Raw genomic sequence first — 144179 nt, 5'->3', positions numbered from 1 at the left:
AGGAAATATTTGTTGAATGACAATGCCATTGGCACCCACGTGGAAGAAGACCAAAGAATCCCTCCTAGATACTTGGTGCCTTCCAGTACAACGCATTCAACCAGGAAGAAAAGTGAGGAGAAAGATAGAAAAGTAGAGATTAGGGAGATGCCAAAGGTAGGTACCCAAACTGGAGAATTTAGGGCAAAACATTCAACAAACATTCATTTATTCATTCAATTAACCAACTAGCATTCATTCTTTCATTCATTCATTCAAACAAACAACCAGTTTTCATTCATCCGTCCTATAAGCCAATGAGGATTTGTTGATTCATTCCTTCAGTCAACCAGCATTTATTCATTTAGTTAACCAACATTAATTGATTCATTCATTAAACAACAAAATAACCATTCATTAAAACAATCAAAATAACCATTCATTAAAACAACCAAGAATTAATCACTTGAGTGGCATTCATCCATCCATCTATCCATCCATTCATCTATCCATTCATTTAATATTTATAGAATAGAAACTCAGAGTAGAAAAGGACCACAGAGATGATCTTGTCAAACCTCAAAAACTATTCAGTTCAGTCAACATTGATTAATTATAGGAATCTCCTTTATAACATTACTGGTAGGCTGTGATCCAGCCTTTGCTTGAATCCTTCTAATGACAGGGAGCTCACAACCTCATAAGAGATTTGTTTGGGGGCAGCTAGGTAGTACACTGGATAGAGCACTGGCCCTGGAGTCAGGAGGACCTGAGTTCAAATCCAGCCTCAGACACTTACTAGCTGTGTGACCTTGGGCAAGTCACTTAACCCTGACTGCCTCAAAAAAAAAAAAAAGAGAGATTTGTTTGTTAAATCTCTTTAACAGCTTTGCTAGGTTAAAAAAAAAATCTTCCTTGTAATTTCTTCTCCCCATAACCTCTGCCTTTTGGCATTATAAGTTCTTTTCCTTTTCCCCTAATCATCTTTGGAAATAGACCTAGTAGTGATATTGCTGAGTCCAAGGATATAGGTAGTTTAATAACTCCTTGGACATAATTCCAGATTGCTCTCCAAAATGGTTGGATCAGTTCACAATTCCACCAGCAATGAATTAGTGTCCCAATTTTTCCACATCCCCTCCAACATTTGTCACTTTCTCCTTCTATTATTTTAGCCAATTTGATAGGTATAAAATGATATTTCAAGGTTGTTTTAATTTACATTTCTCTAATCAATAATGATTTAGAGCATTTTTTCATATGACTACCAATTGTTTTTATTTCTTCATTGGAAAACTGCCTGTTCATATCCTTTGACCATTTATCAACTGGAGAATGACTAGTGTTCTCGTAGATTCAACAAAATTTTTTATATATTAGATATGAGACCTTTATCTAATAAACTGTCTATAAAAATTATTTCCCAATTTTCTGTTTTCCTTCTGGTGTTGGCTACATTTGTTTTATTTGTACAAAAACATTTTCATTTAATGTAATCAAAATTATCCATTTTACACCTAACTTTGCTCTCTGTCTCTTGTTCATTCTAAATTGTTCACCTATCCAGAAGTCTGAGAAGTAATATGTTTCATGTTCTTCTAATTTTTTGGTAAAACCTCTCTTTATAACTATCCATTTTGACCTTGTCTTGGTAAATGGTGTAGGATAGTGGTCTATGCCCAGTTTCTGCCATATTGCTTTCCAGTTCTCCCAACAATTTTTACCAAATAATGAATTCTTATCCCAAAATCTTAAGTCTCTACACTCATCAAATAACAGGTTATTATGTTTATTTGCTGCTATAAATTGTATTTCTATTCTATTCCATCAATCTGCTTTTCCATTTCTTAACCAGTACCAGATAGTTTGGATAATTACTGTCTTATACTGTAGTTTAAGATCTGGTATTGCTAAACCTTCCTTTATATATGTATATTTTTTTTCATTATTTCCTTGGCTTTGGCTCCAAATTTTACCCCTCCTCACCCACCGCCACTAATGACACATTACACATGTCACAAGTAACACATACAGGAAATTAGACACATACAAGTCTGATTCCTCTGCGCCAGATCAACCCATCAAATATTTGAAGACAGCTTCTTTCCCTCCACTCTAAATCTTCCCTGTTCCAGGTTAAACACCCCTAGTTCTGTCAACTGATCCTCATATGACACTCTCTCTAGTCCTCTCTCACCATCCTAGTTGCCCACCTTTGGACACTCACCTGTCTGTCAACATCCTTCCTAAAATGTGGCTACAGAACTGAACACAGTACTCCAACTGTTGCCTGAGTAGGACAGAAGATAGCAGAATTATCACCTACTTTACTCTGGACACTAGACTTTTAATCATACCTTCATTTAACAAATATTGATGAGGGCTTTCCTTCTATATACTTGATTCTCTAGGGAACACAATAAAAAGAGGTTACAGTTAATTCCCTCGTGGAATTTACCTTCTAGGATGGGAATAAGAGTAACACAAGAAAATTAAAGAACAATTAAGACCATTTGTACTTACAGCCCAATCTGTAGTAGTTAGGGCTATAAGCTCAGAGTCTGGAGAGATGGGGCAGTCAGGGAGTGCTTTCTGGAGGAGGCAGAACTTGAACTGGCCCCTGAAGGAGAGGTAGAGTAGATAAAGTTCCCATATCCCCACTTGTTGATGCAAATGGTAAGAATAACTGTCTTCCTCAAGCACTCTGACTTCTTGGGAGTCACATATTGTTTTATAGGCTTACCCCTCCCTATGATTACCTCTAAATAAAAATATCAAGGAAAGAACCTTAAGGACAATCTGTTCCAGCTCCTTCATTAGAGAAAGAGAGATAGAGAGAGATGGAGTAGAGAGAGGGAGAGAGGGAAGGGGAAAGAGAGAGGGGGGAGTGAGAGAGAGAGAGAGAGAGAGGAGGAGGAGAGAGAGAGAGTTATTTGTTAAGTTCTATATGCCAGGCACCTTGCTCTGCCGAGGATCCATATATGAGCCCAATAGACAATCCCGCTAGGAGATTATATTCTAATAGGAGAAGACAATACAGAATGGAGAGTTAGAAGACAGGGAATGGGGAGGGAAGGAGTGGATAGAAGGCTGCTGGTGTGGAGAGTGAGGAGTGGAACCATGACTGAAGTGATCATGGCCTGGCATTTACCAATCAGGAGAGTGGGCTTCAAGACAGAAACAGAGCAGGCTTCCTCAGGGTGAGAAGGCTGCTGGCCAGGAGATAAGGAAGTCTAGAGAGTGGGGAGAGGAGCCAGCCAGCTAAGGTCCTTGGACAGTGTGAATACCACTGATTATTGGGCAGGTACAGGAAGCTTGTATAAAAAATTAAATGATAAAACCATAACTTAGAGCAGGGCATACTTAATGAGTGCTAGATAGAAACTCTAAATTAGAATGACTAAGGGAAACTAAGTAATACCAAAAAAAAAAAAAATGAACTTGGAGCTAGAAGACATGGGTTCAGATCTCAACTTTGATACTTGCTATCTATATTTCCTTAGTTAAGTAAATCACTTATTCTTTTCGGATCTCAGTTTCGTCTTCTGTCAAATGAGGAGTTGGGCTAAGTATACAAATGGAGAAAGTAAGGTCCAGAGAAGGGAAGGGATTTGCCGAGCTCACAAAGTTTGTCAGTGTCAGGACTAAAATCCAAGTCTCTCAACTTCTAGAACATGACTATTAACTACAACGTATATACATAAGATGTGTATGCACACACACACAAACATACACACATATTTTATATATATTTGTATACTTAAGCATATGTGTAAATGCACATAAACTATACATATAATATGCATGTGTGTATGTATACATATCTGCATGTGTATGCACATAATACACACAAAGGAAGGTCCTAGTGAGACCATATATCAGCCTTTGGCCCACGGAAGCTCATAAATTCCCATATTTTGCATCATGGAGCCCATGAGCTGAGCTGGTTTCATCTCTTATCTGATAATGGATCATAAAGATTGCCAATATGTTGGCTAGCTACACAATCAATATTAGGGTGATAGAATGGGGCCCACAGGTTACCTTTGAGTGAGATTTTCCTAGATTGAAGGTCAAGAACTCTTGTTTCTGGTCCAAGCCCTTCTGCTATTTTACTCTTGACCTTGGGCAAGTTACTTTCTCTCTCTGAGCCCTAATTTACCCATCTGCAAAATGGTGGATAGGGGATTGCAGAACCTCTAAGGCTCTGGCCAGCTCTGATATTCTATGTTCTAAGGGTCTCTACCACCCTGAAAATCATTTGCTCTGAAATTCTTCCCAGTTCTGACATTCCATGTCTTATGTTCTAAGGGTACTTAGTAGACACAAGGTCTTTATTTGGTCCAGTACATTGAACAAAAACTTTAATTCAATAAGCCCTGATTGATTAAGGGCCTACCCTTTGTCCTGAGCTAGGTCCTGAAGGTGGTTTGAAGATAAAATAAAAGGAGGGAGCCAGGGATACTCATAGGAGGGTGGGTTGAGGTAAAGAGAAATCTTGAGGCTGAAAAAGATAAGGCCTAGGTGACATGAGCTTTTATTTGTAGAAATGTCATGTGGAAGAGGGAGTCCATGAGGATCAAGGTCAGACTCCCTGGTTTGGCATTGGGAACCCTTCACAGCCTGTCTCCAGATTACTTTTGCAAGCTCATTACCTATTACTCCCTCTCATGTACTCTCTAGTCCAGACAAGCCGGCCTCCGTGCTGTCCCCCATACAGAACATTCCATCTCGCCACGCTTTTGTGTTGACTGTATGCCATGCCTGGGATGCTCTTCCTGCTCGCCTCCTTGGAGCCCACTTCCTTCAAGTCCTTGCATAAGGGATCTATCCTTTGGGAACCTTTTTTGGCTGCTGTTGGAAACAGAACCTCCCTCTGTCTCCCAAGCTTGGAGTATAGTGGCTACTCACAATCTGAACCTACTCCCGATTGGCAGGGGAGCTTTGACCTTCTCCAAGCCCAACCTGGGCTGGTTTGATTCTCCTTGGACAGCCTGGTGGCAAACTTCTGTGGGCTGGCCCAGGGACTTGACTCCTATATAGAACATTATTTTTTCCTGTGAGGAAAATGCATTTCAGGTTCCAAACAATACACTTTTGCAATGTGATCCCTTCTGATCTGGGTATTACCTGCTACAGAAGGTGTCAACAATAAAGCTTAAACCACAGATGTGGAGTCAGGAAGACCTGGGTCTATATCCTGCTTCCGGCACTTACAATTTATATGCCTCTGGGCCTCAGTTTCCTTACCTGTAAAATGAAGGGGTTGGACTGGATGAACTCTGAGGTCCCTTCCAGCTCTGGATTCATGATTCTGTCTTTTTTTGGGGGGGGGGTGGGATTAGGCAATGGAGTTAAGTGACTTGCCCAGGGTCACACAGCTGATAAATGTCAGGTGTCTGAATCCAGATTTGAACTCAGGTCCTCCTGTCTCCAGGGCCAGTGCTCTATACACTTCGCCACCTAGCTGCCCCACTTGATCCATGATTCTGTGAACTTAACATGGAATAGTTGATTGTGAATCAAAGAAGGCAGGAGGGAAGGGAGAAGAGTCCTGGGCTGGGTGTCAGGAGTACTGAGTTCTCTTTGTCTACCACTTCCTAGTTGTGTAAGTCATTTTGGCTTTGGGTAAGTCCCTTTTCCTCTCTGAGCCTCGGTTTCCTCTTTTATGACTTGCTGTAGTTCCTTGTGATTGCTTCCTAATAATAATAATAATAATAATAATAATAACAATAATAATAATAATGAAAGTGGCATTTATACAGGGCTTTAAAGTTTGTAAAGGGCTTTATAAATATTATCTTATTTTATCCTCACATAACCACCCTGGGAGGTAGGTGCTATTATTTTGCCCATTTTACAGATAAGGAAACTGAGGTAGACAAAGGTCAAGTCACTTACCTAGTGTGACACGACTAGTAAATGCCCAAAGTTGGATTGGAACTCAAATCTTCCGGTCCCCAGGTTCAGTACTCTATGTCCAGTGCTACCTAGCTGCAGGTGTAATTTTCTTTCATTTTACAGAGGAGGGAAGTCATGCTCAACCTGGGGAAAGGACTTACTACACAGTGGCAAGGCCCTACCTTACTCCTGGGTGTCTTCTGTCTGACATTGACAGCCTTTGATATTCTTCCCTTTCCAGTCCCTTCCCTTTTCTCCCCTCCACGTAGTTCAGCAACACTGGTTTCCTTGTGGTCCTAACTCTAGCTCTGTTTCCTGCTGTCCTTCACCCATGACCTTCTGTTTGTCCCCCATGCCTCTGATGCTGTCTCTCTCTCTTCACCTCTACCTCCTGGCTTCCCTGACTTCCTTCAAGTCTCAGCTCCAATCTTACATTTTCTTAGGTAGACTCTTCTTTTTATTTCCCTAGGCATCCCTGATGCACCAAGTGCCTTCCCATTTATACTCTAAATATATTCCTCATATATACATAGTTGTTTGGGGCAGCTAGGTGGCAGTGAATAGAGTACCAGGCGTAGAGTCGGGAAGATCTCAGTTCAGAATCTGGTCTCGGACACTTACTAAAGCTGTGCGATCCTGGGCAAGTCACTCAACCCTGTTTGTCTCAGTTTCCTCATCTGTAAAATTAGCCGGAGAAGGAAATGGCAAATCACTCCAGTGTCTCTGCCAAAAAAACCCCAAATGGGGTCAGGAAGAGTTGGACGTGACTGAAATAACTGAACAGCAACAACACATAGTTATTTGCATATTATCAAGGACTCCCATGTTATTAAGGACTTAATCAGTGCTTGTTGACTGACTGGTTGACTGACTGACCTAGTCCAGTGTTCTTTCCATTACATCATACTGTCTTTGAAATCAGACCATACTGGGAATAGGCCACAGGGAAGGCCAGCCCGTTCCGGAGACAGGCACCTCCCTGTCCAGACAGCCCTGGGGAGGCCCAGGTGCCCAGCCTCAGGCCCTGCCTCTAAGCTAAACATTCTGCACAAGAAACCATTGTAGGCTAGGCTTGGCCTGCCCTTCCTGCTTTGGCAGACGGTGTGTCCTGTCCCTGGCAAACACCATCCTGAGTCCTGACAGGGCTTGGCCTCTCCCTCTGGGAATGAGTCACTGGCCTGGCTCTGACCACACGTTCGACAGGGGTAGCTCTCCTCTGTCATCCCAGAAAGCGAGGGGGAGAAGGAACCTTAGCAACTGTTCAGCCCAATCTGCTCACTTAATTAACTTGTTTTTAAAGATTTGTTGTTGTTTCTTGTTTCGACATCACATTCATTTCCTGATATTACCGCCCCTATTCCCACCCCACTCCCACAGTGAAGCCTCCCTTATAGCAAAGAAAAACAATTCAGCAAAACCAGCCAACACAGTAACAGCTTCTGACACCGTTTCTGACATTTCAAACCTGTCACCCTGCACCTCTCTACCACAGGGAGGGAAGTGTGTTTCATCTTCTGTTTTTCTCCAGCCTCCTTATTTTACAGCGGAAGAAACTGAGGCCAAGAGAGAAGGGATTTTCCTAAGGCCATGAGATGGGTTAGTGGCCGTGCCAGAATCTGAACTGGGGTCTCAAGTCTTTTGTCTCCAGGCCCAGTGAAGGAGGGTCTTGAGTCTTTTGGCTTAAGGTCCAACAAAGGAGATGGTGCTATGGAGAAAAGGGGGAAATGTAGGAAATGGGGATGTGCATATGTCATTGTAGGTTTTAGCAATACCTCCTCCTTGCCCCTGAGAACTTGCCCACAAACCAAGTGAAACTGTTTGGCTGGGCATAAGGACCTCTGGTTTTGGGTGTCTGCTCTGCCACTGACTAGTAGTACCCAGGACTCCCTCCTCCTGATTTAAGAGTCATTTTTTAGTATTACACAGTTAGAGAATGACCAAACCAGGGATGGGGAACTTGCTGCCCCAATGGCACATGTGGCCCTCTAGGTCTTCAAGTGCAGCCCTTTGATTGAATCCAAACTTCACAGAACAAATCCCCTTAATGAAAGGATTTGTTCTGTAAAACTTGGATTCAGTCAAAAGGCTGCACCCAACGACCTAGAAGGCCATATAAGGCCTCGAGGGCGCAGGTTCCCCACCCTGGTTCAGACTGAAGGAGGCTGAAAGAACCACCTAGCCCTGGGCTCTTAACCCTGTTGGTATGTGTCAGGGACCCCTTTGGAAGACTGGTGACACCATGGATCCCTTTTCAGAACCACATCTTTTTAAGTGCATAAAGTAAAATACCTAGAATTGCAAAAGAAACCAATTATATTGAAGTAAAGTTGTTATTTTTTCCTATCCAAGTTCACCCATGTCCCCTGAAATTTACTCATGGATGTCTTGGGCGATAAGAGTGTTTTTCAAACTAAATTCTGATGAACTTATGACCTTGGTCAAATCATGTCACTTCTCTGGGTCTTAATTTCCCTCACTATACACCAAAATTATGATGATGATCATAGTAACTTCCATTTCCACAGCACTCTTTTCACCCTTGTGAGGCAGGCAGGACCATGTGAGTATCTAGAACCTGAGTTGGGCCTTCTGGTCCAATGGCTCCATTCTACAGTTAATAGCTCATACTGATCTAGTGTTTTAAGGTTTACAAAGCACTTAACAAACATCTCTTTTGATCTTCACACCAACTCTGGGTGCTGTTATTAACTCGATTTTACAGATGAAGAAACTGAGGCAGAAAGAGGTTAAGTGACTGGCCAAGGGTCACACAGCTGGTGAGTGTCTGAGGCTGAATTTGAACTTGGATCTTCCTGACTCCAGGGTCAGCGCTGTATCCCCTGAACCACCTTGCTGTTTCTAGTTAAGTAAATTGAGGCCCTAGGAAGTTATGTGATTTGACCAAGGTTGCATGGGTGTCCTGTAATTCCACAACCATTAGTCTTTCAATAGTATCTTGCCAATATTATCACCATTTTACACATGTAGAAGATAAGGCTGAGAGAGGGGTCATAAGACTAGGGAAAGTCAGAGCTTAGCTCTTCTGTCCCCAAGTCCAAAGTTCTTTCCACTCCTCCGTACTCTGTCCTAGGCCTTCTCAACAAAGAACCTTAGAGCTCCCGGTCTGGTAAATAAGGGAATAAGAGTACTTGGAGCTGGGAGAGAATCATCATGATAAATGCTGCCATTTTTATAGCTCTTTAAAGTTTGGAAAGCCCTTGACAAACATGATCTCATTTGAGCTCTATGATACCACAATGAGGAAGGTACTTCAGATATTATTTACCATAATTTTGCATCTGAGGAAACCAAGGTTCAGATTTGGGCACGGTCAAACAGCTAATAAGTGTTGGAGCCAGGATTCAAACTCAGCTCTTCTTAACTCAAAGTCCAATATATTACCCAATAGAGCACACCTTCTCACTCCATGATAGAACTTCATTGCTAGTGAGAATTTCACCAGCTGGATATTAACATGAAAGTAGGTATATATAATATTGTCTAACCTGTTCCCTTTTTTTTCATACGGATGGAAAAACTGAGGCCCACCTAGGTAAATTATCTTGCCCACGGTCATATAGACAGTGAAAAACTAAGCTGAGATTTGAACCCATAGCTTCTGGTTCCCACTCTAAGTCTTCCCATTATATCACACTGACTCACTCCATGAGAAATTGTTGATATCAAAACACTTAATGTGTGAGGCCATTTTTAGCATGGAAATAGGTTCAATGAATTGCATTCTCCAAAATGTCCTCAATCCTCTTGTGGCATTTCATACTCTCAGGCCTCAGGGACTACAGCATTTATGTATTCCCCCAATAGACTCCAAACTCTAAAGTATTTGTGACTGTATAGATATGGAAAAACTGATCTAGTCCAACTCTTTCATCATACAGAAGACGAAGGTGATTTAGGATCGTAGACTTAGGGCGGGAAGAGATCTTATTCCAATGCCCCTATTTTATAGATGATGAAACTGAGGCCAAGGGAGATAAAGTGACTTGCCATAGTCACATGGGTAGGAAGTGGTACATCTATGATTCAAACTTTGATACCAAGGCTAATTCTTCACCCGCCCCCCTCCAATCAGGGTTAAGTGACTTGCCCAAGGTCACACAGCTAATAAGTGTCAAATGTCTGAATTCAGGTCCTCCTGCCTCCAGGGCCAATGCTGTATCTACTGCGCCACCTAGCTGCCCCCAAAGCTAGTTCTTTTGCCGCTGTATCATACGCCTCAGTCACATTGCTCTCCTCTCTTGTTTACTCTATCAAATGAGAAGCCTGTACTAGGCAACTAGGTACCACTGTGGACACAGTGCTAGACCTCGAGTCAGGGAGACTTGAGTTCAAACCCTGACTAAAATGCTTACTAGCTGTGTGACACGGGGCAAGTTGCTTAACCTTGGTCAACCTCAATTTTCTCATCTGTAAAAAGGGGGCAGTAATAGCACCTACCTGCCTACCTACCTTGTGTGAGGATTAAATGAGATAGGATGGGGAAAGTGTTTCACAAATCTTAAAATGCTGTATAGATACTAGCTATTCTTATTCATCTCAAAGGGTCCTTTTGGCCCCAAAATTCCACATTATATGTTTTTTCCAGCTCTAAAATTTTATGCTCTGCCATACTTGGGTCTTCTGCCGCTGATCCTTCCCCATGTTTCCAATGCAATTAGTCCTCTGGGTCCTGCAAGTTCCACCAGTAGATGGCGCTCTGCATCTTCCGATAGCATTGTCATGACAATTGTGTTGAATTGTACTGGAGAAAGAAATGGCAAATCACTCTAGTGTCTTTGCCAAGAAAACTCCAAATGGGGTCACGACCTCAGACAATTAATGAACAACAACAACAACAACAACAACTAATTGTAAATTTAGAGCTGGAAAGGATCTTAGAGACAACCAAGTCCAGGAGTATACTGATAAATGTTTAACAACTGGCTTTCCCAAAATGTAGAACACATTTTAAAGTTTAACTGAATAATTAACATTTTCTCTATCACTTTCTTAAGTCTAGACAAATCAATAAAATAATAAATCAAAGCCCTGATTTGTAGTGTTTGCTGATTTCCAAGGTGTCAATGCTTACACTGAAAATTTAAGTCAACTCCCACAAAAATTCACAAGCTGGCTCTGAATTCCAGTCTAGACCCCTCATTTTGCAGATGAGGAAAATGAAGGTCAGAAATGTTAAGTCATTTGTACAAAGGTACTGAGTGCAAGAGATGGGATATAAACCCATGTCCTCTGACTCTATATTCAGAACTCTTTTCCCTGTGTAGAATCACTGAATGTCAAAGTTGAAAGAAACCTCAGAAACTAATTGGTCTAAACCAACAAATCTCCTTAATAAAAGGACTGAAGACCTAAGGATTTGTTCTGTGAAGTTTGGATTCAGTCAAAGGGTTGCACTTGAGGACCTAGAGGGCCACGTGTGGCCTCGAGGCTGCAGGTTCCCTGCCCCTGGACTTTATCTAAGATCTTAGGATCATAGGACTAAAGCTAGAGGGGACCTCAGACAGAGGCCATCTCATGCAACTCCTTCATTCAAATAAAATTATTCTGAATTTAATAGCATACCTGAAAAGTGGTCGTCCAGCCTGATTGAACTCTTCCAGTGATCAGAAACTCACTAGGTCCCAAAGTGGCTTATTGTACTTTTGAAAAACTTTCATTGTTAGGAAGGTTGCTCCTTTATTTCTATGCCAGTTACCAGAGACAGAAACATCAAAGTGAGAAAGCCTCTGCCCTCAAGGAGCTTCCATTTTATTGGGCCAAGACAACTTGTACACATTTAATGATTGCATACAAAATAAATACAGGGGAATTTTCAGGAAGAGGCACCAGCAGCTAGGGGGCATCAGGAAAGCTTTCGTTCAGGGTGTCAGTCAGTCAACAAATATTTCCTAAGTGCTTACTATGTGCCAGGCACTGTGCTAAATGCTGGAGATACAAAAAGAGGGAAAGGCCAGTCCCTGCCCTCAAGGAGCTCACAACCTAATGAGGGAGGCAACATGCAAACAACCATATACAAACAATCTTTGTGCGGGATAAATTGGAAATCATCAACAGAGTGAAGGCACTGGAGTTAAGAGAGATCAGGAAAAGGTTTTGTAGAAGAAGGAATTTTAGCTGAGACTTGACGAAAGCTAGGAGACAGAAATGAAGAAGGAGAGTGTTCCTGGCTTGGGGGAAACTGGTGAAAATATCTGGAATTGAGAGATGGAGTGCCTTGTAGGGGAGCGTCTCACTTTCACTCTCATTGGAACATACAAGCGTTGCTCTCATCACCAAGACTTGCCCACCTTCTAAGTTCCCTAGGTCATCGCTCATGGGACAGCCGCTCAATCTCCAAAGCTGCCAACACCAGTCCTGAAGCTGCTACCTGACCACACTAAATATCTACAAGACATCATGGTTGGTGGAAGAGCGTAGGATTTGGATCAGAGGACCTGGATTGGAATTCCACTTATAGTTTGTATGATCTTGGGCAAGTCATTTAATTTTATTAGACCTCAGTTCCTCATCTATAGAAGGAAAGAGGTTAGTCTGATGCCCTCTTAGGTTCCTTCCAGCATGAATCTATGAGCTTCTGAACCCCACAAGAAACTTCTGACCTTCGTGACCTGGAACAATTCACTTAACTTCTCTTTGATTCTGTTTACTCATCCATAGAATGGGGATAATAATACTTGCTTTTATTGTTATGCATGTGTATATGAAAATGTTCACATTTAATGACATTTATCAAGTTGCTTTTCAGTGTATCTGATTCTTCACCCCTAGCATAGGGGTCCATAGCATGTCAATACTGTTGATGGGGTTTTCTTGGCAAGGATACTGGAGTGGTTTGCTATTTCCTTCTCCAGGGGATGAAAGCAAACAGAGGTTAAGTGACTTGCCCAGGGTCACACAACTAGTAAGGGTCTGAGTCTAAATTTGAATTGAGGAAGATGAGTCTTCCTGACTCCAGGACCAGTGCTCTATCCACTGAGCCACCCAGCTGTCTGTTTATCAAGTATAGAACTTTAAAAATTAATATTTTTTCCAGTGACATTGTGCTTGTTCTCAAGGACCTTATCATTTAATGGGGAATGCAATGTAGACCCTGATAAGTATGATACTTGTGATGAAGGCAAAGGAAAAAATAGAAAGAAAAAAAAAACCTGAGTAGGGAAAGATCATTTCAGTTGAGGTATACTTTGAGTCCTCTCAGGAAACTCTGAGTAATTTAGTTTGGCTGGAAAGCAGAGCATGCTGCCTCTCACTACAATTGTCCCTGTTTTTTCCTACCTGCCAGTTCTTATACACAGAGATGCCTGAAGGATGCTAGGGGAAGGGAAGGAAGAGGGGAATAAACCCTCACAATATGGAAGAGAAGCAGTGCAAGAGTGATGGGGATGGAGTCAGAAGAACTGACTCGAGCTCTTCTGCTTATTACCTATGTGATCTCAAGCAAATCTCTTCTAGCTCTGACATTGTCTTCTCTAAAGTCCCTTCTAGCTTGGACCTTTTATACCCTGAGACTCCTTCTCTGGAAAAATCTCAGCAGCGACCAGAATAGTGAGTCAATTAAGGAGGTGTAAAAGGGTTGCCTGACTGCAGTGAGGGTCCAATTGAGATCACATAGCACAGATTTGTGGTGGAACAAGTCAGTATGGTTTCATGATTTTCTCCAGCTTTGCTCAACAGCACATGAGTGAGAGTGAAGGCAGCAGATAGTGGGAGTAATCCAAGGCTGAGGCTTAGAAAGGCAAAATTGGCAATAGGATAAGGGAACAAAGGACCCAAGAGAAGAGGAGAGTATAGAGATGAACAGGCTCTCCAAGGAGTCTAGAGGGAAAGGGAGGAGAATGGAACTGGTACAGGAGAAATGTCCTGGGGAAAAAACCTGAGGTTGAGGGATTGGACAAAGAACAAGGTTTGGGGTGCAAGGCATCAAAAAGTGTGGAATGACAGCAGATTGTGATCAAATAAGGGAATGTCCAAGTTCATGAAGTTGAAAATGGTGCCATTTGTGAGTGTTGGCCAAGATCAAGGCTATGACCATTTCAATGAGTGCTGAAGTGGGGTAGAGAAGTGGTGGTGGGAAATGAATAAATTGAGGAAAGGAGGAATGTCCATCAATTGAGGAATGGTTGAACAAATTGTGGTATGTGAACATAATGAAATACTACTGTGCTGTAAGAAATGATGAGCAGGCAGATTTAGAAAAACCTGGACTTACAAGAACTGATGCAAAATGAAGGGAGCAGAACCAGGAGAAAGCTGTACACTAACAGCAACATTGTAGGATGATCAACTATAAATCACAGTTATTCTCAGCAACACAGTGATCCAAGGGGACAGCTAGGTGGTGCAGTGGATAGAGCACTGGCCCTGAAGACCTGAGTTCAAATCCAGCCTCAGACCAAACACTTGACACTTACTAGCTATGTGACCCTGGGCAAGTCACTTAACCCCAATTGCCGAAGGGGAAAAAAAAAGGCAACATAGTGATCCAAGACAATTCTAAAGGACTCATGATGAAAAAATGCTATCCGTATCCAGAGAAAGAATTGATGGGGTCTGAATACAGATTGAAGTGTACTATTTTTACTTTAGTGTGTGTGTGTCTTTTGGCTTGTTTCTTCTTTCACAACATGACTAATATGGAAATATGTTTTAATGAATACAAATATATAACCTATATCAAAATGCTTGCCATCTTTGGGGAGAAGAAGGTGAGAGAGGGAGGGAGAAAATTTGGAATCCAAAATTTTTTTTAAATGAATGTTAAAGATTGTCTTTACATATAATTAGAAAAAAATAAAATACTATTTTAAAAACTGAGGAGAGGAACTGAGAGGTTAGAGTATTTGAGAGAATATCAATATATATTGAAGTTCCCTAGTATGAGGTAAGGAAGGGGAAAGGTTAATGAGCTTTGTGGAAGAAGCTCCCTAACAGCTTGAAGGTGACAATGAGGATCAGGGGGTGTTATAACTTCCCCACCTCAACCAGTGAGCTGGGGGGAATGAGTAAAAGTGCAACTTGCACTGGAAAGGGTGACCAGGGAGACTGACTTATCAGGAGGGAAGGAGGTTTCAGTACAAGCCAGAAGACGGAAGGAGTGAGAAAGAAAAACTTTAAGAGATGAAAGCAAGTTTGTTCCTTATGGACAGGCATTCCAGAGACACAGTGGAAAGGGTGCTGGGTGACCATTTAGGAAGACATTGCAATAGTCTAGTTAAGAGGACCCGAGCTAAGGTGGTCTCTGTGTAAGTGAAGAGGAAGGTCAGATTTTAGTAATGTTCTTAACTTAGAAGTGACAAGATTTGGCAACTAACTGGAGATGTGGGGAAAGGGACAGTGAGGAGGCAAAGATGACCCTAAGATTGTGAACTTGGGTGATAAAAAGGATGGTGCCCCCCACCCCTGCAGAAATAGGGACTTTTCTTTCTCCCATAGAGCCCACATTATCCTTTCAGCCAGCCTCCAACTCCTAGTCCACAGAATCCCCAGAGTTTGGTGGGGCCTTACCATCCACAGATTCCAAAACGTACCTGAACAAGCATGTCCTCTACACCATCCCCACCTAGTGGTCATCCAGCCTCTGCTCGTAGACATGATGATGTAGGAAACCCGCAACTCTCCAAGGCAGCCAGTGCCTCTCAGGGTGAAGGTCTTAATTGTGCCGAAGTTTCCCTGACATCACCCTAGAAATCTACCCCTGCACCTTCTAGCCGCTGCTGCTACCCTGGGGGAAGCGGAGCAAAGCTAATCCCTTCCTACACCTGACTGTCCTTTGCATACTTAAAGACAATCATGTCCAATGCCAGCTCTCCGCTTTCTGTTCTTCTCTATCCTAAGCATCCCTGGTTCTTTCTTTTTTTCTAATTAATATTTTTAATGAACAAAAGTCAATTTTCTCTCCCTCCCACCCATTCCCATGATAATATTAAAAAGAATCCAAAAGCCTTGTAACAAACATGTATGGTCACTCAAAACGAATTCCTTCATGGGCTATGTCCAAAAAATTAGGGTGGCATTTTCCCCTAGTTCTTTCAATTGACCTTTGCATAGCCTGGTCTCCAGGCCTCTCACCGCCCCAATTACCTCCCTGGGGGCTCCTGTTAGTCTTTCGATGTCCCCACTACTGAACATCACACTCCATCGGTCCTTTTGTCAGTCAACAAGCATTTATTAGTTATTGTTAGTTATCGTGACCTGACTAGTGTAGAGGAGAGTGGGATTATCATGTCTTTAGCTCTGGACATTCTGACTCTTTTCATGATACCTAAGACATTATCGACTTGTTTTGTTTGTATTGGCTGTCATGTTACCCTGTTGATTTACCTTTGGCTTGGAGCCCATTAAAACACTCAGATCTTTTTTTTTTTTTTCACATTGACTAGTCCTACCTAAGCACACCTTCTCCCTGGAGCACTTGATTGTTTCTGTTTAATTGTTTGTTATCAGCTGTCTGATTTGAGTCTTTATCTTGAATTACTAACGTGATCCTCACAACAACCTTGTGAGACAGGTGCCGTTATTATTATCCCCATTTTACATATGAGGAAACTGAGGCCAAGAAAACAGAAGTGACTTGTCCAGGGCCACATAGGCCAGGAAATGCCTTAGGAAAGGTTCAAATCTATCTGAGGCCAAGTACAACATTCTATTGGCTATGCCATCCAGCTGGAGGCAGCTAGGTAGTACAGTGGATAGAGCACTGGCCCTGGAGTCAAGGAGATCATAATCCAGCCTCAAATACCAACTGTGTGACCCTGGGCAAGTCACTTATGCTCTGTTTGCCTCAGTTTCCTCTGCTGTAAAATGGAGGATAATAGCATCTACCTCATAGGGTTGTTGCAAGGATCAAATTGTAAAGCACTTAACATAGCACAGTATCTAGCCCATAGTAGGTGCTATATAAATGCTTATTCTCTTCCCCCTTCCCTCCCACCATGCTGACTAATATTCCATTACAACTGTTTACCACAACTTGTAGGCCATTCCCTAGTCAATAAACTTCTACATTTGATTCCAGTCTTTAGCTACTGCAAAAAAGGCTGTTAAAAATATTTTGGTGTAAAAAAAAAGTTTTAAAAATAAATAAATAAAATATTTGAGTGTGTGTGTGTTCTTGATTTTTGTCATCGATCCCCTTGGGGTGTAATGGATATGGACATTTCATGTCATTATTTACTAGTCCACATCACAGCGTAGAAGTGACCCTGGGGTCTTGGAGGTTCTGCCACAGAACCCAAGGTCTGGGTTTGGTCTTACACAGCCGGAAAGGCTTCAAGGACAGATCTGGTTTCAGATGGGGGTTCTCTTGTTGGAGGATCAGGCTCACTGAGTTTGCAGAGGTTCATCACCTGAGGTTTGCACAGGGTGGAGATGGACTACTTTCAGCCACAGTAGTTCAGGAAAACTTTTTGATGAGGACCAAAATGTGTATTAGTTAAGTAGATGGACCTTTAGGAATAAGCCCAAGTTTTTGCAAAGAACACTCTCTTTAGGGTCAGTAGACTTCAGTCTAAGGCACCCCAACTCCAACATTTGCTAGCTATGTTTCTTTGAACAAATCTTTTCCCCTCTTGGGACTTCAGTTTCACCATTCATAAAATGAAGGGATTAAACCAGGTGGTCTCTGAGGTTCCTTTCAGCTCTGGTGTTTTTTAAGTCTATGATTTTATCATCTATTTGTGATCTTGGGACAAGTAATTTTTTGTTAAACCTCAGTTTCCTCTTCTGTAATATAGAGATACTAATATACTAATTATCTCACAGGGCTGTTGAGAGGGAAATACTTTGTAAACTTTAGAGCACTTTAAAAATGGGAAACATTATTATAGTAATTATATTGACAGCCATCTGTCTTCTATTAAGCCAGATATTAAAGAGACTTGCAAAAATATGTAAAGAATGCCACTTCACCAATTTTTTTGTTTGGGAAAATATAGTTATTTTTCATATAAACATTGTATTAACAAGTAATAGATTTATTATTGTTTTTTAAATTAATACATTAAAAATTATCAGTTTTAATTTCTAATATGATAAATATAGACAAACATAAACCACATAAAAAGATCTTTGGGGTACTCAGTAATTTTAAAGACTGTAAGGGAGAACCTGAGACCAAAAAGTTTGAGAACAGCTGGATTAGAGATCAACATTAATGCAATTTCTTAGTTTAGCCACACGAGGGTGACCCTCCATAGTCTGAGATCCAAGGGAATAGTGGCTCTGTTCTCTGTTCTAGGTTGGAAATGACTGGTTCTCTTTGTTTCCTCCTATCTCAGCATCTTTAGTCTACCTCAACCCCTTCCTCCCCATCCCAGATCCCTCCCTGTTTAAGTCTTGTCTGAATTGGCTTGATCAGCATCATGCCTTCTTTTCCTCTCTCACCCAATCATAGTTTGTTTTTGTTTTTGTTTTTGTTTTTGTTTTTGTTTTTGTTTTTGTTTTTTTAGGCAATTGGGGTTAAGTGACTTACCCAGGATCACACAGCAAGTAAGTGTCAAATGTTTGGTCTGAGGCTGGCTTTGAACCAATCATAGTTTTGAGGCTCCTTCCAGGTGTCAAACTCCTGGTGCCTTCTAGGGTGATGTTGCAGCAGTGTTCATGGTAAAGTGAACTTCTTCCTTTTCATGAAGAAAGAGAAACTTCATACTCTTTCTGGTATTTGAAACTGTGGCTCTAATTTTCCTCTCCAGACTTTTATGCCTCTATAAATGCTGTCGTGTGTGTGTGTGGGGGGGGAGTGTTGAAAGAGGGGGAAAAAAAAACTTGTATTAAGTAAACATAGTCAAGCAAAATGAATCCACACAGTGATCAAATCCCAGATCCCCTCTCCCCACTCCTTTCTCTATGTTTATATTTGTCAAGCACGCCAATTATGAGAAATAGCAGGTTTCACTTTCTTACTTCCACTTTTTTACACTAGTATATTCATTTTACCTTTTTTTCTGTTTCCTCTCTTGAAACCTTCAGAATGGACCCAAATAACCCCCAGGACCTCTGTTTTTCTTAATTAACTCCCTCAATACTCTTAGAAGACATTAAAGTTCTGAAAGGACCTGTTTCTTCTACCTAAGCATGTTAACTACATCATCATTCAGCTCTTCCCAGTTTCTTAAACAAATTTACCTTTCTAGACTTCTCTAGACTTTTGTGTTTGTGTTTCAAAGTTCTTACTTAGCTCTGGTCTTTTTCACCACAAATGCTTTAAAGTCCTCTATTCCAAGGGTTCTTAACCATTTTTTTGTGTGTTATGCGGACCCCTTGGGCAGTCTGGTGAAGCCTGTGGATCCTTTCTCAGAATAATGTTTTTGAATAATTGAAGGAAATGCTTCATTTCAGTAAGAGGTTAGTGAAAATAAGCATGTAATTTTTTTCCCGCTCCAGTTTTATGGATCCCCTGAAATCTTTCCACAGATACCTTGGGAGTCCATAGACCCCGGGTTAAGAATTCCTGCTCTGTTCCATTGAAGGTCTATTTTTTTTTCTCTGCAGGATTATGCTCAGTTTTTCAGAATGAGTTATTCTTAACTGTAAAGCTCTTTTTTGCCTTTTGGAATATTGTATTACAAGATCTCTCAATTTAAGTAGAAGCTACTAGGTCTTATATGATTCTGATTGTAGTTTCTTGGTACTTAAACTTTTTGCATGCTTGCAGAATTTTTTTCTTTGATATAGGAGCTCTGGATTTTGGTATTTCCTTTCAAGATTTCTTGAAGGAGGTGATCAGTGGATTGTTTCTAACTTTACTTTACCCTCTGACTCTGACTGATCTAGGCAGTTTCCATTTATGATTTCTTGAAATTCTGACTTTTTTTTTAATCACAGCTTTCAGGTAGTCCAATGATTCATTAACTATATCTTCTTGGCCTCTTTTCCAGGTCAGTTATTTTTTTAAATCAGATATTTTACATTTTCTTCTATTTTTTCAGTTTTTTGATATAATTTTTGAGTGTTCTGTATACTTATTGTTTAGCAGCAGAATGCCTAACACAAATCATCATAACTGCCAAATAGTCAGCTGTGCAAAATAATATGCATAGCGCTCAAGTACAAGTGGGAGACATGATTTTTAAATTTTTACAAATATATTTACATTTATTCTAATATTTATTTATGTATTTAAATTTTTTTATCCAGTTACATGTAAAAACAATTTTAACATCCATTTTTAAAACTTTGAGCTCCAAATTTTTTCCCTTCCTCACTCTTCCCTCCCCACCTTGAGAAGGCAAGTAGTTTGATATAGGTTATACATGAAACATGATTTTAAAAAATACTTAAACATAAATTTATGGTTCTACAAAAGGGCATTTAAATTAGATGATCTAAGTTGATCTGCTTTCTTGGACCCACAGTAACTCTTATTTTCCCCCAAACCAATCCAATCAATGTACTGAATCATCATCAGTTCCTTGCGTGAATAATGAATCATAATAAATGAATCCCATTTTCTTTTTTTTAATTTTTTTATTAATTTATTTTGATTTATCAATAATCACTTCCATATGCTTTTGAGTTTAAAATTTTTCTCCCCCTTCCTCCCCACCACCCTGAATCCCATTTTGTAAGAGCTTTTCCTGGTTCCTCTACAAACATGATCTGCCCTGGACAAAAAGACAACAGGAATTTCTTGAAGGTCAGTGGTCCAAAATGCTAAATATAGTTAAGTGTTCTGCATAATCTATATCCACTATTTACATTTATAGTTAAGATGTACTTAGATTACTTTCTTCAGTTTATCATAGAGTTCATGCCTCTAAGAACTTTGGACCAGGTATTCTTGAAGAAAGTTTTATCACTCTCATCTTTAACCATCTTTCTCCAGCAGTGAATTGTCCTTGTGTACATGATGCTAACTTCTTTGCACCCAGACTGCATCATCATTTGCTGCCTTACTGTATCTTCTGCTATCATTCTAATGTTTCTTGCTGTCTCACAGAATCATTGATCTCTGTTTTGTGTTCTTCAGTTTTCAGGAATTCCATTTCTTGGAGTAAGTTTACCTCTTTCTCTTCTAAACTACTTATTGTCCTTCTAATTCTTTCCTTTAGAGCTTTTATTTAATTTTTTCAAATCTCTTGCTTCATGTCTTATAGATATTCATAATTGTAGCTACAGTTTACATAGTACTTTTAAGTTTGTAATGTGCTTTGCTGTATTATCTCATTTGACCCTTACAACAAACCTGTGAGGTAGATGCTATTCATATATAAGGAACCAGGGACTGAGAGAGATTAAATGATTTCCCCAGGATCATACAGCTAGTGTCTGAGGCAGGATTCAAATGAAGATGTACCTAACTTTAAGTCCAGTATTCATTACAGAATCACTCCTTCCTTCTTTTGGGGAGTTCTAGATTTGAAATAACTGCTTATACATTGTTTTCTTTGATTTACTTAATCTCTCTAGCTTTAATTCCTGAACTAGGGCCTTGTACCAGGGTAAGGCTCTCCCATCTGCCATATTTTTGGGTGGAGGCCAGCCCTGTGTGGTCTAGCTCTGGGTCCCCTGGGTCCCCTTGGTTCTTGTGCTGACTTCAGCATCCCTGAAGTGAGGTGTCCCTTCATCTTTGAGGTTCAGGGCTCAGTATCTTCTGGGCTCTCTTTGGCATCTCAGAATAGAGTATTAAGGAACTTAGAACTCCTAGGCCCGGGGTGTCCTTGACTGAGCGCTGTGCACTATTCTAGTCTCTGGTCACTGCTCACTGCCACTGCTCCTGAGAGTCCCCAGGGTCCCCAGCCTAGGGCTTTTTGACCATTCTGGGGTCTTTCTCTGGGGAGCCTTCAGCTCTAGTTGACTGCAGGTACAGAACCTTGCCGACGACACCTGCCTGTCTCTGGTCCCTCTGGTAAGCTATCCTGCACTGGCCTGGCTTTGTTAGAGACCCCTTTCCCTGTAGCCCATGAGTTTCTGGCTGCCTGTTTTAGCAGTCCTGATGTAGAAACAGTCACTTACTATTGTTTCTCAAGGGATTTTTTAATCATTATTATATCATTATATTATATATAATATTGATCATATTATATATTGTGATTTTGATCATTACTAATCCTTAAAGGGATTGCTGGAGAAGTTATATGGGAACATGAGGTCCACTCCCCATTCGACTGTCTTAGTATCCCTTAAATGCCTTCTACTCTAACCAGACAGGATGATTGCTAAGTCCCAGCAACAAGTCCTGACCTTTGTTCATGTCATTCTCTTCATTTTAATGACCGTTCCTCGACCCCTTGTCAAAATCCTCCCTAAGGAGCATGGACCTCTCCTTCAAGGTGCAGGTCAAGTGCCCCCTTCCCCAGGAAGCCTTTGCTGATTCCCCTAGCCCACAGTTTCTCTTCCTTCTTGGAGCTCCCATAGCCTGGCAAGAGGCCCCATCCTTTACCCTGATGCTACCTTGCCTGGTTTTTGGAACTGCCCAATTCCACATCTGATTTCTCTTCAGTCTGGGGGACAGGGACTTCCCCCTACCTGATGCCTACCACAGGGGTAGCCACCTCCTTCTTCTCCTCTTCCACCTCACAGTATTCCCTCCTTCCATTTCTACTTTCTCTTAGCCCTGTGAAAGAGACTCTTCATAAGCTATTATCCCCATTTTACAGATGGAGAAACTGAACCTCCAAGAAGCTAAAGTGACTTACCTAGGGTCACATTGCTAGTAAGTGGCAGAGTCAGGATTTAATTCAAGTTTTCCAACTTGAAATACACTATACCTTGCTGCCCTTGATAATATACTCAAATGGATCAGTGACTATCAGTTCAGAAATTTCCTCTAAAAGTGTCAATCCCAATCATCCATGCCTGTCCATCCTGTATAACTCTTGTCTATGTCTTCCCCTAAGTTCATTGAAGGAGGCCCATCCAATGTGCTGGAGGCCTTCTTCACTTTCTCTTGACATTGCCAGGGTACCAGTGGAGCACTCTTACTGTCCACCTGTCATCCCTAGCCTTTGCCAGTTGACCAACCCATCTTGTCTTCCTATCATACATTTCCTCAATATCTTTAACGCCTTTTCTTTGTAGCGTTTCTCACTGGTATATGTTGTAGTCTGTGCATGCCCTTTAAACATCCCTCCATTGCTCTCTTTGAGATAAAAAGTTTTTAATTCTTTGGTGACTGTTCTATCTTGTTATATAGTAACACAAGTAGTCTGTTGGTATTAAAAGACGGGTCTTTGTATCCATAGGAAAGTTGGGATCATTAAAAGAGCATTGTAGTTCTCCAAAGCTTAATATATATTTGTACAATTCAACAGGCATTTATTAAGTGCCTATAATATTCAATGCCCTGTGATAGATAGGAAAGAGGGGAATGGAGATAGGAAAATGAAAGAAGACATTGTCCTAATATCTAGGAGCTCACAGCCTAGTAGGCGGTGAGAAGCAGACATATGCATGAATATCTATAACCCAGGGAGTGTGGTAAGTGTATAGAAGTCAAACAGGAGGGGATGACATTCCTAGAGAGAGAGAGATTGCTTTCATTTGTGTTGGATGATCAGGGCAGGCTTCAGGAAGGAGGTGGCTCCAGAGCTGGGTCTTGAAGGTAGAGAACTTCAGCAATTGGAGATGAAGATAGAGCAGTCCATTCCAGGCATGAGGACTTTCACAAGCAAAGACATGGCAGTGGGAGGGAGCAGAACAAGAATGGGGAACAGGAAATAAACTGCTTCTGGACAGAGTATAAAGTGGGTGAAGGAAAGAATTGTGAAATGATGCTTGACAAGCAGGTTAGAGCCAGAACGCAATGGGCCTTGAATGTCAGGATGAGTGATTTGGAATTTATGGTGTAATCAATGGGGAAGTTACTGAAAGGTTTTGATCAGGGAAGGGACATGACCAGAGCTGACCATTAGAACATTCATATTTGAAGCTGGGTGAAGAATGGTCTGGGGAAGGGAGAGACAGAAGGCTCTGCTAGACCAGAGAGGAGGCAATTATAATAGTCTAGGTGAGAGGTGATGAGGGCCTCAGGGTGAGTGATGACTTTGATAATAGAGAAGGGGACTGATGGGAGGTATTTTGGAGATAGAATCAACATGATTTGGGAACTGATTGGCTCTTGGGGATGAGGGGAGGGGGAGAATCAAAGATGGCTCTAAGGTTTTGAACTTCAGTAACTGGGAGGTTGCCTAGACATCAATGAAATAGGGAAGCTAGGAGGAAATAGAAGCAAGTTGAGGTCAGGGAGCATGGTGTGAAGATCCTTGAACTGAAAAGATTCTCTTTTCCCATGAGTCTTCTGGGCATGCTGACAGTTGAGGCAGTGTGGCAACACTCAGGAGAGTTATTTGGGGGCTGTGGGTCCTATCCAGTATCCTCCAAATTAAAATAGCTTCCATTTCCCTAGTGGTTCAAGTTTTACAAAGCACTCTTTTCAAAACAGACTGGTGAGGTAGGGAGTGTAAATATTATACCCATTTTACAGATGAGGACCTTGAAACTTAGACAAAGTAGAATACTCACAAATCCAACCACCCAGGGGGGAGGAGGGGCACTTGCTCCCCTTTTGTACTGGGCCAACTCTTCTGGGGGCCCAGCTCTATCTGCTATCATTGCCAGCTTCCTGTCCTGCCCATCTCAGGAAAGACTTTGCCCTGGAGGGCACCGCCCCAGGGCTGGGAAGCTGACATTTCTCCAGCATCCTTTGTAGATGAGTCAGAAGGATGAAGAATGATTGCCTAATTCAGCCCCACCCACCCTGGAGTAGCACTGGAGGTGGGGAGAGCCATGGCCTCAGGCTGATTGATGTCTTGGCTTTTTGCTAAGGTTCTGACCTTCTACAGATCCTGATGGGGAGGGGTCAGACTGAAAATACTGTCTTTACCAGACAGGTATGATGGGATCCCATATAACCAACGAATCACAAACCTTAGAACAGAGACTCTCAGAGCTAAAAGGAACCACAGAGATCATCTCATTCAATCTGGTCATTTTACAGATGGGGAAGACTGAGTCCTAGAGGGAAGAGGTCAGTTACCAAGGCCACATAGCCAGTCAGGGACAGAGATTGAATCAGACCACAGATCTCCCACATCAAATCCTAGGCCCTTCACTGTAATCACAACATGGTATCAGAGCTTCATCCTTTTTCAATGGACCCTTTTCTTTGGACCACTGGTTAAAATGCAGATTTCCTTTTGGGGGAACGGGCCATGATGATAAACAGCTAGAATAAAGAGATTAAGAAGGTGGTGTCCAGGGACCTAGGTTCTAGACCTGACTCCTTCCTCATTCCTCATTCACTGTGTGACCTTGGGAAGGTCACTGTCTCTTCTGAACCTCAGTTTCCTCCTTTGTAAAACAGGGATAATAATCCATGTCCTGCTTCTCTTATGGGTCTATCAGAGAGAGGTTTCAGAAATGTTAAGTACCATACACACATATGTTATTAGTAGAATGTGAATTTGCATGTGTATAAATGCAAAATAACCTTCCTAAAGTACAGATATGACCATGTCACTCCCCTGCTTCTAGAACCTCAGTGCTCCTTAATGCTCCTTTATGCCATAATAATATATGAATTCCTCGACTTGACATTAAAATTATTTCATTACCTTGCTCCTGCCTACTTTTTCAGGTTTATTTCATATTGTTCTCTTTGTGCACTCTACATTTCAGCCAAACTGGCCCATTTCCTGTTCCTCACATGCAATATTTCATCTACCACCTCTGTGCCTTTGCTATCTACCATGTTTGAAAAGTCCTCCCTTCTCATCTGTACCTCTTAGAGTCCCAAACTGCCTCTAAGACTCAGATCAGTCAGCACTTCATAAAAAGAGGCCTTTCCTGATCACCTCCTTCCCATTGTCTTCACTCTCCCCACCCCTGAAATTATTTAGTACAGATTTAGTTGTCTTGTACATGTTAAATCAATCTTCTACTAGAATGTGCACTTTTTTGAGGGCAATGAGGACAGATTCTGTTTCATTTGTCTTTAAATCCCCAGAGCCTAGCACGATACCTGATACACAGTTCAGTTTAGTCATTTTTAAGTCTTGTTCCACTCTTTGTGATGCCATTAGGGATTTCTTGGCAAAGATATTGGAATGGTTTGCTTTTTCCTTCTCCAAGCCATTTTACAGTTGGGGAAACTGAGGCAACCAGGGTTAAGGGACTTGCCCAGGGTGACACAGCTAGTAAGGGAAGATTTGAACTCAGGAAGTTGAGTCTTCCTGACTCCAGGCTCAGCACTGGCATACAGTAGACACTTAGTAAATGCTTGTTGGACTTAATAGAATGAACATAGTATAGGCTTTGACATAATAATAATTATTTTATCATTTGCACACGAATTATGAGCATACTATCAGCTCACAGGTGTGTTTTTGTGTACATGGGTGCACATCTCTGTAAGGGTTCATACACATATAAACATTTATACACACCCCTACCTATATAAAAACATTCAAGAAAATCAGCAACTGTGTCCTCAGTTCCTCCTGTGTGGGACTAGTGATCTTTGGGGGGGAGGGGAGGTGTTGGTCCCAAGAGGGAGAACAGTCCTAGGCTCTGCCCTGGACCTGCTCATGGCCTGGCTAGGATGAAAGACTCCCACCCAGGGGACAATCAGACAACGGAAAAGCAGAGGACAGAATTTAATGTGGGTTTCAAAGGCTCTTAGTTCAAAGGCTGGGGGAGCTCTTGGAAAGGAGAGTTCCCTGCAGGTTGGACCAATCAGGGAAGATTTCTTGGAGGAGGCGGGTTTTGCCCTGGAGCCAGCCCTTGTTTTCCTGGTCCTTAGGAGGGGCTAATTTTAGGGCTGCTAGCTGGCTGTCTTTGACAGCTGTCTCAGTCCCTGCCTGGGGCCCTTCCCAGACTGCTCAGACTCTCAGGACAGCCCAGGTCACTGGGCAGTGGGCTCTAGGCCAGTCTTCCACTCCAGTGGTGTTAATAACAAGACAGAAATAACCCCTTCATGGGCCCCAGGGCTGGAAAGCAACACCCTTCACTATTCAGGCCTCTATTATACTCCTTTAATCATACCTTGGAGATGGAGAAACAGAAACCCAAAGAGTTAAGGAGGCAACTTATAACGTCCTTTTGTACACATGACCCATGTTGGCCATGCATCTACCAACCAGCCCTGCTACAGAGAGCCAGGGAAGACCAGAGGAGCTAGAAAGAGCAGTAAATTTGGAGTCAAAAGACCTGGATTCAAATTCCAGCCTTGCTGCTTGCTAAATATGTAACCATGGACAAATCACTTCGTATTTAGGCTATGCACTGATAAAGTAAGAGCATGGGACTAGATGATCTCTTAAGTCTCTTGTATGTAATTCAAAATCCTATAAAAAGAGGAATGGGGCTTAGTTAAAGTGAGAAGCTAAGCTAAAAATAACAAGACTCAGTTACTTAGATAATATTTTTGAGTAGCTCAAAATAACTTACATTGAACCACTGAATCTAATTCAGAGTCTGTCTTCTTTTCTGATGGCCAGTTGCCTAAATGGTTAGAATACATCTCTTAACAGGCCATTATCCAAAGTAAGCGTAAATCCCCTAACCACAGAATTATTCCCTTACTCCCTAATCCATCTGCCTTCTTGCCAACACTGGTGATTGGATGGATAGATGGATGGATGCATAGATGGATGGATGGATAGATAGATAGATGGATGAAAAAGCATCCATTAAGAACTTACTGTATCCCAAGCACTGTGCTAAATTCTGGGGTTACAAAAACAAAAATGCAGAGAGTCTTTGCTCTCAAAGAGCTTATATCTAATGGAGGAGCATATAGAAGAGTTGGTGGCCTGGGAGGGGTATTTTGGTTTGGAATGTCATAGGAATATAGCAATAGCAGTACTGATTTTATTATGGTTTGTTGTTCAGTTGTGTCTGACTTTTCTTGACCCCATTTGAGGTTTTCTTGGCAGATACTGGAGTGATTTTCCATTTCCTTCTCCTGCTCATTTTACAGATGAGAAAACTGAGGCAAACAGAGTGACTTGCCCAGGATCACACAGTTAATAAGTGTCTGAGGCCAGATTTGAACTCAGGAAGATGAGTCTTCCTGACTTTAGGCACGGAGCTCTATCCATTATGGCGCCACCTAGTTACCCTTCTTGATTATTGTTACAGAACACAAAAGGGGTGGAGGTGGAGGAGGGCAGGGTGTAGGGAGGCCAGGATGTAAGAAAAAACATATCCAGGGTCACATATATATATGGCCACATGTAGCACTCAACTGTCATGACCACAGTGCCCTAATGTGGGAATTTGGTAGCTGTAAGGATTAAATCGTGCAGGCCGTGATCTCTAATCAGAGAGTGCAGTGGATGGGTGGCTGGTGAGAATACATGGGTCCCAGGGTGAATCTGGGGAAAGATTGTGGATAACTCTTTCCAGCCCATTTCTAATACTCATCTTTGCTTTCACAACTGCATCCAATCCCCGTTCCCTTTGCTCCCCTGCATGTTCCCTATGTGACCACTAGGTTTGGTTCTTCCCCTGCCCCCTCCCACACCAGACTCATTCCACCCTCTGCACCTTTGCTCACTCTGTTCCTAAACCATTGATATCTTTCCTATTCTTCTCCTCTGCAAATCTTTCCCAATTCCTTAAGACTCAGACCAAGATCCCCCTCCTCCAGGCAGCCTTCCCTGACCACTCCAGCCCATCCTCATCTTTCTGCTTATGTGAATTTTCAGTTACATTCTTTAGCATTTCATTCAATTCTATTCTGTCTTCTCTACAATTGTTTCCCCAATTTGAGCTCTGTCTCTCCAACCAGGCTGTGAACTTGGTAAAGGCTGAGTCTGGGAGTCCTCTTCCTTATGAGTAGAGAATTACCCAGCATCAGGCCAGACTCTCAAAGGGTAACTCAGTACAGACTGGTTGGTTTTGAGGTAGCCAAAGATGCCTAGGCTTAAGGTCAGGAGAGCTGGGCTGGAGCCTGGCCTCTGCCACTGAGTCATCTTGTGACATTGGGAAATCCCCTTCCCTCCTCTAGACCTTGGTTTCCTCATCTCTGCATTAAGGATGGTAATACCTACACTACAGGTATGTTATGAGCATGCAATAAGAAAATAAATGAGAAGGCATTTTGTAAAATAGAAAGTCATTTATGGGTGAGAAGGGGAGGAGGTTATGATTAAGTTAGGTGAGACTAGGGACTAGAGAAAAGGACAGATACTTCCTTGCATGCTTATCAGTGGATTTACTCTGCCTTCCTCTTGCTGCTTTCTGTTTTCAGACTTCAGTAACATAAAATTATCTTTTTTTCCAAGTCATTTCGTGGAGGGATCCCAGATTTTGCACAAAGGGTCCAGGCAGAGTGGGAAAGTATCTCAGGAGCTAAGGGCTTCAGGAGTGCTGGTAACACCAGGATCAGGAAAAGGGACTGAAAACGTTGGTATCCATTCCCCTGCCTCAAAACAAAATGGTGTCTAATGCTGGTGATGATGATAATGGTGATATTGGTGGTGGTGGTGATGAAGATGATGATGATGGTCATGGTGAGGATATTGGTGTTGGTGGTGACCAGTCTCCCATTAATGAGATGAGGGAAGAGGATGCCATTCCATCAAGCTTTCAGCCTGGTCTTTTGCTCTTGAGAGAAGGAGACTATCACCACTCCCTCTGCTCCAAGTTCTTGTTTCCTTGCCTGAACTGCTCAAGATTGTGAAAGGATTCCCCCAAAGGTCACAACACTATTAACTTTGAAAATCTCTCCAAATATTTCTCTTAATGATTAACAAATTCTCCTCAGTCATACCCTACACATCCCAGTGATTCAGAACCTTAGTAGGTCATCATCTGAATGCCATTTCCCACCTTCCACTGCCAAATTCTTTATCCCTTTCCCCCTCAACCCTCCCCAAAGTCCCAACTGAAAGCTACCCACCTCTTCCATTTTGCCCTTGGTGATGCCTTCTCTATAGGCCACAAACTTGCTTTCATCTTAAATCTTTTCCTTTCCCAATTCCTTCCACCTTCCAGCAATCACTGAGACCTGACTTCCCACTGATGACACAGCTTCCTCGGGCACCCTTTCCAGCACTGGCTGCACTCATTCCCCTAAACTCACTGGTTGAAGTGGGAGAATTGGGATACTCCTTATTCCCTTTTGTCAATTCTAGGCTCTCCCCCCACCTCCATCGCTCAGTAACCTCTTCTTCTTTGAGGTTCACACAGTACATCCATCCATCTACATCTATGATCTAATCAAAATCTTGGCGGCTGTTGTTTACAGACCTCCAGGTCACGCCCCTCCCTTCCTCAATGAGTTCAGTATCTGACTCACCATCTTTCTCTTGGGCCCAATTCCTATCCTCATACTAGGGAACTTGAATATGCATATTGCAATTCCCTCTAACACCCTTAAATTCCTCAGTTTGCTCATCTCCTGTAGGCTCCTCCTCCACCCCATCTTAGCCACACTCAGAGATGGCCATACTCTTGATCTTGCCATGGCTCTATGTTCAAGAACTCTGACATTCCTTCATTTGATTGCAATCTGTTGGCTTTCCACCTCTCCTCTGCCTTCCCAAACCAACTCTCGTTCTTTGTCTATACCACAACCTCCAGTCCCTCATCTTTTAGTTTTCTTCTCGGCTATCATTCTTATACTAGCTACATTCTCCTCCTTTCCCAATCTTGACTCCTTGATGAACCAGTTCAATTATATACTGTCCTCTTCTCTTGAGTCCCTCCTCCATTATCATATATATGCCCGGCCAAGCCTTAGTATTGGATCACTCCCACTGACTGCCGTCTTTGCTCCTATACATGTGCTGCTGAAAAAAGGTGGAGAAAATCATGCAACCATTTAAACTGGATCAGATGTGGTTTAGGAGTGCAGGTACCCCCAAACTATCAAGGCACAGGGCAGAATCATCTGGAAAGAACTTGTAGACTCAAGCAGTCTTCCAGTCAAGTGGCAAAAGTTCATTATAATGCTACTAAAGCAGGCAGAGCTCCTTAGAGAACTTGCAGCCTAATGGGGGTGAATCTAAAGCTTATACAGAAAAAGTTCAGGGGCAGCTAGGTGGCCTAGTGGATAGAGCATCAGCCCTGGAGTCAGGAGGACCTGAGTTCAAATCAGGCTTCAGACACTTGACATTTACTAGCTGTGTGATTCTACACAAGTCACTTAACCCCATTGCCTAGCCAAAAAAAAAAAAAAAGAAAGAAAAGAAAGAAGAAAAAGTTCAGTGAATGGTGTGCCAAGTATGCTAATTATGTGGTGGTGGCAGGGAGGGATAGAAAGGAACATACACTTTCTGTACCTTGTATGCAAGCATCATTCACTACTGGAAACCCTGGTTGGGGGTGGATGGATAGCGCTTTTGGTCTGCTATATCTGTAACAAGATAGCCTTGGCAGTTGACCTCTGGATTGTATATGTGGGGAATATGTAGGATGCATATATATGTATATATGGGAATGTGTATATGTGGGAATCAGGACAGCATAGTTCTGCTAGTATAAGATAGTCCTGTTCATACAAGGGAAATTCTACAGAGGTCAGCTTGTTCTTGTAACAGGGAGAGATAGTTTGCCTCACTGGGGCCCACTTGTGAGTTATTGCCAGAGATAGGGTCCTTGGGATGGAGAGAGATATGGTCCTAGGGCTGGGGTCTAAGCGTCCCATTAGATCCACCACAAATTCATTTTACACAACCTCAATGGCTCTTCTAAATGTTTTCATCTCTCCTCAAACCTCCTGTGGCTTCTCCTCTTCCCATCTTCACAGTTAAGAATCTTACCTCATTTTTTACTGAAAAAATCAAGGCCATTTGCAGAGAGCTCCCTCTTCTCCCCTCCTCCTCGTCTCACATCACCTGTATGCCTTCTACCACTATTTTCTCCTTCACCTCTGTCTCACATCATGGCCCTTCTCCTGGCCAAGGCAAATGCCTCTACATGCACAAACAATCCCAATTCCATCCTATTTCTTCCAAGAGATTGCCCTCTGCATCATTCCCACTCTCTCATTTATCTTCAGTATCTGTCTATTAGCTATTTCTCTACTGCCTACAAACATATCCACATCTCCTCTGTCTTCAAAAAATCCTCACTTGATCCTTCCATCCCCATTAACCTTTGTCCATATGTCTCCTGCCTTTTGTGGCTAAACTCCTTGAAAAGGCCTTTGACAATAGGTGCCTCTACTTCTCCTCTCACCCTCTTCTTAATTTTTTTGCAACACCTGGCTTCTGTCCTCATTATTCAACTGAAATTGCTTTCTCCAAAGTTGTCATTGGTCTCTTAGTTGCCAAATCCAATGGCCTTTTCTCAGTCCTCATCCTTCTTGACCTTTATCCAGCCTTTGACACTATTGATCGTTCTCTTCTCCTTGATACTCTCTTCTCTCTAGGTTTTTGGGATACCACTCTCTCCTGGTTCCCCTCCTACCTATCTGACTGCTCCTGCTCTGCCCCCTCATTTCTGCCTCTGGCTTCCTTGGCCTCCTTTCAGTCCCAGATAACATCCTGTGTTCTCCAGGAAACCTTTCTTGATCCTTCTTAATTCTAGTGCTTTCCCTCTGTCGATTATCTTCTACTAATCCTAAATATATCTTGTTTGTCCATATTTTGTATGTTTGTATGTCCATGTTTGTATGTTGTCTCTCCCATTAGACTGTGAGCTCCTAGAGGGCAGGGACTGTCTGTTACCTTCTCTGTGTCCCCAGTGCTTAGCATGGTACTTACCTTTATTAAGCTACAACAGTAAATTAATGGTTGGCTGATTGGTTGTTGTCCTTTGTTCTTAAAGAGGACTAAAATGACATCACTATGTTGGGGTCAAGGTACAGTGTGTCCTACTGTGACTGATCAGACCAATATTAGCTTGGAAGACTCTACCACAGGTCAGGCACAGATAGTCCATATGAACATCTGGAGTGGAGATGTCTCTAAATTTGCGCATCTCACATTTCTTTTGAGCTACTGTAACTTAATAAAAGTTTATTGACTGACTTATGCTGATGATGATGATGATGCTAATGATGTTGGTGACTGTGGTAATGATGATGGTGATAGTAAGAATGGTGGTGCTGATTATCATGAGAGTGTAGATGATGATAGGGATAACAATGGTGATGGTGATGCTGGGGATGATGGTGGTGATGAGGGGATTAGCAGTAATGGCATTGATGATTGCTGATGGCTATCACGCACTATGGAAACCTATGTGGTACATAAGTATGAGATGGGTGACTTTGGCCTCATTCTTTTGGGGCCAGACCTGTTGCAACATTTGGTCCCCCTCAGGACTCTGTAGTATCTTTGTAAATTTTTTATTTTTTTGGCTCTCTAGTATCTTGAAGGAGTTGGGATTTGTCTCTTCTCTGCCATCATCACCATCTGGGTCTCCCTATTGTGGTTTTGTTGTTGTTGTTGTTTTGTTTTTTTACTTTTTGGTGAGGCAATCAGGGTTAAGTGACTTTCCCAGGGTCACACAGGTAGGAAGTGTCAAGTGTATGAGTGGGTCTCCCTATTCTTAAAGGCCCAGTAACTAACACTTCAGTTTCATTTAACCACTTAACATTCAATTAACTTTACAAAGAGATATTTATTTCAAAGATACAGCAAGAACAAATATACAAACATTTCTCTGACATCTCAGGGGCATAGCCTCCTTACTATACCGCCTTGGTCTCTGGGAAGGGGGCAGGGAATGAGTCTCACAGCTTAACTCAGTTCCTACATAGCATTCCTACCTCAAAGTTTCTGCTGGGCTGTCACCTCTGAGTCTGTGATCCTTTGCACTTGGGTGGATTTCAACATCTGACCTAGATTCCTTGGACTCCCTGATCTCCATAGCCTGAGCTCTTTGTCCAGATTAGATACTTCCTTTCCTATACCTAGAGAAGAAAAAAATAAATGAGAAGGCCCAAGCCCCAAGCTTGTTTTGGGGGCCATATTGCCTAACTGGGGGAAAGGAGAGGAGGCATCCTTCAGGCCATGCTGGCCCTACCTCATGGTGTGAGTGTAGGAGCACTTCACCCCTAGCAGAGAAGTGAAGGAAAGGAATGAGCATTTATATAGTGCCTACTACGTGCCAGGCACTATGCTAAGCATTTTTTTACAAATGTTATCTCAGTTGAGCCTCACGTCAACTCTGTGAGATAGGTAATATAACTATCCCCATTTTACAAGTGAGGAAACTGAGGCAAACAGAGATTAAGTGACTTGTCTAGGGTCACAGATCTAATAAGAGCCTGAGGCTGTATTTAAACTCAGATCTTCTTTACTCTAGGTCCAGAGGTCTATCTATTGCACCAACAGCCAAGTGCTGAATTTTGATTCAGCATTTTAAAGATGCTTCCTAGTTTGGGTATATAGGTAATTGAAAAAAAATTAAAAAAAAACTACTTCCAGTCACATGATATGCCAACACAATATGCTCATTCATGCTCCAGTCCTCCAGTCTCCCAGAAGTAGGTCCCTAACATCTTCTAAATGGTTGATATACCATCTTAGGTGGTCAAAGCATATGCCACCCTCTCCCTCCCTCCATATACTAGAAAAACCACTGAATTTATAGTCAGAAAACTGGCTCAAGTCACACACTTCCATCTTACTGGCTGTGTGACCTTGTGGTTTTTTGTGAATATTGGAGTCAAATTGTTCTAATTGTTTGAGGAAGTGGATTCTGGTCTGGTGCCACAAGTGAATCAGGAGAAATGTTTGCCTTTCCCCAGTTTCCCCTTGGTTGGGGGAGGGAACATTACAAAGCCTGTGATGAGAAAGGAATGTGGGCAGTGCACCCATAGACTGCCCTGAGTTAAGAAAGTTTCCTGATTGGCTGAGAGTAGCCTGAGATTAGAGAAGAGATCAATGAGTTTGGCTGTGTACTTAAGTGGGAGAATCCCAAAACAGCCGGCCAGAGTATGTTCTGGACTCGGAGATGCCATTCTCATCTGGGGCCAGGAGGGAGCCAGATGCTCAAACCTAGAAGGGAATCAGGTTGGGCCATATCAGACTCAGAAAACTGCAGTACAATAGAAGGTTCTTATAATTTCACCTTCCTTAATAAAGGTTAAGCAATCTAGGCGTTTGGATCCGTTGCGCAAAGCCAAGATAGTCAGTAAACCCATATCATAGGTATCATCTATCCTAAGCATTCTGTGTCATTAGGATGGGAGCTCCAATTTCATATTCTCACCTTGCTTCCCAGATTAGTTCCTTACAGTGCTTATCCTCATACCCACTGACCTCCTCCTGGTGTGGTATCCTGAAGAACCTGGAGACATTAGCAGAAGGAGGACAAAGAAAAAGGGCATTATGGAGGAGGGGGGAACAGGTCCCTGAGCCCACAGAATCAAGCAGCATTAGGGGCTGGGAAGATCCACAGGACTTGGGGACTCCAGGCTGGTAGTTAGGGATCAGGAAATTTGAGAAATTAATGAAAGAAAGTCTTGGGGTAGAAGATGAAGCTCTCTGGCATTGGCCAAAGAGGAGGAGCTGAACCTTGGAAAGCAAAGGGAATCAATGAGTTCTGGGGCCCTGGACAATTTCTTCTGATTTCTTCACATCATATTCCATAGGAAGCTACCCACTCTTTTAAAAAACAAAACATTTTTGTGGCTGTTGCTCATTTTAATAATAATACTTATCTTCTTTTCTGAAAATAACCCTCTTCTACTCAGAGAGCCGTCTCCTGTAATTAAAAGTAAAAAAGAAAGAGGGAGAATAAAAGCAGTTCATCAAAATTAATCAACTCATTAGCGTGTTTCACTTAGCGTGAAAGCAGAGGGTTCCATTGCGTCTCATCTCTACAAAGAAGGGAGGGAAATTAGTTCTCATTTTTCTGAGACCAAGCTTGGTCACTGCAATTACACAATCTTCAATGTGGGAGCTTTTGTTCTTTTCATTTACATTGTTGTAATCATTGGGCATACTGTTTTTCTGGTTCTGCAAACATCACTTGACATAAGTTTTCCCATGTTTCTCTGAATTCTTTGTAATCATCATTTTCCCCCTTACAATATAATAATATTCCATTGTATGCCTGTACTACAACGTGTTCAACCATTCTCCTATTGATGGGCATCTACTTTGTTTCCGGTTCTTTGCAGCCATAGCATTGCGTAAGGTATGCAATAACATACTTTTTCCATAAGGGAGACGGGCCCTGTCTATGAAATGGGGCCCTATGAGTAGATCACTCTTTCTCTTATTGTGTAAATGCCAGAGTGGACTTTTTTTTGATGAAGCAATTGAGGTTAAGTGACTTGCCCAGAGTCACACAGCTAGTGAACGTCATATGTCTGAGGAAAGATTTGAACTCAGGTCATCCTGACTCCAGGACCTGTGTTCTATCCACTGCGCCACCTAGCTGCCCCTCAGAGTGGACTTTCAATGAATGCATTAATGTTTGGCAAATCAAAGAAAGAGGGATGGAAAGAAGGAGGGATGAAAGAAAGAAGGAAGGAAGAAGGAAGGAAGAAAAGAAAGAAGGGAACGAGAGGAGCATAACACACTGAGTGAGAAAAATTCAGAATCACAGAATCTTAGAGATGGAAGAGACATCAAAGGTCACCTAGTCTAACCCACGCTTGAACTGGGGTTCTTTTTCCAACATCCCTGACAAGCAGGCATCTAGGCCCCACTATAAGACACGCAATGATTGAGAATTTATTACCTTATGGAGTAACTTATTCCACTTTGGCATGGCCAAAATAGTGGTCTCTGCACTGACCATGTTGCATATTGGGATTGCTTCAGTCTTTATTTGTGGCTTTAACATCTGGCACATATTAGGTGCTTAATAAGTACTTGTTGAATGACTAATGTGGAAATATGTCTAATAGAATTGTACATGTATAGCCTATATCAGATTGCATGCTGTCTTGGGGAAGGGGGAGGGGAGGGAGGAAGAAAAAAATCTGGAATTCAAAATCATAAAAGTGAATGTTGAAAACTATCTTTATGTGTAATTGGAAAAAATAAAATACTATTAAGTGGGAAATAAATGTTTGTTGATGACTAATATGGAAATATGTTTAGCATGATAACACATGTATACCCTACATCAAATTGCTTACCATCTCAGGAAGAGGAGAGGGAGGGAAGGAGGGAGAGAATTTGGAACTCAAAAAATTTTTTAAAAGAATGTTAAAAATTGTTTTTACATGAAATTGGGAAAAATTTTCAAAAAAAAGGTAGGATTGAGGGAGTAAAAATTGAGGATGGAGAGCATGGTTTGTACATATGACACCAGGGCTCAGGATCACGAGGATGAGGTGACTGGAATGCAGTATGCTAACCATTGAGCAATGAGTCCAGGCAGAGTATCAGTTATCACACCATTCTTATTATATGCATAAAACGACTTAGAATGTTGTAACTGTTAAGTACTAACTTTCTTCACTCCTTGAAATGTACATCAATTGATATTTCTGGCTAGAAAATAAATACATGTGCAGAGCATGGCCCAGGGGAGAAAAAGAAATCAGGAAAAATGAAATATGATTTAAAAATAAATGCTAGTTGATTTTGAGTATGTGTTCAGCTTTGGGTTGGTCACATTTTAGGAAGGGCATTGAAAAGCTAGAGGAGAGGAGAGGATCACGCAGAGGAGCAGGGATTCAGGATGGTGAGCAGGTGGGAGACCAGGACATTTGAAGATCAGTTGACAAAGCTGGGGATATCCAGCCAGGAACACAGCAGATGCTGGGGCTGGGGTGGGGGGGGGAACATGAGCAGCAGCTTCAAGCATTTGAGAGACTGACACCAGGCAAGGGAGTTAAACCCATGTATGGCTCCAAAGAACAGCACTAGGAACAGAGAAACTAAGTATGTGGAAAAACTTGTTCCTAATTAGATTTATGCTAAAGGGGAAAGGGCAGCCTCAAGAGGTGGTGAGTCTCTCATCATTGGAGGTATTTGAGTAATTTCCACTTATCAGGGATGTTGTCAAGGAGCTTCTTGTTCTGTGTGTGTTAGACCAGATGTCCCCTGAGGTCCCTTCCAACTCTGAGATCCTGTGACCCTGGAATTCTTTGAGGCTGGCTATTACTCAGTGTCCTGAGGAGACAGGTGGGCTGGCTCTGAGACCTTCCCGATCAGGCCAGGGATTCCTTCAAGCCCCAGGAGTTCACGCCTCAGGGTGAATGAGCCACCCTGGAGCTTCAAGGATATTGGGAGGTTCTAGAGGAGTTTTAGAACATCTTGGTGGGCTCATTTCCCAGAAGCCCCTAGGGGATGTAAGTGTCCAGAAGGATCTTGGGGCTGGAGGTTGGGAGTTGCAGGCCCTTTGTTGTTCTCTTCTAGCTTAGGAGAAAGAAGGACCTTCTGGGGAAGCCACTGGCTTTCCCAACCAAATAATGGTGCCCAAGAAAGGTGACCCCAAGAGCCACAAAGAGCCTAAGTATTTTCCTTGGGCATTCAGCCAAGGCTTCAGGTGTGCTAGGGCATGCATTGGAAAAGTCCAGGCCTAGGAGGGAGGAAACTTGGATTCCAGCCCCAGTTCTACCACTGACTCACTGTGTGACCTTGGGCAAGTCCCATTTCCTCTATGGGCTTCACCTTACTAATCTGTAAAGTGGGGACCTTATACTTGCTACTTCCCTCACTCATTATTGTGTGACTTTGGGTAATTCCTTTACCTTCTCTGGGCCTGGGAAGGATACATTTGGCATGTTGTCATGTATGGATTTGTAACATCTCTGGTCTTGTTCTATTCAGACAGTCTCTGTGTATGGATCTTGTCTCTCAGAGACCCTGAGTCTAGGCCACCTGAGAGTTTGTGCAGGCTGCCCAGTGGAGGGGTCCATCCCACTCTCCTTTCTCATCAGCAGCTAAAAATCTGTTTGAGGAATAACAAAGGGAAGACCCTTGAGGGGAAAGGAGCGTAGCTCACCCAAGAAGGTCTCAAAGATCCTGGGAAAAAGGTCATTACAGGAATCCTATGTAGGGTCATTGATATTGGGACACAGGGAGGAAATGATTTCTGTCTCCAAATATTTGAAGGATTGACATGTGGAAAATGGATTAGACTTGGTGGCTGGAGGACAGAATTAGCAGCAATGGATGGGAGCAGATTTTGGCTTAATATGTGGAAAAACTTTCAAACAATTGTTCAGGAGGAAATGGACTCAACAATTACCAGAGATCTTTGAGCAGAAGTTGGATGAGGTATTAAAAATAAAGAGGGGGAGGAATCCCATCATCACTCATAACTGTTCGACCGCCATGATCCAAAACTCTGAGACTCCTCTCTCTGTTCATTTTCCCCTTGGTTTTACTCTTCCTAAATCTATTCTTTGGAATGTTTAGCAACCTCAAATCACTCCGCCCTTTGCTGTACTCTCAGTCCTACATGACTTCTTTAGCCTCACTTCCTTTCCTTTGAAATCTTGACTGTATGTTAGCTAGTTTGATTGTACAATGCCCTCTACCCTCAAGTCCCTTGTCATCTTGCATTATTACTATTTATGGCTTGTCATCTTACAAAGCTCGGGTTACCCCAACCATCCACTTTCTCCATTCCTATTTGCGTGTTTCTGGATGTTTGGGAAGCCACGTTCCTATGCTAACTGGCTCTACTTTAAATGTAAGTTATCAATTCTTAATTGGGCTCTCACTGCTACACAGCAACACTTTTGGTCTTCCCTAAGTGACTCTATCAAACTCTCCATAGTAACTATACTAAACCTTCTATTGTCTCCTCAAGCCCCCATGGCAATCCTCTCCCTCTCTCTCTCCCTTTCTGCAGGAGACTTTGCCTCCTACTTTGCTGAGAAAGTAAAAGTCATCCATTATGAGTTCCACTTTCTACAATTCTCTACCTCAAAATCTCTCCTTATCAGCTGTAGCTCTTCTCCTTCCCAGCTCATGCTCTACTTCTGCTACAAGGGCTCTACCTGTGCCCTTGCTCCTATCCCCTCTTGTTTCCTTTGGGAACTTGCCCTCTTGATCATCTCCCCTTCTTCTGACATCATTTGCCCCCAAATCTGACCCTTTTCTAACTTTTCTGATTCTTTTGAGAGCAAAGTTCTCCTTTCAGGTTCATAAGCTCAGAGTCATCCTCAACCCTTTCCCCAATCCCTGGATCCCATCAGTTGCTAAGTCTTAGCAATTCTACCTCTTTCATCTGTCTTCCCTCCATTCACACAGCCATGACCCTAGTTCAGACCTTCATCCTCTCACCTGAATGATTATAATAGCCTGAGAATTAATCCTCCTGCTTCTAATCTTTCAACTCCATCCTCCCCACAGATATCAAAAGAATCTTCCCAAGGAACAGTTCTGATGATGTTCCCTCAACTCAAGCATCTTTGGTGGCTCCTTCTTCCCTCTCGGATAAAATACAATGTCCTTTGACAGTTAAAGCTCAGTACAGTCAGGCTCCAGTCTACCTTTCCAGACATGACTTACCCTTGTGCTGTAAAACATATTCCAACCAAACTGATATATTTCTATTCTCTAAACTTGGAATTCCATTTTGAATTTCTGTGCCATTGCATAGGCTGGAATTCTCCCTCTCCTCATCTGTTTCTCTTAGCATACCCACCTCCTATCAAGGCTCAGCTCAACTCCTACCACCTAGGTGAGATCTTTCCTGTTACTCTCTTTCAAGTTCTTAGTGATTTCTCCATACCACTCCTTAAATCACTTTATCCTTACTTTGTATGTACTTTCTATTTTCTTGTCTGTGTACAAGTTATATTCCCTAAGTAGAATGTAAGCTCCCTTAGGACAGGAACTGTTTCATTTTTGCCTTTGTATCCCCAACTTCTAGCACATTGCCTGGGATGTAGTAAGCACTTAATAAATGATTAATATATAATTATATATTATAATATTATTAATATATAATTATAATAAATAATTAATAAATGATACATGACCATTTGTTAGGGAGGTGAGAGAAAAGATTCTATAGTAAGTATGGCCTGAACTAGATGTCCTCTGAGGTCTCTCCTGGAGAGAGCTGTGCTCATGCCTCCCCAAGAGTCTCACAGGAAGGGATGGTGCCATCTCCAGTCGTCCTGATCTATAACTGGCCACTGGACCCAGATGGCTGCAGCAGACAAAGTGAGGCTGGTGACCTTGCACAGCTCTCATTCATTTAAATCTAATTCACTGGCAAGTCATGGTCCTCTGAGAAAGAAGGACAAACAACAACAACCATAACAACAGGAAGGGGTGGGGAAGGTTTGGGCTCTCAGTTGATATGGAAGACTTTCATTATCCTGCCTCCTCCCTCCTTTCCTTCCTTTATTTCTTTTTTCCCTCTTCTTTCCTGTTTTCTCCTTTCACTTATTAGTCCTTCCCTTGCCCTCCCTTCTTTATGAATGATATCACACTGGGCTTGTTGCCTTGCTTAACTCCAGAAAGCACTTTCCTTGATTTTCTAGGCAATCAAGACCATCGTCCCCTCAGACGGCACATGACCATTTGTTTGTCTTTCTCCAAAGCACTTATCATAGTGTACATTGCGATTATTAGTGTTTGTGTCTTATCTCAGAGACTAGATTGTGACTTCCAGGAGGACAAGGACAGTGGGTTGCATCTTAGCTAAATTTAGCATCTCTCCCAGAGCCTTCTGCATTCTTGTGTATGCAGTAGGCAATAAATGTTTGTTGTGTGAGTTGAAAGGAAAAAAAGAACATTGTAAGTTCAAAAGTAATGTGAGATCTTTAATAAGAGGCCTAAAGAAGAAACCAGATGAAGCAACATTGCATTTCTGAGAGGCAAAATCACTTGCATTTCAGAGCTGATGTCTCCAAAGATGTTACCAGGCCAGCAGCTCCCTGCTATTTTAAAGGCAGTGTCTGAAGTACCATTAATTCTGACCAACAGTAATTAATTGATCTTTCCTTGTACTTTTCTGGATTGAGTTGTCCTTAAAATTATTCCCAGGAAACTTCTAGTAGGTTCCAACTACATGGGGTAATAAGGGGATTTTCTATCTCATAATCTAAGGACAATTGGGGCCAGGGCAATTGAACTGTATAGTAGGAAGGCAGCAGCTGCTGTCAATAGTCTTAATGAGGGATCTTTGTTTAGTGTTTTCGTTTCAGGTTTGTCCAACTCTTCATGACCCCATTTGGGGTTTTCTTGGCAAAGATACTGGAATGGTTTGCCATTTCCTTCTCCAGATCAATTTACAGATGAGGAAACTGAGACAAACTGGGTTAAATGACTTGCCCAGGGTCACACAGCTAGTAAGTGTTTGAGGCCGGATTTGAACTCAGGTCTTCCTGACTCCAGGGTTGGCAGTCTATCCACTGTGCTAACTAGCTGCCTTCTTAATGAGGGCACCAATTTTTTTCTCACTCTGAGTACTGAACTATGTTGGGAATTGCTTGCAGGGTAGAGATAAAATCATGGAGCCAAAATGTCTAGGCTGGTGTTTTGAGGTGGCCCATTACACTGTGGTTTGAGATCTTGAAAACCTTGAAAGAGAGAGAGAGAGGGATCTAAGAGATGCCTCAGAGTAGTTTGTTTTTGGGGATCTGGTGTTCCTGGGTTATATTCCCCAGTTGTCTGTTCTATCTCCCCATGGGGGATGTCTCCATACCATGTAGCCTGCATTCCAGCCATCATCCTTAGCTTCTGCTAACCAGAACCTTAGTCTCTGCCCTTGGGATACTAGGCCCTAATATGTGAGCTGTCATTTCATCTTGCTAAAACCCAGGCCTCCATAACCAATCTATCTAGTCTATCTCTATACAACACTACCATGTGCATAGCATGCCCGTTGCTTACTAGTTCCCCTTAATATGTTGGTCCTCCCTCCCCAGTTGGAATATAAGCTCTTGGAGGGTAGGGATTGTCTTGTTTGCTTGTACTTATATCCTTATCATTTAGCACAATACTTGCTACATAGTCAGAGCTTAATAAATGTTCTATCTATTAATCAATCAATCTATTTATCTATCTATTATCTATCCATCTGTACCTGGAGAAATTTTATGTCCTGGACTATGCTTGGAGATGCCTGAGATGTTGTTAAGCACAGAATTCCCAAAAAACTACATCACAAGGTCAGAAACAGCTATATCCTTCAAGAGACTTTCCTTATTTTCTTGGGTGGGCCTGAGTCAGAGGTTGTAGGACCGCAAGATGTACATAAATTCATTTGTTCAATGGATCTACACGGAGCTCCCTGTGTCCCCAGCACCTATGCTTGGCTGTTGTATGAGAGAGAAGAGAGTAAGAGGAAGAGAAGTAGCCCCTCATCTCCACCGCTGCCCCCTACAAAGAGCTTTCATATCTCATAGAAGGAAACTGGACTTGCACCCAGAAAACCAGTAAATGAACTCAGGTGATACATGAATGAAGGCCAAAATAAATTATTTTAGCAACAAAGTAATAACAAATAACCCTTACTTCCAAACTTTAGGGTTTGCCAAGTGCTCATGATAAAAGCTCACATCTGTATCCTAGGTCTAGAATTGTGAGGGAACTTAGAAGCCATCTAGTTCAAACTCTTCATTTTAAAGATGATGAAACAGGGGGCAGCTAGGTGGCACAGTGGATAGAGCTCTGGCCTTGGAGTCGGAAGGACCTGAGTTCAAATCCAGTCTCAGATACATGACACTTACTAGCTGTGTGACCCTGGGCAAGTCACTTAACCCCAATTGCCTCACCAAAAAGCAAAACAAAAAAAACAAACAAACAAAAAAATAAAGATGATGAAACAGGAGCCCAGAGACGTTAGATCATTTTTCCAAGGTCGCAAAGGAGACAGCATTTTAATTTTGGTCTTTTGAGTCCAAATCCAGACCCCTCAAAATGCCCAGAATTTAGATGAGCTTATGTAAAGAGAGGCAGCCTGATGGGGGTGGCCACAGCTCTCCTTGGTGCTAGGAAGACCAGGGTTCAAGTTGCTTTCTGACAACTCCTTGCTAGAGGACCCTGGGACATATACACTCAGTGCTCTGAGTACCTCCCTAAACCTATATGTTGCAGAGAAGGTGCCAACCCGTATTGGTAGAGAGAGTTTCCTTATTAGGGAGTTTCCTATAATACTGAAATTACATTAAAATTGAATGACATTCAATTACATTGAAATTGCTAATCTTTATACTAGATGGAATCTGATTTCTCAGTTTTTATCATTGCCTGCTTTATACTGGGTTGTGCTTTCTGGGGTGGAGGTACTTAGCAGCCTGGCCACAAACCCCTCCTCTGTGTATGCTCCTCTATAGATCATGATGATCATTCATGAAAAGGCCAAACCTTTTTGCTTGGAGGGCACTTCCCAGTCCCAGGCCATTCCTAAAATGCCTACCTAAGGCTTAAGCTTTCAGCTTCCACAGTCCTTGGAGCACACTCTCTCTACTTTCACACCCGCTCCTCAATCTCACCACCAGAGCTCCCAAGCTCTCTCTCATCCAAACACATGCTGGACTAAACCCCGAGATGCTCATCGAACACCCCCTCCCTGGCTGCCACCATAGCCTCTCCTTCCTCCTTCCTGTTCTCACAGCACCTAGGCCAGCTCCCAAGCATCCCAACACTACTTTCACCAGCCCTAGGTCTACTTTCTGATATCCCTGAATATTTCCCAGGGCACCGTAGTCATTTCCGCTCTCTTTGATGGGGGGAAGCAAGGAGGGATCCTTTTCCCATTAGCAGCAATAGCAGCACCTGTATGGGTCTGACTTGTCCTCTCTGCCCTGCAGCAGCCTGGGTGTCCTGGCAGTGAGCCTCTAATACTGTACAGACATTCAATAAGGATTTAAAGGACTAGTAGTCTCCACTATGACTCTGATAGCAGGTGCCATGGCAGACAAGTGTGTGAAATATCCTGATGTCTGAAGCTAAGAGCAGGAGCTCTTTCTGTAAAAGGCACAGCTCTGTCCCTGAAGCTGTGCTGTGGAGCCTAAATTTCCTTCTCTATAGAATTATAGTCAATTTTTCTGAGTAAGTTATTCTTGTTTGTAAAGTACTATACATATTTTACCTTTTGGAATATCACATTTCATGCTCTCCATTCCTTGTAGTGGTATGTGCTAAATTTTGAGGGGTCCTGACTGTGGGTCCTCAGCACTTGAACTCTTTCTTTGTGGCTGTTTGCAGTATTTTTTCTTTGAACTGGTGGGTTTTGGCTCTGACATTCCTGGAAGAAGGCTGCTGATGTCCTAAATCAAGTCAAAGGGGCAACTAGTGTTTTCTGCGAGCAGCTGCAGCAAGCCCTCCTTATCTCTGGGCACAGCTGACCGTCTTTGAAGTGGAGCAACCTCCAAAGTCTAACACTCTCTAGGAAAGGGGTCCATAGACAGATATTAGGAGGTGTGTGAACTTGCACGGGAAAAAATACATCATTATTTCAACATAATTGGTTTCCTTTGTAATCCTATGGATTTCATTTTGTGTATTTAAATACATTCTTTTGAGAAGGGGTCCATAGGTTTCACCAGACTGCCACAGGGGTCCATGACACAGAAACAGGTAAGAACCCCTAATCTAGGGTATCTGGCTTGTCAGATACATGTGGGTGGTTTTCTTTTTCCTTTCCTTTTCAGCATAAATTCTTCTTGATCAGGTTTGGAAGAATCCAGACCAACATACATATATTTTACTGACCTTTGTTAGGTGCTCCCCATCCTTGACCAATAATAGCCTACTATTCTTATAATTTAAGACTTTGTCCAGCAATCTAAATCTGTTTTCAGACACTATCTCCTCTATCAGTTCACTTCCCAAATATGCCTTTCTCTTCTGAAGCCCCCACCTTCAATTGGCAGCAGTGATGGAAACACTACATATGTGTCCAAAATCTTCAATATCTTTCCCAAGACTTCATAATCCTTAATAGTGTTTGCTAGTTTCCTTCCAGCAATATCATTTGTTTCCATGTGACTCACCAGACATGAATAGTGGTTCAGGATTTACAAGTGTTTAAAGCAAGGGGGAGGGGGTGTGATTCCTTAACCTTTTCTGTGTCATGGACCCCTTTGGCAGTTCAATAAAGCCTATGGACTCCTTCTCAGAATAATGTTTTTAAGTACATGAAATAAAATACACAGGGTTAGAAAGGAAACCAATTCTATTAAAATAGAGTTACCAAACTGTTTTTAAAAAACATATTCATGGACCCCAGGTTAGCAATCTCTCCTTTAGAGTCTCTGACTCATCCTGGATACAGGACCCACCAGGGCAGTACCTTACTGCTGGTAGTAACACACCCATAAAGCCCACCAGGCCTGGACCAAGGCTCATATCTCATATCTCATTTTCGACCTCTATGATTAGCTCTAAAACCTGAACTTGACAAAAATTCACTTATGTGAAAAGTCCTGTTTTCTAATGACATCATTTAATGAAACACACCTGTGCCCAAACCCCACTGTGTTTGACAGAGCAGAAGGAAATCTCCCTGTCCCAGAAGTCCCCATTCCTTGACAGTGCCAGATAATTAACTTCTCTCTATCCCTGAATCCCTGGCTCCCCAAAGATTCTGCATAAATTAAATAAATTCCTATGTCTAGAATCCCTCCTTCCTCCTTGGTGGTTCTGGGTAAATGAGTGGTCTCTGGCCCCAAACACCTTACTCCCTAATTGTACCATATAAATGATGGGCTCCTTTCCCTAAACCTTAACAGAACCAGATAGATGAGATCTTTGTGCCTTAGAGACTCCTCCTGTCTCCCAGAGGAGCCAAATAATCTAGTACATTAAGGTATTCCTGTGAAAAAATCTACAAGGCAACATCTCCTGTCATTTCTTGGGGTTCTTTGCCCTACAATGACTGCTGAGGTGGTATGTTGGTCTGCTCATTTGAAAGACGAAACCCAAGAGTAAAAGCTCCTCTTACCTACCACAAAAGAGTTTAGAAATAAAACACGAATGGAGGTGAGGGGAAGGGAGACAAAAAAAATTATTTGTGGAGAGGATGGGGGTGGATATGGGTTAGGTGTTAGTCTGAAGGGAAATGAAACATTATCCAGGGCCCTTAGGGAAGTCAGACCACAAAAGCAGCCATAGCCACTGTGTGAATAAATATTCCTGTTGGTTAGTTGTGCTGAATTAATCTCTTTTCTTTGTTATGAGCAATGGCTCCTTGGATAGGGGAGGAGAGAAGGACATTATTCATAGGATCATAGGAATTAGCACTGAAAGGGGCCTTAGCAAGTTCCTCTACTCTAACCTCCTAGGTGGCACAAAGGATAGAATTTGGGGCCTGGAATCTGAAAGACCTGAGTTCAGATCCAGTCTCAGATACTTACTAGCTGTGTGACCCTAGAGAGGTCCCAGAACCTCTGTCTCAGTTTCCTCATCTGCAAAATGAGGGTAATAAGGGGCAGCTAGGTTGTGCAGTGGATAGAGCACTGGCCCTGGATTCAGGAGGACCTGAGGTCAAATCTAGCCTCAGACACATAAAAACACTTACTAGCTGTGTGACCCTGGGCAAGTCACTTAATCCCATTGCCTAGTCTTCCCCCCAAAAATGGGGGTAATAATAGCACCTACTTCCCAGAGTTGTGAGGTTCAAATGAGATATAATTGCATAGTAAGCATACTATATAAATGTTAGCTATTATTATTATTACCCAAAGTCCCTCATGTTTCTACTGGAAGGAGAGAAAGAGGTTTCATCATCTGTCCTCTGGGACCAAAATTGGTCATTTCATTTTATAAGAGTTTAATTGTCTTGGACTAGGTTAGAAAGTTTCTGAGACGGGAGTTTTTGTCTTTAATCTGCCCATCTATTGCAGTGATATATAAACTTTCTGGATCCTGTACCCCTGTCAACAAAGAATGTTTGAGCATATACCCCAATGTATGTATATTTATTTACTGACAAATTATATGTATGAATGACTATTTTAATAATTCTATAATTCTAAAACTTACATAAAAAATAGACTTTTTAAAAGGATGAAATAATGGTGAAATACTCTATCCTAGAGTCAATAGGGACCCCCAGAGTTTCTTGAGTAGGGGGTGACAAGATCACGGGGGAAGATGGATTGGAGAAGGGAAAGGCTTGAGGTAAGGAGCCCATTTAGGAGGCGATGGCAATAGTGCAGGCAAGAGGTGATGAAAGAGGTTGTATGAGTGGAGAGGAGGAGATGGAGTAGAAAGCACAAGATTTGTCAAATGATTGGACATGACTGGAGGCTAGGAGAAATGAGGAGTAAAGGCTGATGGGAAGCTTTGTGACTTTGAGGATGGTGATGCCTTTAATAAAAATGAGGAGCTTTAGAAGAGGGAAGGTTTTGGGGGTGGAGATAATATAATCACAACTCAGCCATACCTGCTCATCCTGTGCTACTCACTCTTTCCCACGGAAAAGCAAGGAGCTGGTGAGGGGACTTGCCTGTTTGTCACTGCTCTAGAGCACAGAGCCTGCTGCCATGGGGGCCTACAGCAAACACTAGGCTATGGGGGTGCGCGGGGGAGTAAAATGTGAGCAAGCCAGAGGGAGGAGGGACCTGCTGGGAATTCTGCCTACCAGCAGTTCTGGCTGCTTCTGGTGTCTGGGTTGGGGGTAATTTACAATCCCCTTGTAGCGAAGCGGATGGAGCACTGGGCTTGGAATCAGGAAGATTCCAACTTCAGGAGTTCAAATCCAGCCTCAGACACTTATTAACTGCATCATCTTGGGCAAGTCACTTAATCTGTTTGCTTCCATTTCCTCATCTATAAAATGAGCTGGAGAAGGAAATGGTGAACCTCTCCAGGATCTTTGCCAAGAGAACCCCAAATGGAGTCCCGGAGAGTTGGGCATGACTGCACAACAACAGCAAAAAGGGAGTAGGTTGGACTTACTTAAAGGCTCTTCAACCATTTCTGGGTCAAGGACCCTTTTGGGAGTCTAGTGAGGCTTCCAGACCCTTCTCAGAATGTTTGTAAGTGCATAAAATAAAATACTTGGAATTACAAAAAAAAGTTATCTATCTAAGTTCCTAAAGCCCTGTTAAGAATCCCCGGTCTAGAGGATTTCTGCAGTGCCTCAAGGCTTTACACACATACGCGCACACACACACACACACACACACACCCCAAAACTATGAAGAGGTGGTGAAGTGTGTGGAACACTGGCTCTGGAGTCAGGAAGACCTGAATTCAAATCTGGCCTCACACTAGCTGTGTGACCCTGGACAAATCGTTTAACCCAGATTGCATCCCAAAACAAATAAATAAACTATGAAGAGACTTCAATTCAATAAGCATTTACTAAAAGTACCTACTATGTGCAAGTCACTGTGGCTGTGCACTGGAGCCAGTTCTAACCTGCTTTCTATAGTCAGATGTTAAATGTTCATTGTTCAGATTTAAACATCAAAACCCAGCAATTCCTGTAAATCAGAGGTTGTTTATTGTTTTGTTGATTTTCTAGACTTAAGAAAACATTAATAATGTAGATTAAATTTAGAAGTGTTTGTATATTCTCCCCTTAATGCTCAAACTGGTTGTTAAACATTTAGCATTAAACATTTATAGAGTGGTGCTGTATAAATATTGCTTGAGCTCAGCAGCAGTGCAGTAGAAGACTTAGGCAATGACAGCATTGCCACACTGGAGGCCTGGAGACTACAGGCCAATGTATGCTCACTCTAATGCAGTTTGGGGTGCTGGGAACCCTGAAATGTCAGGGTACAGGGTGGCATTCCAATATACCTTGCTACTTTGACTGAAAGCAGGCTTGAGTGGTTAAATTCTTTCTAGGCAGACTTCCCCTGTACCCTTACATTTCAGGGTTCCCAGCACTCCAAACTGCAACAATTCCACTTTCCATCTACAGCTCACCTTTGTCTGAACCCGTAGAAGAAGATGCCTGCTCACTGGGTAGCCATGGTATCCCTTTAACTTTCCAGATTCCTTCCTTCTGTCTTCCCCAGTTAAATTATAAACTCCTTGAGGGGCAGAGACTCTTTCTTTTTCATATTTGTATGCTTAGCCCTTAGCACAGTACTTGGCACATGTAGTAGGCACATAAATATTTATTGAATTGAATAGTAGTAATAATAACTGGTATTTATATAGTACTTTTGTTGTTGTTCAGTCAGTGTCTGACTCTTCATGACCTCATTTGGGGTTTTCTTGGCAAAGATACTGGAATGGTTTGCCATTTCCTTCTCCACTCATTTTACAGATGAAGAAACTGAGGCAACAAAACTGAGGCACATAGCTAGTGTCTGAGACCAGATTTGAACTCATGATGAATTTTCTTCTAATAGCACTTTAAGATTTGCCAAGTTATTTGCATCTATTACCTCATTTGAATCTCACCACACCCAGGGCTAAGAAGAATATAAAAAGGAAATGATGTAGAACTTGTGTGTGTGGGGGGATTCATGCATTCTTTTGGGGGGTGGGTGGGAAGTTAATGAAGAAGAGAGGACCGGAGAACAGAGACCCAGGCTGGTGTAGGGGGTAGAGTGCTGAGACTGGAGTCAGGAGGGTGTGGATACTAACTAGTTGTGGGACTGGACCAGCCCCTAAATCTTTCTGAGTCTCTTTCTCTTCATTTGTAAAATGAAATAGTACCTACTTTATAGGTTGTTGTGAGAAAGGAATGAGATAAAGTATGCACAGTACTTTGCAAACCTAAACCATTACACAAATTGAACTATTAACCTTATTACTACATATAAAGATAAGTAGATATAAATCATAGAATAATCAGAAGTAATTTCAACAAGAGGGAGTTAGGAGTTATGTTGACTTGGTGACCTTTGTTCCCAGGCCAGTTTGCCAATTAGTGTTGGGGGAGGCATCACCCTGACATTTGTCACAAAGCCAACTCACCCCCACCTATGATCTTTGTACCCCCACCTGCAAATTGTCTTGATGCCTTGGGGAGGCACTGAGATGCAAGGGTTCAATCTCTTTTGCCAGTGTCAACCTATCTGAATTGTCTTAAAGTTACCTGTAAAAGCTGGCCCCACCTTGAAGCCATTGCTGATTTCCAGTGATCAGCCTGTCCACATGTGGCTACCTTGACTTACTTATAATAAACTCTTTGTCCTGAGTTTTGCCTTGTTAATCACTGTGAAAGCCCACATGAAGAATTTTCATTTCAACTAGGGGATCAGGGAATGCCTCCTGTAAGAGGTGGAACCTGAGAACCTTTGGAGGAAGTTAGCTAGGAATTCTTTAAGGTGGAAGTGAGGAGGGAGTACTTTCCAGAGATGGGGGAACTGCCTGTGCAAAGGCATGTAGGTGGGAGATGGAATAATATGTGCAAGGAATAGCTAATGTGCCAATTAAACTGAAAGAGAGGATATGTGAAACAGGATAAAATCAAACATGAGTGGAAAGGTAAGTGGAGGGCTTTAAATGTCAGTATTGATATTTCTTCCTAGACTCAGATTTTTTAAGTAAGAGAATGATGTAGTCAGATTTGAGCTTTAGAAGTATCAGTTTGCCAGCTGTGTAGAGGATGGATTGGAGAGGGGATTTACTTATACTCAAGACCACATGGCTCTAAGTGTTGGAGCTAAGAGTCAGAGCGCAACAGCCCAGAATCTCAGAGTTGAAGGGATTCTGGGAGGCCCCAGATCTCCTGCCATCTTCCAAATTCATGGCTTTTTCTGCTGCATTTAGACTGCCTCTCAAAAGTGAGTGGAGGAATGGTGCCTGACTTAGCCTAGCAAGGAGGGAGGCCTCCCTGGGGAGGAGGGAGACGTTTCCAATGGGAGAGAGATAGGCAGGATCCCCTGCCCGTTATCAGCCGAAGCCTGGGGACTGCAAGGAGGGATAGGAAAGAGAGAACCAGGAGAGAAATCTGAGGCCTTGAGTCTCGTATCTAGGCCAGGGTTGGGAGTGGGGAGGCTAAGGTGCTTGTGGGGGCAGGAAATCTATTGTGCCGGGTACAGTAGCTACCTGTCGTGCCCCAGGACCCTTGCACTTTGTGGGTGAGTCATAGTCGCCCAACCCTTAGTCCCCATGCAAGGCAGGAGCTGGAAGCTCTGATGGCTCAGCAGGGACAGGAGCAGATCTCGGAATGGGGGCAGGGCTGGAAGGACTCGGCAAGAACTCACTGGGGCAACTCAGGACATGGCCCAGGAGTCTCCCTGCTGAATTCTGACACAGCCCTGCAGGAGAGTGCTGTGCCCTGGATTAGGAATTGGGAAAACCAAAAAATCCAAGTCCTGGTTCTGTCATGGTCTCACTTTCAGAAAAGTCGCTTTCTCTGTGCCTCAGTTTCCTCCTCTGCAAAATGGGGATAGAGTTTATTTTTTATTTTTTCTGGCCAGGTTCCCTCAGAAGGCCAGTGTAGTAAGATCAGAGATAGGGGAGAGGGGTACTTTGGGTAAAATGTGCTGCAGATGTGAGGGATTACTGTTATTGCAATTAGTAGCTCTGAACAATAATACACCAGAGAATGAATGTGTCAGGACTGGGAGGGATCTAAGAACAAAGAATGTCAGATCTGGAAGGACCTTAGAATCTGGGCTGGCAGAATAGGAAGGGGCCTTTGAAAAAAAGACCATCAGAGCTGGATGGGGCTTTGGAACATAGGATGCCAAAGTTTATTATGTCACACATTGCACATAATCATAACAATAATTTCAATTAATTTTTATAAGGCACTTTAAGGTTTCCTATAGCTCTGTGAAGACATTGTCTCTAAATGTTCATATTTCTCACCTGTACTTGTCACTCTTGGCTCATGGGATTCTTGTGAGGATCAAATGAAGTCATGCTTGTGAAGTGCTCTGTATATATTAGTTAGCTGCATCATTATGGCACTCCAAGAAAGACCAGCTGCTTTTTCCTAGTAACTGGTTTGGGCTTGGTAGCTAAGCCCTACTTGAAAATTACTCTATTGTTGGTTCAACAGGAAAAACATTGACTGCTTTGGAGAAAGAACATCACACTTCAGACCATTGCTTTTCCAGATGTGGACAAACATTGGGGTTGTCTGTTTGCAACTGTGCTCCAGATGATGCGGTTTAGGGGCTCAGGGGTGCTGGAACCCCAAAATCACAACACGTGGATCCTGCCCGAAAGAATTCGGCCCAAGCCTTCTTTCAGCCAAAGACAAGGTTTATTAGAACATCCATCATATTGGGCAGACTCTTAAGGAGTCTGAACACGGGTAAGCAGTGGTTAGATTATAAGAATCTAAGCATTGGCTAGATTTTAAGAATCTAAGCATTGGCTAGATTTTAAGAATCTAAGCAGTGGCTAGATTCTAAGAATCAGAGCATCTTAATGTAGACAAGATGGACTTTATATACAGAAAGACTATGGGAGGGATCTAGGAGTGGCCAAGTAGTTTGGGGTGATGGGAGGAAGGGCCTAAGGAGACCTGGATGGGATTGGCTAGTAAGAAAGACTGTGGGAGGGATCTGGGAGTGGCCAAGTAGTCCATGAGGAAATAGAATTCCCAAGGGTGGGAAATGGAGCCTAGGTGGGACCAAGGGTGGGAAATGGCCAGGGGCCATAGGGAGGCAAGACAATGGAGGGGAGATTGGGTGTAGCCACAATGAAAGGCCAGTTGACAGGATTATAGCCTCAGGTGAATGCCAGAGATTTGGCCATGTGAGAAAGTCCAGAATTTTTCCTTTCTGGGGTCTAGATCCCATCCTCATCAGGAATAGTTTGTCATTCCCTTCTCCAGCTCATTTTACCGCTGAGGAAACTGAGACAAACAGGGTTAAGTAACTTGCCAAGGGTCACATAGATAGTAAGTGTCTGAGGCCAGATTTGATTATAGGAAGATGAGTTTTCCTGACACCAGGCCCTGCACTCTATCCACTGTACCACCTAGCTGCCCCTATCCCTTACCATATAGCAGCAAAACTTTCGGGTTAGAGTGCTGGACTTGAAGTTGGGAAGGCCTGGGTTCAAATCCTCCCTTTGTTGCTTACTAGCTGTTAGTCACTTAACCTCCTAGAGCCTCAATTTCCTCATATATAAAATGGGGATAAAAATACCTGCAGTCCCTACTTCAAAGGGTGTTGTGAGGCTCAAATGAGATAATGCATTGAAAGCACTTTACCTACTTTATATCACTATATAAATGCCAGTTATTAATTTTTCAAGTCTTGTGTTTTTTCATGGGTCCCTTGAGAGAACACTGTGACATCTTTTTAAAAATTTATTATTTTTAAATATTTTATTATTTGCTTCATTAAATATTTCCCAATTACATTTAAAATTTTGTTAATATTCATTTTTTTTAAAATTTTGAGTTCCAAATTCTCTCCTGCCCCTCCCCTACTCTTTGAAGAGGGGTGTTCTTGAAGCAATTAGATCTCCCACTTCTGCATTATAAAAGGGAAATTCCTTTAGGAATGCTTCAAGGGTAAGTGAAATGCTAAGTACTTTAGGTGTGAATATCTATGAGACTGGCAAAGCAAAGACAATAAAATAAAATAAAAAGTAAAAGATGATTAAGACAACACACTCTAGATTTGGAACTGGAGAAACTGAGTTTGAATCCTGGTTTTTCTTTTCTTTTCTTTCTTTTTTTTTGGTGAGGCAATCAGGGTTAAGTGACTTGCCCAGGGTCACACAGCTGAATTTTGGTTTTGCCGCTTCAAACTGGTGTGACTTTGAACAACTTGCTGGACCAGAGCTTCCTCCTTTGTAAAATGAGGGGTTTGAACCGCACCATCTCTAAGGTCTCTTCTAGGGTGATGAAGCGAGGGAGTGTTAGAGCCAGGGATTGTACTGGACTTTTTCCTGATGTTCTGATGTCTAATGTTCTTTCCACTATACCATGTGTAGAAGGCAGCATATGACCAAACAGAGCTGGAAGGTGCCTTAGAATACCAAAAATCCAGGTATCTCACTCCCTAGCCATATATCCTTCCAACTAATTCCTTTGTGCCAGATCTTTCTCCCTTTAAGTGTAGGACAGGGAGTGACAGGTGGGATTCAGATACTGTTTCTCAGATAAGAAACCTGAGCCTACGTGGATTTCTCAAGGTCTGTTGGGGAAAAAGCTGGGGCCAGCCTTCCTTTCTCCTTCCCTTGGTATCAAAGGAAATGTCTCTGCAAACTCACCAGCATGTCAGAGCTGGAGATGATTTTAAAGATTAACTAGTCTAACATTGCCATTTTGTAAAAATGGGTAAACCAAGACCCAGAGAAAAGAAAGGATTAGTCCCACTGATGAGATCTAGAGGTTAGGGGTCCTGTAATCCCAAAATCACGATATGTGGGTCCTGCCCAAAAGAATTTGACCCAAGCCTTCTTGCAGCCAAAAATAAGGTTTATTGAAGATTCGCCATATTAGCCAGACTCTTAAGGAATCTGAGTATCTATGGGCCATTGGCTAGATTGTGAAAATCTGTGCCTCTTAATGAAGACAAGATGGGCCTTATATACAGAAAGACTGTGGGAGGGATCCAGGAGTGGCCAAGTAGTCTATGAGGTAACATCTAGGAGTTGCCAAGTAGTCTATGAGGTAATAGAATTACAGGGAAATGGAGCCTAGGTGGGACCAAGAGTGGGAAGTGGTCTGGGGCCATAGGGAGGCAAGACAATGGAGGGCCAGGCTAGGTCAAGGATAACAGAATTGAGGGATTGGGTGTAGCCAAAACAACAGAATCATGGCCTCAGGGGAACGCCAGAGATTTCCTTGATCAAGCGGGAGAATTCAAGGACAGTCCAAAGGTTTTCTAGGGCCCATAGACAAAAGGAGTCCAAAGTGAGACAGTCTCACTTTGGACCCATACCCCATCACCACCTTAAATCAGGGATACAGTCAGTCCCAGAACCCAGCATTACCAATTGCCAATACAATGCTCTTGCTGCTAGAGGAGGTTCTTGGAGGAATTCTCTCTCTCCCAGCCACCTTTGTCCCACCCACTGAGAAGGCAGGAATGTGATATCAATTATACATGTGAAATCATGCAAAATACATTTCTGTATGAGCCATGTTGCAAAAAGAAAAGCAAGAAAAATAAAGTGAAAAAATTATGCTCAAATCTACACTCAGACTTTATTAGTTCTCTCTCCGGAGATGGATGACTTTTTTCCTCAGGAGTTCTTCAAATTGTTTTATAGCATTGTATTAATCAGAGTAGCTAAGTCTTTCACAGCTGATCATCATTATAATATTGTTGTTACTGTACATGGGGTTCTCCTAATTCTGAGAGCTTCATTTTGTATCAGCTCATATAAATCTTCCCAGGTTTTTCTGAAACCATCCCCTTCATCATTTCTTATATAGCAAAACAGAGTCCCACCACACTCATATACCACAGTTTGTTCAACCATGCCCCAATTGATGGGCATCCCTTCAATTTCCAATTCTCTGCTACAACAACAAAAAAAAGCTGCTATAAATATTTTTGTACATATAGGTCCCTTTCCTTTTTCTTTGATCTCTTTAAGATACAGACCTAGTAGTGGTGTTGCTAGGTCAGAGAGTATGCACAATTTTACAATCCTTTGGGCATAGTTCCAAATTGTTCTCTAGAATGGTTGAATCAGTCCACAACTTCACCAACAATGTATTAGTGTCACAATTTTTCCATTTCCCCTCCAACATTTGTCATTTTCCTTTCCTTCTATGTGAGCCAATCTGATAGCTGTGAGGTGATATCTGCAAGTTATTTAAATTTACATTTCTCTAATCAATAGTGATTTAGAGTATTTTTTTCATATAACCATAGTTGTTTTGATTTCTTCTTTTGAAAATTGCATGTTCATATTCTTTCACTATTTGTCAATTGGGGAATGGTTCCTATTTTTTAAAAATTTTATTCATTTCCTTATATATTTGAGAAATGAAGCCTTTATCAGAGAAACTTGCTGTAAAATTTTTTTGCACAGTGTCCTAATTTCCTTCTAATCTTGGTTGTATTGGTTTTGTTTGTGCAAAACCATTTTAATTTAATGTAATAAAAATCATCTATTTTACTTCCCATGATCCTTTTAATCTCTTGTTTGGTTGCAAATTCTCTGCTGCCACATAAAAAAAATGCTGTAAATATTTTTTGGACATATAGGTCCTTTTCCTTTTTCTTTGATCTCTTTGGGATATAGACCTAGCAGTGGTATTGCTGGGTCAAATGTTTGCATAGCTTTACAGACCTTTGAGAATAATTCCCTATAGATCTGACAGGTAGATTTTTCCATGCTCCCCTAATTTGCTTATGATATGACCCTTTATGTCTAAATTTGATTTATTTTTGATTCTTCTATTCTTCCTACCTGGTCTGCGAGATGGGAATAACAGAAGTAGAAATCTGTGGACTAACAGATTGGGCCCACAAACCTGCATCCATGCCTAATAAAATTACAACCTTATTTCTCCATTCATCCATCTATCTATCCATTTATCCATCCATCTATCCACCCATTCATTCATTCATCCAACCAGCCAACCACAGAATCACAGATGTGGGTAGAAGGACCTTAGACATCATATTCCTATGATAGGAGTAAAAACACCTGAGTTCACATCCTGCTGCTATGACTTACTGCCTGTGGGACTTAGGGACCTGAACCTCAGTTTTCTCATCTGTAAAATGAAGGGGTTGGGCTAGATGACATTGAAAGCATTGTCCAGGTTCAAGTCAATGATCTTAGGATCTTGGAGCATAGGATCTGGAGCAAGAAGTGTCTTTGGAGTTCAACTAGTCCAATCTCCTCATTTATAGATGAATCTGAGGCCCAGAGAAGTCACTTTTCCACAGCCAGAGAACAAATAGAAGAGACAGAATTTTGATGTGGGTCCTCTGACCCCCCAAACCAGCATTACAAAATTACCAAACTGTCATAGGATTAGAGTATTGTAGGATCATAGATTTAAAATTGAAAGGGACCTCAAAGACCATCTAGCCCAACTCTCTCGTTTTATAGAAACTGAGAGGCGTAAGGACTTGTCTAAGGTCATGTTGCTCGTCCTTTGTTATAAAAAAAACCAATGACATCACAGGGTGATGTCTTGACTTGAGCATGAATTGAATTTAAGTGAGGCAGGGTTGCACAAAGTCATCAGTCTCACTCTTTGTTCTAGAGACATTGAAGTCCAGTGGCAGGACAAAGGTCAAGATGACTGGAGATGGCCCAGGATGCAGTAGATGACCTTGGCTTCTTTGAAGGCTGACCTAGCTCTAAGTACTACACAGCACCTGCTTTAGCCGTCTTCATGGCCTTTGGAACAAATTGTTCTCAACCACTCATTCCACCTGAGTTTTCACATGTGTGGGGTAGACACCCCACCCCACACACACACACACACACCCATGGGTGTGAGGCCTGTTGGTTACCCTCAACCTGGTTTAGCCCATCTGCCAAGACAGTTTTCCTGCTTGTGGCCACTGTACATATTACAGCTTCTTGGAGCCACAGGTGAGGGCTGTGTGGCAGAAGGTCATGTAGTTTACTAGTGACTGAGTTGGGACTTGAATCGGAATCCTGCTTTCTTTCCCCTAGTCCTATGTTCAAACATTTACTCACCCTCCTTTGTGCAGGGCTTCAGCTTCAGCCTCAGCTGCACTGTGGGACTGTAGGAATGAATAAGACATGGGCTTTGCTCTCAGGGAGCTCAAAGTCTGAATGGAGGATCAGAGAGGGACATACATAAGTGGGTGTGAACAGGAGTGTGGGAATAGGTGACTGGAGGGCTCTGAAGAAGGACAACTCTAGAAGGGTGGGGTGGGGGGAATGGGATCAGGGGTCACACAGCATCATAGTTCTAGAAGCAGAAGTATCCTCAGAGGTGATCTAGTCCAGTCTTTCATTTTACAGATAAGGAAACTGAGACTCAGGAAGGTTAAGGCACTTATCTGAGGTCACATTAGTACTAATGGTCACAGGCAGGATTTGAACCCAGGTCCTCTAACTCCAGTCAGTGCATTAAAGATCTTCATGGCTTCCAGGGAAGGCTGCTTGGAACAGGTGTCTTTGGGTCTGGACCTTAAAGGGAGGGAAAGATTTCCTTTTTTTTTTTTTTTTTTTTAGGCAGTTGGGGTTAAGTGACTTGCCCAGGGTCACACAGCTGATAAGCATCAAGTGGTTGATCAGAAGCCGGATTTGAACTCAGGCACTCCTGACTTCAGGGTTGGTGCTCTATCCACTGCACCACCTAGCTGCCCCCCCACCACCTTTTTTCTAAGGCAATTGGGATTAATGACTTGCCTAGGGTCACACAGCTAGTAAGTATCAAGTGTTTGGTCTGAGGCCAGATTTGAACTCAGGTCCTCCTGGGGGAAGATTTCACCAGGGGAAGGAGGCCACAGGACACAGTCCAAAGTCAAAGGAGGCTGGAGGACCACTGACCTCGGGTGTCATAGGGGAGATTCTTGTTCAGACACTGGTTGGACGTTGCCTTCTGAGGTTCCTTCCAGCTCAGAGCTTCTGTGGTTCCTCGAGGGCTGGGAGAAGTGTACAAGGATTGATAAGCTTGGGACGGAGAGAAGCTGAGTGCCCTGGGAGCTGGCAGGCAGGAGATGCCCTACATAGGCCTGCTTTGGAGTAATCTCCCCTCTTCCTGGCTCCCCCCAGTTGCTCTAGAGCCTCCTGAGCAAGGCTTTGCCAGGCTCCTCTTGGCCTGCATCAATGGTCTGAATGAAAGCCACGTCTGACTAGGCCTTCCTCTCTTGGCCCTTCAGGATGCTGGACTCTCCTCTGATCCCAGGGGCCAGAGACTCACACTGGCAACAGATGCCAAAAAAAGGCCTGGATCCACGAGGTGGAGTCAGTGGAGGGTGACAATGGCTTCCCAGTGCCTTGCATCCTCCCACAGAAATGAGAGGGTCGTAGGATTTAGAAGAGGAAGAAACCTTAGGGACAAATGAGTATAACTGTCTCATTTTTTTAATCGGTCAGTCAACAACATTTATTAAGACATTACTACATGCCAGGGATTATGCTGGGCTGTTAAAGATATAAAGAACGGCAAAAACATCGTTCCCACCCTCAAGGAGCTCAAATTTTAATGGGGGAGGCAATATGTGAACAACTATGTATATGCAAGATATATTTTCCCAAGGTCACACAGATAGGGAGTAGCAATATGCAAAACTTGGCAGCTCTTAGCTCCTCTCCAGAACTCCTGGGAGTTCTGGGGACAATCTTCCCAAATTGGGAAGGATCTTATATTTAGGTTGGGCAGATATAAAATCACTGGATCATCGATGTCCTCAGAGGCCATCTAGTTCAACCCCTTCATTTTACAGATTAGGAAACTGAGGCTCATTGTGGTTATATAACTTGCCTAAGTTCACACAGATAGAAAGGATCAGGAGCAGAATCTGAACCCAGGTCCTCTGGCTCCATGATCAGTGTTCTTTCTCCTGTACCAAATTAGAACTATGGAGTTAGGTAAGCAGATAGATAAAAAATAAAATTTCCCTATTTTACACATGAGGCTCAAAGACTTAATGTGAATTGCTCGAGGTCAGATGGTGAAGGACTTGCCTACATGGTTACGTTAGCCTCCCTTTCAGCCTCCCTACCTTCAATCTTTTCCCCTCCATTTCTTCTACCTGTGATACCAGAATGACCCTCCTACACTCTGACTCAATTTCCCTTTCCCTCCCCGCTCCTAACCCTTGCTCAGCAACCTACTAGTTCTACTACTTCTGGGAAAGAATCCAATTTTCCTAGACTGGCATTCAAGGCTTCTGATGGTCAGACCCCAGTCTATCTAGTCAACTTTATTTCTTGGCTTCTAGATCCAATTATGCCACTAACATACTCTATGACCTTGGGCAAGTTAATAATTTTTCTGAGCTTGTGTTAGCTTGTTCATGAAGTAAAAATTGAAAAATCTGGCTTAATGTTCCACCAGGGCTACTAGGAGAATCCTATGAAATAATAGATGGCACGATCTATTTGGGGAGTGTCAAATCCCTTGCAAATGCCAGGCATGTAAATTAGCTGGCAACCTTAATTTCTAGTCCCGACTAGAATGGCTACTGGGGCATGATGCACATTGAAGAGAGTGTCTGGTTCTCTGGGATGGTGCTGAACTCTTATTCTTATTTGTTTCAATCTGTAAACATTCACTAACTACTATGTTCCATTCTCATTCTCCACTTTCCATCTGGGCTATACTGGGAGGAAGTGAGAGAGACAGACCTGGGTCCTACCCTCAGAAGGCTCACAGTCAGAAAAGGCAGAGGGAAAGACTGTACTCAGCCATTTACTGGCTGGGTGAGTCTTGCCAAGACACTTAACCTCTGTTTGCCTCAGTTTCTTCAACTGTAAAATGGGGATAATAATAGCACCTACCTTCCAGGGCTTTAAGTGAGGATCAAATGAGATAATATTTGTCAAGTACTTAGCACAGTGCCTAGCACATGGTAAGTGCTATCTAAATGTTAACTATTATTATTACTACCACATATCATATCCCCCCAGTAGAGTGTAAGCTACTTGAGGACATCTGGGACCATTTAATTTTCCCCCTTTGCATAACTAGTGCCTAGCATAGTACCTTGAAAATAATTAGCACTTAATATATATTTATTGAAGTGATTAGACTAGAAAGAAGTAAGCAAAGACTTCAATAAGCAGGTCTACTATGAAGGCCTGATATAGTAGTAATGAGGAACTCCAACTCCCCATATATCTGCTAGAGCCTTATCTTTGTGATGAAAGCAGTGCATCTGATAAGCCCCTGAAGGACCTTAATGTAAATTCACTTCCTCAAAGGATGGAGGTACCAATGGGGAAACTTCAATTCTAGACCTGATTCTGACTAACCAGGAGGGACTAATTGTCAGAGAAAAAAGAATACAGAAGCTTTGGAAGGAAGTAACGACTTCACCTTAGAACTCATGATGGAAAAGAGAAGAGAATTAAGCATGGCCTGGCATGCACCCTGGATTTGGCAGGAGCTGATTTCCAAGAGTTCAGAGAAAGATGAAGTAAGGTCTCATGACTCAAGACTCTGTAAGAAAAGATGGTCCAAAAGGGAAGGGAAGCTCTCAAGAATGAAATTCTAAGGAGACAAACAGATTGTTCTGATGAAGGACAAAAGAGGCGCTTGTCTAGAGATTGATGCAGAAACACAGGGGACTTGTCTGCCAACTGGGATTTTGGAAAAGTCATGCACAGAAAGTGGAAGCAAAAGCAAATTATGGAGGATGAGTGCAAAAGAATGCTATGGTTGTCGCAGGCCAGAGGACCTAGCCATCATAGGTCTCTGTGACCTATGAAATATGCTTCTAACAGACTGTCCTTGTTTAAGAACTTAACATACCCCTACTCATGGATAGCTGCCCTCCTACTTCCTGCAATTTCTCCTTTCTTGTGCTTGCATTCCCCATCTAGTCCTGATAAGCTAAGCCCTGACTAGTGTGGAGAGAATGGTCTTTTGTCCTAGGGGTTTCAAATATTGGAGGGTGCTAACAACGCCTAGTCATTACCTAATTAAGCAGCTGGGTAGTATACTGGAGAGGTCTGAGGAACTGAAGTCAAGAGGAACTGAGTTCAAAACTTCTTTCAGCTTCAGTTTCCTGATGTGTAAAATGAAGATAATAATAATTCCTACTTCACTAAGTTGTTGTGAGGATCTTGTTTAAGATGACGTGTAAAGCACATTGAAAACATTAAGGTGCTATATAAATGCAAGTTATTATTGTTATAATAATAACAGGAAATTAACAGGTGTCTGTACCCTGAGTGAGCTCCTCTTAGTCTAGTCCTGCCTTGCTCACTCCTCCTAGCAGCAACCTCACAATGTCTCTATTCTGTAACTTTTGCTGATTCAAATGAGTAAAAACTACACAAAATATGCACATTCAACCATCCCCCTGTGTTAACTCTCCTTGGACAGTGAGTTCCCAAGACCAGAGAGATATCCCTAAACAGCTACAGAGGACACACACAGTTACTGCCCAAACTGCCATCATTTTTGTGTTCCGGAAAATTGTCTGGAACTATACACTCCAGTGTTTTCAGGAATCTTGGGGCCTGCTGTAACTATGGGCAAAGCATCGTTGTTTATGAAGTTGATCGACTGGGTTGCAGTTGTGGATTTATTATTTGTCTCAACCCCCCATTCTAAGTGAAAGAGTTCTCCCACATTGACATGGCTGAAATGAATGGAAAGGACTTTGCTGGCTCAGATCAGTATGATGATGTTGCAGGGAAAGTGTCAGGCCCTGTAAAGCTCAGAACCAGCTGAGGCTGGTGATAATGCTACAAATGACAAAATGGACCCTTTGCACTATTTTGGGAAAAAGAGAAAAAGATTAGAGAAGAAATAAAATAGTTCATCTGGTTGAGTGGGATGATAATAGACAAAGGAGAAAAGTTAGAACTACTCAATTCTTTATTTGGCTTTCTTTTTTTTCCTCAACCAAGGAGAATGAGCTTCAGAGTGGATAGAGCAGAATGAAAATGTTCAACAGGGAATTGAAACCTAAGGCTGCTGAGGAGATGGTAATAGAGCTCCTAACTGTCTTCTGTGAGGTTTCAGTCACCAGGCCTATACAAAAAATATCCCCAAAGACTGAAAGGATTAGCACAAGTGATTGGTGAGTCACTGTCAGGGATCTCTGAAAAGCTGTGAAGAATAGGAGTGATCCTCAGAGCTGAGGAAGGATAAATGTTCCCATTACCAAAAAAGGAGAGGGCAGAGTCAGGGCAGGGAGCTTGATTCCTGAGGAAATTCTAGAAAGCTCCTACTTCTCCAGACTTCTTATTCCACCATGACTCAGCAGCCTTCTCACCTGGTAAGGTCACTCTGACCCAGGCTCTTCCCTCCCATTGGTCGGTTCCTCCATTTTAAGTCAAGTACCCATGCCAGCCAAGTTAACTCTTTGATTCCTCTCTGGCCTCTAAGTAGGTATGTGTTGTTACTATCACCATTTTACAGATGAAGAAACAGTGATTTACTGAGAATCGTATAATAAGTACCTGAGGCAGGATGTAAACCCAGGTCTTCCTGGCACCAAGTCCAACATTTTATGCCAGGGTTGGAAGAGTTTTTGGGAAAGGAAAAATAGCCATCATCCCTAGGGATCTATCCTCAGCCTTGTGTTATTTAATTTCTGTCTGTTTGTCTGTCTATCTATCTATCTGTATATATATGCATATATATAGACATATGTGTATATATGGACATATATGCATGTTTTTATATATAGTTCGGTGCCTCAGATAAAGGTATAAATTGCATGCTTGGTTTATAGCTGACATAAGAGAAATATGAAACTTGAAAGTTGTCCGGGGTTTTTCTCCCTCTTTTCCCAGCTCCTGGGCAGGCAAGCCAAAGAAAGTATTCCCAGGAATGATTCATACCTGTAAAGCCATTAGACTCTCAAAGTGAAACTCCTTCTATTGGCAGTGGGTCACTTCCAAGTCTTCGAGGAGGAAGCAGCCCTGATAGGTGTGTGTGTTGGCACGGAGTCCAGGGATGGGCATTCCTGGCAGAAAATGACAAGAGGAAAGGTTGGGAGGAGCTCACAGCCCCACTAACAAGATAGGGCTTCCAGGACAAATGCAGGCAGGAAGAAAGTCACAGAACCGAAGAACTTCCAAGTGGAAAGGCAGCTTAGAGATCATCTAATCTACCCCCACCTCTCATTTTATAGATGGAAGGGCTAAGGCTCTTGCCCAGGGTCCCATAGTGATTTAGTCCGAAGGGATCTTAGATTTGGAAGGGAAATCAGAGAAAATCTAGTTCAACCATTACCTAAATCATGAAACCCATGTATGATGATCTCAATTGGGGGTCACCAAGGCTCTACCTCATTAGCCCCTGGAGCCGTCCCTCCTTATATAGAGTGGAAATCTACCTCCTTACAACTTCTTCCCACAGCTCCTCGGTCTTCCTTCTGAGACCAAGCAGGGCACATCCATCTCACATGGCTGCCCTTGAAATACTTAAACATAGTAATTATGCTTTCTTCCTCCCACTCTTGATGTCTTCTCTTCTCCAGAGTCATTACATCCAGTCTTCACATGGCATGGATTCAAGGCTCTTTGCCATATTGGTTACCTTCCTCTGGACCCTCTCCAGTTTGTCACTGTCCTTCCTAAAATGTAGCACCTAGAATGGGACACAATAGCTCAGATGTCAGTCAGTCAATGGTTTGTCAGACAATGCTCTGAAACCTGCAACGACTTTCTTTCTTTCCCCTCTCTCTTCTTTCATCTTCCCTCCTTCCTCTGTGCCTCTCTTTTTATTTCTCCTATTTCTTCTTATTCTGCTCTCTGTTCCTCTCCTGTCTGGCTGTCCAGCTTTCCCTATATAATATTTATACATTTTGTTTCTCTTTCCCTTTCATCCCTTGCCAATTCCATTTTATTCTACTCTACAAACATTTATTGAGTTTTTTGGGTTTTTTTTTTGGTGAGGCCAGAGTTATCTCTCCCTTCCCATTCCTTTCTTATCCCATCTTTTCCAATCTGTCTATTGTTTTCTTCTCCTGGCCATCCTTTTTTCGATGGTTAATTTTCCTTTCCCACAAACTCTTCCAGCCCTGGCATAAAATGTTGGACTTGGGTGCCAGGAAGACCTGGGTTCACATCCTGCCTCAGGTACTTATATGATTCTCAGTAAATCACTGTTTCCTCATCTGTAAAATGGTGATAATAATGACCCATACCTCACAGGCTTGTTATAAGGATAAAATGAGATAATATACATGAATAACTTTGCAAAACCTTAAAAATGCTAGCTTTCTCCATCATCTTCATCATCATCATCATCATCATCATCATCATCGTCATGATTATCATTATAGTGCACCCTACCCTTTGGGATTGATATGGGGGATAGCCACAAAGCCTGGTAATTCATTGATCCAACCTAAGTCAGGGGTAGGGACCTGAGATTTCTTTGATGCAAGCAACTTTCAGATGAGGAAGTTCTGATGTAGTAGATAGAGTACTAGACTTGGAATCAGGAAAATGTGGATTCAAATCCTGTTTCAGACACTTACTAGTCTTTTTAAAGCTCGTATGCTAATGAAGGAGACAATGTATAAGCAATTACACACATATACTAATACACACACACACACATATAAAATAGAGCAAAAGGGGCAGCTAGGTGGCACAGTGGATAGAGGACCAGTCCTGGGATGGACCTAAGTTCAAATCCAGCCTTAGACATTGACTAGCTCTGTGACCCTGGGCAAGTCGCTTAACCCACATTGCCTCCTAAATAAATAGTGCAAAGGAAGAAAACTGCTAAATCTTTCTGGCTGGGTCAGGGAAAGTGTTTTTCTCATGCCTTATTGAGGGAGATAGCCTCAGAAGAGAGGCCTGAACTAGGAGCTTAAGGAACCTATGTTCTAATTCTGGTTCTACCACTGACTGCCATTGTGAGGCCTTGAGCAAGTGCCTTATTCTATTTCTGGGCCTCAGTTTTTCCATCTGTAAAACAGATTTGTTTTGTAACCCAGCAATTTTTTTTTGTAACCTAAGATTTGTTTTGTAGCCCAGTTTTATAACCTGTAAGAGGTTTAAAAAAAAAAGAGCCTTTTTTGTTTCTTTTTTGACTATCAACACTCAAGCTTTCCCTGAAATCAGGAAATGGCTTGACCATTTCTGAGGAATCCTCTCTGGGATTTCCCACCAAGCCTCTTATCTTGACTGGAGAGTTTTGGATACTTCAGATATGAATGCTTCAGAAATCACTGCCGGGAAACCTGGGAGCCTGTATCACGTGGCCATAGAACATTGACATAGAATCAGAAGGGACCTCTGAGATGGTCCAGTCCAACCCCACCATTTTTACAGAGGAGGAAACTGAGGAAAGGACTTACCCCAAACCACCCAGCCAGTAGGTAGCAGAGCTAGGTTACAACCCATGTCCTCTGACTGCAGATTCGGTGCTTTCCCAAACACATGGCTATTTAACATGGAATGTCAGGGCTGGAAGAAAGCTGATAACATAGACATGTCAGAGCACTCAAAGATCCTAGAACATAGAAGAGAGGACTTTGGAGGAGGGAGGGATCCTAGCACATAGAGCAGTCAGTCAGTCAAAGGCATTTATTAAGAGCTGACCATGGGCCAGGAGACACTGTGCTATATAGTGAGAATACAAAGAAAAGCAAAAAGAGCCTCATTTGGCTAATCGGTGAAACAACATGTATAGACCTAGAACATAGAATTTCAGAGCTGGGAGGGACCTTAGAAATCACCTAGTTTACTCTCACCCTATTTTATATATGAGGAAATAGGAAAGGGGAGAAATTTTACCCTGTGGCCCACAGGGGAAATCCCACTGTTCTGGTATAGGATAGGAGAATGAGGTCCCAGTGAGAAGTAATTTGACCCAGATGATCAGCATATTCTAGGTCACCTGACTCTCAGTTTGACACTCCTCCTGTTGGGGCCACGCTGTTTGACCTCTGAAATAACAGACTGATTTGATCAAAATTTCTTCTGGGAGCCCTTGGGAGCCATGGCAGGTTCTTGAACAGAAGGACCAACATAGAAATTTTTCCTGCACACAGCTTCAGTTAGTCCAGGGGCAAGATCACGAATGGAGGCATCTGGGGGTAGTCAAGGGAAGGGGAGCATGGTATGGGGAGCAGAGGAGGAGAAGTTACAAGTTGAGGCTATGACAGGAGGGGAAGGGAAGGAAGGGAAAGAGAGGGAGAAGAGGAAAGAAGAGCCTTAGATTTCCTACGGTTAGTCCAAGGCCTGAGTGTCCATTCTGGGGAAAGGGGTGGAGAAGGACTGGAGAAATGGAGTTCTGTCCCTCACAGAGCCCTCTCCATCCCAGAAGTCCACCAGATTTCAGTTTTCCCATCTCGATGCATGCACGTTGCTCTGCCTGGAATACTCTCCCCCACTCCTTTCAGACCCTTCACTTGCTCGCCCTCCCCTCCATCCTTCAAGGGACCAGTTCAAGACTCCCCTTCCCTAGGAAGCCCTCCTTAACTACCTTACACCTCCACGGTTCCCTTCTGCTCAGTTCCTATGGCCTTTAGAACCCAAGACACACAATCGCTCTGCCCATGCCTGCCCAGACATTATAAAATACATCATGTCTTGTTCTCTAACTATTCTCTGGGGTAGATTCTTGTCCCCTAACCACACCAGGATAGCCTTAAAGGCAGAAAAAAAAGATTATTTGCTCCTTCTATATAAGGAGAGGCAGCTAGGTGTCACTGAACCTGGAGTCAGAAAGACCTGAGTTCAAATCTGACCTCAGAGAGTTACTAACTGCCAGACCCTGGACAAATGGCTTAGCCTTAGTTTCTTCATCTGTAAAATGGGGCTATTAATAGCACCTACCTTGCCAGGTTGTTATGATGATCAAATGAGATATATTTGTAAAGCTCTTAACACAGTGCCTGGCTCATAGTTGTTGCTTGTCCTTAGTGCTCAAAGAGGATCATGACATCGGGAAGGTGATGAGACCTTGGCCTTTTTAAGCTGAGGTCTTTCCCAGGTCTCAGTTTGTCTGAGGCAATGCCCATTCAGTGATTAAGGTTAGGTAAGAAATGAGGCCAAAAATGCTCTCAGAAGGTGATTAATAAAAGCTAATTGACTGACTAACTAATGGGAGATAATCATAGAGAAAAAGAATTAGTTAGTATTAAGGGGGAACCAGGAAAGGCTTGTTCTGAAAGGTAAGATTTTAAGCGCAGGTGTGACTAGTAAAGGGAGGTAGCACAGTGAATAGAGCACTGGGCCTAGAGTTAGGAAAACCTAAGTTCACATCTGGCCTCAGACACTAACTACGTGACCCTGAGCAAGCCACTTAACCCTTTTGGCCTCAGTTTCCTCATCCATCAAATGAGCTGGAGAAGGAAATGGCAAACCACTCCAATACCTTTGCCAAGAAATGCAGTCAAGAAGACTGAACAGACATGACTGAAATGGTTGAATAACAACAAAAGCGGTGTTAATTGTCCCCTTTGCTGAATGTACACCCGGGGTGTGAATGCAAGGTATGAAGAACAGCAAGAAAGCCACAGTTACAAGATTGTAGGGTGTGTGGAGAGGTAGAAAGAGGCCAAGCTGGGACTGCTTTACAAGCCGACTGTCAGAGCTGGAAGGATCCTTAAGGATCATCCTAGCAAATTCCCTCATTTTACTGAGCAAAGAGCCCTAGAAGGGAAGGGCCTTGATGAAGGTGACACAGGGGTCAGTGCCAGAGCCAGGATAGTGCCCAGCTCGTCTTTTTTCCAGCCCTCATCTCACTTAACCGCACTGTGCCTTCTCCTGTGGGCACCCAGGCCCAGCAGGGGGAGGAGCCAGGCATTTCATCTGGAGTTTGGCAACAGAACCCAAGGCAACTGCTGGGAGAAACCTAAGGCGCCTAAAGCTAAAGTCAGGAGCCTAGCCCATTGTGGCAGAGGACTTCAGCACCACCTGTAACTCACCCCAAATGGCTGATGCCCAGGACCTCAGTGTTCCAAGGGAAACGACTCTTTCCCCTCCCTGACTGTGGTCAGAGCCTGCTGGTCCCTGTAGATTCCAGCATCCCAGAGCTGTTAGGGACCTCAGGGGAATTCTGGTCCTCCCTCCCTCCCACAGTTAAGAATCCCCTTTTCAGCCTCCCCACAGGGATTCATTTCCCTTGACTCACCGAGCTCTAGTGAGGTGAAGATCTCTCTCTCTCTCTCTCTCTCTCTCTCTCTCTCTCTCTCTCTCTCTCTCTCTCTCTCGGCAGCCTGTTCCACTGTGGGACAGTCCTAACTGTTAAGAAGATCTTTTTTGGATTAAACTCTCTACACCCTTTCTCTTGGTAACCTCATCAGCCTTCTGGATTCAATGATCATCTTTATACTGGATGACTCCAAGATTGATACGTCCAACCCTTGGCTACCTTCTAAGCTACAGGCCCACACTATCACTGCCTTATCAGACATTTCAAACCAGATTTCCTATTTCAAACTCAACACGCCCAAAGCCAAATTAACTCATTGCCCTTCAGCCCATACCCACCCCTTTCCCAAACTTTCCTATTTCTGTTGTGGACATCACTATCCTTCTACCCAAGTGTGTAGCCTCAGAGTCATCCTTGACCCCTCACTTTCTTTTTTTTTTTTGGTGAGGCAATCGAGATTAAGTGACTTGCCCAGGGTCACACAGCTAGTAAGTGTCAAGTGTTTGGTCTGAGGCCAGATTTGAACTCAAGTCCTCCTGACTTCAGGGCTAGTGCTCTATCCACTGTTCCACCTAGCCGCCCCTTTTAAATTTTATTTATTTATTTTTGCTTTAGCAATTGGGGTTAAGTGACTCGCCCAGGGTCACACAGCTAGTAAGTGTTATGTGTCTGAGGCCGGATTTGAACTCAGGTCCTCCTGACTTCAGGGCTAGTGCTCTATCCACTGCACCACCTAGCTGCCCCCCAGACCCCTCACTTTCACTCAGCCACACTAACAGTTGCCATGTCCTGTCAATTCTACCTCCAAATCATCTCTTAAACCTGTTCCCCCTTATCTGCAGTCCACAGGGACATCACCTGAGATCAGGCCATCATCGTGTCATCCCAGGACTATTTCAATTTATATTTTTTAATATAGTAAAACTTAATTTTAAAATGTAAAAATTTTTCTTAGCTCCAGGTAGTACAAAAACAGTGTATGATGAGTTTGGTCCAATAGGTCACCAACACCGTGATCTAGGAATCCAATGTTCAAATCTATCAACATGTCTTGAGTATCTGCTATGTGCCAGGCACCATGCTAGCTGTTGGAGATACAAAGATGTAAACCAAACAGTCTCTGCCCTCAAGGATCTTATAGTCTACTTGGGAGGGAAACAACATGTGTATATATATGTACACACACATATGTATATATACACATATACACACATACATGGGGTTTATATAGAAATATGCACTTTTCCCTCCCAAGTAGGCTATAGCACACGTATAGTGTGTATGTATTTATGTATATATGAATTATATACTAGTTCAATCCTGTCAGTCAACAAACATTGCTTAAGCACTTACTAGGTGTCAGGCACTGTGCTAAGCACTGGAGATATAAAAAAAGGCAAAAACACAGTCCCTGTCCTCCAGCCCCTAGTTGTTAAACACTACCAGTTTCTGACCCACATTGGTTGAAGGAGGTTCCCAAAAGTTAAAAAAAAAAAAGGAAATTGTCTATCCTACCTACTTCACTGAGCTGTTGAGAGAAAAGTGCTTTGTAAACCTCAAAGAACTGAAGACATGGGAGCTGTTATTACTTGCAAAGCTTTTTGATTTCATGTTGTTGTGTCTGGCTTCCAGAGAACAAAGCTAGACGCGATGGACGAACGTTTCAGACAAGTAGATATCAACTGAAAAGAGAAAAATCAACCAACCCCAACCCTTACTGGAGTTCCAGAGTGGCCCACTTTGGGGAGGGGCTTGCCTTGGTGAGTGGGGAGCTACCATAGGTCACTGGAGGTCTCTGAGTGATTAGCTGGGCATGGACTTGTCAGCGAGGTTGGAGAGGGGATGGATTCCCATCCAGGTACAAGTTGGCTTGGAGTCCCTCTGAAGGCTCTCTCGGCTCTCAGACTCTGGGATTCTCAGAGGTTACACAATTCAAGCCACTGAGTGTGGAGGAGGGAGGGAAGAATTGCCTGCTTTTGGATCTTCGACTGCATTTGATGAACAATGGCCCTGGGAGCCCCAGACAACAGGCTGTCTGTGTTTCCCTGGCTTCTACCCGACTCCCGGGGGCTTCTGGGAGAAAAGCCCTGGGCACAGAGACACTCTTGTCTGCCTCTTCCCTCCTCGTCTCTATGACCAACCCCTTCCCCCACGTATTTGGCCTGGGATCCAGAGCTGATGGGGAGCTTGACTCAGTGTCCACTTACAGCAGTGTTGGGCAGCTGTCCCTGGGGACTAACTTCTTTGGAAATAGGAAGACCAGTACATTTACATGGGACTATATTCTTCCTTACTGGGCCCTGGGAGGCAGGCCAGGTAGTAAGTAGCCTTTATGCACATTTTACAAATGGGGAAATTGAGGCCAAGAGAGGTTACATAGCTTGCCCAGAGTGAGTTATCATTAGGAGCTCTAACTGCACTCCCTCCCCAAACCACTCCTAGCAATCAGATTGATAATTCTATTTTGTAATATAAATATTTATTTATTTCTAGGTACATCATGGGTTACATAACTGATCCCAGTCCAGGACAGATGTCCCCTGACATCATTTATGGATTGAGTCTGAGCTGCAGTTCCGGATTGAATCTGACCTTGAGACAAGCACCAAATGGATGCCTGACTTCCACCAATATCCTCATTTTGTGAAGCAGCCCTGAGTTAGGGAGAGGAGCTGGCTTTTTTCAGCTCCTCCCCACTGCTGACAGTATACTACAGAGGGCACATCTTTCAGGCATTGGGTCAGGAGTGCCATCTTCCCACAGAGGAAGCCTCCCCCACTGAGCTTCTGGGAACCTCTGTAAGGGGCCGGAGTGTTGGGTGGTGGGACTACCTCAATCTCTGTGACAATTTCCCTATCATTCCTTATCATTTAGCCTCTGTTGGGATGGCTTCAATGGGGGAGCTTGCTCCCCAAGGAAGCAACCCAATCTATCTCTAATCCTAACTGTAAGCCCATTCACTATTACTTTATTTTATCTACTAGGTATTTAAATGATCTTAAGGATTCAGTTTGTTAATGAAAATGGTGGTTCCTTTCTCAATAGAACCTTATAGTCTTCTCAAATAAGTGGATAAATCACTGGGCCTGGAGTCAGGGAGATCTGAGTTCAAATCCTGCCTCAGACACTTACTGTGATCCTGGACATGTCACTTGAACTCTGACTCAGTCTCCTAATTTGTAAAATGTGAATGATAGCCCTACCTTCCAAAGTTGGTATGAAGATAAAGTGAGATATTTGTAGAGTGCTTTGTAAACTTTACAATGCTATATAAATGCTAGTTATTATTATTACATGTGATTACATTGCATTCTGCATGTAGGAATGTGTATGTGTACATTGTATGTATATATTTGGACACGTGCATGTAAACACATATGAATGTGTTTTGGGGTGTGTGTGTATGTGTGTATATGTTTGCATGGTGTTATGATAAACAAACTTAGAAGATGAAAAATCCAGAACTGCAGGTTCTATCACAACAAGGTAAATTATAAAAATAAAGATAAAGATAAAGATGCCGATGAGGGGGATTTCTGACCTGTGTCCATTGGCACCTGGCCAGGAATGGGGGTGGGGTCTGCCACCATGCCCTAGGGAGTACCAGCAGGCCAACAAGGACAGGGTACATTTCTGAGGCAGGCAGCCATGGGAAAGGGGGGTCCAGTTCCTATGGATTCTGCTCTCTCACCCTTGCCCAGGAGGGTGGCATTAAGCTGGCACCAACTTCAGAATGCCTGGAGAGCCCCCTTGGAGTTTGGAGCCTAACTCTGGCACTCAGGGGAATGGAATGATGTCAGTCTTCTTTACTTGCTGTGAGGACCCTGACTCCTGCCCTCTGAATTCCAGACCTTTTTCAGTCACTCAAAAGAGCCTGAAGCCCTCTGAAAGGGAAGGGAAAATTGGCAGCTTCAGACTGGAGGCTGGGAATGAAATCACCCAGCCCACATGGTGTAGGACCAGCTTTGAAATGCTAAATCTTCTAGTTTCCATTGACATAGCATCTGAGAATCTCAGAATCTCCGGCCCCCTAAAGTCATAGAATCTTAGACATAAAGAATCTTAGAATCATGGTCATGGAATCTCAGATTTATAATCTGAGAACTCGAGAATCGTAATTTTACAAGGCATTTCAGACCCTCTGTAGTCCAGTTCCCACCTGCCTTTCCAGCTAAAATTTACATTACCCGACATTCAATTCAACAAACATTTATTAAGCACCTGCTATATCCCAGGCATTGTGCAAGTTACTGAAGATACAGAGAGAAAAGAAAAAAAGGAAAATCTACCCTCTTGGAGCTTACATTCTATGGCAGGGTGCGATACAAAATATATACAGGTAAGGAAGGGATGTATACAGATAAATGAGGAAGTGGACACTAGAAAATGGAACAGAAAGCAAATAAAGAAAGTTTCACAGGGGAAAAAGCCCCTGAGCTGAGCCTTGAAAGGAGGTAAGGATGGATAAGGAGAAGGAGAAATATAGAGATAAGAAAAATAGAAATAAGGAGAAAGGCCAAGAGGAGGGGCTGCATTTCAGGCATGGGGGAAGTTCTGTACAATATACCAGGCAGTGATAGCATGTCAGCTTCAAGGCAGCTAGAAAGCCAATATGATTGAAATGTAAGGAAGGAACCTGAAATAAAAAGGGGTAGAAGCCAGGTGGTGGGTGTCCTGAAATGCCCAGAAGCCCCTGAAAGTTTTTATTTGTTTTTTTTTTTTGGTGGGGGGGGGCTAGGCAATGGGGTTAAGTGACTTGCCCAGGGTCACACAGCTAGTAAGTATTATGTGTCTGAGGTCGAATTTGAACTCGGGTCTTCTTGACTCCAAGGCCAAAACTTTATCCACTGTGCCATCTATCTGCCCCTCCCTGTAAGTTTTTAGAGAAAGGGATATGACCACACCCACGCCTTGGGAAGATAATTGTGGCAGCTGTGCAAAGGATGTGTTGAAGAAAGGAGGGCCTGGAGCCAGGGAGACCTACAAGGTTACTCCAACAGTGCGGGCAAGATGAGGGCCTCAGCTAAGAGGGACAGTTGGCTCTGTGAGAAGGGAAGACTGAGTGTGTCTGAGAGGATGGATGCATCTGTACAGGTAGCTTCTAGTGCCACCTCCTACAGGAGGTTTTTCCTGATTCCCCCTGACTCCCCGCTTCCTTCCAGGTTGTTCCTGCTTTTCTTACCATGAAATTATTTTGACTCCATCAGAATGTAAGCTGCTTGAGGGCAGGGACTGTGTTTTTGCCTTTCTTTGTATCCTCAGTGCTTAGCACAGGTTCTGGCCCCTAGTAAGTGTTTAACCAATGTTTGTTGACTGACAGGATTGAACTAGTATATAATACATACATATATACATATGCACATTCATACATACACATGTTTACATATATACATTATATACACACTATATGTATGTATGTATATATGTATGTGTGTATATATGTGCATATGTACACACACTATAAGTCTACTTGGGAGAGATACAACGTATGTGTATATATACACACATATATAAACATAACATGTATTGGTGCATATATAGATATATAAACAATATGTATGTGTATATATGTATATACACATGTTTCCCTCCCAAATAGACTATAAGATCCTTGAGGGCAGGGACTGTTTGGTTTATGTCTTTGTATCTCCAACAGCTAGCAAGGTACCTGGCACATAGCAGATACTCAATACACATTGGTAGAATTGAACATTAGGTTCTTAGGTCACGGTGTTGGTGATTTATTGGGCCAAATCCCATCCCAGCCTGCTTTTGTACTACCTGGAGCTAAGAACAGTTTTCACATTTTAAAATAAAGTTTTACTGTATTCAGAAATATAAAAAAAAGCATTCTTAGTTGGAGGGGAAGTATGAAAAGCAGGCTAGGCTGGAGTAGGCCTTTACCCTTGTAATAGATCATAGAGCCTTAGAAATGGAAGGGACCTAAATTAGAAGTCATCTAAAACTTTGCTCAATCTAAGGACCCCCCAAGAATGTCCTAGTGCTCCCCGCTGTTCCCCAAGAAAGACCACAAGACTAGTTAATCAAGATACTTGATTCTACCATTGACCTTAAGGAAAATCACTTCCCTACTTTGGGTATCAGTTTCTTCATCAGTCAGATGGAAAAACTAATTCTGCCCTGCCTCCCTCTCAGGGTTGTTTTGAGGTTCCAGTGAGATAATAGCTGTCTGTCAAAGGATTCTGAACACTCTACAAACAGTAATCATTCTTGCTGTTACTTCAGCCCTTTCCAGAAAACCAAAAAGAATCAGGATTGTTCCTAGGAGTCTTCTGTTGGCAAGGAAGTATCTAGGCTTTCTACTTGAGTGTTTGGGGAGCTCATTACCTCTTTTTTTTTTTTTAAAAGGCAATTGGGGTTAAGTGAGTTGCCCAGGGTCACACAGCTAGTAGAAGTCAAGTGTTTGGTCTAAGGCTGGATTTGAACTCAAGTCCTCCAGACTTCAGAGGCCGTGCTATATCCACTGCGCCACCTAGCTGCCCCAAGTTCATTACCTCTTGAGGCTTCCTATTTCACCCTAATTATAGGAAGGTTCTTATACTGAGCCTCACTCAGATATATCTCCTGGTCATTTCCTCCCATTCTTCCTCATTCTGCCTTTTGGGGCTAAGCAGAACAAGGTTGTTCTCTCTGCCCCAGGATGTCCTGCCAAATGCTTGAAGACAGGAATCCTGTTCCCCTGGAGTGTTTTCAGATTCACAGAATCCCGGAGCAGGCCAGGCTCTCAGAGGGCATGTAGGCTAACACATAACTGAACACAAATCTTTGTCTTCAAAGATCTGAAGGGATGTCACATGGAAGAAAGATTAGATTTGTTCTGCTTGGCCCTCAGAGGCAGAACTGGGAGGAATCAGAGGAAGCTGTAGAGAAAGAACCTTCCTGAGGAGTGACCATCCAGCCTTTGCTTGGAGCTCTCCAAGGATGAGGAGGTCATGACCAAATTACATGTTTGGGACTGCTCAAATTAACCGGACATTTTCCTTTCCACTGAGTTAAAATCTTTTTCTCTACCACTTCCTTGTAGGGCCAAGTACATGTTTATTATTCTCTCTTCCATGTGACAGCTCTTCAAATCTTTGAAAGCAATGACACTATCCTTCAAATGACATCTTCTCTTCAGCCTTAACACCCCTTGTTTTTTTCCTTCCTTTTTGATGTTTTTTCCTCCTTCCATGAGGTACTATGTGTAGTAGCCTTGAGCAAATCACTTCACTTCTATGGGCCTCAGTTTCCTCATCTGTAAAATGGGGCTAATAATAGTCCCTGCTTCTCAATTGGCTTTGAAGGCAAATAAGCTGACATTTGTAAAGCACTCTGCAAACTTTCGAACGATATTTAAATGCCAGTTTTGATGATGATGATGAGGATGTTAGCTTTGTTGGCTTCCACATCACACTATGGAGTCTCTTTGAACTTTCAGTCCACTTTTAGACTGAGATCTTCTTCATTAAAACTACTGTCCAGGGGGCAGCTAGGTGGCACAGTAGTCAGGAGGATCTGAGTTCAAATCCGACCTCAGACCAAACACTTGGCACATACTAGCTGTGTGACCATGGGCAAGTTACTTAACCCCGATTGCCTCAAAAAAAAAAACCAAAAACTACTGTCCAGCCAAACCTCCCCCATCCCGTGTAGTGAGACAGGTGATTTTTTTTTTTGGGGTGGGGGAGTGCCTTTATTTTTATCTGTTTCATCTTAGATTCTGCCCATCATCTTTACCTTTATGAATTCTAGTTTCTCCCCCCTGGCTAAAATTCTAAGACTCTTCCCATGACCCAACCCAGAAGACTCATGACTTTCCCTCTCACTCCTCTCCTGGGACTCCTCTCTCTCTCCATCTATCTTCTAGGGCAGCACAGGACAGTTACAAAGAGTATAGTGATCTGGTGGGAGGCATTCTTTGGGTAGGACAAGGGCTATAGTCTCCCACTACTCAGACTGATAAAGTCTTTCCCAAGCTCTCTCAGTTGCTACAATAAAATCATCATATTTAGAGTTAGACGAGACCTTAGATATTTTCTAGTCCACCTCCTTGATTTCACAGAGCATAAAACCAAGGCCTAGAGTGGGAAAGGGACTTTCCCCATGTCACCTAACCACTGAGTAGGAGAATGAAGATTTAAAGCCAGGGCCTCCAACTCCAAATTTAATGTTTTCCATGCTGCCTTTGTCAGTGAGTCTCTCCTCCCTCCGAGACCATTGTTATAACCATTCTCTTTTTGTTTCCCCAAACCCAGGCAGAATCTCCTCCTCTCTCCACTGCCCAAGTCACTGGAGATGGGAGGTCCTTTTTAGTTTGTTCACCCCTTTTAGCTTCAAGTAATTGTGCCTCTCCCTAAAAACTCCAAGTTGGAGGCATCCACTGGATTCTGTCCATAGAAATTATCTCTCTAAGCTCCTCTGGGACACAAAGCTGCCCTAGCCCTCCTAGATCCAGTAGGTGGGGTTATTTGGAGGCAGAGAAAGAAACCGTCAAGGTCTGAATGAGTTGGATAGATTCTAAGGACCCTAAGAGAGCAAAGAGATCAGGGTGAATTGGAGAAGTCACAGAAGACTTCCTAGAAGAAATGGGTTTTGAAGCATGCTAAAATAGCAGTTCAAACCAACACATCATCAGTACAAATTATTTTTCTATAATCTATATATAAAGGAATTCAGAAGAGGGAACTATCAGTTTGGGCTGGAACCCTCAAAGTATCTGGAAAGGAAGTTGCCTACAGCTGGCTGGCACCTTTAGAATTAACCATCTTTCCTTCCTAGATCAGGAACTGGAGGATGGAGCACGAGTAGGGATATCAAAATGGGAGAGGAATTTATGGGGACTGGGGAAGCTAGGTTCCTCACAGAAGCGCAGAACTAGAAAGTGTCAAAGAGGGTAGCTAGTTTCATCCATACCTCTAGTGAGTAGCTGACATTTATTTACACGATGCTTTAAATTTTGCAAAGACTTTCATATGGTCTCATTTGAGTCTCAGAACAAGTCCTCCAGGTAGGTACTTCCTTCTCCAGTGGATTAGGCAAACAGAGGTTAAATAACTTGTCCAGGGTCACACAGCTAGTGAATGTCTAAGGCTGAATTTGAATTCAGGTCTTCCTGACTCTAAGCCCACTGAACCGTCTAGCTGCCTGGTGTTACTATATAGATGAGGAAACCAAGGCTTTGAGAAGCTGTTACTTTCTTATGGTCACTCAACTAGTGAGTATCAGAGTCAGGATTTGAACCTAGGTCTTCTTGATTCCAGGATCAGGATTTGAGCCCCTACATCATTCTAGTAATATCTTTCTCTTTCTCAGATCTTCATCCTTAAGTATGGGGAATTCACCATCCCCAAAGGTAGCCCATTAGGTCGGAGTAGGTGAAGTCATAGCATCCTTGCCAGCTCTAAATCTGTGACCTTCCCACTCATTTTGGAAGACTCATTGTAACCCAGACTTTATATTGAGTCAAAATCTGCCTCTGCAGTTTCTCCCCTTTGCTTCCAGTTCTGCCCTCTGTAACAAGCAGAAAAAGTCTTATCTTTCCTCTCCCTGCCAGATCTTCAAATAATTAGAGACAACTATCATGTCCTCCCACTCATCAACCACCAAGTCATAAATCTTCTCTTTCTGGGCTAAGTATTCTTTCAATGATTCACTTATGGCCGGGTCTGAACTCCTCTACCCAAGCTGGCAGCCCTCTGAATGTAACAGTCCCACTTGGCAATATCTGTTTGCTTTTTGCACCAAGCTAGGGTCCAAGTCTTCCTCTTCACATCAGTATATCAGAATGAACGCCTTCCTATAAAGCTCGGCTTTTACTATCTCCTTCAACTAATCAATCAACAAGCATTAATTAAATGCTTTAATTACGTTACTCTTGTATGGATTTTTTATTTACTTATCTGCTTAGGTGTTATTTTCCCACCAGTAGAATGCAAACTCCTTGAGGGCAGTTTCTATTTCATTTTTGTCTTTGTATGTCCGGTGTTCAGTACCGACACTTTGTTGAATTAACTAGATGGAACAGAGTGGAATGGAATTGGTGAGGACAGTGGAGAAGGGAAGGGGAGGCTGGGGGAGACAGGAATCCGGGTTAGGGAGAGACGGTGGTAAAGGGTCTTTCCTCATGTACTTGGGTCCCTCCCTTTTTCCTAGGGCAGGACAGAGGAAGAACAGGGACCTAGAGGACCGACGGACAGAGGGGGCGCCCTGAGCTTCGGGATCCCGGGGCGGGTTGGGCCAGGTCGGGGGCGGGGCTGGGGCTGAGACAAGAGCGCGGGACTCCGGACTGAGCCTGGGAGCAGGAAGCTGCCGGGGCAGCAGCAGCAGTAGCCTCAGCAGCAGAGAAAGAAGGGACGCGAAAGGAACCCAGAGCAGGCTTCGTGCCGGGTGAGCTGGGGATCCTGGAGCAAGTGACCAGTCTCCTGGGATGAAAGAGGGAGGGGCTGGGTGTGCATGCGTGTGTGTGTGTGTGTGTGTATGTGTGCTCCTTCCCGTCCAACTTAATTAGTGTGCTTATATGTGTGCGACTGTGTGAGTGCATTTGGGAACTTTGATCATTTGTGTTATTACGATTATGTGTTCACCAGTGTCTGTGTGTGATTGTGTCTCATAGTGAGGATGTCTTGTGTCTGTCCGACTTTACAAGGGCGTCTGCAGTTTTATTTTTATGAGAATGAGTGCGTTTCTGAGATGATGATTATTTGTGTAACTGTAATTGTATCTCACTTTGTGAGTATGTCGCGTGAGAGTGTTCTTGTGTCTCCATGTGCTTTTGTCAAACTTCTTATATATTTGTATAATTGTGATTGTGCGATTGTCACTTTGCGTGTGTCTTTCCTTCCTACCCTTCCTCCCCCAAGAATCATATCTGTAAAGGGTGTGTAAATTATGGTGTGCGGTTGGGCTGTGCTATCCCACTCTGGCCTATTTAAGACTGAGAAGGTAGGGATGGTGTGTGCTAGCGTTCGCTGGCCTGGGGTTAGGTAGATTGAGCGGATGGGTCATGAAAGCTGATCCTGCTCCCAGTATCCCCGCTCGGCTTGACGACCGCCTCTTCACGTGCGCCCCACGCCCCATGCCCGTTCCCTGCGTCTTGGTCTGGGCCGTTTTGTGGGGCGAGCAGAGGTCTCTTGGGGCTTCCTCACTTCTGGCCTCTGCCCTTCCAGCCCCTCCCCACAGCGAGTTTAGTCCCGTTTGCCCCACCCTGCCCCCCCAGGGAGCTTTAGTTTATGCCGCACACGTTATACACATGTGTTCACATGCCCCCTCGGGACACGACATACATGATAGTTTAGCCCAGAGGAAAGGACTCCTGTGCTAGGAGAGAGGAGGTCTGGGTTCGAGTCAGTTCTGATACAGATGGGCCATGTGACTTTAGCAAGTCCTTGCCCTCTGGCGCCCTCAGGGACTGGGGCCTTCCACCCGAAGATGGGGAAAAGAATGTTTTCTATGCCTGGTGGCACCACAGCAGGTGTCTGCATAAATATTTGAGGAATTGGCTAGAGACAGCAAACTCTGTCAGGGACCGAAGGATTATATGATCATAAGCCTTAGGGCTGCAAGGGATCCTAGAGCCTATCTAGTTACAGAGAGAGAAACTGAGGCTCACTGAGGAGGAGGGGACTTACTCCAGCATCACAACAGCCAGTATCAGGTCTTCTTTTGCCACTTTTGCCACACTCTAACTCCCCTGCTCCATCCCCAGCTTCTTTCCTCCTTGGGTGCTACTAGTGGGGAGACCCAGAACTGAGAAGAGTGAGGCCTTTCTTGTCCCTCATCTGCTTGGTGGGAACCCTTTGACTTTTCAGGAATTCTTCTATGTTGGCTCCCTGTAAATCAATTCCAGAGCTAGCAAACAGGTAGTGTCCACCAGGTCCCATTGTTTAAGGTATTATCTGTTGTTTTGGTTTATTAATTACATCTGTTTGGGCATTATCAGTTTTGGAATGAGCCAATTTTTAAAATTTCTGTTATTTTTGGATAATCTGCTTTTTAAGATTTCCTCCCTCTTTCAATTATTTGCTGTTTTGAATTATTATTATAGGTTATTGTTTTGTTTCTTTTTTCTTTGTATCTTTATTATCTAGCACAGTGCCTGACATACAGTGGGTGTTTAATAAATGTTTGTCGAATGGGATCAAATTGAATTTAGATTTTTCATTGTTTTTTGATTTTTATTGCTTTTTGATTCTTTGTTGTAGATGATTCTTAATTTTAGATTAATGGTTGTTTTTTCTCATTTTTGTTGCTTTAGATTATCTGATGTTTTAGATTATGCTTTTTTTGTATGTTTAGATTTAAAAAATTTTTCTCCTCTTTGGGGATTGTTGCTTTTGGGATGATCTATTTAGGCATTATTTAGTTTGAAGTAGAGGGTCATTGACTTTTATTGCCCAAGTGCTAGGGGAAACTCTATGGCCCTTAACATGGATGCTTTGGAAGGGAGAGAAGGCAGGGAGGAAAAGGAGTTGTCCTCTGGATACTCAGGGATACAGGCCTGTAAGGCCCTGTAAGTACCCTCTAAAGGTGCTGGGCCCTGGGAGTGGAATGGAGCTTGTAATGAGCCTGTATCCTGGGAGTTGAGGAAGTTTGGAAGAAAAGGTACCATTTACCATTGGGTAAAGCAGAGCTGTGGTCAGTTCCAGTAGGACATGTAGAGACTAGGTTCCTCCCAAGAACCCAGCTCGGGATGTCCTGTGGGGAAGGAAGAAGAGATCTGGGTATGGCCTTTTGGGAGTTCCCTGTCTGGCTGGAGAGATTAGACTACTTACTGGAGCAGCAGAGGGCAAAACTTTTAGCACTTGAAATCCAAAGACCTGGGTTCAAATCCTGCCTGTGGTACTTAGTAACTATGTGACCATAGCCAATTTACTTAAACTACTCTGAGCCTCAGTTTCCTCACATGTAAAATGAGGATACCCATAATATACTCCTTCACAGAGTTTCTGTGAAGTTTAAATGAGATGATGTATGTAAAGTGCTTTGCAAACAGTAAGGGCTCTAGGAATGTCACTTATTCTCATCTTTGCTCTGCTTCTGAGTCTGTGTGACCTTGGTTCAGTCCCTTTCCCTCTCTGGCCCTCAGCTTTCCCACCAGTAATATGAAGGCATCCATAAAATCGGGCAGCTAGGTGGCACAGTGGATAGAGTGCCGGACCTGGAGTCAGGAAGATGACTCTTCCTGAGTTAAAATCCAGCCTCAGACACTTACTAGCTGTGTGACCCTGGGCAAGTCACTTAACTTGGTTTACCTCAGTTTCCTCTCCTGTAAAATGAGCTGGAGAAGGAAATGGCAAACCACTCCAATATATCTTTATCAAGAAACCCCCAAATGAGCTCACAAAGAATCAGACATGAACAAAATGACTGAAAAACACTTTGAGGAGCTTAGAAGAGATGGGATCTAAGTTCTCTCCCAGTTTTGACATTCTGAGTTATTTCTAAGTTAATTGTAAGATTAATCATTGAACAAGTATTTATGAAGCACCCACCATATTCCAGCCACTATGCTATGTCCCTGCCCTCAGAGAATTTATGTTCTAATGGGATATAAAATATACAGAATATCCCAAAAGTCTCAGTGCCAGTTTAAGCTTTAAGGTATAAAAGTTTAAAACAGCACTGAGGAAAAAAACAAAGAAACAACACAGACTTTTGGGACACTTTGTATGTATAAACACAAAATGTATGCAGAGTTTCTAGAAGGTGACTAACTGATAATAGGAAGTCACTGAAAAGTGAATCTTGACAATGTGAGAGGTGGGCAAATGGACAAGTCATTTTGTCTAGATAGGCCTCAATTTCCCCATCTGTAAACTGAGGAGATTAGATTAAGTGGGGTCTCTCCCAACTCTAGAGGTAGGAGCCTGTGATCCAGTCCCGGATCTTATATTTTGGGCTCTGTAAAGAACAGGGGGAGATCACTGTGGACTGGGGTGGTCAGGGAGGGCTTCCTGGAAGAGATAGTACTTGAACAGCAGTCTTATAAGGTCTCCCATCACTGGAGATGTTCAAGTGAAGGTCAGATGACCTCGTATCAGAAAATCAAGAGATGGGATTCCTAGCCATTCATGGGTTGGATTAGACGTCCTCTAATGTCCCTTCTGGTTCTGAGATTCTATGATCCTGGTATGTGGGAAAAGGAGGATGGGGGTGGAGGAGATGGAGGGAGGGAAGTTGGTGGAGGGACTCCAAAGGGAAAGGGTCCTCCAGTAGGGAAACATGGCCAGAAGCTGCAGGAGGATTGCCCAGCGGGTGGGCTGGAGGCTGGAAAGGTTATCCGGCAGCAGGTGCCAGGGATAAGGGGACTGAGGCTCAGGTCAGTGGTGCCAGAAGAACTTTGGGGTAGGTAGCTTAGAGCCAAGAGCTGGGCATGGGGCCAGCCTGGGCAAGCTGGGACAGGAAGAACTGGTGCCTCTGAGTAAGAGTTCTGTCAGTGTAGTAGAAAGTGCTGGGTCAGGAGGCCTCAGTTCTAGGCCCCACTCTGCCACTTCCTAGCTGGGTGATCCCAGGGAAATCAGATCTCAGTGAGCCTCAGTTTCCTCATCTATAAAGCTGAGGTAATGAGGCATCTTACCTGGGGCTGTTGTGGGGAAATCACCTTAAAAGCAACATAGAAATGTGAGACTTTTTTATCTCCCTCTTTTTTTTTTTTTTTTTGAAAAAGAATATCAGAGCCAGAAGGAGCCTTGGGCAAGTCACTACTTTCTGAACTTCAATTTCCTCATCTGCAAAATGTGGGGGTTGGACTAGATGACCTCTAGGGTCCTTTCAGGCTTGACATCTATAATCTCAGATAGCATCTTGTCCAATCTCTTTCCCTTCCTAGCCTCCCTAGCAATCAGTAAATCAACCAGCATTTATTTAGCTCCTACTGTGTGCTAGGCACTGGGCTAGGCTCTGGGGATACAAGTGCAAAGAATGAAACAATTCCTATACATGGGGAGCTTACATTGTAATGGAGGAGACCACAAGTACATCGGAAAACTTTTTTCCACAAGTGCATAAGAAAACTTATACAGGATAGTAATAACTCATTTATATAGTACATTAAGGTTTGCAAAGCTCTTTACAAACTTGACTCATTTGATCCCTCATAGCAACCCTGAGAGATAGGTGGTATTATTGTCCCCATTTTACAAATGAGGAAACTGAGGCAAACAATGGTTAAGTGACTTGTCCAGGGTTACACAGTGAATGTCTGAGGTCAGATCTGAACTACGGTCTTTCTGGCTCCAGGTCCAGCATGCTAGTTGCTGTGCCACCTCGATGTTCCTGAATAATTACAAGTAGATAGAAAGTAGTTAAAGACAAGGTCGCTTGGGACGGAGGGCATCAGCAGATGAGGGCTAGGAGAGGCTTCACGTAGAAGACAGTGCCTGAGCAGCTTCTTAAAGAATGAGAGGGGGAGGGTAAGGGAATAAGCATTTATAAGGTGCCTACAATATTCCAGGCACTGTGCTTTTTACAAATATGATCCTCATAACAGCCTGGGAGGCTGGTTCCATTATTGTCTCCATTTAAGTGGCTCAGTGTTACACAGTTGCTAGCGAATGTCTGAGACTGGATTTGAATTCAGGTTTTATTGACTCCAGGCCCAACACTCTTCTCACTGTGCCAACAGATGTCAGAAAATTCTATAAGTGAGTTGTGTATTCCAGTGCATTCCAGGATTGACCACAGTCTTGGAGATTGAGAAACAGAGGGTCTTTTTCTCCAGCTTTTTCTTGAATATGTCTGCCTTCCAAAGAAGGGCAGCTAGGAGGTGCCATAGTGCACAGAGTGCTGGGCCTGGAGTCAGGAAAACCTGAGTTCAAATTCTACCTCAGACACATAACTAGCTGTGTGACTTTGGACAAGTCACTTAACCTCTGCTCATCTGTAGAATGGGGATAATAATAGTGCCTACCTCCCAGGGTGGTTGTGGGGATACGATGAGAAAATAATTGTAAAGTGCTTATTAGTACAGTGCTACATAAATGTTAGTTATTATTATTATTGGTATTATTCTTCTCTGACAAGGAACTCGTCTTGTTCTGACTGTTAGTGTTTCCTTTTATTGAGTCTAAATCTTCTTGCCTATAACTTCCCCACTTTGGTCCTTGTTTAGTTCAACTAAGCAGGCTTTTATAAAGTGTCTACTGTGTGCAAAGCTCCAGGCTCCCTAGTGAGGGAGATGCAAAGTTTAGATGAGTACTAGGCGCCTGCCTTCATGGTGCTCTCCTTTTAGGCGTGATGGAATACACCAAATTAGTGATTGGGTCTGGAGGAAAAGGTTGTCAGTGAAGTATTGGAATCAGGGAAGGCTCACGAAGAGTTGGCTTCTCGTCGAGGTTTAAAGGATGGAAAGGGCAAAGCAGAGAGAGAGAATGTTCTAAAGCTTGAGCAAAAGCCTGGAGGCTGGAGAGAACAGGGAAGATCCACAGGGAAAGCAGAGCAGTTTGGCTGAAGAACAGAGGATGTGGAGGGAAGTCCGAAGATCCCTCGCAACCCAGACAGTTCTGTCTTGTGTTTTCAGAACTGTACCAGTGCTGGCATTCTGTGCTTCTATGGGCCCATCTAGCTCTGACATTCTAGATTCTAAGGATCCTTTCAGGTTTAACATTCTGTGTTCTAAAACCTCAGGACTCTTCTCCAACTCCAATGTGTTCTCTGAGCCTATGAAAATTGGGAAGAGGGTTCTCAAGTCACACAAGTTTGATTCCAGGGCATGGGGCAAGAATGTTACTCCAGGGACCTGGGACTGGGTTAGATCCTTGAGATACTCTCAATTATCCAGATAATTGGTGGGTGGTGACCTACAGCAGCGCTCTGCTTCCAGATACCCTGAGCCTCCTAGTAGTTTATTCTCCAGGAAGTTCTCAACTCATTCAGATAGAACTGGAAGAGCTCTTGGAGACCATCCAAAACAACCCCTTCATTTAATAGATGAGGGGAAACTGAGCTCCAGAATGGGGAAGGTCACCCAGCGACCAAGTGTCAGGGCCAGATTTAAAACCCAGGTCCTGTGACCCCCAGTTCAAAGTTCTTTGCACCAACCTATGATTGCCTAGCCTGAAGAAGGTCTCATTAGGAAAGGAAATCAGCTGGAAGAAGGAGAAAAAAAAACAGAGATAGAGACAGAGAAATAAAGACACAGATTGACAAGAGAAAAATTCCTAAATCATGTACAAAGATGATTTTTAGATTATCTACAGTTTTATTATCCAATGCGTATGTATGTGTTTGTGTGCGCTGGTGGTGGAGGTGTCTTAAAAACAGCTTCCCTTTGTCTAATGCTTTAAGGTTTTTAAAGCTCAGCCCAGTGAGATAAGGTCTGACCTTGTGGGGGCGGGGGGGGGGGGGGGGAGCCTATTCAATGAGCAGCAGTGCTGCTCCCTATTGCTTCCAGGATCAAGTGCAGACTCTTCTTTGGCATTTAAAGCCCTTCACAAATCACCCCAACTTCCCTTTCCGGCATGATTACCTTCTACACTCCTTTAAGAACTATTCAGTCCAGCCAAACTGGCTTTCTTAATGTTTGTCATATATGCACTCCTTCTGTCTCCCTGACTTTGCCCAGGCTGTTTGTCTCCTATGCCTGGAATGTTTTCTCTCCTCACTTCTGCGTCTTAGAATCCTTATCTGCTGTCAAGGCTCAATTCAGCTACCACCTTCTCTACAGGAAGCCTTTCCCATCAAATTATCTTGTGTCTATTTTCTGTAAGTAATGGAAGCCAATCCAACCCCATAACTATCTATCTATCTGTCTATCCATCCATCTATCCATCCATACATCCATCTACCTATCTACCTATCTATCTATTCTACCAACATATATGTATATTTCAGTTCAGTCATTTTTTCAGTTGTGTCCAACAGTTTATGACCCCATTTGAGATTTTCTTGGCAAAGATACAAGAGTGGTTTACCATTTCCTTCTCCAGCTCATTTTACAGATGAGAAAACTGAGGTAAACAGGGTGAAGTGACTTGCCCAGAGTTACACAGCTAATAAGTGTCTGAGGTTGGATTTGAACTCAAGAAGATGAGTCTTCCTGACTCCAGGCCCAATAATTTTTCCACTATGACACCAACACCTGATACCTAGCTGTATGTATGCTTGTGCATGTATGTATATGTATATAGGTATACATGTATGCATGCATGTGTGTATATGTATGTATATAGATATGCACATGGCCTCCCCCAGCTAGGTTGTAAAATTCCATAGGGACTTGACTCTTTTCCTTTTGTCTTTGTATTCTCAGCATCTAGCAAGTATATATGCCTACCATGTATAGTTGGTGCTTGAAAAAGACTTGTTGATAGGTTGCAAATGTCATTCCCATTTTACAGGAGAGGACACTGAGGTTCAGGCTATTAAGAAAAATGTACTTGTCTCTGAGCACACAGCCAGGTGTCAGACAGGATTTGAACCTAGATCTCTTAACTCTACATCTAGTTACGTTCTGCTACACAGCAGCTTCTGCCATATAGATTCCTGCTTCAAGTACAGGTTAGACTCTGTTCCCTGAGGCTTTTTCTGCTGAGAGAATCTAGAATTATCTGTGATTTTTTTTTCTGGGGGGGTGGGAGAATGAGGTGAGGGGGGAGTTTGACCGATGTTTTTGGATTGTAATTATAGTAATGTTACTACACTAGGGTGTAGTGGAAAGAGTGATGCATCTTGAAGTCATGGGGCATGGGAGTCGGGAAGACTGGGTTCAAATCCTTTTTCTGCTACTTAACTACTTACATAGCCTTGGGCACAACCTTCTCTCTCAGTCTCAGTTTCCTCAACTATTCCTCCCTTCCTCAAGTTCTGGGTTCCTATGGACTAGGTTTGATCCTGGAGACTACCCCCAAATATCAATATGTTTTTGGCTCATTGTTTCCACACCCACGTTTACTCTGAGGAATTTCTGAACATAGTTCATTTCTGAATCTCTACAGATGTGGGTAAAACAGTTCCCTTGATACTATACCAGACCCTCAGGGTAACAAATCCATTTATTGGGTACAGTCTTTTTATTTCACTGGACAAAAAATGTAGACAAAAGAATCATATGAACCCATAAGTAATGTAGAAGATACATAGTTTTCACAGTAGCTCATCAACATTCAGTACAATTCCTCTCCTCTCTGGGAGAGGGAATCTTAAAGACCTCCAGACCCTATCTAGACCATCCCCCCAAGGATTGTTCTCTCCTTTGCAGGGAACTGAACTTGGGGGTGCTTGATGGGTAGCATCCCAATCTTCTGATTAGTCCCCTTTTCTTTCTTTCTTTTTTTTTTTTTTTGTTTGCTAGGCAATGGGGGCTAAGTGAATTGCCCAGGATCACACAGCTAGCAAGTATTATGTGTCTGAGGCCATATTTGAATTCAGGTCCTCCTGACTCCAGGGCCGGTGTTCTATCCACTGCATCACCTAGCTGCCCCCAATTAGTTCCCTTTTCACCCTAATGAATCCCTCTGAAAGTTTGAATGTGGCTGTCTCTGTTGCAAGGAATCCATTAATGTCTCTTAGAAAGGTGGTCCTCCATCCCCTCACCCCCTAATTGCCATGCTCCCAGGATCTCTGAAAGTAGTCTGTTGACTCTTTACTAGGTAGGGCAACCCAAAAGTCTGCTGACTCCTTCCACAACAATCTGTTCTCCCAGATTTGTTGTTGTTGTTGTTTTTTTGTCTTGTCTTTTTCTTCATGACCCCATTTGGGGTTCTCTTGGCAGAGATACTGGAATGGTTTGCCATTTCCTTCTCCAGCTCATTTTAGAGATAAAGAAACTGAGGCAAACAGGGTTAAGTGACTTGCCCAGGGTCACACAACTAGGAAGTGTCTGAGACCAGATGAGTCTTCCTGACTCCAGGACCTGCAGTAGTGTGGCATCTAGTTGCTTACATCCTCCCAGAGGTCCAAGTCATACTAGTTTATCTGGGGGCATCCCCTGCCACTGAGACCTAATTAAGATTTTACTTTTGTCCTTTCTACAAGGGACTTCCTTATAGAGGATGATGCTTTCAGGAGTCCCTATTAAAGACTGAAGCTCATTAATGCATTAAGGGATTCTGCCGAGAGCTTCATAATTTCTTAACATATCTCCCTCCCCTGCCCCCAATCACCAGCCCAGGCAAAGGGGACACGTCCTATCTCTAGTTTCCCAGACCAGACCCTTTGAGCCTGAGCCATAGGGACGGGGGAGAAGGGCTAGATGTATCCTTCGCTGCCTCGCTGAGGGTGAGGGGCAGATCCAGAATTGGTTAGGGAGAGGTGAGGGCTTAACCACTAACTCCTGAGAGGCAGGGGGCAGTTGGGATAAATCTTCGGCTAGTGGCCTTTTTCTAGGAGGGAGCAGGAAATGTGATTAAAAGCAAAGAGTAAGCCAAAGTGAGTGGGGTTAGAAGCTACTTTGGAGTCTTTTTCTCTTCAGAATCTTCCACAGGGATTCTAAATGGTCACCCTGGGGATCCTCCTGAAAGATTCTAAATGTTCCTCTCAGAAGTCATTGGGGGTGGGGGTGGGGTGGGGGTGGGGATGGAAGAGGGAGGAGAGAGAGTTTACATGCTGCTTTCAAGGATCCTTCTGGAGGAGTCTGAATGGCCTACTCTGGATCCCAGGGATGTCATCTAAATAGTGTCTCATTTTGGGGCTGGGGAAGGTCAGGAGGGGCATATTTGGATGGGAAAATGTATTTCATTTTATTGCTAAATTTATTGGAGGAAATTGGTATCTTAAATAATGATTAATGCTCACTGAGCTAATTTACTCATCTTCCTTCAGCTCTCAAAATAAGATAATAACGTAATGCAATAGAGAAAACTTTGACTGAGAATCAGCTTGAGTTTCTGGCCAGTCATTAACCACTGTGTGTCCCTAGGTAAGCCACTTCCCCAACTCTGAGACTTCATTTCCTCCTGGGTAGAATAAAGAGAATCACTCCCCCCACCCAAATCATTTCTTTGTTCTGAGCCTCAGTTTCCTTGTAAGTAAAATGGGACAAATCATCCCTTCCCATCTCTTCCCTAGGAGTTCTGTGACGGTCAGATGAAAGGGTGGGTAAGGAAGTTCTCTTAAGCTCTGTGACTGACTGGTTTGTTCAGTGAATAGAGGCTCTTTTGCCTTCTCTCTCCTCATCTTCCCAACCAATCTGGCAATTTGAAAAGTTTGGCAAGAGCAAATCAGTGAGGGGGTTGGGGGTTGGGGGTGGTAGTGGTGGTAGAGACTGAGTACTTGACACGCAGGAAATGGTTGGGGAGGGGGGAGATAAGTCAAAAAGAGAGGGAACATTAGAGGTAGAAGGGCCCTTGAAACATAGAGTGTTTGTGCTTAGACACGGAAGGGGCCTAGGAAGGAGCCTTGGAAGGACAGAGACTACTGAAGCAGGAGTTCAGAAAGTTCTTAGAGATCATTTAGCCCAGCAGTTCTTTTTGTTTCTTGGAACCCTTTGACAGTCTGGTGAAACCATTAAATCCTTCTTAGAATAATGTTTGGTTTTTGTAAACATTCATTTTTTTTTTAAGGCAATTGGGGCTAAGTTAGTCATACAGCTAGTCAATGGCCAAGGTTAGATTTGAACTCAGGTCCTCCTGATTCCAGGGCCAGTGTTCTATCCACTGTACCACCTAGCTGTCCCTTAACATTTGTAATTAAATAAAATGCTAAATTTCATTTTGAGATTAGTGAAAATAAAGATGTATTTTTTCCCATCCAAGTTCAGAAACCCCTGGTCTGTGAACCCCAGGTTAAGAACTCCTGATTTAGCCCAGCCCCTTGGGTCATAAAGAGACCCAGTACCAGAAGGGAACTGAGTTGTAAAGTTTGGAGGAGTTCCCCTGCTACTGGATTCTGGGGAAGATAACTTAGAAAGAAGGGGTCCAGACCCCTCCTCTGGATTGTGAGTGAAGGACTCATCCCATGTCCTTGGAGAAAACTATGATTATAAAGTCATAAAGATACTGTCAGAGTTTGGGAAGGCCTTAGACTATTGAATTTTAGAGTTGGAGGAGAGCTCAGAAATCATCTGCAGTAGTTCAGCTTTTTTTTGTTTCATGGAGCTCTTTAAAGCTGTAGAACTCTTCCCAGAAAAAAAAAATGTTTTTAAATACAGACGATGACAAAGGCAACCAATGATATTGAAATATAATTATCAAAATATACATTTTTTTTTCAAGTTCAAGGAGTTGAGGTTAAGGACTTTTAATTTAATCTAAGACTTTCATTTTACAGATGAGGAAAAAAGGGAAAGGCGGGTCAAGGAGGTAAAAAGACCAAAGGTCTTTTACTAACTAAAGGTCTTATGACTAACAGTCATAGGCTTCCTCCAGTGTCTAGGCTGGATATAAAGCTGGAATAAAATGGCTTCTGCAGACAGATAATGAACGGACTGGAGAAGAACAGATTTCAAACTTCTGAGAACAAGATAAACTCTCATATCTGCTGTTTGCTTGGAGGACAGAGTTTTAGCTGTTTTCTCCCTTTGAATTGATGTTCCCAAGAACCACCAAAAGGCCAGACTCCCTGGTCTCCCTTATCAGGTGCAGGTGCAAGTGTGGGGCCTGGGAAAGTGGGCTGATGAGTTAAGGTCTCTGGGTTTTAGTCCTACATCACTTTGATAAATTTGGAGAAGTCTTTTTCCTCATGGGCCTCAGTTCTCCCTGGGTAAAATAATAGGGTTAGACTAGATGAGAAGGGTATAGGGAGAAGTTTTGTTTTTTTTCAGTCCAGTCTGACACTTCATGACTCCAGTTTGGGGGTTTCTTGGCAGAGATACTGGAATGGCTTGCCATTTCCTTCTCTAGTTCATTTGACAGATGAGGAAACTGAGGCAAACAAGGTTACGTGACCTGCCCAGGGTCACACAACTAATGTCTTTGGAGTCTTTCTCACTCCAGGCTAGGCATTCTGCCTAGCTGCCCCATAGAGAGAGGAGGAGGTAGCATTTGAATGGTGGGGGAAGGGGCCTTGAAAGATATTTAAAGGGGAGAAAGGGACAAAACCATTCTACTGTTTGGCTGACACCCAGGAGAGTAATGTGTGAAGTGTTTGGAAACTGAAAAAGAAGTCAGATTATAGAAGGATGCCAGGATCAGGAATCCAAAGTTTTTCCTGAAGCCATTGGGAACAAATAAGATAATTTATGGGAAGGTCAAGTCAAGTTAACAAGCATTTATTAAGTGCCTACTATATGTCAGACTAAAAGCTGGGTACAAAGAATGGCTAAACAAAGCAAACTAAAACAAAACAAAAAAAACCCAATTAAATGGAGGGACTTTGAAAAGGATAAAATGCTATACAAACAAAAATAATTATGATTAATAATTGAAGGGAACATTAGATATAGGTTCCAGTACTGGCTCTGTCACTAATATGCTCTGTGACTGAGCAAATAACCTCATCTCTAAATCTAATTTGAAAAATGAATGGAAAAGGGAAGAAGCATTTATACAATGTCTACTGTGTGCTAAGTATTGTGCTAAATGCTTTACAAATATTGTCTTCTCTGAGCTTCACAATAACCCGGTGAAGTAAGTGCTGTTAATTACAGCATTTTATAGTTGAGGAAACTGAGGCAAACAGGGTTAAGTGATTTGTCCAGGATCACACAACTAGTGAGTATCAGACGCTAGATTTGAATTCAGATCCTCCTGACTCCAAATCCGGCTCCTTATTCACTGAGCCACCTAGTTACCTAATGACTTAAACAGTTTGTTTGTTGTTGTTAGTCCTTTGCTCTTGAAGAGGGTCATCTGACGTCTGGAAGGTCATGTCTTGACTTGCAAGTGAATTGGATTTAAGTGAGCCTGGGCTGTTCGGTCATCAGCCTCACTATTTCCTTCTGAGTCCAGTGGCAAGACATAAGGCAAGATGACCAGCCATTGGTTTAAACTAGTTGATTTCTCAATGCCCTTTCTTCTCTAAATCTTATAATCCTGGATGTGGTTAGGTGAGAAGAATCTAGTGCCGGAGTTTGGAGTTCCAATCCTGCCTAAAGAGGTTTCTGCCCTCCACCCAGAATTGTCTTCAAGCTTCTTAATAAGATAATGATGGTTCATCCTGGTGAAGGAAGGGTGGGGCTCAGTTTTCTCCATATTCCTCTGAGCTTGGCCTGGAGGAGTTAAGAAGTTCTCTCCCTGTCTATACTTACCATCCCTCTCTTTCCTCCCCTCCCCTGGGGTTATTCCCTCCCCTGCATACTCCTCCTTCCCCCCTTCTGATCTCAAGCTCCTGGCCCAAAACATCTCTGGAGTCTGGTGTCTTCAGGATAGCTGTCTAGTTGTCTTTGGAAGCCAGCAGGGGTTTGGGGCCCAGTTGTGCCCCATGAGTTCATTGTGTAGGGGTTTCTGTACCAGCTTCCCCTAAATAGCCATCTGAAGCTAGGTGTATCTTGCCTGGGGAAATCTTCCAGATGCCCATTCTAGTTCACAAGAGGCAGTATAGTTTCAGACAATGCACTTCACTTAGAATCAGGATACCTAACTTGGACCTAAATAGTTGTATGATCTTGAGCAAATTACTTCTCTATGCCTTAGTTTTCTCTTCTAGAAAATGGGACTGCACTATCTGTCTCATAGGGTTGTTGTGGGGAAAATATTTGGAAACTTTAAAGTGCTATAGAAATGGGAGTTATTATGAATAACTCAATTCACAAAATAGATTAAGCACCTACTGTGTACTGGGGCCCCATGCTCAAATGTGACTGGGTGAAAAATGAAAAACCATATAGTTCCTGCCCTCCATGAACTTATAGCCTATAGGAGGGGTGTGTGGGGTGTTCAGGAGGACTAGCGCCTGTGGTATGAGGGCTTGCCAAACCCTTTTCAGGATTGCTCATCCACCTTCACACAGCTCTCAACCTGTGCTTCCAAGAAGCTGTAGTATGCACGATGGCCACACCTCAGTAAATTGTCTAGACAAATGGGCCAAACCAGGTTGACTATAATCAAGGGGTTGTGAGTTGGGGGGTGTCTACCCCCAAGCATGTGAAGACTTCCCTGGTAGAATGGATGGCTGAGAACTTGTTCCTACAGCCATGAAGACAGCTGAAGCAGGTGCTGGGGGTGGGGGGGAGAGGGGTAGGGCTTAGAGCTTGGTTAGACATGAAAGAAGCCAAGGTCATCCACTGTATCCTGCACCATCAGCCAGTTCTCTTGACTTTTGTCATGCCACAGGACTTAGATGACTCTGAAAGAGAGAGTGAGGTTGATGACTGTGCAACTCTGCCTCACTTAAAACCAATTCATGCACAAGTCAAGACACTGCTCTGTAATGTCACTGGTTCTGTTCTTCAGAAAAGGAAAGATGAACAACAGCCCATAAGAGGAGTACAATAGGCACATAAATAACTAGGTTAGAAGGTGGAGTGTCATGGGGGCAATGCACAGATCCAGAACAAGAGCTCTAGGAAAACCTGAAGAGAGAGAGATCACCTTCAGCTGGACAGTTCCACAGAAGGGAGGGACTTGAAAATGAGGGATGAGAGATGGGGTGGGGTGGAGTCTATTCTAAGTCTGGGGAATGGTGTGATTAAAGTTTCAGAATAATGGAATGGCTGGAAGACTGGGCCAGTATCAATCAGTCCTTCACAAGATCACTACCCATTTATTAAGCACTTTTGTGTGCCTGCACACAAACTCCAAAAGGGGAACAAGCTGTGCTCCCTTGGAGCTTATGTTCTATTATACATAGATATCTGTATCTGTATATATTATACATAGGTAAATATATGTAGAATAAATTGCCATCTGATAAATACTATGTTGGTCAGCAGTGGGGAGCTACAGGAGGTTTCCTTCAGGAGGGCCACACTCATGCAATAATTCAGTCAACAAGCACTTATTAAGCTCCTATATGCCATGGGAAGCTAGGTGACACAATGGATAGAGCGCTGGGCTTGGAATCAGGAATACTCATTTTCATGAGTTCAAACCTGGCCTCAGACACTTATTAGCTGTGTGACCCTGGGCATGTCACTTCACCCTATTTGTCTCAGTTTCCTCATCTGTAAAATGAGCTGGAGAAGGAAATGGCAAATCACTCCAGTATCTTTGCCAAGAAAACCCCAGAAGTGGTGATGGAGAGTTAGAAAAGACTAAAAAAACCACTGAACCAACAGGTCAGTGTTTGGTGCTGAGGGTACAAAGACAAATGAAATAGTCCCTGCTCTGGAGGAGCATGCAGTGCCTGGTACATTTCTCCTTTTTCAACTCACTATCCCATTCTGCACAGTGGTCCTTCCAAACCTTTTAATCCTTCCTCAAGTCTTCCATGATTGCTCTTCACCGCACTTTCTCAGCTAAGAACCTTGCCTTTTATTTTACACAACAGTTAAGGCCATTTGTTATGAGCTCCCTCTTCTTCCCTCTTCTTCATCCATCATTCAGGTGCCTTCTGCCTCCTTCACCCCTGTCTCACATGTGAAGTGACTTTACTCGTCACCAAGGCTAACCTTTCTACTTGTTCAAGTAATCTCATTCTGTCCCATCTCCTCCAACAGATCGTCCCCTCTGTCATCTCCACTTTTTGACTTACTTCCAATTTCTTCCGGTCTACTGACTGATTCCTTGCTGCATAACAAACATGCCCATACCTCCCCAATCCTAAAAAAAAAACCCTCACTTGATCCTTCCATCCCTGCTAACTCCTATCTCTTCTGCCCTTTGTAGGTAAACTTCTCAGAAAGGCCATTACAATTGGTGCCTCCACATTTCTCTCTTCTCACTTCTTAATCCCTTACAATTTGGCTTCTGACCTTATCATTCCACCAGAACTGCTCTCTCCAAAGTGATTTCTTAGTTACCAGATCCAATGATGGCTTTTTCTCAATCCTCATTCCTCTTAATCTCTCTGCAGCCCTTAACAATGCTGATCACTCTCTCCTCCTGAATACTTTCTTCTCACTAGGTTTTCAGGACACTGCTCTCTCCTGGTTCTTCTATCCAACTGACTGCTCCTTCTCAGTTTCCTTTCCTGGATCCTCATCCAGATCTTGTCCTCTAACTGTACATGTCCTTCAGGGTTCTGTCCTGGGCCCTCTTCTCTTCTATACTACTTCACTTGCTAATCTCAGCAGCTCCCATGAATTCAATAACCATCTCTATGCTGGTGAATGCTGATGATTCTCAAATCTACCTATCCTTCTCTGCTGACTTCCAATCTTGCATTTCCACCTGCCTTTCAGACATTTGAAACTGGATATATAGTAAACATCTTCAACTTAATATGTCCAAAACTGAACTGATCATCTCTCCTCTCTCTCACCTCTTATTTTTCTGATTACTGTAGGGAGCAACACCACCTTCCCAGTGCCTCAGATTCACAATGCAGGGATTATCTTGGATTCCTCGCTGTCTCTCACCATCCCACATCCAAGCTATTGTCAAAATCTATCCATTTCACCTTTGCAACACCTCTCAAATACATCCCCTTCTCTTCTGCTACACTGCCACCATCCTGGTGTAGACCCTCCTCACCTCATGCCTTGACTACTGCAATAGTCTGCTAAAGGATCTGCCTGCCTCAAGTCTTTCCATACTCCAATTCATCCTCTCTACTCAATTACTAAAGTGATTTTCCTAAAGCACAGATTGGACCATATCACATATATTCCCAATGCTGCCCCCCCCCCCCCCAAACTTCAGTGACTCTCTATCACCTCCAGGGTCAAATACAAAATGCTCTGTGTGGCATTCAAAGCCCTTTATAACTAGTCCCCTCTTCCCTTTCCAGTCTTCTTACACTTTATTTTCTTCCGTGTACTCTTTGAGACCCAGTGACGCTGACCTCCTGGACAGTACTCAAACAAGACACTCCTCCATCTTTCAGCTCCGGGAATTCTCTCTGGCTGTCCCCCCAGGAAGAGGGAATATTTTCCCTCCTCATCTGCACCTACTGACCTCCCTGACTTCCTTTAAGTCCCAACTAAAATCCTACCTTCTATAAGAAGCCTCCCCAAACCCAGCTCCTTATCTCTGTTATTTCCTATTAATCCTGCATATAGCTTCCTTTGTATATTATTTGTTTACGTGTTGTTTCCTGCATAAGATTGTAGCTCTTTGTGTTCAGGGATTACTTTTTGCCTCTTTTTATATCCCCAGTGCTTAACACAGAGTCTGACACATAGTAGGCACTTAATAAATGTTAATAATTGATTGACATAGAAAGGGATTACAAGACTGTTTCAGAGGAGTTAAATGATTTGCCCAAGGTCACAGAGGTAGTAAGGTAGTAAAACAGAGCTGGGATTCAAACCCAGGCCTTCTGACTTAAAACTGAGAACTCTGGATTGAGTTTGCCACATTCATAGCTATTAAGTAACAGACCTGATACTACATTACAACAACTTACTTCTTATGAATATGGCCATCAGGGACGTACTCCCCCTATATCTACTGGTCCTCTCTCCTAGTCCAAGGGCTATTTGAGGGAAAGCTATAGCCACTAATCAGTCTACTATTTTCAGAGGTCAATCAATCAATCAGCAAGCCTTTATTAATCACTTATATGTGTCAGGTACAGGGAAGTGTGTGTTACAGAAAGGTCTTGAATTTAGGTTTTCTCTTAAGTCAACAAGCTTTTAATTAAATGCTTACTATGTGCCAACAGGTCCTTTTCCCTTTTCTTTGATCTCTTTGGGATACAGGCCCAGTAGTAGTACTGCTGAGTCAAAGGGTATTCAGTTTTATTAGCCCTTTGGGCATAGTTCCAAATTACTCTCCAGAATTGTTGGACTAGTTCACAACTCCACCAACAATGCCTTAGTGTTCCTATTTTCCCTTATCCCCTCCAGCATTTGTCATTTTCCTTTTCTGTCTTGTTAGCCAATCTGATAGGTGTGAGGTAGTACCTCAGAGTTGTTTTCATTTGTATTTCTCTAATCAGTGACTCAGAGCATTTTTTTTTTCATATGACTATAGATACCTTTGATTTCTTCTGAAAACTGCCTGTTCATGTCCTTTAACCATTTATCAACTGGGGAATGGCTCTTATTTTTTGTAAATCTGACTCATGGGCTAGATGATCTCTAAGGTCCTTTCCAGTTCTCAAGTTAAGATCTTTCTCTTTATTTCCTGTATTTCCTTATTTGTAAAATGAGGGATTTGAACTAGACAGTGTCCGAGGTTTCTTGTAGTACTTTGAGTGACTTCCAGAAAACAGTCTTATTCTAACAGTCATTTGAAATCTTCTGTGTACTCCTGTCCTTTCCCCTCTGAGCCCAGCTTCAGCTTTCTTCTCTGAAATATTAGAGGGTCAGACTTATTTCCACTTTGAAATCTTTTGATCCTAATAGCCCTGAGATGGTCAGGGAAGGTTTTCTGAAGGATGTGGGATTTGAGCTGGGCTTTGAAGGTGGCTTCTTGAGTCTGATGAGTAGGTTAGGAAGCCTAGCTTGGCTTTGCCAGAGCCAGAACCTCATTCTTTACCCATCCCCCTGCCAAGTATCTGAGACACCTCTAGATCAAGGCCATCAGCTGGGGGCCCTGCTGGGTGGGTGGGCGGTTGTTCTGGCTCTCTGTAGCGACATCAGCTGCTGACCTTCTCTGCCTCGTTTCCCTCCCTGTATTTTCAGATTCCTCTGGTGGGGAGTGATGGCATCTGAAGGTAGGGACAGATGGGACCCCTGAGGGGAAGACTGTCCACCCACACTGGAACTCAGGCCATGGGCTAGGCAGCCAATCTCCTTGCTGCAGGAGAGATGCCCTAAACTCTTGTTTAATCCTGCCTAGAAGGAAGGGATGGTAAAGGGAGGCATGAGAAGCAAAGTCCCACATCGTATCTGGGAGGCAGCTAGGGATGGTAGAAGCATTCATGGGTTTGGAGCCAGAGGACTCTGCTCCTTGCTGCCTGGGTAAACCTGGGCAACTTCTTCAGACTCTTTGGACCTTTGTTGTCAGCCTACAAAGCCTACATTCTCTTATTATGCCCATTTTACTGATGAAGAAACAGAAGCTCATTTAAACTTGTAGGGATGAGTAGGTTTGGTCCTTAGATATTGACTCAGCTGACCTTTCTAGCCAGGTAATCCCATTTTATCCCAGATTCTTTTGGTTTTCATAAACCTCTCTACAGGCAACTTGATGCATACAGCTCCTGATTCAGAATAAGGAGACATGAGATCAAATCCTGTCTTTTCTGTTTATTACCTGTGAGGAATGTAACTCCTTAAAGGTAGGTACTATATCTTACTCATCTTTGTTTCCCCACAGTGCCCTATGGTGGATTCAAGTTTCATATATAACATTCTAGGTGGTGCAGTGGGTAGAGCAATAAGCCTGGAGTCAGGAAGACCTGAGTTTGAATCTGATCTTAGACACTTACTAGCCATGTGACCCTGCCCAAGTCACTTAACCATTGTTTGCCTCAGTTTTCTTGTCTATCAAATGAGCTGGAGAAGGAAATGACAAACCACCCCAGTATTTTTGTCAAGAAAACCCTAAATGAGGTCACAAAGGACTGAAAACAACTGAACAGCAGCAGCAGCTATGTGGGCAGGCCATTTTCTCCTCTCTGTGCCTCAGTTTCTTCCTCATGGGAGATGAAAATAAACCTAATGACACTACCAACCTGCTGGGGGTATAGTGAGGAAAGTGCTTTGTAAATGGTGGAGTGTTCTAACACAGAGAGCTTTTCTTAATTTCCTGACCTGGATTTAATAATGCTTCTATTCAATCCAGATTTTAGGTCTCAAGGGGAACACAGCCCCTGTCCTCCCAGGTCTGAGGAAGGAGACATGGTCCCTGACCTCAGGAAGGCCCCAGTCCTGGCCTTGGGTCACCCTTAGTTTGAGAGGGGGACACATATGTCCCCAGGCCCCAGATAATCAGAGAAGAAGGCAGGATGGTCCCTGAGTAAGTTCATTAAGATGTATCTCAGACTTTTCAGGGCTATGGAAACTTAGTGTGGGCTTGGATGTTCAAAGAGAACTTCTGGGGGAGGTCAGGTCCACAGCCTGTGGTCCCCTCCCTGCCTCTCTCCCTCCCTCCCTCGTTCCCTCCTTCCATCCGTTTGACTGTTCAGCCCACAGTACCCTGGTGTTTTGCAAGAGTCTTGATAACATCTATCTCAGCTGTTGCCAAAGCCAAGGCCAGATCGTGGGCCAGGGCCAAGGGGTGGGGGTGAGGTAGGAGAATGGGATGGGATCTACTGCTCCAAAGCTAGGCTTTCAGGTGCTGAGCATTCCCCAGAGTGGGAGTCAAAGTTGGGGCTAGGACAATTCTGTCTGAGAAGCAAACTGCACACCAGAATTCAAAAAGCCCTGGATTTGAGAACTTGAGTGCTAATCCTGGCTCTGCCACTAACTCTGTGACCTTGGGACAGCCCCTCTCTCTTTCTGTGCCTCAGTTTCCTTATCTGTAAAATGAGGAAATGGTCTAGTGATTTTTAAAATTGTAAGGTTGTACCAGGATCCCAATAACATATAAATCCAATGGTCCTGACCTCTTCTGTTTCCCACTAACTCCAGAATATCTTTGAGCCATTTCCACATGGAATGTAGTACTCTTGATTCCCCTTTGAAGGTCCTCTTCCTGCCCCATTGGCTCTGGAGATCTAAGGTAGAGGGTAAGAGAGAGGTCAGTGAGGTGGGGGGAGGGCACAGGTGTCTAAGGTGAGTAAGTAAGGTTCATGTGTTTTGGGTGTGTGTGTATGTATTTGAATGTGTGTTTGTATGTTTGTACAAATGTAAAGGAATGAGGCATTCTCAGAAATGCTGCTGGGGGTCCATCCATACTTTTAGAATGATAGAATCACAGAACAGCTGCAGAGTCCTGGAACCATGCATCCAGCACATTTTTGAACCTCAAAATTTTAGAAGAGTGAACTTTTAGAATCATTAAATTCTCACTTCTTACTCTCTGAGATGAATAAAAAGCCCAAGAGACAGAGTTTCTGGGTAATTAATAATCAATTTATTAATTAGGCTAGCTGATAATCAATAAATTAGTGGTGTGGTTTATCTCAGACAAAACCGTGGGGATCCCTGAATATTTAAATACCTTTGGAAAAGAAGGTGCCCCTGACAGGTGAAAATCAACCCTGACTGATGAACAGTTAGTGAGAGAGTGGACTAAATGTGGAGGTGGGCTAAAAGTCTTCTGCTCCTGCTGAGAACATGACTTGATCATGAGACTCAGCTGCTTCCAGCAATCTGGACGAAGGAATCCATCTCTGCCCGGACCACTCTGGTTGATTTTTCCCCTTCATGAGCTGAGTTCCCTATACTGCAATGGAGTGGGGCAAGGGGATGAGTTCAGTGCTTTAGGGTTGGAATTTGCCTAGATTATATTCTGTAAACCAGTGGTGGGGAAACTGTGGCCTCGAGGCCACGTGCCTGCAAACAGAAGGAAGGCCTTCTAGTTGGGTGGGGTCTCACTCTAGAGCCACCCAGCATTTCTTGTCTGTTCTACTGTGTCCTGGAGAACCCCATTTTATCCTTAACAAAGTTCCCTTATCTTCCTCCTCTGACTCCCCAAGAAAACAAGGTCACCCTGGCCATCTCTGGTAGTAGAGGTGCCTTCTGTCATATAGCTAGGTGGGCCAGTGCCCAGAGTGCTGGACTTAGAGTCAGCAAAACCTGAGTTTGAATCTTGCCTGATGCTTAAATGAGCTATGAGCTGTATGACCTCTAGAGTCATCTAACCTCTCTCAATCTCAGTTTTGTCGTCTATAAAAGGGGGATAATAATAGCACCTACTTCCCAGGGTTGTTGTGAGGATCAAAAGACTTAACATATGTAAAGTGCTTTGCAAACCTTAAAGTACTATATAAACGGTGGCTATTACATACATGTTACCTATTCACATTGGTCCAAAAGGCACAGGAGAAGGCATACTCCTAGCCACTTCCGGGCATATCTTCCATTTCATTGCTGTTTCTGGACCAGGGATACACTCTTGTCCTATCTTGGTCTTCATTGCATCTAATTTCTGGCCCCAAGGTCATTGTCCTCCCCCAGTTCTAGCCTCTACCTCATAGCTTAGACCACAGCTCTTTTTCTTTTCCCAACAGGTTCAGAGTCTTGCTCACCAACTTCCTCTTTTCCCCAACCCCTGCCCTGATACTAGGGGATGTTAATACATACAGGATATTTCTTCGAATACCCTCAGCATCCGTGATCTAGACCTTGATTCCACTGCAGCCCACCACGGGGATGGCTACCGCCCTTGATGTCCTCATTACCCACAACGAATGGTTCTGCTTCTATATCTGATCATAGCTTCCTATCATCATTCCGTCTCTCCCTTTGCCTCTAAAATCTGTTTTTCGCTCTCACTGTGACCTCTAGTTCCTGCAGCCTTCCTGCACTCCCAAGCCATGACTCCACCTCAGGCTTCCCTTTCCTCCCTTCTCAAACTTGACCGAGGAGTTCACCAGTTCAATGTCATACTGCTCTGTCCTCTCACATCCCTTTGCCCCCTTGATCAGTTGCCACTCATGCTGCCATAATCCTCCCCAGTCTGCCTCCTCAACTCCCATTTAACAGCTTTGTGGATAGAAAGCATGCCGGAGGAGCTAGCTGACATTCCTACAAGCTGATGTTATCTCAATGGGCCTTCTCTCTAAGGCCATCCTTTTACTCTTCCTCATTCGAATTTTCTTTTAATTTATTTAACTTCTTTAATATTTGTTTAGTATTTTATTTTCCCCTAGTTACATATAAGCAATTTTTAACATTCATTTTTAAAACTTAAAACTTGCCTCATTTGAATTAATTTGAAAATGTTTATTGTTTTGTTTTTGCATCACCTTCATTTCTGAATATATCCCTTAACTTCCACTACAAAGGGAGACATCAGCAAAACTAGTCATCATTCACCACCACCAAGGAATTATTTTTGGAAAAAACTAATAAAAAAGAAAGTAAAACTAACTATGGAGTCTGATAGCATTCACAGTGTTCTATACCTGTAGTCTCTCACTTCTGCAAAGAAAGGGGAGAGTGATTTCTAGGACATGCTTGGCTTAATTGATTTCCTACAGCATTCCTCAAAGCAGCTGTTCCAATTCTTTTTCTCTCCTCAAGCCTACCATACCACCCTCTGCCCGCCCCAACAACAACCACCACAACAAAATTAAGGGTGTACTGGAGCCAGCTCTGACCAGCTCATGAGAGCTGAGGGTTAAATTTTCAGTGTGAGCATTTACTCCTCAGAAATCAGCTTCAGTTCAGGGCTTGATTTATTGGTTTGTTTGGTTTTTTTTGACAGTCCAGAGTTTAGAAAGTGTTAACAATGCAGATTGAGCTTAAAAATGTGTGTAGACCCCTCCCCCACCTGATTGTTAAATATTTACCAGCACACCTCTATTGCTCTATAAATATGTTTGAGCTCAGCAAGAAAGCAAATAGAAGGATGGAGGAAAGAAAGAGGCCTGCTGACTGCAGGATAATTATGAGCTGACATTTATGTAGTGTTTTATGGTTTGCAGAATGCTTTACATTCGCTATCTTCACAATGCATCTCCCTCTCAGCATTGGATCATAGAATCATAGATTTAGAGGTAGAAGGGATATTGTTATATAGTCATTGTCATCATTACTGTGGTTGTTGTTAGCTATGTGACCTTGGCTAAGTCCCTTTCCATCTCTGGGTCTCAGTTTTCTCTTAGAAGGAAAGTTTTTTTAGTAAGGAAAGTGCCTGCCCTGCCCTGCCCTCTACAGCAAAGGAGGACAGATGTGAAAGTGTTCTATAAACTGTGAGCCCAGTAAGCTGATAATTACAAGTGTTATTAAACTGTAATAGTGTTCTCTTCAATGCTTCATCATGGTGGGGAGTTTCCTTGGACTCTGACATGCTATGACGGTAGGTTATAGGCTCTGACTGGTCTTATCAGTGAAGGCTTCAGGGGAGATGCCATGAGAGCCTATCACGCTAGCCAATCTAATCAAATACGAATCTAATAAGGATAAATGTGAAGTATGACACTTGGAGTATCCTCAGCACCTAGCAAAGTGCCTGGAACATAGGAGTCACTTAATCCTTGTTGGTTGATTAGGATGGAGGAAGGTATGGGAAAAGCCCTCAAGCATCTTGGAGACAGTGAAGGGAAATATGACCAGGTTGAGATGCAGTGCCTATCTCAGGAGCTTCAGATAAAGAGTTTCTGGACTGGATATTTCATGTCCCTTCTCCATGCCTTTGCCCAGGCCATCTCTCATGCTTGGTATGCCCTCCCTTCTCATTTCTGTTACTTGTAATTCCTGGGCTCCTTTAAGGGTCAGCTCAGGTACCCTTTTCTCCAAGATGCCTTTCCCAATCCCCCCAGTTCATAGTATGATAAATAATAATAACTAGAGTTTATATGGCACATTTAGGTTTGCAAAGTGTTTTACATATGTCATCTAGTTTATCCTCTTGACAACCCTGTGAAGAAGGGGCTATTATTACCCCCATTGACAGATGATGAAACTGAGGCTGAAAGAAGTTAGGTGACTTGCTCAGGGTCACACCGAAGTGTCTGAGGCAGACACATTTAAACTCAGTTCTTTTTGACTCTGAGTTCTTGGCTCAGGGACCTTAAAGGCCATGTAGTCCAACCCCTTCATTTTACAGATGAGGAAACTGAGGTCCAGGGAGGTTAAAGACTTTTCCAAGGTCCTACAGGTGGAATTTGATCCTCTGAGTCTTGAGTCAGTACTCTAAGTGCCCCTCCCCTTTCCCAAACATTCTTTTGTGTTTACTTTGTACACATATTTTACATTTACTTATCTGTGTATATGTTGTTTCTGTCAGTAGAATATAAGCTCCTCAAGGGCAGGGAATATTTCATTTTTGTCTTTATATTCCCAGCCCTTAGCACAGTACTTGGCACACAGTAATCAATCAAACATTTATTAGGCACCTATGTGACAGGCTCATAGAGCTAAACACTGGGGAGGTGAAGAAAGGTAACAGTCCCTTCTCTCAAGAAGCTCACAGTCTAATGGGGAAACAACCTGCACATAACTATGTATAAACAAGCTACAGACAAGGTTAATCGGAGATTATCAGCAGAGGAAAAGCACTAGAATTAAGGGGGATCGGGAAAGTTTTCCCATAGAAGGTGGTGCTTAATAAATGTTTGTTGGATTAAATTGATTTAATTTACATGAAGAAAATAAGGAATTGAATTGCACCGTTGATGTGACTCAGTGGTTTTGACAGCCAGAGAAGGGAACTCAATTTTAGGCTGCCTTAGTACTAGAAAGAATTCTGCCTACACTCTTCCTGGTTCAGATGAGGTCCAGAATCTTGTGTTCAGGTCCAGGTCTGATATCTTAGGAAGATTGTTGGCAGACTGGAAGATGTTGGACAGATGGTGAGGAGCCTGGTGAACATTGGAGGACTGATGGCCCCAATCAGGGAGGTGTAGTGTAGGAAAGGGCAGGCACTGGGGAGAATGATCACTGACTTCAGATATCTGAAGAAGGGCTGTCCTGGGAAGGAGAGAACAGACCTGTTCTGCTTGCTGTGGTTTGTCCTTCATTCTCGATCCACATACAAGTAAGTTGGATTTGAGTGAAGGAGGGCTGTGCAAAGTCACCAGCCTCACTTTCTCCTCCGGAGCTATCTGGGTCCAGAGGCCAGATAGAGATCAGGACAACTGGAGATGGCTAAGGTCTTTAACAAGTCTCAGTTTGACTGAAGCAAGGCCCATTCAGTGATTAAGGCTTAATTAGAAATGAGGCAGAGCATGGCCTCTTAAAAATCTGCTAGGGGAAAACCCTCAGGGTTTCTGGCCAAAACGGAAACAATTGTTATTTACATTCGTTCTGAGCGGATCAGGGCCCAATCCGTGACCAAGTAAGGCTTGGTTTGGGACCAGAGTGATGTGGGGTTAGGGCTGGTCTTTAAGAGAAAAAAAAACAAAACAAAAAGAGTTTCTGAGATTAAAATTTACTTTGCCTTTGGGCAGAGCACTGGCTGTTAAGGGTGTGATACCCTATGTGGAGAGAAAAGAAAGAAAGAAACCACAAAGACCAAATGAGGAACAAAGCAGGGAAGGAGCAGAGAGCCAGCCAGGCGGAGGCTCTATGGGGAAAAAAGCTTCCTAATAATTCTGGTTGTCCCAAAGAGAGTGGGCTGCCTGGAGGCAGGGAGAGGGAAGTGAGTTTCCTCTGTCACTTCTGGTCTTCCAGCAAATGGTTGGACGACTGACCACTTGTTGGAAATCTTATAGAGGTCCAAATTAGGTATGTGTCCTTTGAGGTGCCTTGACTCTGAGATTCTGTGATTCTTTTTATTAGGAAATTCTGGGGTTGAGCCAAAACTCCTTTGTGACTTCCTTGTTCTGGCCCCAGAGCCACATTAGACTTGGCCTCTGGGCCCTTTGCCTCTGAATAGCCCTGGAGACCTTGGAAGGCAGTTACTTTATAGTATTCCTTCACTTTCTCCCCTTGTGGGGGCCCCCGCCATCATAATGAATCTGGAGTCAGGAAGACCCGAGTTTGAATCCTGCCTCATACATGTGCTAGTTGTACAACTCTGGGCAAGTCTCTTACCCTTTCTGTGTTTCAGTTTCTTCATCTGTAATATGAGGCAAAGGTGCATTCAGTGGCCTCTGACATCCCTTCCAGCTCTAAATCTATGATTCTATGGTTCTCCACACTGGACTAAAAATTCCCTGATCCTTGTTTCTCCCGTGACACAATTCTTGCCCAACCCCTAACAATAGCTCCCATTTCTATATTGTTTCAAAGTTTATAAAGTGACTTCCTCACAACCTTGTGACAGGGTGGTGTGAGGTTTATTACTATCCACACTTGACAAATAAGGAAAGTGAGGATCTGGGAAGGGAAGGAGTTTGTTAGCAGTGGTACATCAGTGACTGGAATTTAAGTCTTAGGAATAGAAGAATTGGAGCCAGAAGGGACCTTAGAGATGAATCAAAAAGCCCATCTCTTCCCCCACCCCCTATTCTTCAGATGGGGAAACTGAGACCCAAAGAGGACTCCAGGGCTTTCCTGTTGTCATGTAGGTAGTAAATAATAGAGCCATGATTAGAACCCAGTGCTCTTGACTTCAAACCCAGTGTTCCTTCCACTAAAGCCTCTTGCTTGGATCAGATCTGTGTGTGATCTCATGGGTGTAGGAAGCTCCTTGCATCAGTTCAGATGGGTACCTTCTTTGCCACTTTTAATCCTCGAGGTTGCCTGGGGGCATTAAGAGATTAAGGGATCTACCTAGAGCCACATAGTCAGAGGTGAGGCAGGAACCAGGTCTTCCAGAGTCCAGGGCCAGCTCTGTCAAATCAGTTGTTATGCTTCTCTCTTCCCTTGATTTAATTCCTGTGGATTTCCTCCTGTCCTGCTCCTCCCTCTTTTCCCCTTCTCTGTGCCTTGTCCTTGGGGTGCACCTTTGTTTGAACCTTAGCTGACTCTTACTGGGCTTCCCATCTCAAAGGGCCTGCAATTTCAACTTCTCATCTAGCACCATTCAGTCCTCATGCCTGCTTGGGTCAGGCTTCTCCATCCTGATTGACAAGGCCTGGCACATTCCTGAGCCAGCTGATGCCAGTCTCCACCTCTCAGCCCAGGCCAGGGCTCTCCATGGGCTAGGGACAGTGTGTGAAGCCTAGATGGGGAGGGCCCCCCCCTCCTTGTTTCTGCCCCTGAACCTGGAAGCACTGGAGTAGATAAAAAGACCATTCAGGCACAGGTGGGCAGTGTGGGATAATAGGAGGTGCCCTTGGCCAGGAGCCTGGAGACCTGGGAATCAGTCTAACCAGGGGAGACAACATGTACATGTATGTATTAAGTAGATTCAGACTAGCTACAAAATGAATTCCAGATAGTTTGGGGATGGAGGGTCCTAGGAGAGAGTGGGGGTGGGATCAGGAAAGGCTAGATGTAGAAGTTCTTAGAGGATTCCAGGAAATCCAAGAGGTTGAGATGAGGATGGAAAGCTTTCCAGGCATGGCGCCTTGCTTGTGCAAAAGTATGGAGATGGTGGCATCATGTGAGAGAAACAACGATGAGTTCAATATAGTTGAACTGTAGAGCAGAGGTGGCTCCCCCTCACCCCCAACAAGTCAGTGTGCAGGCCCTGGGATCCTTATGTATGGATTAGAAGTCCCCGACTTCTCTTGAGTTTGACACTACTGCTGTAGAGTGTATGGAGGCAGAATAATGTATAGAAAGATTGGAAAGTTTGGAATGGGTCAGCTTGTAAAGGGCTTTGAATGCCAGGAAGAGAAATTTGTATTTGATCCTAGAGGTAAGAGGGAGCCACTCGAGTAGAGGATCTGTTGCTTGAGAAAAAATCATTAGCAGCAGTGAGGAGGATGGGTTGAAGTAGAGAGAGACTTGAGGCAGGGAGGCCAATTTGGAGGCCATTGTAATAGGCTCGATGAAAGGAGGGCCTGAACCAAGTATGAGAGGAGGGAAGTCACAATCTCCCAACCTCAGTTTTCTTGTCTGTAAATTGGCAATAATAATGCCTGAGGTACCTATGTTGTTGAGGTACCAAGGTCGTTGGGAGGTTCAAAAGACCTAATATGTAGAAAGTACTTTGTGCATCTTTAAAAAGTTTGTCTAGTAGAACATAAACTCCCAGAGGGCAGGGATTATTTTAGTTTTTTTCCCCTGTATCCTTAGAGGATGGCTAACATAAAGTATTGTGCACAGCAGGTGATCACTAGGTGATTTTTGTACTGGATTGTTACTCCTTACTCAAAAAGTTTCAAGGACTTCCTATTTATTGCATCGAAGATAAAATATAAATGTCTCAGCCTGGACCTGGAGTCAGATGTCCTGGGTTCAAATCCTGGCCTTGTCACTGATGATGTTGGTGGCCTTGGACAAATCATTAAATCTCTCTAGGCCTCAGTTTCCTCATTTGTAAAGTGAGAGGATTAAACTATATAAACTCTAAGCTCTAAATCTATGTTTCTATAATACGACTCATCTGTTGTTTGATTAATATTTCATATTTTTGTTTTCCCTTTCTCATACTCTAAGAATTAGTATGTTATCCCTCATACCTGGAATGTATCCCTTCTTTATCTTTGCTTCAGATTTTTTTTTTATTTTCCTCTAAGTAGCAGCTGGGTGCCACCTCCTCTTTGAAGCCTTTCCTGCTACTCTGTCTTCAATTAACTTCTATCATAATTTATTTCTGCACATGTTGGATTCCTCAGTAGGGAATAAACTCTATGAGATCAAAGTCTGTTTTGTTTTTGCAGCTTCAGGACCCAGCATGTACCTAGTACATATTGGGCAGTTAACATTTGTTGCATTAAATTCTCAAGTTTATATTTCAAGGATCCTTCCAGCCCTGACAATCTATGCTCTAAGGTCCCTTCAGCTCTAGTTTTCTATGACTTTATCTCCACAAGTACCTCTAAAAAGAGCCTCAACTTCGTCATGTATAAAATGGGGACAGGGATGCCTGCCTTGATCTACCCTTGTGGATGATTCCTTTTTTATTTCATTTTTTAAAATAATATTTTATTTTTCCCCCAGTTACATGTAAAGACAGTTTTTAATGGTTCATTAAAAAAAATTTTGAGTTCCAAATTTTCTTTCCCACTCCCTCATTTTTATAGGTTATACAATTTGTTATAGGTTATACATGTTCAATCATGCAGAACATGTTATATTAGCCATGTTACAGAAGAAAACACAGACTAAAAAGAAAAATAAAGTGAAAAAAATGTTTTGATCTATATTCAGACTCCATCGATTCTTTTCTCTGTAGGTGTATATTTTTTTCATCATAAGTCCTTCAGAATTCTTTGATCATTGTATTTCTGAAAATAGCTGTCATTCACAGTTGATCATCATACAATATTGCTGTTACTGTGTATAATGTTCTCCTGGTTTTGATTACTTCACTTTGCATCAGTTCATAAAAGTCTTCTCAGGTTTTTCTGAAGCCATCTTGTTCATCATTTCTTACAGCACAATAGTTTTGCATCCTTGCGGATAATTTTAACAACAAGCAAGGTAATGGATGTGAATGGGTGCTAGGGGAAATTAAGCCAGGGAGGTAAATTAGTGCTAGACCTTATGGAGTCTTGAGTGAATACGGAGAATTGTGAAAAGACTTAGATGAACTGATACAAAGTAAAATAAGCAGAACTGGGAAAACAATATACACAGTAACCATAATGATGGAAATGAAAAGAACAGCAACTACAAGGCAGTTGAAACTGAATGTTACAAAATTATAAAGAAGCCCAAGCATGGCTCCAAAGAAAAGATATGAAAAGACACATTCCTACACTTCTTTGGAGAGGTGAGAGTCTGTGACTATGGAACATTGCCTATAACAACAGATTTTTTTCAATGCGTGGATTGGTTTTCCTGAATTTTGTTTTCTCTTCCTCTTTAAAAAAAATCTTTGTTATGAGGGTTGGCTTTCTGGGGGAGACAGCTACAAAGGGAAATGTTGTTGAGTCATTTTCAATAGTGTCAGAGTCTTTGTGACCCCATTTGGGTTTGTTTGTTTGTTTTTGGCATAGCTAGAGTGGTTTGCCATTTCCTTCTCCAGCTCATTTGACAGATGAGGAAACTGGGGCAAACAGTGATGTGACTTGCCCAGAGTCACACAGCTAGAAAGTATCTGAGGCCAGATTTGAACTGAGGAAGAAGAATCTTCCTGACTCTGGGCCTGGTGCTCTATCCACTGTGCTGCCCAGCTTCCCTAAGGAGAAAGGTAGGTACTATAAAAACAAAATAGATCACTGAAAAAAATTGTGTTTTTTTTTAAAGAAAGAAATGTAAGGTTCTTCTAGATCCCGAGGAATGATCTGTTTCTATGAACTCTGAGTTCCCGAGGAGAATCCACTTCTTAGTCCAGCAGTCCAATTTCCTTTTAGGCAAATGCTGGACTCCCATTATCCCCAAGAGGCCATTTCTGTTATCCCTGGCAGCCCGTAATAATAGCTCCAGCACCTTCCTTCCATTAGTTCAGCCACCTCATATTTCCATTAGCCCCACTGCCTGATTGCCTAGGAGACCTCTTGCCTTATTTCCATTAGTCTTGCTGCACAATTCCTTTTAACCACCCCATCCCCCACATTGATGTCCACTGATTTTCCAGAAGTTAGTTTTTCAGTTGGGTTCCTTCGAGACTTGCCCCCAAGACTTCCATTAACTCTGCCACCTCATTTTCATTTTTCTCACTGCCTGATTTCATCCAGGTCATTGGGCACCTGGCATGGGAAGTTCTGTTTTGGGCATTTCACTAACCCAGGAGAGAGGCTGTCCTGCCACAAGACCCAAAGATCTTGCGGCTCAAAGCCACCCAGCTCTTTTCCCTGGTTACTCTTGTCCTCACGGTACAGGCTTCTCCAGACCCTCTACCAAGTCCAGCGTTGCCCTGGCTGGGAGAGGGCCCATTGGATCCCTTTAGGAGTAGGGAGAGGAATAGGAGACCTGTGGGGGTGGAGAGTCCAAAGACAGGGGTGAGAAAATTGAGATGGCTAAAGAGGAGAGAGGGGGAAGGGAAGAATTTTTCCCCTCTGGGGATGTTTGGTCCTCTGAGCAAAGAACTAGGGAGACTTGATCACTGTATTTACATACCTGAAAGGCTGGCTTTGGAAAAGAGATAAGACTTGTAGTTAGTAGGAAATAGAATTGAAAGTTCAACCCCTATATTTGACAGATGGGAAAACTGAGGCTCAGAAAGGTTAAGTGATTGGACCAGGTTACACAGGTCAAAAGAAGAAAAGCTGGGATTTCAAGCTGGGTCTCCTCTGATTCCAGTGTTCCATCTGGCCATGAGAAGCTGCAGAGAGAGTTTTCAGGTCAGTGTAAGAACCAGCTAGGGCCGATGAGATGGGGCACAGTGGTTAGTGCACTGGCCTTGAAATCAGAAGGACCAGAGTTTAAATCTAGCTCCAAATACTTACTAGCTGTGTGACCCTGAGCAAGTCACTTCCATTGCCTCTTCCCCTTCCCCTCAAAAAAGAAACAACTTCCTAATAAAACTGTCCTAAAGAGGAATAAACTATTTTGGGAGGTCATGGGTTCCTTATCGTTGGAGGCCTTTGAGTGGAGACTAAATGATCACTTGTTGGTGATATCACAGGAGTCTACAAGCTTAGGGGGTGGAGGCTGGCCCGGGTTTGGCCTGGGCATATGAGGACCACCAGAAGGAAGTACTTCTCTTTCCTCAAATATCAGCGCCCTGGGCACAGCCTCAGTTGTCCCACTCTAGTTACATCTTCTAGCAAGCACTCCATGATTTGCCTTAGCCCATTGGCAGGGGAGTCCTCCTGCCATCATTATCATTGGTCTCTCTGAATCAGAGAACAGATGAAGATCAGGTCTCTTTGCTGGAGCATAGCCCGGTTCAGGTAAAGCTTGGACTGGGTACCCTCTGAATTCTCTTCCAACCCTGAGATTCTATGACTGTGCCTGAGACTGAGATTTGGCAAATGTCCCACATGGCCCTGCTCGCCTGCCACCCATTGCTCCACCATCTGTTCCCTGGTCAGTGCTAGGCCTCCTGTTGCCCCTCAGCAGCCTGGATTTGGGCCTGGAGCCCAGGGGCTGAGACTGGGCCTGGAGAGGGGGGTAGGTTAGTGACAGAAAGGGATGAGGGAAGCAGCTTTGGCTAATGTCTGCATGAGACATGAGATCAAATCCTATTCCTGTCATTTATTACTTGTGAGAAATTTTTTTAAAAAGTTCTTTAAGGTAGGAACTATGTCTTACTCATTTTTGTTTCCCTATAGTGCCTTATGGTGGATTTGAGTTCCAGTTAACACTTACTAGATGGTGCAGTGGATAGAGAGAGCTGGGCCTGGAGTCAGAAAGACTCATCTTCCTCAGTTCAGATCTGGCCTTAGACATTTACTAGTTGTATGACCCTGGGCAAGTCACTTCACCCTGTTTACCTCAGTTTCCTCATCTGTCAAATGAGCTGGAGAAGCAAATGGCAAACCACTCCAGTATCTTTGTCAAGAAAATCTCAAATAGGGTCGTGAAGAGTCAGGACACGAGTGAACCACAAGCCCTCATGAAGACTATTGGCACCGATACAGTAGCCCTAGACAGAAGCAGAACCATGCCTGCCTTCAAGGAGTTCTAAGTAAGGGGGACACAGAGGAAGAGCAGGGAACCTTCTGGGGAGCTCACAGCCAAGCACAGTGATCTGACAGAGACAGGCATACTCACAAGATTAGGGTATGCTAAGGTTAAGGGCCCACAAGATTGAGGTATGGATATTATGAAAAGAAGACTGGGGGAGGGGATAAGGTAGAGTTGGAGTTGAGCTGAACCTCAGTAATAGTTTTCTTTATTATATAGTTTGGTTCCAATATACCTCTGAGGTAGATAGTGCAAAGATAATTAATTGTACCTGTCTCAGAGAAGAGAAAACTGAGGGTTGGAGTGGGGGTTTACTCTGCCTTTTGTGGCCTTGTAGGATGGATGGAATTTCTATAGATAGCAGTGGGGGAAGAGGGTTTGGAGTAGGTGAAAGGGAATCCTGGACTTTGGTGTAAATCAAAGCTTGGGGGAGGTGGGGAAGATTCCGGGAATGTGCTGGGGAAGCAGGAATTGTCTGTTTGGCTGGGTAGAATAGCCATTGCTTTGGGTGGGCCTTAAATGCCTTACAGAAAAGAGTAGCTTGTTCATTGTTATGCAGATATTTGAGACTTGGGAAGTGCCTGGGGTCTTTTCCTGTGGTTTGGGGGTTGGAGAGGGGAGGGCTAGGAGAAGGAGAAATCTTAAGATCAAAGATTTGAAGGTACAAGGAACCTTAGAGGTTATCTGATCTCCAATCTCGGGTGAGGAGACAGGCCCTGAGAAAAAAGAACTGTCCTGCCTCCTGGAATGCACTCCCTTCCTCGTCCCTGCCTCTTAGAATCCCTAGCGCATGAGACCTCTCTTGATTTCCCCTGATTTCTGCTTCTTTCTTCTCCTTACCCCTAAATCTAAGTTTCTAGTATCTGTACTATATTTACTCATCTGTTCACATGTTGTTTCCCCAATAGAATGTAAGCTATCTGAAGGCAGGGAACATTTCATCTTTCTATCCAGATTACCTAGCACAGTATCTTGAACACTGTGGGACCTTAATAAATGATTGTTGATTGGGTCTTGAAGAATGCATTTATGAGGTTTCTGAGAAGCCCCTAAACCTTGGACTTCTTTTGTTAATTGATCCTGAGCCTTTTTTTTTCTCTCTCATATTTTTCACTGTTGTCATCTGGGCCTATCTTCACAAAGTGTCAAAGGGCATTGATTTAGTTCTGAGGATCTAGGTGAGTTAGAATTTCTCTCTAACCCTCTCATTTTATTTTTCTGAATCTTAAATTTTTTTAAATTGTACTTAACTGTACACAGTGGAACAGAAAAAGGATTGTATTAAAAAAATGGATTATGTACAGGTTGCTTTTCTATTTAAGAAAATAGTAAAGTTAACATCTAAATTTCATTGTTTTCTTGCTTGTTTCTGATTCTTCCATGTTCTTCTGTACATTTGGGAAAAAAAGCTTCAATGATCCTATTTTCTTTTCTTTATCTTTCTTTTGGCCACCCTCCCCTTTTATCTACCCCCTTATAAACCTCCCTCAAACTGGAAAAAAAATGAAAACAATACCCTTGTAATAAATATTCACAGTCAAGCAAAGTAGACTTGCATATTGGCCACATCAGAAAATGTTTGTTTCCTTTGGTGTCCAGTCAATGGCCTCCCTGAAAGGAGATAGGCAACAAATTTCATTATCAGTCATCTAGAATCATGACAGCTCTCTCAATTAAAATGAACCACATTTTAATAAACAGCAAAGGAAACTGAGTCCTAGAAGGGGAAAAAGACTTATCCCAAAGTCACACAGAGAGTTGTTGTCAGAGATAGGATTAGAACCCAGGTCTCCCCCATCCCGGCCCAAAGCTCTTTGAATCACTGGTATGGTTGTGGAGGCTCTGAGTGGCTTTGGGGCCATCCCTCTGCCACTGTTACTCCTGATGTCTTTATAAGGAGCCGGGGACTTTAGAGAAAGGGCTGGGTCCTGACTTCTTAGAATGCCAGTGGCAGCCGCCCATCAAGCAGGGGGACCTGTTTTTCTGGTTTCCAACCAATTCCCTGAAGCCCTGGTCAGGACATGTGTATTCATGAGAGGGGAGGCCTGAACAGGCCCCTGGACGTCAGCATCAAAAGCTAGCCTGGTGGGCAGGTAAGTGAGGGAGGGCTCTCTAACTCAGCAGTTAGCTCCTGATCACTGGCTCTGCATCTCCCACACCTGTAGTAGGCTGGGTGATGTGTTCTCTGGGAGGACTTCAGCTCCAGGCTTAACCTTGATTCCTTAACCCCAAGCCTAACCCCAGATGGAGGGAGCCCTTCAAAATCATCAACCAAAAGAGGGTGGAATTTGTAATTTAATAATGATGATAATAATAATGCAGATCAATCACAGGATCATAGAAATAATAATAGCTAGGGTTGGTATTATGCTTTAAAAGGTTTGCAGAGCATTTTAGAAACCTAATAAGTTACTATTCATATAGCACTTATTAAGTGCCAGGCACTGAGCTGTGAGCACTTTACAATTATTATTTCATTTGATCCTCACAATAACCCACATTTTTATGGATGAGTAGAGTAGGCAAATAGAGGTTAACTTGCCCAGGTTCACTCAGCTAGGAAGCATCAGAGGCCAACTTTGAACTTGAGTTTTCCTGACTCCAGACTGGACACTTTATGTGCACCACCTGAATACCGTCTGAGAAACAAATATCAAAGGAGCTATTTGTAAAGCATTTGGACAGCGCCTGGCACAGAGTAGGTGCTATATAAATGCTTGTCTCCCTCTCTTCCCCCTCATTTCATATCATTCTCACAACAACTCAGGGAGTTAATATTTCCATTTTAAAGATGAGGGAACTGAGGCTCAGAGACGTTAAGTGATATGCCCAGGGTCATATAAATAGCCTGTGTCTAAGGCTGGATTCGAACTCAGGTTTTTCTGACTCCAGGTTCACTACTTTTTCCACTGAACCACCTTACCTAGCTTCTCAGAATTAAAGTTGGAAGGAACCTAAGAGGTCATAAAACAATACGTCTAGATAAGTACCTACTTTGCACCAGAAGTTGTAGATAGGGCAGATGCAACTACAAAGAAAAGACACAATTCCTACTCTAGAGGTCTTCAAGCAGAGGTTGAATGACCACTTTCAGGGGATTTTGTAGAAGGGATTCCTCTAAAGAGACAGGCTGCATGGACTACGTGTCCTCCAAGGTTTTTTGTGACTCTTAAGATTCTGTGATTCCAATCTTACCTGGAAAAACTGAGCCCAACAGGATATTGCGTTCCCTGGGAGATTTCCCCAGTCGGCCTTAAAGCTCTTGATGCTTTTGCTAGGTTTTGCCAGGAAAATCCAGTGATGGCTTTTCCCCCACAGGCCCGAGGAGGCCTAGAGTTCCCTGTAGGAACTAACATCAGGGAGGGGTCCCCCTGTCCCAGGAGGTCCAGGCTGCTTTGGACAATGACAGGTGGACTGGAGGCAGGGCTGTAACAAAGGGCATGGAGAACAGTCATTTCCTTGGGATTCTCTCTTCAAGGGAAACCCCGAGACAAAGAGAGAAAGGAGAGAGTGGCCTTGAAGGCCTGTCTGGACAAGTGCCTCCTTAATGTCCTTTACAGCTGGACCTCCTGAGAGGGTGAAAGCTGGGCCAGACAATGATAGAGGAAGGAGAGAGAGACCCGTGGTGCTTTGGGAACAACACGGGGCTAAGGTTCAGGATGTCCGAGTTCTGCCCCTGGCTCTGTCCCAAGACTTACTGTGTGACCATGGACAAGTCCCTTTTCTTTGCTGGGCTTCACTTTCCTCCTGTGTAAAATTGAGGGTATTATTAGAGCAGCAGATCTCAAAGTATGGTCTGTGGACCGATGGGAGTCCCTGACACCCTTTCAGGGGATCCATGACGTCAAAACTTGCATGATAATTTTGTTGTTTAGTCATTTTTCAGTTGTGCCTGATCTTCATGACTCCATTTGGGGTTTTCTTGGCAATGTTGCTGGAATGGTTTATCATTTCCTTCTCTAGCTCATTTTATAGATGAGGAAAGTGAGGCAAACAGGGTTAAGTGACTTGCACAGGGTCACACTGCTACTAAGTGTCTGAGGCCAGGTTTGAACTCAGGTCTTTTGACTCCAGGGCTAACACTCTATCCACTGCACTACTCCTGGCGTTTCTGACTGGTTCTTATTTATTCATAATAATACTAAGGTGTTGTTTGCCAATTAAACACTCATCTCTTTTCCTAACTGAGGCCAGATTTTTTTTCATATATTTCAATCAAAACAACATATTGCAATATATTGAATGCAGAAGCACATGGGAGAATCTAATGGTCTTTGATTAAGTCAGATAGGAAGATTTGTAAAAATATGTAAAAGTGCTACTCCTTACAAAATTGTTTTGTTTTGGAAAATAGTTATTTGTACAAAAATAGGTCATGTTAATATAATGGATTTATTTTTGCAATTTAAAAACAAACAAATACTTTAGTGATCAGTTTTAATTTCTAATGGCAAATATCATTTGATATGAGCTACATAAATAAAAACCTCTTTGGGATCCTTGATAATTAAGAGTATAAACGGGTTCCGAGGTGGAGAAGGTTGAGAACTGCTGGATTACATGATCCAAGGTCCCTCCCCAACCTTTGATCCTAAGATTGATGTGGTTTGTAATGAACTGGTAAACCTTCCTGGAAGAGGTGGGGCTTCTTCCTATAGGCCATGGGGAGCCACTGATGATTCTTAAACCAGGAAATGATTTTGTTGTAATAATAAAAAAAAAAGTTTTATCTAAGGAAACTTAGCTTGGTTTCATATAACCTGAGTCTCCCATCCCTTCTTCATGGGAAAGGGAAAATTTCTGGGCTAGGGTTAGGAAACCTTGGTTTTTCCATTCCATCACCTCCAGTAGCACTCATTATTACTTCCAGGATCCAAATCCTATTGGGCTCTGTAAGCCCTTCATAACCTGGCTTGGGGTATTTCCCCTGGCTGTCCCCCATACCTGGAATCCTCATCCTTTTCATCTCCTCCTGCTGGCTTCCCTTGGCTTTTTTCTTATCTCAGCTAAAACCCCCACCTTGTGCAAATTAGCCTTTCATATATTTGAAGACAACTATTGTGCCCCTGTGGTCCTGGGCAGGTCATTTTCCTTTTTTTTAGTCAATTGAGGTTAAGTGACTTGTCCAGGGTCACACAATGCTAAGTCTTCTCTTGAGCTGGCTAAACACCTTCAGTTTGTTCAATAGTTCTCAGATGGCCCAGACTCTGGCCCCCTCTCCACCCTCTCTATGAGCTCCAGTTTGTCTATGCCCTTTCTAAAATGTGGTTAGTCCCAGAACTGAACATAGTATGCCAGGTGTGGTCTGATCTGGACAGATGTCACACCTGGGCAGGACTGTCATCTTCTAAAACATCCAACTAGCTCCTTCTATCTGAGAGAACCTTGTAGGAGACATCATCACTATCATCAGTATCGCTTTTCATAGCATTTCACAGTTTGTAAATTAGCTCCAATTCAATAAACATTTATTATTCACTTATTGTATATAAGATCAGGGCCAGCTATTGTACAGTGGATAGAGTGCCAGGCCTGGAGTCAGGAAGACTAATCTTCTGGAGTTCAAATTTGGCCTCAGATACTTATGAGTTGTGTGACTCTAGGCAAATAACTTAACCTTGTTTGCCTCAGTTTCCTCATTTGTAAATGAGCTGGAGAAGGAAATGGCAAACCACGTCAGTATCTTTGCCAAGAAAACCCCAAATGGGGTCACAAAGAGTTGGATACAACTGAAAACGACCTAACAAGTGGACAAGATTCTGTTCAAAGTACTGGACACTGTGCCTAAACTTGGAAATGGTGGAATGATTAGAACTGACTAGTGTTTGTTAATGGTACATTACAGGGCCTCAACACACATTCCCCACTCCTGTAATGTACCATTAACAAATACTGTTGTCACTGTAGAGGTTGGTCTCCAGTCCTATGGCCCCGAGTTTTGCCCTGATCTCTGTACCATTTAATGTTCAATGACTTGGATGGATGTATAAATGGTCTGATAATGAATTTTGCAGATGACACAAAGCTGAAAGGGACAACAAAGGGAAGATTCAAAAGCATGCCTCCAGGCCAGAACTTTGGACCAGAATTAATAATGGATAAATACTAGAGTTAAACAACAACACAGTAGTGAAGGCTTAACTCGATGGATCTCAATCTGACAAAGATCTGGGTGTTTAAGTGGACTACATGTTTGGTAGGAATCAACAGTGAAATATGGCAGTGAATATAGCTAATATGACCTTGGGCTAGATTAAGAGTTGTGTAGCATCCAGAATGAGGAAGGAGATAGTCCCAGAGTGCTTTGCCTTGGTTACACTTCTATTCATATTTTCATTTCAAAAATTTAGAACTGGAACAGACCTCAGAGGTCATTAATTATAACTTTTACATTTTAAAGATGAGGAACTTGAGGCCCTGGTTGTGTCCAGGTCTGAATGCCACATTTCAGGAAAGACATTGATAAGCTCATCAACCTCCAAAGGAGGATGACCAACATGGCAAGGGCTTTGAGACCATGCCTAATAATAATTAACAATAATTACTAGAAGTTATATAATGCTTGAAGGTTTGCAAAGAGTTTTCCATGTTATCTCATTTCATCCTCATGACGATTCTGATGAAGGTACTATTATTACCCCCATTTTACAGATGAGGAAACTGAGTCTCAGAGGGTTGGCCAAGGTCACACAGCCCGTAAGTATCTGTGGCAGGATTTGAATTGAGGAATCCAAGTCTAACACTCTATCACTGCCTTTGAGGAGTAGTTGAAGAACAAGGGATGTTTGTCCTGGAGAAGAAGAGTGGGAACGAGGGAGAGGCAGGAGAGCTGTATTCAAGTATTTGAAAGGCTACCATAGGGAGGAATTAGACTTAGTCTGCTTGGCCCCAGAACCAAGAGCAACGGCTGGAAGCAATAGAGAAGACAAGTTTGGCTCCATGTGCGGATGCAAGTTTCCCCCAAACAGAATGAGAGGCAGTGGATTCGCCTTCCTTGGAGATCTTTGGACAGAGCCTGGGTAGCAATATGTTGAAGAGGGATTCTTGTTTAGGTGCAGGTGGGACTAGATGGCCCCTGAGGACCCTTTCCACTCTGAGCTCTTCTGTAGTCCCCTTCCAACATCCCTGGAAGGAAGCTAATACAAGGATTGTTATTTCATTTTACAAATGCCATCAGCTTAGTCAGGCTGCGGTTGCATCTGAGTCAGTAGAGCCTAGGTCAATGAGCATTTATTGGTCTGTTAGAAATAGTGCCTCAGAACTGTACAGCCTCTTATTTGAAAGTAGATTCCCCAACTCATCTTATGTCATCTGCTCCTTAAAATAGAGTTATGAGGTAGGTAAGGATAATTATACCCACTGGACAGATGGAAAGACTGAGACTCAAAGAGGGTAAGTGATTCACCAAAAGGGCCATAGTATGACAGAGTGGAGCTGGGAGTCAGGAGACCTAGAGTTCATCCTCAGCACTGACACAATTTGCTTTGTGGCCTTGTACAAGTCCCTTCCCCTCTTTGAGCCTATGTCTGTTGTGTAAGGGGTGACCTAGATAGATAGTCTTGAAGGTACTTGCAGGGTCCAATGATGGGTGCTTCTTGAGTCTCCAGAAGTGGAAGGAAGATTCTGGTCCGTCTGGAAGCAGATCTGGTCCATCTCTGTGTTTCCATCCCCCTAATCCCAGTGGTCTTTACCTAATAGGAAATGTTTATTGACTCAATGAATGAATGACTGGTATAGTTGGTGGGCTTGGATTAGAAGAGTATTGGCCTCTTCATTATCTGTGTGGGAAGTACTCTTCTTGTTCATCTTTCCTACCATCTGTTTCTCCTATCCTGTTCTACCATCAGAGGCTACAGGGATGCTTTCACCCACTCAGCTGGCCATCTCCACCTCCCCCACCTTGCCACTTGGTCATGGGATTTTCAAAAAGAAACATCTTTGGTAATGGAACATCCATTTCTCTGTGTTGCATTTTTGCTGACAAGGAGAATCTGGAGGAATTCAGGGCCATGGGGGAGGGTGGGGAAGTAGGTGAGCCAAGTGGTCAAACCCATGACCTTGTCCTTGTTGGCTCTGAGCTTTAACCACAGAGTAATTGATCCAGGCAGTGGCTTACTTAATAGAAACCTAGTGGCCTGAGATGGCCTACATAGAATATTGAACTCTTAAACTCTTCAAGACCTGAAGTTAGGTGGTACAATGGATAGAGTACTGGCCTGGAGTTGGGAAGATATGAGTTCAAATCTGGCCTCAGATGCTAGCTGTGTGACCCTGGGCAAGTCATTTGCCCAATTTTCTCATCTGTAAAATGAGCTGGAGAAGGAAATGGCAAACCATTCCAGTATCTTTGCCAAGAAAACTCCAAATGGGGTCACAAAGAGACTGAACAACAGCAACTAACTCTTGAAACAACATCAGCACTGATGAGGGCCTTGGAGGTTATCCAGTCCAGGAATCTTTTTTTTTTTAATTTTTAAATTTTAAACAAAATGAGAAAAAGAAAAAAAAAAACATTGCCATATACACAGCAGACCATAAGACAGGATTCAATATAAAACAATAAATTTTCAGGAATTCTTAATGTGGGGTCCAGAGACCTCCAGGAGTTCATGGATAGATTCTAGCAGATTTGTGAAGTTGGTTGGGGAAAAATTATATCTTTATTTCAATATCCTGATTTCCTTTGTATTTTCTTTCTAGCATTTAAACACATGATTCTGAGGAGTCCCTAGGTTTCCCCAGACTGTCAGAGGAGCCCATGGCACTAAGAATATTAATCCCTCATCTGGTCTAATCTCTTTTTACAGAGGAAATAAGTGAAACTGCTTGGGACAGTGGAAAGGTCCATGTATTTAGACTTAGAGGATCTGGGTTCAAGTCTTGGCTGTGCTATTTACCAACCATGTGACCCGAGGCTTGCCCTTTCTTTTCTGTGGACCTTAGTTTTCTCCAAAGTATGATGAGATTGTTTTATGAGATAATCTTAAGGTTCCAGAGGTAGCTGGTTAGAGAGTTAGGCCTAGAATCAGAAAGACTTGAGCTCAAATCCAGCCTCAGACACTTAATAGCTTTTTAACTCTGGGCAAGTTACTTTAAAAAACAAAACAAAACCTCCCTTTGCCTCAGTTTCCTTAACTGCAAAAATGGTGATAGTACCTATCTTACAGGGTTGTTGTAAGACTCACATGAGATAATATTTATAAAAAGCGCTCAGCACCATGCCTATGGTATATTTGGTGCTATATAGAAATACTTATTCCCTTCTGGCTCACTACCTATAAGATGAGACCCATAGAGAGTAAATAAATTTCTTAGGGTCACACAGAAAGTTAGTGATGGATCCAAAGCTAGACCACAACCCAGGTCTGTGTCCCTGTTGACCACAGACCATCTAGACCCGAGGGTCTTGACCCTTTTTGTGTCGTGGACCCCTTAAGCAGACTGGTGAAGCCAATGGGTGAACCTTTTCTCCAAATCTTGTGTTTATGCATAAAATAAAATGTAGTAAGAAAAGCAATATTGAGATACAGCAATCAAAATATTTTGTGAAAACCAAGTTTGTGTATTTTGATGACCATATTTCAATAAAATACAAATATTTGGGCAGAGGCATCAGTTATAACTGGGCAGTTACAGAAAAGATCATTTGGGGGGCTCACAGCTATGTGAATGGAGGCAGCTAGGTGGTATACAGCAGATAGAGAGCTAGGCCAGGGGTCAGGAAGACCTGAATTCAAATTTCATCTCAGACCCTTACTAGCTGTGTGACCTTGGTCAAGTCACTTCTGCTCACTCAGTTTCCTCAACAATAAAAAGGGAATAATAACAGTGCCTACTTCCCAGGGTAGTTGTAAGGATCTACTGAGATAATATCTGTAAAGTGCCTGGTACATAGTAGATGCTATATAAATGCTTATTCCTTCCCCTCTCCTGAATGGAGTCGGGAATTCCAAGAGTTGGAAATGAGGAGGGAAAGCATTCCAGGTTGGGGAATTGGGGGTGGGACAACCTGTGCAAAGGCACAAGATGATGGATAGAGTGTACTTAGGGAACTGTAGTTGGGTCAGTTTGGCTGGAATGTAGAGCATGGGTGGGGGAAGGAATAATTTCCAGTAATATCCAGACTGTAATCAGTCTAGATAGATAGGTTCAAGTCATATGTCATATGCAGGACTTTATAGGCAAAACATAGGAATTTGTATTTTATCTTTAAATGGAACAATAGGGAGGCCTAGAGGTTTTTGAGCAAAAAAGTAACATGATTAGATCTGTGCTTTAGGAATACACTTTCAGCAGCTGTGTAAAAGGACTGGAGGTGGGAGGGATTGGAGGCAAGGCAACCATTTAATTCTCTTCTTAAAGCTAAAAATCTACAGTTCTATCAAGCGGTTTCCATATGGTGGGAACTTGAGGCCTTTCACAGTTCTGATCAGGGCTCTCTGGACACTCTCCAGATGACTAATGCCCTTCCTAAAATGTGGTGAACAGATTTGAACATAATACTTTAGATGTGATCTGACTAGGGCTCCAGATACACCTGCCCAGATAGGTCAGTACCAGGTGGAACAGGGGATAGAGTGTAGGACTTTGAATCAAGGAGACCTGAGTTCAAATCTTATCCTCAGGTATTCAGTAGCTTTGTGACCCTAGGCAAGTCATTGAACCTTTCTTAGCCTTAATTTTCTTATCTGTGAAATGGGGGTAATAATGGTATCTCAGAGTTGTTGTGAGGATCAAAGGAGTTAATGCCTGCAAATTTTGTTCAGTTGTTTTCAGTTGTGTCTGACTCTTTGTGGCCCTATTTGGGGTTTTCTTGGCCAAGGATACTGGAGGTGGCTTGCCATTTCCTTCTCCAGCTCATTTTACAGATAAGGAAACTGAGGCACACATTGTTAAGTGACTTGCCCAGTGTTACTCAGCTAGTATGTGTCTGTGGCCAGATGAATCTTCCTGACTCCAGGGCTGGCATTCTATCCACTCTATTCATTTAGCTGCCCAATATATGTAAAGTGCTTTGCAAACCTTAAAATTTTATATAAATGTTATATGTATATTATATATAAAGATATATTATATATAAATATTATATAACCCAAGATCTCATTAGTTTTCTTGGCTAGGATTTCAAATAGTTGGCTCATAGAACTTTCAATCCATTAAGATGCTCAGACCTTCTCTCCCCCAGCCATATAAACTATTGCCTAAACACATCTCTCCCATCTTATACGTTGGAAATTGATTTTTTGTACCAGAGTATAAAACTATGTTTCTTTCCATTAAATTCCCTCCTATTAGATTTGGCCCAGTGTTCTAGCTTCTCAAGAGCCTCCTTGAAGCTTTTCTAATTTGCCAGAGTTTGTGATCTCTTCTGAAAATCAGGATTATCTTAATAATAAGATGAGGCATCAGAGGAGTACTTTTATCAGAGATTCAAATGTTTGTGCAGTATCCTATACCATTCTGCTTCATTATTTACAGTGGTCCTAGAAGCAGGCAAGAAATGGAATGCAGAGTCAGCCCTCGAACACAAATCTCCTGACTTTTAGTCCTCTCCTTTTATGTTGACCTGAAACCTGTCTCCTTGTGAGATTCTGCTCACACAGACCCAGGAGAATATCTGCATCCTTTGCACCAAAACTTCCATGCCAGTTTATTGAGATCAGATAATGTATTTGGCCATGTCTTTTTAGATGACCAAGTGCTACACACACACACACACACACACACACACACACACGGATGGATGGATGGATATAGGAAGGTATAGCCAAACAGTATTCCCCAGTCTTCTTCATCCTCTTCAGTTTTGAACCACAGGACTTTCATGTGCAGGTTAACAGACTTGTAGGACTTAGAGACCAATCCCTTCATTTAATGGAGGAAGAAATAGAGGCCCATAGAGGTTAAATGACTTACCCAAGATCACCTGGTAAGTAGCAGAAATAGAATTCAAACCTAGGTCCCCTGGATTCCAAGTGCATTAAATTTAGAAAGGGAAGGATGGTAATGATGGTCTCCCAGAATTTTACAGATGGGGAAGACTGAGCTCTACCCAGTGTGGGGAGTGGCTTGCTTGAAGTAACACAGCTAGGGAATAAATGAGGCAAGACTAGAATCGAGGTCTCCAAACTCCTTCCTGAGAATTCTGGTGAATCAAATCACCACATTTATCAAGTAATCTCAGTCTTTGAGGTCCCAGTCTTTGGGTTGACCATGCTGGAAAGGAGTTGGGAAAGATGTTGGACTCAGATTTAGGGCTGGAAGGAGCCTTCAAGATCATCTAGTTTAACATTCACATTTTACTGATGAGTAAAATGAGGCTCAGAAAGGTCTCATAGGTCAACAGAACAGAGTTTGAATTTGAGCCCAGATCAATTGACTCCAAACCCAGAGCTCTTTACATTAAATCACGATGCCTCTCAGATCTTAAGAGTCCTGAAGGTTAGTCTGTTTTAAGTACAGGCCAGGCCATAAAAAAAGAAAATTGTAACAAATAGTTACTGTATGTTTTGCTATAAGCCTCATTAACATGATAATGATGTCAAATGTAGTGGAGAAGTAATGAGAAACAAGAACTGAGAATCAATTTGGTCATTAATATATCATTAGTAACTTTGGAAAGAGCAGTTTCAGTGGAGTGATGAGATCAGAAGCAAAGTGGCAAAGGGTTGAGGAATCAGTGGGAGGAGAGGGAGTAAGAACAGTGAGTAGAGAGCTTTTTCTGGGTGTTTGCTGAGAAAGTATGAGGATAAAGGACGATAGCTTGAGGGGATGGTAGTGATTAGTGAAGTTTAAAAAAAATTTTTAAGGATGGAAGACTTGGGCACATATGAAGACATCAGGGAAGGAACCAGTAGGTAGGAAGAGATTGAAGATTAGAGGGCAAGAGAGAGGATGATTGAGAGGGCAACCTGCTGGAGAACAGGTGATGAAAGCAAGGACACAGGAGGAAGGTTTGGCCTTGACCAAGAGAAGGGCCCTCATTATGAGAGATTGGGAGAAAATGGGAATGATAGAGTGCTGGACTTGGAGTCAGGAAGGACTGAGTTTAAATCCTGCCTCAGACATTTACTAGTTGTGTGATCCTGGGCAAGTCAACCTAACCTCTCTGAGCCTCAGTTTCCTCATCTGTAAAATGAGGATAAAAATAGTATTTACAGGATTGTTCTGAGGATCAAATGAGATAACATGTAAATCACTTTGCAAATCTTATAGCAGTATATAAATGCCAGTGATGATGATGATGATGATGAAGAAATAAAGAGAGGGAAATAATGCATTCATGCTAAATGGTCTCAATTTTATTAGTAAAATAAGAGGTGAGGTTTTCAGCTGAGAGAGTGAGAATAGGGGTGTTTTTAGGAAGCTAGAGAAAATAAGGTTTGGAAGAACATTTGTTATAGGAAATAAGATAATTAGGAGGCAAGGGATTCTAGAGTAGAGGACGGTGTGCAGTTGAATTGGTTAATTATGAGGTCAGGATTGGGAATGCAGGGAAGTGAAGTTGGAGCAGGGTTAATGGCCTGAGAAAGTAGGGAAGAATACTGAAAAGATACAATAATCATTTGATGGGGGGGGGATATCTTAATTCAACCAAATTGAAACCAAAAGTGTTGACTTTTTTACTTTGAAAAAAATTATTATAATGAACAAAGTTGTTCCTGAAGAAGAGATAGGAGAATTCAACCTTCTCCTTTCTCTGCAGAGGGCAGAGGCTTTTGGTGCTACGGAACATCATACATACGTTCTAAGACTCAGTTGATAGGATGGTTAGTTTTGCTGAACTAACTTATTCTCTTTTATTCTTTGTTATAAGATAGTTTTCTTGTTGGGACAACATTGGGAATTGCAGGTGACAGTAAAAGAAAAAACCCAAAAGATAGCAATAAACATTATTCTTTTTTAATAGGAAAAATAAATGCCAGGTTGAATATAAAACTTAAGAATACTACAACAGGTAGACCTGGAATATTCGACCTTTGGCCTCTATGTCTTTCTTCATGTCCCAGCTAACATCTTCTACAGGAAGCCTTTCATGATCCCCCTTAATTCTAGTAACTGCTTTTTGTTAATTATCTCCAGCTTATCTTGTATATGTAGCTTTTTGGTATATAGTTGTTTGCATGTTGCTCCTTCTATTAGATGATAAGCTCTTTGAGAAACTTGTTTTTGTGTTTCTTTGTAACTCTAGTACTTAGCACAATGCCTGGTGTGAAAGGAAGTGCTTAATAAATATTTATTGACTGAATGATTCATAGTTCCCAAAGTAGGTGATACCACCCCCTGGGGGCCACTGGAATGATGGGGGGGTAGTAGCCTCAAGTGCAATTGGGGGGCATTGAATAAAAATAAGGGGGCAGTGGAAGCACAAAGAAAGAAGAGAAGAGAAGAAAATTTTGAAAAACTTGGTACTTGTTTCATGGGTTGTGTAACAGAATAGTCATAGTGATTACATTTTTTCCAAATAAACTGACAAAATGAAAGTTATAACCCATCAGTGGTCAAGTCTGCTGATAGGTCTTAACAAGCAAGTGTTAGCAGACTAGCCTGTGGCTCATTGTCTCCAAGTCCAGCTTGCATTGACAGGAATATGTATGTGTAATGACTTGTTTACAATATGATGTTGTTCTGTTAAATGATGCAATATGCATCATCAAAATGTCAATGCAGGAAAAGTCCACAAATTTATAATAAATTATTAAATGTAAGATGCGTCATTTATTTTTTTTTGAAATGACACAAATTTTAAAAAAAACTGTTAAAGGGTTAAAGAAAGTAGATTTCCAGTGCGGTGCTGAGTAATTTTTTTTTTTTTGTAAAGAGGGCAGTAGGCCAAATAAATTTGGGAACCTCTGGGATCTAGAACATAACAGAAAACTGGAGAATTTTCAGATTGTTTGATTTAACTTCCAAAATCAGGTTTTGGGGTTTTGTTAATTACTTTATTCTGAGTTTAAAAGCACTTAAGATTGAGTATACACACAGTAATCTAAGAGGACTTTTGTTGCTTTTAAAATCTTCAAAGCACTTTGGTGGTCATGAGAAAGTTTAGAATTCCTTCTTCTTCCAAGAGTACTAAGATGGAATTCTATTGTGTTCCTACTCCTGAAATCTAGACACAGAGTCTAATTTATCCAGGGCACAGAATAATGAATAGGCAATCCTATCTAAACCTAGGCTTCAGGCATCCTTTCAGCAATACACAGAATTTGTCTTTTAGAATGTAGAAAACATCTGATGAGTTGTTTTTTTTTTTCAGCCAAAGACAAGGTTTATTACAACATCCATCATATTGGGCAGACTCTTAAGGAGTCTGAACATGAGTAAGCAGTGGTTAGATTATAAGAATCTGAGCATCTTAATGGAGACAGGATGGACTTTATGTACAGAAAGACTGTGGGAGGGACCTAGGAGTGGCCAAGTAGTTTGGGGTGACTGGAGGAGGGGTCTAAGGAGATCTGGATGGGAGTGGCCAGTAAGCTGGGGTGAACAGAACTCCTGTGACCTGGACAATGGAGCCTAGCTAGGATTAAGTGTGGGAAATGGCCAGGGGCCATAGGGAGGTAAAACAATGGAAGGGTGATTGGGTGTGGCCACAATTAAAGGCCAGTTGATGGGATTATAGCCTCAGGGGAAGCCAGAGATTTGGCCATGTGGGAAAGTCCAGGGTTTTTCCTTTCTGGGGCCCAGATTCCAACCTCATCATTCCCCCCTCAAACAAATAGGAACCCAAATTCTTTTGGGGTAAGGGGTGAAGTTCTCAACTTCTGAAACTGCTTCCTGCTGGCAAGGGGTATAGAGCTGTCCCTGCCTCGAGTGGATCCCAAAGAGGAAGTTGACTGGAACTGAGCACAGGCTGCATCCAGGATTGATGGGAGACATTGGCTGGTGCTAGCTGTTTGCTACCAACTGTAGGTGAATGGCCTGTAGTCTGGAAGACACAAATCTGACAGAAAAGACTGCAGGGCCCAGATATAAAACAGTGACTAGATTTAGGGCCCAAATGAGAAAATAAAACATCCTTAGCTCTATTTCGATTCAGATAATTCAGTTTTCCAACCATGCAGTATCAAACCCACCTCATAGCCAGACTCAGGAATAGCCAGGTGGGTAACATTCCCTTTCAAAGGAACATAATGGGGAAACTGAGCCAGGAGGATCCCATCTTAGACTGAGGCTAAAATTGTCCTCTCAGCTTTTCCCAATGCTGACTTCCCACCAGCATCACCTTCTCTGAGTAGCTTGTGGCATTTCTCTCAGATGGTGGATTATTGATTATCAATGGATTATGACAGACAACTCAAAATAAAATCCTATGAGCTTTTACCTTAAACAGCAAGTTTTACTAATCACAGCTTAGGAAAAACTTTTCCAGGATTTACATCTCAAAACTTAAATTTATCCTAATGTAAAAAGCCAATCATTAGAGATTCCTATACACTTGCAAATTCTCAGCAAGCCATACATAAACAAAACAAGCTTTTTGGCTAGTTTACACATTAAAACAATAACCAACAATAGCTAAATTATTTTAGCAGTAATCAAATTATGAAAAGTTGCTTCACATAACTGATACAGAAAGTTCACCAATTTGAAACGTGAAACAAACCCATTACCAATCAGGTGGCTTCAGTTTTGTTAAATGCACTTCCAAATTACTTTACACAGAGAATCAACATCTCATCGTTAACAGTTAAAACTACAAATTTAAAAGAGCATGCTTACCCAAGTTTGGAGGCTAGCTTCTTTACCTTGAGCAGGATGTACTGAACCTGGGTGATGCTTCCAGACAAAGATTGCCCCAGAGCCCAAGGCCAATGCCAGTGGGGCCCATGCTGTAGCTGCTGCCCCTCCCCCCTCCTTCCTTTTCCCCAGGTGGGGGAGGGCAAAACCAAAAGTACTCAAGCGAAGGAAGTAGAAGGAAAGGGTGACCAAGGTTGTAAGGAGGGGTTCTCAACTCCTTAATGATCAATTACAAAACCTCCAAAATCTGCCAAGATATTTTTAGTTGCTCGAACTTTCCCTGTAACCTCCATGAAGGAGGATTCAGAGGTGTAGAGGAAAGGGAGTAAGTAAGCCTCAGGGAACCAAAAAGCAACTGCAGTTTTTCCCAATTCCCTAGCACCGAGGGAATTAACAGATATACTTCTGGATAGGGCGTCCGTCCTTGTCCTCTATGCTGCGGAGGGTGTACCCAGGTCCATGGTCTTGAACCAACCCAGTGGACCGAGAGCTTGAGAGTGTCAGGCGAAGTGCAAGACAGCCTTGTAACTGTCTGCCAGAAAAGCACCTCCAAGCCTTGGTGCTTGGAGAGTGAACCCAACTGCAGAGCAAGAAAGGGAGGGGAGGGAGGAGGCTTACATACCTTCCAGTCCAGGCTGGAGAAGAACTTGGGGTTAGGCAGTTTCTCCTTACGGGCCACCAAAATGATGCGGTTTAGGGGTTCAGGAGTGCTGGGACTCCAAAATCACAACACTCGGGTCCTGCCCAAAAGAATTCGACCCAAGCCTTCTTTCAGCCAAAGACAAGGTTTATTAGAAAATCCATCATATTGGGCAGACTCTTAAGCAGTCTGAACATGGGTAAGCAGTGGTTAGATTATAAGAATCTAAGCAGTGGCTAGATTTTAAGAATCTGAGCTGTGACTAGATTATAAGAATCTGAGCCTAATGAGTTTTTTTTTTATCACCACAGTTCCAACATGATTTATTCAAACAAGCTGTTAACGTCAAAAATGGGAGTTGGATAAAACTTAGACATTGGTACAGACTATGACCATTTCTTACAGTTTAACTGATATAAAGCAAGGGCTACAATGAAGTCAAAAGAACTCAGAAAGCACCTCAATCTCCTTGCCAGGCTGGGAAACATGAAAGCCAAAGTTAAGGGTAGTTTAGAACACAAAGTGGAGGACAGTGGTGGAAGATTGTAAGTAGTACCAGCCCACAAAACAGCAAAATGAGTACAAGGCAAAACGAATCTACTGGAAGTTTAGCATAAATCTGTGCTAAATCAGATCACACCAAGAACATTTTTAGATGGAATAGGAAGGACATAAAGAGGTATGAATAGAATAGATTCTATAGTTTTTTAAATAGTGTTTTATTTTTTTCCGTAGTTACATATCGAGAAAATTTTTAGCATTCATTTTTATGAGATTTTGAGTTCCAAATTTTTCTCCCTCCCCTCTGCTGAAAATGGTAGCCAGTATGATATAGTCTTTACATGTGTTGTCATGTAAAAAATCTCCCATATTAGTCACAGTTGTGAAAGAAGAGATTAAATAAGGTAAGTGAAAAAAAGATATGCTTTAGGGGCAGCTAGGTGGCACAGTGGATTGAGCTCTAGCCTTGGAGTCAGGAGAACCTGAGTTCAAATTCTACCTCAGACACACTTGACACTTACTAACTATGTGATCCAGGGCAAGTCACTTAACCCTGATTACCTCACCAAAAAGTAAAACAATGCTTCGATCTACATTCAGAGTCTATCAGTTCTTTATGTAGATATGAATAACATTTTCCTTTGTGAGTCCTTTTTACTTGTCCTGGATTACTGTGTTGCTGAGAAGAGCTGAGTCATGCAGTTAATCATCACACAATGTTGTTGATACTGTGTACACTGTTTTCCTGGTTTTGCTCATTTCACTTTGCGTCAGTTCGTTCAAATCTTTCCAGGATTTTCTGAAATCTGCCTTATTGTATTCCTTATTGCACAATAGTATTCCATTACATTCATATACTACAGTTTGTTCAGCAGTTCCCCAATTGATGGGCATCCCCTCAATTTCCAATATTTTGCCATCACAAAAAGGGCTATATATATTTTTGCACATGTAGGCTGTTTCCCCTTTTTTTGTGATCTTTTTGGGATATACCCAATGAGTTTTTAATGTAGGTACTTTCTAAATTTAGAGATTTTCTTTTAAATTTGTAGCTTCTCCCTCCCATTCATAAATGCTGCTGGGAGGGTGGCAAGAGCCTTTAAGAAAAAAAGCACTTGTAAAAATTCTTTAAATTTTTACTGAGGGAGTAGATGGTTGTGGGTAGAACCTATCAATCAATCACTAAAAGCATTTATTAAGTACCTACTGTATTCCAGGCACTTATATTAGATTCTGGGCATAGAAAGATGCAGGGCATAGAAGCAGTCCCTTCTCCCAGGGAGGAAAGATATAAGCATTTATTAAGCATTCACTATGTACTAGACACTATCCTAAGCACTATACAAATATTATCTCATTTATTCCTCACAACAACCCTGGGAGATAGAGGCTATTATTAACCCCATTTTACAGTTGAGGATACTGAAGTAGATAGAGGTTAAGTGACTTACCTATGATCACATAGTGTCTGAGGTTGGATCAGAACTCAGGTCTTTCTGACTCCATGGCCAGCACTCTATCCATTGCGCTGCCCAGTTTCTGTGATGGTAAGAAGGAGAGAAAGGATTCTAGATATTATATAGCAATGCAAGTCAACAGGACTTGGGAACTGATTCAGTGTGAGAGGTAAGAGAGTGGAGGAGAGGGATTAACCAGAGAGAAGTCTGAGGCAGATCTTAAATAATTAAACTTAATTTTATATACCAGAAAAATTAGGCCCAGGGGTGAAGTGACTTGCTCATAGCTGTATACCTGGTCAGTAACAGAACTAGGATTCATTGAAGAGGAGGCCTTAAAGATAAAAGGATGATGATGAAGATAGGAGGGGCCGTAAAGTCCAACACCCACATTTTATAGAGGTCACTGAGGCTCTGAAGGATTGACCAATTTGCCCAAGGGCGCACAGCCAGTAAGCAGCTGCGCTGAGATTTGAACTAAGTTATTAGTATAATATTAGTATAATCCATTCTCACCCAAATCCTATGCTTTTACATAATTTCACAGGTTTACAGGTTGCTTCCTCGTATTTGAACTCAGGACTTTTGATTTAAAGCCCATTGTTGCAGAAAAGGGCTTTAAGATCTTGGCTCTGTATGTAACCTTGTGCAAGTTACTTAACTTCCCTAGGCCTTAGTTTCCTTATCTGTAAAATGAGAGAGGAGCAGCTAGGTGGCACAGTGGATAGAGCACCAGCCCTGGAGTCAGGAGGACCTGAGTTCAAATCTGGCCTCAGACACATGATACTCACTAGCTGTGTGACCCTGGGCAAGCCACTTAACCCCGATTGCCCCACAAAAATAAATAAATAAAATGAGAGGGTTGTGCTTGATAATCTCTCAGGTGCTAAATCTAACTTCCTATGCTCTTATAGTTCCAATAATCTCTTGGATAATGAATTGAATAGCCAATAATTAATTTTTGAATATTAGGTCATGGGAAGGCAAGGTTCTTGATAGTCTCTCACCTGTCGTTTCAGGGCAATGGAGAGTACCACCATCTTCCCCTGGAACCGAAGTGCTAACAGCTCTCTGGGGGTGAATGAGCATCCTTACAAGTGCAAGTTTGACGAGGACTTTAAGTACATACTGCTGCCTGTGTCCTACAGTGTGGTTTGTGTGCTAGGCCTCTGTCTCAATGCCCTGGCCCTCTACGTTTTCCTCTGCCGGATTAAGACGTGGAACTCCACCACCACCTTTATGTTCAACCTCGCCATATCTGACACCCTCTACGTGGTCTCTTTGCCCCTCCTCGTCTACTACTATTCCCAAGGTGACCACTGGCCCTTTAGCACAACCCTCTGCAAGCTTGTCCGGTTCCTCTTCTATACCAACCTCTATGGCAGCATCCTCTTCCTGCTGTGTATTAGCATCCACCGCTTCCTGGGCATCTGCTACCCTCTGCAGTCACTGCGCTGGGGCAACGTGCGCTATGCTCGACGAGCAGCCGCCATCGTGTGGGTCATAGTGATTGGCTGTCAGTCACCTGTGTTATACTTTGTCACCACCAGCAGCCGGCCCGAGGGGATCACTTGCCATGATACATCATCCCGTGCCTTGTTTGACGACTTTGTGGCATACAGCTCGGCCATCCTTGTGTTGCTCTTTGTTATTCCCTTCCTAATCATCCTGGTGTGCTACACGCTGATGATGCGGCAGCTTCTGCGGCCCACAACGGGACAGTCCCGTCTCTCTCGGTCTAAGCGCAAGTCTCTGAGGATGATTATTCTGGTCTTGGTTGTTTTTTCTCTCTGCTTCCTCCCCTTCCACGTCACCCGTACGCTCTACTATGCTTTTCGATCTCTGGATGTGGGCTGTTGGTCCCTCAATGCTATCAACATAGCATATAAGGTCACTCGCCCACTTGCCAGTGCCAACAGCTTCTTGGACCCTGTGCTCTACTTCCTGGCTGGCCAGAGGTTTGTCAGGTTTGCCCGCCATGTTCAGCCACCAGTAGTTGACAACAAGATAGTGCTTCAAAATCCCAGTACCCTGGACAGTGGCCAGACTGGAAGCAGTGAGGACAACAAGGATGCTCGGCTTTAGGGCCAGAGTGACTCACGCATCTTAGTCCTAAGCTCTGCACGTCCCCTATACTCCATTTGGGTGAGAATGGGAGGCAGCCAAGAGAAGGGCTATGGGCTGTTTAGGCACAAAGGATGTGGAGGTGTCCATTAGACAGAGCAGGGTTTTTCTTTGAGGAGACAAGAAGGAGGTAGACATTTGACACCCCAACCTGCATGGCACCAGGATAGAGCCATGACTGACTGGATTGGACATCCAGAGTTAGTGTCAGAAAGTAGAGAGGCTGCTGACTGGGAGATAGGCACCCTGGGCTCTACCACTGCCTGGATGGATGCATTGGGACAGACCACTACATACCACGTCAGCCTCAGTTTACTCTGACTGAAAAAAGTAACCTGTTGGTATATTTAAGGCCGGCGAAAGATGGGAAAAAGTCCTTCTGTATTTAAAGCATTAAGTGACCGTGGATGTTTAACTAGGGGATGATTTGGGGTGGGAGGGAGAGATACTCATTGCCTTCAAAAATCTAAAGAGCTGTCATGAGGGAAAAGGATCAGTCTTAGTCTTCTGTGCCTCAGAAGATCCAACTTTGAGCCTGGTGGGACAGGGAGTTACATAAAGGCAAATTTGGGTCCCAAAAAAGACCTAATAGTAATAATTTCATGTGACTAGAGCATTCCCAAAGTGGAATGTACTGCCTTAGGACAGAATGAGTTCCCCGGCATTGCTGGGCTTTAGAGAAAGACTGGATTAACATTTGTCTGGAGTGATATAGAAGGAATTCTTGCCCAGGGACAGGTGGCACTAGGTACCCTTTCAGGGCCTTTTTGGTAGTCGCTTTCAAAGAGTCTGTGAAGGGCTTGGACTCAGGGACCTTTCAGGTCCCTTCCAGTTCTGGTTTTATGCTTCCATACCTCCCTTTTCCTGATTCTCTTCATCATGGATAATAAACCCATGTTTTTTCTCCTTTTAAAATTCAGGCACATGGGACAAAGCAGAAGTAAACTCTAGAGCCAAAGGCTAACATTCTCCCCTTCCAAGCCCTGGGAACAGGAGCATAGCTTAAAGTAGCACAGAGCCCTCGGACTGAGTTGACCTCATGGGTCTGATTGAGGGAGAAAATATTCTACGGGAAGCTTGGTCCCATTTTATGGGTGGAGAAAACAGAGGCTTACCATAAGAGAATGTCAGAGCTGGAAGACTCCTTTGAATGTAAAATATTAAAGCTGGCAAGGATTTTAGAATAAAAAAATCAAATCCACCAAAAATGTAAGCACCTAACTACAGTTCGGGGTCCTGGGTTCAGTATTATTGATACAAAAATAGGAGCAAAGGAACTTTACAGACTTTGTGCTCTAGGGACACTTGCAGAGAGAGTACTTTCAGCAGGCTGGGTGGGGTGGAGTGGAGTGGGTGGCAGAGGTGGATGAGAGCAGGTCTGGCAAGGAAGGCGACCTTCACCTCCTTCATCATGGAGGGGAGCTTGAAGTAAGAGGATCACAGCATACAACATATAACATCAGAGTTATCAGGGACCTTAGAGGCCATCAGTTCAACCCTTTGATTTCACAGATAGGGAAAACTGAGGCCCAGAGAAGAAAAGCAAGTTTCCCAAGGTCACACAAGGGTGTGGCAGAACCAGGATGAAGACAGAAGACTCCTGACTCTCTGTCCGAGTTATTAAAGCAATTCGAGGCATGCTCCTCTCCTCTTACCACCTCCCCCCCCAGCCTTGGGCACTTGTCCTGGAATTTAAAGTACCTTTTTCTTCTGCTGCTTCACCTCCCCAGTCCCATAAAAGACTCAGACAAGTCTGGGAGAGACCCTTTGTGTTCAGGGGTTTCCCGCTGAGGCAATACCTGTTGTCCTGTTCCCAGCTATTGCCCTCTGCCTACGAGGAAGGGGGAAGGGAAAATCCAGCAGCCCTCAGGAGTGTGTGGGGTAGGGCACAGGAAGTTGGGGGCCTGAGAGGGTTGGGTTTGTTGTATATGTTCCTGGAGACTAACTCATACTTTATAAAAAGTGGATGACTTTGTAGTAACTGATGTGTCTGTTTGTTTGGGGAAACCTGAGTAGTGCCCCCAGTGAAGTTTGAACATTCCCAATTGCTTTCCATCTCCCCCACCTGCCTCCCCAACTTTTCATTTCCTCCTAAAAACAATGCTACCATCTCCCTCCAAGAGGTTTAATTTGGGCAGCTTCCCAGGGCCCCCTGGATTGACATTCCAAGGGTCAATGACTCAAAGTCTATCACGCAGGGATGTAGGGGTGTATTTACTTCCATCCTTCAAGGACCCAGGGTCCTTGTAAGTATTCTCTGCACCTTTGCAGATCATAACCCTTTCCCTCCTTGATAAATGTCATTGTGAATTGCCGTGACCAATAGAAGCCATCTTGTGGAATCTAACCATCACATTTAGCTAGGGACGATCTCAGATAAAACATGCTGCTTCTCATGGCATCCTTACAGTCTAAAGGTCCAGTGTGCTAGGCCCTGCCTGAGCTGGTAGGGTGAATGTGGATGAACTCACCCATAACACAGAAGCAGAGAGCAAAATAAAAACCAGAATTCAACAATATGTTGTTTACAAGAAATATTTGAAACAGAAGGACATAGTTAAAATAAGGAGCTGGAACAGAATCTATTATGCTTCAATTGAAGTAAGAAAAAAAAGGCAGGAGTATCAGTTATGATCTCAGACAAAGCAAAAACAAAAACAGACCTAATCAAAAGAGATAAGCAGGGAAATTACATTTTGCAAAAAGGTAGCAAGTGGCATAGCATCCAAATTCTTAAAGGAGAAGTTAAATAAGTTACAGGAGACAGCAGTTAATGAAACTATACTAGTGAAGGATCTCAATTTGCCCATCTCCAAATGACATAAATATAACCATAAAATAGACAAGAAAGAAGTTAAGGGGATGAATATAATTTTAGGAAAATTAGATATGATGGACCACTGGAGAAAACTGAATGGAAGTAGAAAGAAGTATACCTTTTTCTCAGCTACACATGGCACCTTTACAAAAATTGACTAAGTATTAAGGCATAAAAACCTCATAAACAAACGCAAAAAAGCAGGAATATTAAATGCACCGTTTTCTGACCATAATACAACAAAAAAAATTACATTCAATAAAGGATCTTGGAAGCACATATTAGAAATTAATTGAAAACTAGAGGGTATGTGATATTGAGGAGCAACTACTTCACTATGTAGCCTTCACTTCACCTCCCTAAGCCTTAATTTCCTCTTCTGTAAAAAGTGAGAGGTTGGCCTAGAAGACACAGTGAGCAATAGCAGCTTGAAATATGGGATCTACGATCTGGAAGAAGACATTGGAGTAGGACTCATGAAAATGACCCCTTCTTCTCTCCTCCCCCTAGAGTAGTTTACAAAGTACTGCCATCTCAACTACCCTATGAGGTAAGTAAGCAATCAAACAACAATCATTTATTAAGCACCTACTAAGCACCAGATACTATGCTAAACCTCAGGGATATAAAAATAAAAAGAAACAGTCCCTGACCTCAAGGAACTTATATTCTATCCTGCAAAACAGGTATTTGTTATTTGTAGTGATGGAAATAATATCTTCATTTTACATAGGAGGAAACTGAAGACCAGAAGGGGGAATTGATTTACCCAAGGTCACACAACAAGTGACCTGTGACTGCTCTAGGTCAGCATATAACCAGCAGAGCCAGGGTTCAAATCTAGGTCTCCTGACTCCAAATCCAGTACTCAGTCCCACACACAGCTGAGTAAATAAAGGCTTGGGCAGTTCATGAAACTGCACCAGTCATGCAATGACAGACTGAGCCTGTTAACACTGAGAGAGCATGAGATAGCAGTTATGGGCAAGCAGAACAACTGGGTTTATTATGTTGCTTCTGTTTAGAGGGAATGCATTGATTTTCAAAAGACTAAGACATTGGGCCAAACCTAGTAAGATAGAATGAGAGAGACGAAAGTAAAGTCTTAAACTTTGGTTCAAAAAATCAACTTCTTATGTAAGAGATGAGGAAGATATGGCTAAAAAAGATCTTGATGTTCTTAATGGACAGCAAGCTCAATACGAATCAAACAAGTGATAAGGCAGCTGAAAAAGCTCATGAGGTCTTAGTCTACATTGAATGGGGTGCAGTGTCTGGGAGGGTAGTGATAGTTCTATCCTCTGCCCCAGTCAGACCACATCTAAAGTATTGTTAGTTTGGGTTTTGCTACTTTCTAGGAAGAACAGAGCACCCAGAGGAGGATGAGTAAGTTAATGAAGGGCTTCTGGAGTACGCCATGTAATATTTTGTTGGGCAGTTAAGTGGCCCAGTGGGTAGAGTACTAGGCCTGGAATCAGGAAGACCTGAGTTCAAATCCAGCCTTGGACACTTACTAGCTGTGTGACCCTGGGCAAGCCACTTAACCCTGTTTGCCTCAGTTTCCTCATCTGTAAAAATGAGCTGGAAATGGCAAATCCCTCCAATATTTTTGCCAAGAATACCCCAAAGGGTATCACAAAGAGTTGGACTTGACTGAAATGACTGAATGATAATAGTAATAATAATTGAAGAAACTGGGGATGTTTAGCCTGGAGAAGCCTTGGGGGAGACCTATAGCTATCTTCAAGTGTTTAAATGGATGTCACATCATCAGGGGAGGGAAGTATTGGGCTCAGAAGGCAGCACAAGGAGAAATTGAGGGTGCGGTTGTGGGGAGAAGGGCTTTGTAAAGAGGGAGATTCAGGTTAGATGTAAGGAAAAAAACTGATAATTAGTCACTCAAGTGGAATGGGAGGCTTCTGGAAGTCTCCAAAGACAGACGCAGACACATGGCTTCATTGTCTCCATTCTCAGAAGTTACCGGCAGGATGAGCATATCTGACCTTTATCATACATGTTGTGGAGGCAACCCTTGTGCAGATACGGATTGCACCAGATGGCCTCCAAGGTCCCCTTCCATTCTGAGGTGCTATGGCTGGAGGAGTGTAATTAAAATTAGCTGCCCCAGCAGCAGGACTGACTCGTGAGCCAGTGAGTGGTGGCTTGGTAGTTCTCTGATTCCATTCCTTCTACCTCCTACTCATAAGTCTACAAGCTTTTGTGGAAGTTATGTATCACTGAGTCCAGGCCCAGGAAGAGTGATTCTGCTGGAGATTTCTGAGGAGAATGGAGACCTTTGGAGGAAGGGATCCGTGTGTCTCTGCCTTATGAATATGGACAGAGGGAAGAAGTCAGGTCTCCGCAGCTTCCAGACCTCTGAGCTGGCTATGCCCTAAACAAGAGGGAGAGGCTCAGAAGAACCTGTGTAGAAGGACTCCTGATAGAGATTCATCCCAGCAAAGTTCTTTGGGACTGTGGCCTACAGATTTTGGGCGCTTAGCACCAGACCCTGAATGGAAATAAATTCGTGGCTGAGAGGAAACACACACACAAAGACATAGTGTGAACCCTGCAGCTTTGCAGCAAAAGTACTATTGAAATAGTACTGGATTGGAATCTAACATGCTAGGTTGGAATCCCAGACCCACCATTTACTGTTTGGGAAGCCATTTGACCTAGAAGCCTCAGTTTTTCATCTGCAAAATGGAGATATTTGTATTCCCCACCTCATGAGTCTATTGTGAGAAAAACACTTTGCAAACATGACTATTATCATCCAAGGCAGTCCAAGCCATTCCTAGCAAGTTTGTTCCCCTATAGCTGAAATCTAGAGGAAGGATCCATTTTAAGATTTTGAGCTCCACCTGGTGGCCCAGGTTTTTCCCCAGGCCTGGTAGACTTCGGGCCCTGCATATCCCATCTGTCATCTTCCCACAGACGAGATCTGAGACCGGTCACTTGCCATTGGTAGGGCTAAGTCACTGTATTCCACGATTCTGACATTTCACGTTTTCTGTCCTAAGGGCCCTTCCAGCTCATTCTGCGTTCTAAAGTCTCTCCCATCACTGAGAGTCTGTGTACCAAGGTCTTTCTCTGATAATCTGTTCTAAGGTCACTCCCTGCTCTGACATTCTGTGTTCTAAAGTCATTTCCAATTTGGACATGCTGTGTTCTAAGGTCTCTATCTCTAATATTCTGTGTTCTAAGGCCCCTTCTAACTGACATTATGTGCTCTAAAATTCCTTCTTTTTATGGTAGTCTGTCTTCTAAGATTTCTTTCTCTGATATACTTGTTCTAAGGTATTTTCCCAACACTGTCATTCCGTGTTCTAAGGTCCCTTCCAGCCCTGACATTCCATGTTCTAAGGTACCTTCCAGTACCATTCTATACCTTAGAGTCACTTCCATCACTGACATACTATGTTCTAAAGTTTCTATCTCTGATATTCCGTGCTCTGAGGCCCTTTCCAATCCTGACATTGCATGTTCTAAGGTTCCAACTCTTGACATTCTTGATTCTTCCAACTTCAGCTTCTGGGCTGACCAGCAGGACGATACCCTCTCCCCCTCAAAGGAGCTTTGTATACAGGTTCCATCCAAACACCAGGCCTGTGCCCTTGGGAAAGGCTGCCTGGGGATGGATATTTTTAGCTCCCTCAAGCTCTGTGCCTCTTGCTCAGACAGGAAACCTGGGCCTAATCACCGCCCTTTCCACAGCCCAGTCCAGGAAACACCACAGCCCCAGGCCAGGTGACTGTTTCTTTGGGATCACCCACCCTGGCCCCCCAATCCCTTTGGGCTTTAGGAAAGTCATTCCTCATTCTCAACCCTTGCTCTATTTCTAGGCACAAATAGACTTTCCACTCTAGTTGGAAACAATGGCTACTCTTTGTTGGGGTGTGTCGGGAGGGGAGGCATTGAGACCCCACCTGTCCCCAAAATATCTGACCCTTGCAGGCCAGCTTTGGCCCAGGTGCCCAGAAATCATTCCCCAGGGGTAGTCCACGAAAGCTAGGACCTCTGGGAAAGTGCATGAGTGTTTACCAATATAGCAGGGAAGATAGTCGGGAGGGAGAGTGGAGGTTCTCTCCGAGTCACAGACTCACAGAATGTTCCAGTTGGAAACAATCTGAAATATAAAATGTCAGAACTTGAGACTTTGGAACAAAGAGAACTGAATGTGAGAGCTGGGAGGGATCTTAAAACACAATGGCAGAGCTCAAAGGAATTTTAGAATATACGATGTCAAAATAGAAAGGGCCCATAGAAACCATCTAGCTCAACCCCCTCACTTTGCAGAAGAGGGAACTGAGGCTCCAAGGGGCAGAGACTTGCCTAACATCACAGGCAATTCTCTCAGCTCCCTAACTGTGGTTTTTCTCCCCTTTGGTCCAGGGCCAAAGGGGAGGGGAAACCCAGGGTGTTTGGGTCCAGGCAAGAATTTATTTTTTAAAATTTGATCTCTCTGAATCTCTGCAGCTGCTAAACTGATACCCCTACAGTGCAGGCCTAACCTTGACATTCCTATCTTCCAAAAGCTTGGGTGGCTCTCTGCTGCCTTTAGGATCAAATACAGAATCCCATGTTTGACATTTAAAGCCCTGAACAATATGGTTCCAGCCTATATTATCTTTCCAGGTTGATCACTAATTACTTTTCCTCTTCCACTAAATGACTTTAGCCACACTTGCTGTTCCCCATACATGACATCCCAGTTCCTTTGTCTGTGTCTTTGCCCAGCTCTACCCCTGTGCCTGTAATTCTCTCCCTCTTTACCCCTACCTCTCAAACCCTTAGGATCCCTTAGTCTCAGCTCAAAAGGCCTCTCCACTGTATTTAGTGGGTATGTAACCTGTATCTGCTCATCTATGAAGGGCAGCTAGCTGGCACAGTGGAAAGTGTGCTGAGCCTGGAGTTAGCAAGTTCAAATCTGACCTCAAGCACTCACTAGCTATGTGACCCTGGGCAAGCCACTTAACTCTGTTTGCCTCAGTTTCCTCATCTGTCAAATGAGCTGGAGAAGAAAATGACAAACCACTCAAGTATCTGCGAAGAAAACCCAAAGGGGTCATGAGACGTTGGTCATGACTGAAAAATGACTGAACAACAAAACACTCCTCTGTGAACATTTACCATCCATTCCCCTAGTAAAAGGAGGACAGGAACTGTCTCACTTTTGTATTAGTATTTCCAGAACCTAGCATAGCATCTGATACATAGCAGGCTCTTTATACATCCTTATTGATTAGGCACTGACACTCTTAAGATAAAGATACAATTCTGGTCCTCATGGAGCTTACAAACTATGATGTACTCAAATAGCTACAAGCAGGGTAGGGTATGGTGGGTGAGAGTTGGAAATACAAAGAACCCAAGAAAAGTGTAGGTGGGAGAGGATCTAAAGTTAGGAGGATCAGTGAACTGATCCTAAACTGAATCTTGAAGGAAAAAAAGGCTTTGGGTAGCCTTGAGATGAAGAGGGAGTGAGTGTATTCCAGATTTGGGGGACAGGCCATGCAAACACTCTGAGACAGGAGATAGCAGATAGACTTTGGAGAGTAGCCCTGTTTGGGTAGAATATAATTGTATAAAAGTAGTTGCATAAACAAAATGCAATAGTTATCCTTTCCACATTGTGACTTTCCCCATCATGGTTTCACTATTTTGCAGGTTAGTGTAAGAAATTAAATGGGAATTTTGGGGGAGTTTTGTGACATGTGAAGGCCAGCAGACAACGCAGAAAAAGTTTAGAAATTCAGAAATGCATAAAATATATGTATAGTATTATATAATATCAACATACTTTGTCTTTTAATACTGTAAACATAAACAATTTCTTTTTTAAAATTAAAATAAGTTAAAAGTTTGTAAAAAGAACTTGAAAGTCAGCAGACAACAGAGAAAAGCTAGTATTTTTACTTAAAATTGGCCTACATATGGCCTATGACCAAATACTTAACCCAAATTTTACAATAAGGTACTATAAACATCCCATAAAAGGAAAAGAAAAAAATTCAGACTTCTTTGGTACAAAGGGAGGGCCAGACATTTTTACAGGGATTGTCCAGATGGAGGGTGGCTGCACCCCTAGCCCCTGCAATGTGGAAGGGACAACTGTAGTAATACACAATTTCAAGTGAAGCATGGAATGAAATAACTCCTCCCAAGAAACCATATAAGAAGCAGTAAAAATTGTGATAAGCAGTGTGGCTTAGTGAGCAGAGAGGTGGTCTTGGAGCCAGGGAGACCTGGGTCCAGGCCCTTTCTTTGACACATACAGGCTACGTGACCCAGCAAGTCAAAACCCCTCAGTGCTCTAGGTAACACGGTCTGTGAATTGCAGAGAAAATGCTGGCCTACGCTAATAGAATTTCCTCTCCTTAGAACTCCCTATATCAATAAATTCACAGGCTCAGTCTCTATCCTAAAAGTGATTACTATGATTTATATAAAAACTTTCATTTTCTTATTACCATTATTGATTATAATCTTGTGCATAGTTGAATAAAGCAGCTAAAAAAAATCACATACTTGGTTAGCTGCCTAAGTCAAATTAACTGAATAGTCAATTGCTCATATAATTATATGTCTGCCCTATCTGCCAGGACACGCACAGTTTCTTAAATAATAAAACATTTAATTACAATGTTC

At 42.9% G+C, this 144179-nt stretch overlaps 1 protein-coding gene across 2 annotated transcripts; it reads left to right on the top strand.

Moving 5' to 3' along the window:
- The first annotated feature begins 79595 nt into the window (after positions 1-79595).
- P2RY2 (purinergic receptor P2Y2) lies at positions 79596-136697 on the top strand. 2 transcript variants are annotated; one of them, XM_027848224.1, is made up of 2 exons: positions 79596-79644; positions 133606-136697. In XM_027848224.1, the coding sequence occupies exon 2, from the start codon at positions 133610-133612 to the stop codon at positions 134669-134671; it is 1062 nt and encodes a 353-aa protein (XP_027704025.1). In that variant the 5' UTR covers positions 79596-79644; positions 133606-133609; the 3' UTR covers positions 134672-136697. The 2 variants fall into 2 exon arrangements, with proteins under 2 accessions (XP_027704025.1, XP_027704026.1); XM_027848225.1 differs by lacking the exon at positions 79596-79644 and adding an exon at positions 110806-110864.
- The last annotated feature ends 7482 nt before the right edge of the window (positions 136698-144179 follow it).

The sequence above is a fragment of the Vombatus ursinus genome, unplaced genomic scaffold, assembly GCF_900497805.2.
Source record: "Vombatus ursinus unplaced genomic scaffold, bare-nosed wombat genome assembly UNPS02005659.1, whole genome shotgun sequence".
Taxonomy (NCBI): domain Eukaryota; kingdom Metazoa; phylum Chordata; class Mammalia; order Diprotodontia; family Vombatidae; genus Vombatus; species Vombatus ursinus.
The sequence above is the reverse complement of the archived record's forward strand: the minus strand, read 5'-3'. Positions and strand labels throughout refer to the sequence as shown.

Excerpts from the sequence above, each read along its gene's own strand:
- P2RY2 (XM_027848224.1), top strand. The coding sequence starts at position 133,610 with ATGGAGAGTACCACCATCTTCCCCTGGAACCGAAGTGCTAACAGCTCT.